At 43.0% G+C, this 130,760-nt stretch overlaps 1 protein-coding gene across 2 annotated transcripts; it reads right to left on the bottom strand.

Annotated features, from left to right (window-relative positions):
* Nucleotides 1-17,468: 17,468 nt before the first annotated feature.
* Nucleotides 17,469-91,026, bottom strand: TBC1D22B (TBC1 domain family member 22B). 2 transcript variants are annotated; one of them, XM_081293641.1, is made up of 13 exons: nucleotides 90,827-91,026; nucleotides 77,873-77,929; nucleotides 66,509-66,816; nucleotides 63,962-64,141; nucleotides 63,409-63,479; nucleotides 61,272-61,400; nucleotides 59,953-60,018; nucleotides 55,834-55,883; nucleotides 37,827-37,971; nucleotides 37,279-37,354; nucleotides 34,222-34,349; nucleotides 33,861-33,956; nucleotides 17,469-19,992 (listed from the first exon to the last, which is right to left on the bottom strand). In XM_081293641.1, the coding sequence occupies exons 1-13, from the start codon at nucleotides 90,880-90,882 to the stop codon at nucleotides 19,864-19,866; spliced, it is 1,491 nt and encodes a 496-aa protein (XP_081149767.1). In that variant the 5' UTR covers nucleotides 90,883-91,026; the 3' UTR covers nucleotides 17,469-19,863. The 2 variants fall into 2 exon arrangements, with proteins under 2 accessions (XP_081149767.1, XP_081149766.1); XM_081293640.1 differs by having other exon boundaries at nucleotides 17,471-19,992; nucleotides 37,827-37,933; nucleotides 55,769-55,883.
* Between the last annotated feature and the right edge of the window lie 39,734 nt (nucleotides 91,027-130,760).

The raw sequence follows: 130,760 nt of genomic DNA, 5'->3' as shown, positions 1-130,760 counted from the left end.
TGGGTGGATTTTGTGGTATGTAAATTATCCTCTAAAAGCCATTAATTTTTTTTAATTGCAATTTCAACTCCTTCCCTTGGATTCTCCAGTATAGGGTCATAGTTGCTACCTGTAGTAACTATTCTGATAGCTCAGTGCTGCCTTTTGCTTTTTCAGTTTTCCAATACCTGCTTAATAATTTAGTTATAGTAAGTTCTATCAGAAAAAAAGTGTACTAAATGAATAATAAAAAGTATAACAATTAAGGGCTAACATTTATTGAGCACTAACCAGAGACTAGTCCAAACCTCCTACCAACTTGATTTTAAGAGTTCTTCATGAACTATTTGATGATGGTGGTTACAATTATAACTCCTACTTTGGGGAGGATAAAAGAAGAGACATAGGGAGGTTTAGTAACACATTTGTGACTTTGAAAAGTAAAAAAGAAACAAATTTATTGGTTTGAAAAGTAACAAATGGGGGAACTGGGGATGGAGCTGGGTGGTAGAGCTGAGCTAGCATGCCTGAGGCCCTCCCTGGTTTCCATCCTCAGTACCCCAGCACACCTGTGTTAAAAAAAAAAAAAGAAAGAAAAAGACAATTGGTCTGTTTCCAAAGCCTAATGTCCTAACTCTGGTTGCAAACCCAGCTTGGATTGATTCATCTTTGTGGCACTATAAGATCAAGAACTGCAGCCCCTATCTTCACAGAGGGCCAGGACAATGAGGGGGGAGCCATAGACGCAGTCTGGACAAGCTTCCCTAGACTGTGGATGTATGGATGTGTGTCTGTTGGTTTCCCACCTTAGCATTCTGTCCCAGCAACTGCACATAGAGGCCATCTTGACACTTAATCTGTGTTTCCTTAGGCTTCTCTTGCCTGTGACAGATCTCTAGACTTTCCTTTTTTTTTTTTTTTTTTTTTTTTTTTTGGTGCTAGGGATTGAACCCAGGGACTTGTGCATCTAAGCAAGCACTCTACCAACTGAGCCATATCCCCAGCCTCCCCCCACCTTTTTTTTTTTTCCAGAGACATGGTCTCACTAAGTTGCTTAGGACCTCGCTTAGTTGCCAAGGCTGGCCTCAAACTTGTGATCCTCCTCTCTCAGCTGTCTCAGCCTCCCAAGCTGCTGGGATTACAGGAGTATGTCACTATGCTCAGCCTTCCTTACTTTGGATGACCTTGACAATTTTAAGACTACTGGCAGGTATTTTGAAGAATCCCCTCAGTTGTAACTTACCCCATGTTTTTCTTGTAATTAGACCAGGGTTACTTTGAGATGGAAGACCATGAAGGTAAACCACCATACTCATATCTGGTGTACATGCTATCAACACAAATAATCACTATCGATGTTAATCTTGAGCACCTGGCTGGGGTAGTGTTTGTCAGGTTTCTCCACTGTAAACTTACTCTTGTTTCTCCTTTTCTATAATGTATACTTTGGAAAAAGTCAATATTAGAAGCTCAGGCTGAAGAAGTAGGGAGTTAAGTTCCACTTCTTTAAGAGCAAATGGGGCAGGGGATGGTGTCCCAGCAACTCAGGAAGCTGAGGTAAGAGGATCACAAGTTTGAGGCGAGCTTTGGCAACTTAGTGAGACTCTTTCTCAAGATAAGAAATAAAAAGGGTTGGGGACATAGCTCAGTGGTTCAATCCCCTGGGTTCAATCCCCAGTACTGAAAAGAGAGAGAGTGGGATTCTCTATAAAGAAGGTTTGTCATTCCTCTTGTTTATTTGTTTGTTCCATAATATATTAATATCATTATAGACCTATGGATATTTATTTTATACTCTGGGTTATAGTCCAATACTGCTTTATTACTTTATTACTCAAATCCTTTTTTGCTTTGGCCACTGAATGCACTTCTAGTGGGCTGTGATGGCATACTCCCATCATTGTATTTTATTGAGCACCTCTGGGCACAAAGTGATCCAGACCTAAAATCAACCAATTCTCCAAAGCGCCTTTGTTCCTTGGTTAAGAAACCAAGATCTGGGCACTAGATGTGATTGTTGCTGCTGGGATGTCATTGCTTCTAGACCCTCTTACCTGTTGGAGCAAGTAAATATACAGGTGAACTAGCCCCTCTATACCCACATTTATGAATGCTTACACATTTATGTGCATACATTCTATACATATGTATATAATTATTACTTGATCTCCAGAGGGATCAATTCCCAGGATTCTCTGTGGGTATCAAAACTGGAGCATACTGAAGACCCTTACTTAAAATAGTATTTGTATATAACATGTACACATCCTCCCTTATATTACTTATAGTACCAAATACAGTGTAAATGTTATACAAATAGTTACTTTTAAATCTCTATTGTTTGGGGAATGATAATTTTTTTTAAAAAGTCTGTACATATTCAGTATAGGTACATTTTTTCCAAAGTATTTTCAATTCTTGGTTGGTTGGATCAGCAGATGGAGAACCCTTGAATATAGAAGGCCAACTGTATACATGTCTCCAAGCTAAACATGACCCCATACTGATGTTTTACAACTCATGATCTAAGTAACTTCAGAAATAAGCAAAGTCTGAAGGATTAAAGGCAAAAGACTTGCATACTGCACTGTAGTTGAAAAAGTTGTTTCAATAGGTGTACACATGCACAATGTTATGTATCCACCAGTATACTATCAATAGAGAATAATTTCATCACACTAAAAAAAAAATTCTCCAGTGGCACTTGCCTGTAATCTCAGCAACTTGGGAGACTGAGGCAGGAGGATGGCAAATTCAAGACCAGCCACAGCAATTTAGTGAGATCCTGTCTTAAAATAAGAAATAAAAGGGCTGGCCGTACTGGGGTTGCACACCTAGCATGTGTGAGGCACTGGGTTCGATCCTCAGTACCACATAAAAAATAAACAAAGGTATTGTGTCCATCAAAAACTTAAAAAATTAAAAAATAAAAAGAGGGGTGGTGCTAGAGGGCCAGGACTGTAGCTCAGTGGTAGAGTGCTTGCCTAGCACATGTGAGTCACTTGGTTCTATCTTCAGCACCACATAAACATAAATAAAATAAAGGCATTCTGTCCATCTACAACTACAAAAAAAAATTTTTTTAAAGGGCTAGAGATGTAGATTGGTGGTAAAGCCCCTCTGGGTTCAGTCTCCAGTACAAAAATAAATAAATAAATAAATAAATAAATAAATAAATAAATAAATAAATCCTCCAGCTGGGCATGTAAGCCCAGCTACTCAGGAGGCTGAGGCAGAAGGATTACAAGTTTGAGGTCAGTCTGAGCAATTTAGGAAGAGCTTGTCTCAAAATAATTTTTTGGGGGTACTGGGGGTTGAACCCTCTGAGCCACATCCCCAGTCCTATTTTTGATATTTTATTTAGAGACAGGGTCTCACTGAGTTGTTTAGTGCCTCACTTTTTGCTTAGGCTGGCTTTGAACTCATGATCCTCCTGTCTCAGCCACCAGAGCTGCTGGGATTACAGACATGCGCCACCATGCCTGGCTCAAAATAAGTTTTAAAAGGACTGAGAGTATAGCTCATTGGCAAAGTACTTGCCTAACATGAATAGGGTATTGGTTTCAATCTTCAGTACCATAAAAAAAGGATGTTTAATTAGGTTTTATCCTATCCTTTAAAAAAATGTCCATTTTGTGTACACACAATGGCACATTCCTGTGATCAATGCCAGCTACTCAGGAGGCTGAGGCAGGAGGATCCTGTTTCAAAAAAAATTAATAAATAAAAAAGAGCTGGGAGCCAGTTGTGGTGGCACATGCCTGTAATCCCATTGGCTTAGGAGGCTGAGGTGGGAATATCACAAGTTCAAAGTCAGCCTCACCAACAGTGAGGCACTCAGGCATTCAGTGAGACTATGTATCTAAATAAAAAAAAAAATAGGGCTGGGGATGTGGCTCAGTGATTGAGTGCCCCTGAGTTCAATTCCAGGTACTTAAAAAAAGAGAGAGTGTGGAGAGAGAGAGAGAGAGAGAGAGAGAGAGAGAGAGAGAGAGATAGTTAGTTCAATGAAAGAACACTCCTGGGTTCAACCCCAAGTACCCCCTCAAAAGAGTCCACCTTTGTGAATACTTTATATTTATATAAAAGAACAACATGGAGGACATGTATACTGTTATTGAATAAGTAAATAAGCATCTGTTGGGCTCTGTGCTCAAACGCTACCCAGTAGCTAAGACTGCATGATCAAAAAGGCTTGAAGACCACTGCCTTCTAAGATTTGGGGTTTTGTCAAATCCACCTCCTGTGTGTACTCCCTATTAACAGTGGTTCTTTACTGGGGAGTGATTTTCCCCCTGAAGGACATTTGGCAATGTTTGGGGACATTTTTGATTATCATGACCGGGGCAAGGTGCTACTGATGTCTAATGAGACCAGCAGGAATGCTGCAACACGCCCTGTAGATCACAAGATAGCCCCTCGCCAAGTAAGAGATCTAGCCCAAAATGTCAGTAATGCTGAGGATGAGAAGCCCTGTATTTCTCAAAATGGAGAAAGAGAAAACAGTGTGCAAAAATGCAAGAGGAGTGCTGTCTGTGTCTTTGGAGGACCCGAGCCCTTCACATTATATATGCTCAATTGATAGGAACTGAACAGAGATGAGGAATGTTGGCGTCAACTATGGAGAGGCTTGGTGTTATGGACTGGATGTGAGGTGTCCCCCAAAAGCTCATGTGTGAGGCAGTGCAAGAAGGTTCAAGGAGAAATGATTGGGTTATGAGAGCCTTAACCCAACTGGTGAATTAATCCCCTAAAGGGATTAACAGGGTAGGGTGGGTAGGGTGTGGCTGGAGGAGGTGGGTCACTGGCGTGCCCTTGGCATCTATCTGGAGAGTGGGGTCTCTCTCTGCTGTCTGATAATCATGTGAGCGACTTCCCTCCACCACACTCTTCTACCATGAAGATCAGCCTCACCTCCAGCCTTGAGGAATGGAGCCAGCTGCCTACAGACTGAGAGCTCTGAAAGCGCGAGCCCCCAAATAAACTTTTCCTCCTCTAAGATTGTTCTCGTCAGGACCTTTAGTCACAGCAGAGAAAAGCTGACTCAAACACTTGGGGAGCAGGAAAGAAAAACAACAAAAGTAGGAGGATGTTGAGGGCCACAGCCGAGTCGGGATGACACATGGCATTTTTGCCAGAAGTAGTGGTTGAGAGGTGAGGCCAGCGAGTTCTCGCGGAGTTTCCGTTGAGTTCCAGTTGAGCTCTCGCGGGGATTCCCGGAGAGTTCCCATTGGTTGGGGAAGTGCCGGAGGAGAGGGAATTTTCCGGCTGCTGGTTCCTGGATGAGCAGCGTGGCGTTCGGGAGAATTCCCAGGAGCGTGTGTGGAGTGTGCTGGTGGACTTCAGAAATAAAGTTTGTTCCTGCTTCAGTGGCTCATGATTTGTGCCCAGCCAGACTGCGGCATTTGGCGGCCTGTGCGGGGGAACGCCTGAAGCTCAGAGGTAAGTGAAATTGTTCGCCCCTGAGGGAAGTCGAGAGAATGGGTGACCATTTCAAAAAACAATGTGTTCTTGTTTTGATTTGTTTTGTTTTTGTTTCAAGCTGCCTATCCCTAGAATTTTCTCAGGCAAACTGGGAAAAATGGTTGGCTCAAGGTTTGAAGTTGTTCGCCCCTGAGGAAGAGATAGAAATAGACCACAAATGCACATGTCAAGAAAATAGGAAAATTGATACAACGATTTTTTGTTCCGTTTTTGTTTCAGTTTTGTGTTATCTTATTGGGTGGCGTTATCTTTATAGTAGATTAGAAATTAGTAAAAAACTGAAAGAGTGTTAAGTAAACTGTTAGAGGTTCAGACCATGGAGAAAGACATTTTAGATCAAGCAAAAAAGAAGGTCTCTCGAGCTAGTCAGAGAGAGGAAGAAAATTTAAAGGAAAAGGGGCTATTAGGGAAAAAGCTACAACAGGAGGCTGCTATTAACTCCTTTCTATCACCAGAGGGCGTAATTCAACCAACAGCCCCACCTATAGAGACAGCTGAGTGGCCCTCAACCCCCTTAGTTGACAGATGGGATCCTGATACAGGACCTCAAAGATTAACATGCCCTGTACTTGAGCAAGCAGGAGGGCAGCAAATTCACCATGCCTTAGATTCCAAAACAGTGAAGCAGTTAAAGGAGGCTATAACAACCTATGGTCCTCAAGCACCCTTCACTGTAAGCATGGTCGAATCCATTACCAACTTGGACATGACGCCAGCAGATTGGGCTAGCATGTGTAAATCTGTGCTAAATGGAGGACAATATTGGTTATGGAAGGTTGCCAATGAGGAATTTTGCATGGAGACGGCTAGGCGAAATGCAGCAGCCGGTTACCCTCAAAGAAATCTAGATATGTTGTTAGGAAAAGGACCTTATGAGGGTCAACGGCAACAAATTGAATATGATCCTGCTATATATGCACAAATTGCTGCAGATGCAGTTAGGGCATGGAAGACTTTACAAGGACATGGAGATTTACAAGGTCAATTATCTAAGGTAATACAGGGAGCTAATGAACCTTACGCTGAATTTGCTGGAGAAAAAACTAAAGATGTTATAGCTCATTGCTTACAAAACTTTGCCACTGTGGGCATTCCAAAACAGTTAAAAAAGATAATGGTCCTGGTTATACTTCTATCTCTTTTAAACAATTTTGCTCATCATTTGGCATTACTCATATAACAGGAATTCCATACAATCCTCAGGGAAAAGGCATAGTTGAAAGAGCTCATCAAACTATTAAAATGTACTTACTAAAGCAAAAAGAGGGAATTGGAAAGGGGTATATATCCCCCAAAGATAAACTTAAAATAACCCTTTTTACTCTAAATTTTTAAAATTTGGATTCATCAGGGCTTAGTGCTGTGGAAAGGCATATGTGTCCAAAAAATGTACATAAGCCCAAGGTACTTTGGAAGGATATTCTAACAGGACAATGGAAAGGTCCTGACCCAGTGACTGTCTGAAGTTGGGGTTCTGTTTGTGTGTTTCCACAGGGAGAACAGCAGCCGATTTGGATTCCAGAGAGACTAATCAAAGCGATTTCTACAGACCAAAAAGAAGATGATTTGACTCAAATCCATAACAGCTGATATCCAGAGCTCCAGGTTGGCTATTCTTACATCTGCGACAGTGATTAACCAGGATGCTTTTTTCAATATCTATTTTATTATTGCCCTTTCCCACATCATGAAGTTCTATTTTATTTTTTGAGCTCATTCAGACCTAGGTTAATGTTTTTCTGATCAGTTTTATTTTTTGACTGTGGAGTTTTTAAACATTGCAACGGAGATTTCACCTGTGTAAAGCTACAAGGCCTTTACTATTGTCTTATGTGTTGTATGTTATGTGTGCACACTTGTGTTTTGTGTTGTATGTCTGTATGTGCGTATGTCCATATATCATATATGAGGAGCGCTCATGAAAAAATGGATCCGAATTTTTTTTTATTCACGTGATTTAAATGGTTTAATTTAAATTGGGTAAACAGCTGTTGAGGATTGTTTTAATATGTGAACAAATAAGGAGGTTAACAGATCTGTTTGTTTACTTTCACCTTTCCTTTTCATTATATTTAATAATTCTGTTCAGGATAATGTAAATTGTTCAGAAAATTGTTTTCTTAGTACCTGTTGGAATGTTACATAAATTTTTTTTTTAGCATCATTGCCAGAATTCCTATCTTCATCCCAGTGCCGGTGAAGACAAAGATAAAACCAAACTATAGCTTCTTCAATAGTTATCACAACAAACTGTATAAACTGATGCATCAATGAATAATAACACAACAAGTAATGCTCAGTCAAGGAGTCGATTTACTTTGGGAGGAAATGGACATATTGATGGATTCCTCTGCTTTGAACTGCTTGCAGAACTTGCCTGGACTATGTATCACTTGTATGCTTTGTGAACTATCTGTTGGTGCAGCGAATTGTGGTAGTGCTGGTGTATCTTTGCTGATGGTGTCACCGGTGATACAATTTTTCCAAAGGAGCCGTCAGTCAATTGGCTTGGTGTCATGGCATTTCGTATCCTCCTCCCTTCTGATAGTGATGGTCTAAAATTTTGGGGCCAACAAAGGTGAGGCAAAGAACCTCATCCCCACTGGTGCAAAGGCCAAATTTGGGGGCCAACGGAGGTGAGGCAAAGAACCTCACCCCACCACTGGTGCAAAGGCCTATCCACAAGTATGGCTGTATGCTGGACTGGTAGTCAGTGACGGGTATGATCCAATTGCAGTGGTACCAACCTAAGACAGGAGGCTGAGGCCTAGAGGTCAGCTCATCCGATGACAGGTAAGAACCATGTGTAGTATTGGACAGCCTAACAGGCATGGTCCCTAAGCCACATTGCTTGTTGTTTAATTAAACAGAAGGGGGGAGATGTTGAGGGCCACAGCTGAGTCGGGATGACGCATGGCATTTTTGCCAGAAGTAGTGGTTGAGAGGTGAGGCCAGCGAGTTCTCGCGGAGTTCCCGATGAGTTCCAGTTGAGCTCTCGCAGGGATTCCCGGAGAGTTCCCATTGGTTGGGGAAGTGCCGGAGGAGGGAATTTTCCAGCTGCTGGTTCCTGGATGAGCCACGGTGGCATTCAGGAAAATTCCTGGGGAGCGTGTGTGGAACGTGCTGGTGGAGTTCAGAAATAAAGTTTGTTCCTGCTTCAGTGGCTCGTGATTTGTGCCCAGTCAGACTGTGGCAGGAGGAAGTACAGGGCAAGAGGAAAGGGGAAAGGAGGAGAAAATATGGAAAGGAACTGTGGCTAGTTACACTTTTACATGAGATTACAACAATTTGGGCATGGTGGCACATGCCTATAGTCCCAGCGACTTGGGAGGCTGAGGCAGAAGGATTTCAAATTCAAGGCCAGCCTCAGCAACTTAGTGAGGCCCTAAGCAATTTATGGAGACCCTGTCTCTGAATAAAAAATAAAAAGGGCTGGGGATGTGGATCAGTGGTTAAGCACTCCTGGGTTCAATTCCAAGAGACAGAGGGTGGGGGGAGGAAGAGAATGAACATAAACAAGATTTCCCATCCTACAACATTTTAGGATGTGACCTTGGTCCTCCTCATGTTGCAAGATGAAGTCTGTTATTCCTCCCAGTGAGTGCAGGTAGGCATGTGACTCCATCAGAAGTGATGCTATATCGCAAAAGTGAAAAACCAGCCTCTACCTCAGAGAGCAAAGCCTGTCCAAGGAAGGGACATGACCCACAGAGCACTCCTAGGCACATTCCTACCCTGCTAAGTTGTTTATCTACAAATAACAGGAGAGATCTGCTGCGCCAGGTGTCCCTGACTCAGTCAGGCTAGGTGGGGACCCATAGAAACCCCCTAGCAGCCACCAATCAGCATGAGACAGGGAAATACCTGGGATGCCAGAAGACCCTCCCAGTAATTTATGGTGGTTGATAACATGTTGGGTAACCATGTAGTTGAGCACGAACACCCCTCTTGGCTTAAACCAATCAGTTCAAATGAATCCCCCTCTTGTAGTAACCAATCACCCCTACCCAACTTGTTCCCGCCAGTGAATGTGCTAATCATGTTTTAGAGTTGTTATTTGATTTTCCCGGGGTGTGTGATGATTTGCTAAGAGATGCTATGATGTATGTGAGGTCCCTGCCTTATCCAAAGAATGTATAAAACTGCTGCAAACCCTGGGCTCGAGGTCTCTCAGCGTCACCAGTTGCTGTGTGTGCACAGAGGATTGAGCTAACTTGCAATAAACACCTCTTTTCTGCTTACATCGATCTTGGGTCTCTGGTGGTCTTTTGGGGGTCCTGAATTCGAGCATAACATAAGGTGATTCGGCTTCCACCTGATCTGAGTTGCTTAGGGCCTTGCCAAGTTGCTGAGGCTGGCCTTGAACTCACAGTCTTCCTGCCTCAGCCTCCCAAGCGGCTGGGATTACAGGTGTGCACCACTGTGCCCAGCTAGGCAGCATGAATCTTACCAGACTGGAACCCAAGGTAATAAATCAAAATGATGATGGTAACAAAGCTTTCCAGTCTCCTTTCTTTATATCTCCAGGGTAAAAGCTTGGCATTCTGCTCACTTCACAGCTTATGTGACCAACTCATTCAACTCCATGGTTGCTGAACATGATGGTTAGTTGTGGAGACTCTGGAGCCAGTGACAAGTTCAAATCCTAGCTCTTGTCATTTACCAGATAAGAGACTTTAAGAGACTTTGTGCAAGCTATTTGACTGTTCCAAGTCTCAGTTTCCCCATTTGTAAGGTAAAGGTTATGCTAATGATAGCACCTAACTTGTTCAGTGTGTTAATTCTGTCAGATGGCAGAACAGGTGCAGAACAGGGACCTGTGTTAGTTTTCATCAGTTCGACCAAAATAACTGACAAGAACAACTTAGAGTAGGCAAAGTTTATTTTGGTCCACGGTTTCAGAGGTTTAGTCCATGGTGGACTAACTCCACGCCCTGACCCCAGTTGAAGCAGAACATCATGGCGGAAGGCATGGTGGAGGACTCTGCTCCATTCATGGCAGTCAGGAAGCAGAGAGAAAAAGAGGAAGGAACCACAGGGAAGCTGCACCCCTTCAGGATACGCCCCCAGTGGCCCCTCCTCCAGCCCCGCCCCACCTGCCTACAGTTACCACCCATTATTTAGCACCCATTACCACCCAGTTAGTCCATTCAAACCCAGATGGCCTGATTTGGTTACAGCTCTCACAACCCAATCATTTGACCACCTAATATCCCTGCAGGAACACAGGAACTTTGGGGAACATCTCATATCCAAACCATAACAGTCCTTAATTACTGTTGGCTACTCTTGTGAAGAATGGACTGTCAGTTCTTCTGCAGAAGCTACTTCCTGCAAGCATAAACACTGTCCTCTGTGCCCACTCTATGCTCTCTTGTCCACGACACATAAAAATAAGAAATTTCCCCTCTTTACATTGGGAAGGCTATAAAGATAGAAATCCCTTCAGGCAATTTTAGACTCTTTTACAAGCCATATCCAAGCAAGATGGGGCTTTGAAAAGTCTAAACCAAATAGTTCTCCCTATGAGCAAAGGTGGATCCATAACTCTTCTATCCACTTTGAAGTGTCATTCCCCTGTGTGAGGTCCAAGGTGAGATGGAACATTTTTTGTTACATTTTGAAAGACTGAACAATGAGGAAAGAGGTTGTTGGGCTGTTTTTTTGTTCTTCTTTTTTTTTTTTTTTTTTGGTAGTGGGGGTTGAACTTAGGGGCACTCGACCACTGAGCCACATCTCCAGCCCTATTTTGTATTTTATTTAGAGACAGGGTCTCCCTGAGTTGCTCAGTGCCCCGCCATTGTTGAGGCTGGCTTTGAACTCATGATCCTCCTGCCTCAGCCTCCAGAGCCGCAGGGATTACAAGCGTGTGCCACCCTTCTCAAGCAAAGTCCCATGTACTCAGTACTCTCTAATCTTGCAACCACAGGTCAGCTTTTCAACATGTCACTGTGCTTAGTATCTTAGGAGGAGGGTGGGAAGAGTGAGAACTGGGCACTCCAAGCTTGGGGCACCCTAAGCTTGGGGCACACAGCAGGGTGATTGAGGCAGTGCAATTCCGGTTGGGATGATCCACCCTGGGAAAGGGGGGTTGGGGAATGGGGTGAAGGGGCAGATGGCTCCACATTCTAGTTAATTCTGCCTTTTCTCTAACTCCTTTATTCCTTACCATTTCTTCACCCACCTCCAAGGACGTCACACTCTATGTTGAGGGAGTCAGGGGAAGATGTCTTTCGCTTATGAAATGTTCTAGCAAATTTAAAGTGGAGGAAAAAAAGGGACCATCTGCTTTGGATGGCTTGTGTATTCAGTGCTATTTTATGTAAACACAGGTTTCAAGTATATAACTGTAAGATATTTCTAATACCTTTAATCAAGTTTATTGTATTTTGGAAATAGTTATAACAAGTCGTCATTATTATATTCTGGAGGTATCTGTAGATCTTGATAATTAAGATACATATTGAGAAGGTGCTTATAATTAATATTGTAGGTAATTGTCTTCTTGACTAATTTCTTTTTAGCCTGGGTCCTGGCTATGTAAGCATCTGTATCTCTTAGCTTGCAAGGATCAGCATCCAATTCCAATGTTTATTGCCCATCTGATTTTATTAAGGAGGAGGGGAGGGAGGGAAGGAAGGCAGGGGGAATCAGGCATCAATAATTACTGCCTGTTTTCCTTTCCCTGAAGAGTTGGCTTCAGGTTGTTTATTTTGAAAGTAATATACAGTATCAAGTGCCTAATATAAAATTCAGTCATGGCTGATTTAATATTAAATTATGTCATTCTGAGTTGGCTATTTGTGCACTATAAAAATCACAAAGTTCCCTGATTCAATTCATCTTTGTTCAGGGTTGGAGAAGATGGGGGGATACGGTGCAAATGAACCTTGAGTTCTATAATCCAAGGTTATAAAGCAAATGATTCTTATCCTTTTTTTTTTTTTTTTTTTTTGTGTGTGTGTGTGTGTGTGTGGTGTGTTGGGATGGAACCCAGGGCCTGTATGTGCTAGGCAAGTAAGTGCTCTACCACTGAGCTACACCCCCACCCAGGCAGTAAATATTTTAGGCTCTGTGGACCATGAAGTTCTGTCACAACTATTCAACTCTGCTGTTGTAGTGCCAAAGCATTTGTAGACAGTATGTAAATGAACAGGTTTGACTGTATTTCAGTAGAAAATAGTTACAAAAACAAGAGCGGGCTAGGGTCATAGCATAGCATGCTTGAGGCTCTGGGTTCAATCCCCAGCACGTGCAAAAACCAAAAACAAAAGGAGAATGACAGTATCGTAGAGAAAAAAAAAAAAAATATATATATATTTTAAATGGTGCTAGGGATCAAACCACAGGCCTGGTGCATATTGGGCAAGTGCTCTACCACTGAGCTACGCTCCCAGCCTGCTGTGGAGGATTTTAACAGAGTGACAACGTAATGTTCAAAATATCTGGATACAGTGGCTGGGAATATAGCTCAGTTGGTAGAGTGCTTGTCTGACATGCACAAGGCCCTGAGTTCAATCCTCCGCACCACCACCACCACCAAAAAAAAAAAAAAAAAAAAAAAAAAAAAAAAAAAAAAAAAAATCTGGATACAATCCAAAATTCTTCAACTAAGCCCTAGGAACATGTAACCATTTTTTATGATCTGGGGCAATCTCAAGTTGACCCAGAGGTTGAAATTATCAGATATAGATTTAAAATACCTATTATAACTGTGTTCTCTGTGGTAAAAGTAAAAACACTTAAAGGCTAGAGAGATCTTCTCAGCAGAGAAACAGAAACTATTAAAAAAACCACATGGGAATTTTAGAACCGAAACCACAATATCTGAAATAAAAATTCACTGGATGTGCTTAATAGCAGAATGGAGATGACAGAAGAGTCAATGACTTAAGATAGATGAAGAGAAATATTTAATCTGAAGAATGACATGAAAAGGGAATTAACAAAGTAATGGATAGTCTCAGAACTGGCCTAACATTCATATTATCAGAGTCCCAGCAGAAGGAGAAGAAACTGATGCAGGAAAAAAATAGCTAAAGACATGTTCTCAAATTTGGCAAAAGACATAAAATTACAGATTCAAGAAACTCAGTGTGGGCTGGGGGTATAGCTCAGCTGCAGAGCACTTGCCTACATGCATGAGACCCTGGCATCAATCCCCAGGGTGGGCAGGGGGGCGGGGGAGAAAAGAAAGAAAACTCAGTGAACTCCAAACAGGATGAACTCATTCAACTATGTAGGAAAAAACCAAGTCAGATTCTCCTATATTCTCACTCAACAAGCAACATAGATTCTTTTTTTTTTTTTTTTTGTACTGAGGACTGAACCCAGGGGCGCTTAACCACTGAGCTACATCCTCAGCCCTTTTTCATATTTTATTTAGGGACAGGGTCTCACTGAGTTGCTTAGGCCTTGCTAAATTGCTGAGGCTGGATTTGAACTCGAAATCCTCCGGCCTCAGCCTCCCAAGCCACTGGGATTACAGGTGTGCACCACCACATCCAGCTCAATCAGATTACTTCTGACACCAGGGTGTTGATTTTTTCCCACACACACTGAGCAAGCAATCAATTTGGCAGTGACTCTTGCGCCTGCAGATGCCCAATGGGCAACTAAAAGCAGGATAGAACTTGGCATCTCTGCCTTCATTTTGTATCTGTCTTCAGATCCCTGCTCTGCTCTGCACATAGGCATATTCATCATTTAAGGAGTATTCATCTAAAAACTGGTAATGTGAGGTTTATTAGCCCTAATTTTACCTAATCTGTCTTGCTTCCCTTTAAGACTAAGGCAAAATTTACAGGTGCATTTGACTCTCAGCTTTTACAGCACCCTATTTTAGACCCCTGGAGTGGTGTCTAGAGTCTCCTGTCATTGCCCTAAATCTGCAGTCACCTTCCAGGAACAGGGGAACTTGCAGGCACATTACCCCACAAGAAGACTGCCTTCTGAAATAGAAGCAGTCATCTCATGAGAACTGGGAATTGGCCCCTTCTAGGATCACAGGTTTAATAAATAAAACATCCTAAGCAATGAGTAAAAATTGTTCCCTCAAGTGATAATGACTTCTCTGGACTTCTCCAGAGCCACTGTATAGAACCAGAACTAAGAGAATGATCAACCAGACTACAGTTTGACCAAGACTGCTTAACTATGTGCACCTCTTCTCTTGCCCCCAGTTCTTCCTCTGTTTAAACATAAAGCTCAGCTGGGCACAGTCACACCCCTGTGACCCCAGCAAACTTCGAGGCTGAGGCAGGAGGATTGCAAGTTCAAGGTCAGCCTCAGCAATTTAGCAAGACCCTGTCTCAAAATTTAAAAATAAATAAAATAAAAGGTTGTTGCTTGGTGGTAGAGTCTGCTGGGTTCAATCCCCAGTATTGCTAAATAAATAAATAAACAAATCTAAAACTTTTATCAGTGACTCAAAGGGCGAGATGCTTGATCTCACTTTGTCTTCCTAATACAGCTGTTTTTCTTTTTAATTTTTTTAGATGTTGATGGATCTTTATTTTATTCATTTATTTATATGTGGTGCTGAGGATCGAACCCAGTGCCTCACACATGCTAGGCAAGTGCTCTACCACTGAGCCACAACTCCGGCCCCTTAATACAGCTGTTTTGATATAAGTTTTTCTTTCCTGCTTTTCACCATTAATTTTTCTGTTTGTTTTTTGGGGTAAATGGCTGAACCTACTTTGTTGGAACGGCCCAAGTCAGGTCTCTGGCCTAGGACTCTGGTTATAAAAAGATAGACCTAAATCCAACCATATAATTTGTAAATGGTCTAAATTCACCAAAAACAAAACAACAACAAAAAAAAAAAAAAAAAAAAAAGAAAGAAAGAAAGAAAAAAAGAAAAACCCAAGAGATTGTTAGACTGAATTGGAGAATAGGACCCAGCTCTATTTGTCTCTAAGAAATCCACATTAACTATAAAGACACACACAACTTAAAATAAAGACACTTGGCATCTCTGCCTTCACCATTGTAACAACTTAAAGACACACATAACTTCAAAGGGTCAAAAAAAAAAAAATTGGAGACCAGTCGTTTGAAGGCAGGTCTGGGCTTTCTTCTCTTAGACACCTGAGTTGGGTGGTACAGTGGGGTGGTCACCAGTGAAATGAGCTAGTGTGGCTATAAGCTATGTACCCCAGGGACTAGCTCAAGATTCCCCACACAGCTGTCACTTTAGGCAGGGACTATCACACCCACCTCACCCCAAGAATCCAGAGCTCATAAACCCCCTGCAGCACCAAACTGATCAGGGGTTCCCTTACTTCCAAGAATTCTAATTCAATCTTTGCCAAAGTCAGGGAATGCACTTTTTGGGAGGATGGCTTTGATCTGACACAGCTGTACATGTGCTGCAACTACCCTGGCAAAATGGGCACAGGCTCACAAGATACTGGTCCTGGGGCATTGTAATTCATGCTTTCTGATTCTGTATAAATTTCACCTTTTTCGTCATGAATCTAAAAGTCACCACTCTGGTGTCTCTAGTAGCTTCCCAAACTGTCTTCTACCAGGAGATGAGTATTGCCAAGTCCCAAGAGAGGACTTGGCTACTGAAGGACTGGGCTACTGGGGCTGTTTCTGCTTCAAGTGCACAAAGCTTCACATAGACATACTGACATGCAGAAGTCCAATCCAAGCCATTGCTGTCAACAAGAGACTCTCTCCTCTAGAAGATGAGGTCACTACTTGAGGAATCTGTGACACTATCCTTTCACTGGTGAATAAAAACGGAAGGAGGGCCTATTTAAGAAGAACTCTGGAGATTGTGATTGTAGAAACATTGGATGAATTGCAGGCCAGAGTATGCCAGGATCAGTTTGGAAGTCTTCATCTATTTTTCAGTCAGAATCAAACATATTTTAGAAGATGCTTGACTTTCTGCATAAATGAAAAGCAGATTTTTAAAAATAAAACCTAGTTCAGGTTATTTTCAGCCTCAGGTACAATGAATGGCCTCAGTACAAATAATATCAAGTAGAAAGAGTGACCATGTTTTCATGACAAAAGTTAAATTCTAAAGTTAATTGTGAACAGTCACTAGAATTTCAAAGTTAAATTCCCTCCATGTACTTATGGAAAAGTCTGTCTCCATTTTCAACTTATTTTCATAAGTTGTTTTCTGCAGTGCTGGGGATCAAGCCCAGAGCCCTGTGCACGCTAAGCAAGCAGCTCTTCACTGAACTTTGCCTCCAGCCCTTCTTCTTCTTCTTTCTTTAAAATTTGATACAGGGTATGGCTGTTGCCAGGCTGCACTCAAACTTGCTATCCTCCTGCCTCCCCCTCCCCAGTAACTGGTATTACAGGCACACACTACTGCACCTGGCTCCTTCTTCTATTTTTTCCCCCTCTTTAATCCATTCTGTGGCTTGGAAAGTGGAGCTGGTGCGTGTCTGGGATCCCTTAGCCTACTTGTGTGATGCTAAGCCAGGAAGATCACAAGCTCAAGGTCAGACTGGGTGACTTAGTGAGACTCTGTCTCAAAATAAATTTTTTAAAAAAGGACTGGGGATGTAGCTCAGCGGTACAGTGCTTGCCTGGCATGTGTGAGACCCTGGTTTCAATATCCAGTTGTGGGGAGAAAAGCAAAACAAAAAACAACACAAACAGCTGGAGTGCTAGCGATCACCTTGAAACATTGATCTCTCCTAGGAACAGAGCTCAGCTTGCCAGGACTTCATCAGCGTAACAGCCCTGGGTGGCCCGCTTCTAGACGTTTATGTGAGAGAAGTAAATTCCCATCTTGTGTAAACCACTGCTTGTTTCTGTTTCATGTAGCTAAGTCGAATCCTTCTATAGGTCTAACCAGAAACCAAGATACAGTCTCATCTGAATCCTAGGAAGGACTTCTGGGTGGGAAAACAATGCCAACCTTTTCTTTGTAGATGACAAATGGTAAGGTCGCCAAAGACCCACAGCCTGTAACAGAAGGCCTAACTGAGGACCCTAAATGGAGAGCCAGTCTTGGTGGAAAACACCCAACAGGAAGCCAGGAGGAGCTGTGTACTTCCCTGACCCGGGGGCTGCCTTCCTGGCCAGGGCTGGGCTTTCCTCTGAGCACCAGGAGGTGCTGAGTAGCTATCTCCAGGCTTTCATCCAGCGCGGAGGTTCCAGTCCATTTTCCAACCTCCTCTAGTTTATATACTCCATTTCAACACCTGAAGTAATCCATGTAAAGCGCTGGCCCCGGTGCTTAGCACGTGGGAGGCACGTGTCACCTTTAGGAACCATGTCACTCATTTTTGTAGTTTCCACAGTCCCTTTCACAGAGCAGGTGCCCAGTGTCTGCCGACCTGGGAGAATGCCTGCTGCTCTTCAGCTGGGCCCCTGCTTGCCCTCCAGAAGGCCTGCCCCACATGTATGAGTATCAGCAAAAAAAACCCACCAAAAGGAGAACCTTTGGCTCCAGGTTACATGAATCCACCAGAGAAAAAGCAGCAGATGGAGGAGGAAATACACTATTTATTTACAATTTGTTCACTTTATCCACAATTTCCCATACAAACATAAAAACTAAAAAAATAAAACCACCACTTGGGAACACAAGTGTCTTTCTGTAATTAGTCTGGTTGAGGGAGGCAGAGGCCCCCCTGCTCTGTGAAGGAGGCTACTGAGGCACACCAAAGGGGGAGAGGAGGAGGAAGAACGCCTGAGAAACAGCTCACGAGAACCTCGCACACGTGTGGGTGGGTGGTGTGTGGAGGGCTTCGCTGGCAAAGAGACCTGGGGTGGCCCCCGTGGGGACACTGCTTGGCTTCCCAAGGGGATGACAGCTTGCCGCCCTGCTCCACTTCTCCACTGCCAAACACCAAAAGTCAAAAATGGGTCGCACATCTCATGAGCTGTGTGGGTGTGATGGTGACAGTAGGGGACACCTAATGTTGCTCTCTGAGAAGAGCCCCAAACCCAGGGATGCTCAGGACACTCCTTCCCTTGGCACTGACCAGTTGGTCACAGCTTCTGTCCTTAATCCAACGCTGACTTAAACATGGGAAAACGAAAGCCCTCCCCAGAGTCCAGGGAAAGGCAAGGGTCAAAAACACGGAGAAAGGGCTTCTGCCTTCGCAGTCCCTTCTCGAGGAGGCTGCCAGGGGTGGGGGTGGGGGTGAGGGTGGGGGCGGGGGTGGGAAGCTCTGCCACGGAAGAGGGGAGGGGCAGGGCAGATGTTCCAGAAAGGCCCAGGATGGGAAGAAAGGGGAGCAAAGACACTGAGACACTGAGACACTGACGCGGGCTGCGCCGCCCTAGCCGACCCTGCTCCACTGCCTTCAGAGAGGGCGCCCTGAAACTAACCTGGAGGCGCTGAAGCCACCAGCCTGGCAAGCTCATCTGTGCTAGTGACCTAGATTGCTTTCACGTGTTGATGCACATTATAAATATAAAATCATATCTGCTACAAAGAGGACACATATTTGTACATCTTCACCCATATACATAATAACACAATTTACACATAATATCTTGGAGTGGGTCGTCATGGAAACAAAGGTTTGGAGAGGTAAAAAAGCCCCTTCTCCCTTCCCGCCTGGTCATTCTCAAGGACGCTTGTACACTTGGTCACGGGGGGCCCTTCCCAACTGGTTCTGATGGGGCTAGTCTGGACACAGCAATTCAGACATGTAACGAAATGCTGACAGGTGTGCACACACACACTCACACGCACAGACACAGGGATCTGGTGAGAAAAAGTAAAAGAAAATTCCTAGCCCTTGGGTGTAGGCCTCTTCCCAGAGTTAAAAGCATCAGTGCCTCCTCCAATTGAGAACTGTCTCAAGCAGCTGCCCTTCACTGGCTCAGACTAGGGCAGGAGAAGGATTAGGAAACCAGGGAGGGGGCGGGGCCTGGAGTCTTCTGAAAACATAAGGCATATTTGACCTGTGATCAAATCAAACTATGTCACAAAAAGCAACTGTATCAAAGCCTAATACTTCCATGCCTTAGGCATGTAATAGATTCTGTGGGGTTTTCTTCCTGTTTAAAGAGAGAGAGAGAGAAAAAAAAAAGTGATGGTATCACTTGGGACCTGGAGGCAAAAGCCAGCCAGTCCAAGTTGGTCCACGCAGGGACAATGTGAGTGAGACCCTGAGCCTCCCCTTCTTTTGTCCAGTTTTTTTAAAAGGGGGCAGACAACCCTGTACCTCCTTTTCTGTCCTCTCCCAGAGCTGGGCCCATCCACATGGCATGGAATACTGAGAGTGGTCCAAGAGACATCCAGAGACGCGGAGTGGTGGATGCCAAGAAGTTAAGACCTGGGTGGTGGGGTGAGCTTTTTACAGCAGGAGTGGTTCCTGGCTGGGGTCCACGGCTCGCACGGTGGCCACAGTGATCAGATTGCCATCAGAGATGGGGGCAGTCTGGGTCCCCAGGGGGAGACAGCACCTATCGGCGGTAGTGATTGGGGGCGTCAGCAAACATGTACTTGAGTCTATACGCCTCGGCCAGAAGCAGCCCGATCTCTTCGTTGCCCCAGTGTATCGTAGGTAGGTTCTGTAGCAGCATGAGGAGACCCTGGAAGGCAAGAAAGGGCTTATATTGCTTTCCACACTGTAGACCACAGAACCAGTAGGACCCCTCTTAAGACTCAGGGCTGAGATGGGGCCAGCCTTCAGCCTCCCAAACTGCACACAGCCTTGGCCGCTAGCTCACCCCAAGAAGCCTTGAAAAGCCTCTGCTGATTCTTTGATCCACTAACACCCACCTCTTTAAAAACCATAAATGGAGAATAACAAAAAAGCTTTTAAGAGAAATAATCACTCATCATCCAAATATAGCTCTCCTGCTTTGGAGGTATTCTGTCTCAGTTTTTCTTTCTTCCTTATGTGTTTCTTTAAATAGTTGTAATCATAATTACAATTTTATATGTACTTTAATCACCTTTCTTAAGCTATAATTTTCATGCTTTTCAATCCAGCCTTCACAAATGGTTAGTCTCAAAGCTGGCGGACCATCCAGGCTACACCCTAATTTGCTCAGCCACTTCCCCTTTGTTAGATACGGAATCCACTTTTTTTCTCGTCTTTAGGGAGAGGGTTGCACTCCTGCTATAAAAAACTCACCCCACCACCCAGGTCTTAATTTCTTGGCGTCCACCACTCCATGTCTCTGGATGTCTCTTGGACCACTCTCAGTATGGCATCTGGACATCCTTCTCCTAACCTCACTGTTTCCTTGCTGTCCTCGAGGTCCCCTTGTTCTAAGGCTGTCCTCAGCCTACCTGTCCAGCTTTCTGTCCACCACCCCACCCTCACCCAGCCAGGTCCGCTTCAGCCACATTTGTGTGTGCCTCCGTGGCCTGGTTTCTGCTCTTCCTCTCATCTGGAACACTTTCTCTTCTCCTCCATCTAGCTAAATCCTATTTAGCTTTCAAAGTCCAGTTTTCTCAAAGAGCTCCACGGAAACAGCCTATTAAAGAGGATATTAGAATAAAATGAACGGGATTTTAGGTTATCTCTCTAATTTAGTTGCCCATGCTGTTTGTTGCTGCTGCTTCATATTATTTTTCTCTTTCTGAATTGGATAGTCTTATTTTTCCAATTATAAAAGTAACAGTCATAAGACACGAAATACAGAAGCCATAAGAAACTTACAAGATTGAATACATACAATTCATACGATTCTTGATATGTCAAGAGACACTAAAAACAAGTTTAAAATATAAGAAACTAGGAGAAAATATGTATGCCACCTATAAAAGATAAAAAGGTCAATATCCACATCAATAAGGAGCACCACAGAGCACGGTGGCGCACACTTGTAATCCCAGTGACTTGGGAGGATGAAGCTGGAGGATCACGAGTTTGAAGTCAGTCTCAGCAATTTAGTGAGGCCCTAAGCAACTTATCAAGACCTCATTTCAAAATAAAATATAAAAAGGGCTGGGGGTGTGACTCAGCAGTTAAGTGCCCCTGGGTTCAATCCCAGGTTCAAAAATAAATAAATAAATGAATGAATAATAAAATAAAATAAAAACCGAGTACCTACAGATCAGTGAAGCAAGTAAGCCAACAGATGAGCGATGAGAACAGATAACAGAGAATGCCCATGGCCCTCCACACACTATTTTTACTTCTAAAAACCCTGCTGTGGGCTGATCTGAATATTCCACCAGTGCTTCACAGTTTTTAGTGTCAAGATCTTACATGTTTTTCACGAGGTTTTTTGTTTTAGTGACAGAAGTTCAGCTGGGCATATGGTTGCCCATGGCACATCATTGCTATGCGCAGCCAAAATGATCAAGTCTCGGCCAATTCTGGGATGGGAGCAGAAATGATCCGCATGTAACTTCTAGCTTCTGCCCTCAGCTTCTTCTCTGCCTAGAAAATGGATATGGGGGCTGGGCTTGTAGCTAATTGGCTGACATGTGTGAGGCCCGGGGTTTGATCCTCAGCACCACATACAAAAATAAATAAATAAAACAAAGATAATGTGTCCATCTACAACTAAAAAAAAAAAAAATGGGTATGAATGAAAAACTGGAAATAGTCATCTAATACCATAGGACAAAAGCCACATGTTGAAGATGGCAGGGCAATAAATAGAAGATCCCCGAGTCCCTGCCTTTCTGGAACCATGGCATCATTCCTGGACTGCTCTTAGAATGTTAGTTTAGGAAAGTAAATGGCTATCTTGTTTTAAGTCACTATTATTTGGGGTCATCAGTTATAGTAGACAGTAGATAATTTCATATCACCTTAACAAATACAGGCTGTATCTAGCCAAATTAGAAATGCCCACAGTTGAGCTTGGCATGATGGTGCTTTCCTATCATCCCAGCTACTTAGGAGGCCAAGACAGGAAGATCACAAATTCAAGGCCAGCCTGGGCGATTCAAGATAAAGTAAATTTCTCAAAATAAAATAAATAGAAAAAGGCCCGGAAATTTTGCTTGGTGGTAGAACACTTGCCTTGCCCGAGTGAGGTCCTGGGTTCAATCTCCAGAACCACCACTAGCACAGTGAAATGTGTGTGTGGGGGGGGCTAGGGCTATAGCTCAGGAGAAAAGTACTTGCCTGCATGGCAGGAAGGAAGGAAGGAAGGAAGGAAGGAAGGAAGGAAGGAGGGAGAAAAAAGAAAAAGAAATGTACATGGTCTTTGATCTAGCAACTCCATCCTGGGGAAATATTTACATTCATGGTCAAAGGTATACACTGCATCATTGCTTCACATGATGAGAAAAGTGTCTGTCACTATGGCAACAGTTAGAGAAAGAGAAATGGAGGTGTTTATGACAAATGAAGTAGTTCTACCTGGACTAACATGGGAAGATATCTAAGACATTTTTAAATGGATAAAAGAGAAAGTTGCAAAAAATATTTATAGTAGGATCTCACTTAGATAAAAGAAAACACAACATATCTGTACATACACGTGTGTGTACTTAACAACTTGGGTGGTGAACTCTTAAGAGTTACCTTTGGGGAGTGAAGTCTTTTACTTTTCTCTAATTATACTTCTGTATCTTTTGAAATAAAGTCTGTATATTACATGTGTGATAAAACATTTTTTTCATGTAATATAGTGTAAGTTTTGTTTAGTCAAAAATAAAAAGGCAGAAAATAAATTACTCATAACTTCATGATCAAGAGAAAGGCATTTTTAAACATTCTGGCATACTTCTTTCTAATCCTTTTCCTGAGCATTTTACATAGTAAATATTTTCTATATATAATTTTGAATCTATTTGGCATTAATCATAAGCATTTCCTCTATTATTAAAAACTCCCAGCCAGGTGCAGTGGTGTATGCCTAAAATCCCAGTGGCTTGGGAGGCTGAGGCAGAATTGCGAGTTCAAAGCCTGCCTCAGCAACTTAATGAGGCCTTAAGCAACTTAGTGAGACCCTGTCTCTTAAAAAAATATAGAAAAAGGGCTAGGGATGTAGCTCAGTGGTTAAGCATCCCTGGGTTCAATCCCTGGTACAAAAAATAAATAAATAAATAAAAAATAAAAAAATTCCCTTAGACATTTTCAATAGCCAGAGAATTTTCCATAATGTAAAATGTAGCATAATTTATATCTTCATATTTAATTATTTCTGGTTTTTCACTATGATAAAATTATAATAAACACATTTGTACATAAATCCATCTCTTGGATTTTTTTTAAAGGCTAAATTCCTAGAAATGAAATTACTGTGTCAAAAGGCACAAATGGCAGCTGGGGTTGTGGCTCAGTGGTAGAGCACCCGCCTAGCATGCATGAGGCACTGGGTTCGATCCTCAGAACCACATAAATGTAAAATAAAGATATATTTTTTAAAAAAGGCACAAATGTCTGTAATTTCAGTTACTCTGGAGGCTAAGACAGGAGGATGGCAAGTTCAAATCCAGCCTCAGGGCTGGGGATATAGCTCAGAGGTAGAATGCTTGCCTAACATGTGCAAGGCTCTGTGTTCAATCCCCAGTACTGATGGGGGTGGAAGTGAGCACCCTTAGCAACTTAGTGAGGCCCTGTCTCAAAGTATTAAGAATAAAAGGGACTGGGGATATAGCTCAGTATTAGAGCACACCTGTGTTCTGAAAACAAACAAACAAACAAAAAAACAAAAACAAGAGGCACAAACAATTTTTAAAGGTACTAATATTCATCCAGAAAATGTACTCCAAGAGCACACCCTTTTCCATAGATCACCAATATACACATTGAAACAGACAGACCTCATTAATTGTGATGATCCCTTAGATCCCCAAGGCTTCGAACAGAACTCAAACCTATAGTCAAAATGGTGGGGAACCCACAGGAAGGACATGAGAAAAGAATCGGGCTACACACTTTTCTATATGTCTATACTCTCCCTTCCATGGTTGCTCTCATTCTCTTTCTTCCTTTTTTGGTTTTTTGTTTTTACAGTATTGGGAATTGAACCCAGGGATGCTCTACCACTGGGCTTTATAGTCCACTGTATTTTATTTTGAGACAGGGCCTCACCAAATTGCCCAAGCCACCCCTGAACTTGTGATCCTCCTGTGTATCTAGGTGATGACTTTGGAATATGATACCCATGAATTCCTTGGCCTTGGCCCCTTGGGCTCCTCTCCTGTTTCCTATTTCTTTTCCTTAACATGTCCCCATCCCCGCACAAACTGGAAAAGGTATTATCTCTTTTTGACAACCTCCTCCTCGGGAGTCTACTTTTATTCTCAGTTGGGCAGACTCATCTAGAGATCTTAATCTTTTCTGTTCTTTAGACTTTTGGGTGTCTGGTGAAGCCTAAGGATCCCTTCTCAGAATAATGATTTTAAATACATAAAATACATAATATAGCTATTAAAATATATTTTAAATGGGAAATCCCTACATCTGTATGGTAAGTTTTCAGGTACCCATTTTTTTTTCTTTTATCTTTTTTTGGCTTGTTGGAGTTTAAAATTTTTTCTATAATGGTTACATAATTTGTATAATTGATACAGAAAAACAACCAACAAAAGGCTAAGCTCTCTAGAAGAGAATATACTGTGCTGCGATGGGAGATATCTATAACTTCTAATTCTTCTAAGCTTAACAGAAACTTCTGGGAAGCTTCCAAATAATTCCACCCCTGGACAAGTTAACCTCTCACTTCCTCCAAGAGTAAGGCTTAGCTGCAAGGAACCCTTCTGCCACCTGGTGTCAATGCCTGGGAACTGCAGTACCCCACCCCCAGCCTCCATCACCCCCACCGCAGCCCATCCTAGCACTGCAAAAATGGGAAACCCTGTCCATTGGATAAAGACATAGCACGGTGAATAACCATAGCTGGGGGACAAAGGTATTAATCACAAATCAGGAGCTCTTATCTAGGGGTTGAGAAGAGCCACTACAGGGAATGGCTGAGATTTGTTACAGAGCCAGTTCCACGGGAGCATTAAGCATAACATGCTGTTAGATGAAATACGATGGCAGACAGTCGGGAGAAGGCAGCGTGCAGGGCAAGCAATGGAGAGCAGTTTTCAATTAATGGAAAGGGGGAAGCTGGCTTTTACAGAAGAAGCCTAAACATGGCTGAAACAGAAGCAAAGGGCCTGGCACAGTACCTGCTGAGAATCCACAGATTCCAAAGGAAAAGGCAATGTGACTGAGAAGGAATGTGAGTCATGTGTGAGGAGTGGAAGAAAACAATTAGATAAGGGACTAAAGGAGGAGAAGGTTATTAAGTAGTGAACAGAAACTCTGATAAAGGAAAGGCAGAGGGGAACCTCATTAGCAAAAAGGAAGAACTGGGGAGGAAGAGGGAGAACAAGATTAATTAGACTGTCAGTGACCACCTACCGAGATGTACTCCATACCAGACTGGCTCTGAATGCTTACCTGTACTTTGTACTAACTCACCAATCCTCACATCAACTCCATGAGATACACATTATATCCATTTTACAGAAGAGGAAACCCTCACAGAGGTTAAGGAACTTGCCCAAGGTTACAGAGCAGTGCTGGGCTGGGATTAAACCAGACAATCTGGCTTAAGAGCTTGCGCTCATTTCTATACCACGCGCTGCCAGCCCTGGGGGGAGAAAGAAGTGAGGCATAAAGAAAAAGGAACAAAAAGAAAACAAGTCATTGGAGAAGCTGCTGGAAGGAAATCTCGGAGTCAACTAATTTCACTCAGTGATTGGAAGGAAATCTCGGAGTCGACTAATTTCACTCAGTGATAAGGGCTCAGCACAACCAAAGATAGAATGTGTAATAATTAACAGCTAAAGAATTTAAAAGGTGGCATAAAATTAGACTATTAAATAAGATATTGTATGCAGAATCACTTTGCAATATTGGAACATTATTTGCAATTGTAAAGTGTATTCAGGCGTGTAAAAATACTTTCCTAGTCAAGTAAGTACTTTAAAACAAACCTCTCCTATTCTGAGAATCAGTGAGGTAACAAAATATTTCCCCTGGTCCCAATATAATGTTTCAAAATCATGTCCTTGCCTATAAACTTTGAGAGTCAAATTTGTATCCATTGGTTTCTCCAGTACCAAAGCACCTAGTGCATTTGGCATCTTTTCCCCCTTACAGAAAGCTGAATAGAATTTTTGTTTCCATGTCTAGGAGTCATTCCCTTTCTCATACCAGTTTTTTTTTTTTTTTTTTTTTTTTTTTTTTAAGTGGAGCTTCAATTCTGGGTTCCCTCCAAACCCTTCTTACAGGCAGGATTCAAACTGGCAATTCACCAAATGTCTATAAAGACAGGACCTGCACCCAATTCCACAACCACACCCAGAAGTCATGGGTGGTGCCATCTGGTTCAAGGAATCTATTTACTTTTAGTCTGTCCTGGAGGCCTGGAGCACCCCGGGCTTGCACTATTTCACTTAATAACTCTGACCTGTCTCCTCCTTCACAGCGGTACTCTCTCCAAGACTCTCCAGTAAAGAAAGAACAAAGAATGCTTCAATTCGGTGGTACAGAGTCACTGCATGGTTACATGACTCCCTTGTGGGTTCCCTTTTTATACATTTAAAGGAACTTTGATTACTAAGCCTCGGTCCCCTGCACGGTGCTTCTCTGCTGTCCGAGTGTTGGCACCTGCTCTCACATGTCTGTAGGCTCCATGTACTTGTACTTTCCCAGAATGGCTTCCTAGACTGCAGGTATTTGGGGGTGCCTGTCCTCTCTGACTCACACATATTCCTCCTAGAGAGAGCAGGTCAGAGAACAACAGTCCGCAGGCTTCTGGTGAGTTTCGTGATCCTGTATGAATCCTTTGCCCGCTGTGCCCCCGTGCCCACAGCTCAGTGTAACTGGTGCTCTTTGCTGATTTTTTCCCTTGGAGGTGCTTCCCCCCCTCCCAGCAGCTCTTTTGTGTTTGGTGCACTCCATGCTGCTGCTCTGATCTAGAGGACCTGCCACTCGTTCCCTCACAGAGAACTCATCGTGACTCCTGTCCTGGGTTTCACATCAACTTGCTTTGGAAAGTCTTCCCCAGACCAGAGCCCCCTGTCTGCCATCTGCCTCAATAGCGTGCTCTATGAATGGGTCATGAATAAAAACTCTCCCCCAACATCTCAAACTTTCACTCCTACAGGGTCTTATGTCCAGCTATTCCTCTGCCAGGACATACCTTTCCATGGCTGGCTGCAATGGTGAGGACCTGTCCTCTACCTGGCACTCAGGCAGATGACACCTAGCAAGGTACAGGCCAGAGGTATGCACGAGAAGGGCCTGTCTTTGGTGTGGCTTTAATCGGAGTAGGGGTGGCAGGTACCTTGGTCCTTGCCTAGCTCCCTCAAGAGTCCTCTTTGCTTCTAGGACCATGCTGGCCTCAGGACACACACAGCCCTGTCCCTGGGCTCACAGCCCTCTGTTCTTACACCTGGTGAGAGAAGCCCCCTCACCCCCTAGGTGGTGCACAACTGCACAGGGGGTTGAGTTCTGGTGCTCATGGCCTACGCAGATGTCTTTGTTTGACTGTGGCTACAGCCTCCCTTCAGCCAGGGACTTCTCCCACCACTGCTGCTCCTGTGGAGAGAAGTCTGCATGCTGAGCACCACGCAATCTCTTGACAGCTACATCCCTACATTCAGCTGGTTCTGTGACTTGGTAGTCCTGAATCCTAGAGTCACCCTTTTCCCCTTGAATACCCAAAATGCCAACAACATCAAGATCCTCGCTTGGTACCAAGAGTCTAATAATTTACTCTTCAGCATTCCCACACAAGAAAAGAAGCGTGTGGTTGGGGATTCAGCTCAATGGCAGAGCGCCTGCCTAGCACAAGGCCCCAAGTTCAGACCTCGGCCCTGAAAAAAGAAAGTGAGAAAGGAAGCATTAACCCATTTTGCTTTGGGTGATTTTTGCACGGTCAACTGTGTATTTGGTGGGTAGGTCTTGGTGTTGTTACACTTGTCTCCACCAATTACATTCCTCCCAATCTTGTGGTGGTGGCCTCAGGGACCACATCTTAAGCGTCACCTCAATAACTTTTTACATATACACAAGCCCAAGTATCCACCAGCCAGATCAGAACAGAGAACTATTCTGTGCCCAGAAGACTCCTGTTCCTCTCCAGCCACCAGCTCTCTCTCAGCAGCTAATCTGACCACCAGGCTGGGGCAGGGCTCCAGGACTCCAGGAGAGGGACAGACCTCAGCAAGCCATCTCCAGGGACTGCCTGTGCCTGGCGCTCACAACCTCCATCTCCCACAGAGAACTGGGGTAGTACTCAGGTACCTGGAACACAGAGCATGAGAGGGCAGCAGGAATCACAAGGTCCTCTGAAAGTGGAAGAAGAAAAACCCAGAAGCCAGAATAGGACAAGGAGGACCTTGGAGGAATTCTTTTTCAGGTTTAAAAGAACCGATTTTTGTGTTCAACACTTCTTTGTGAGGAGAGTCTGCTAGCAACTGCCAAGGAGATGGGAGGAGGCAGCTGGGGGAGTGCGGGGGTGGGGGGGAGTAAGCAGGCCCTATCTGTAGCCAGGCCCCAGGAAGAGTGGCAGCAGGCACAGTGGTTCACAGGTCTCCACCACTCACTCTCCCAGTGACCTTCACCTAATTACTTGTGGTGACACATTTTCCCCATTTGTAACAGTTGGGGTACTAGTTATAGACTACCAGGTATTTTGTTCCAAGGATTAAATGAATTAACAAAGGTCAACATTTAGGATAGTGCCTATACATTAAAAATGCTAATGGGCTGGGGCTGGGGCTCAGTGGTAAAGTGCTTGCCTAGCATGTGTGAGGCCCTGGGTTGATCCTCAGCACCACTTAAAAATAAATAAATAAAATAAAGATATTGTGCCCAACTACAACTAAAAAATAAATATTTAAAAAAAGTGCTAAGAATTAGCTCTTACTATATGGAACCTTATGAAATTGTCGATATTCAAATATTCTCTCTTATAACAGCAATTGCATATGATTCAACCTAACATCATTAGCATTATTCTATTATACCAGCCCAGACGAAGGACATAATTGCAAAGGGCCCCCTCCTAGTACAAAAGAGGCTTGGCCCAGCCCTGTCGAAAGTTCTCATTTCAAGCAGCCCAGAGTCCCTAAAGACTGGTCATTCTACCCACAAAGTGCCTGTGACATGCCTCAGATTCCCTTGCTAAGGGCTCTCAGGAAGGAAACCTCTTAATGTGATACTCCTTTGTCAGGTTTGGTCCCTCCCTCAGGTAGGCAGCTGCTCGGCCAGAGGGAAAGAAGCAGATGCCTTTCCTCCTGGGGACTCTCACCACAGCTGGGACCCTGCCCTTTGCTCCTGTGTATGCTGATGCCTCCTCTCCAGTCCAGTTTGCTCATCCAGTTTGGTAGTTTCACCGAGGATGAGCCCAGCATGGTGACTCATTACGTTGGAAACTTGGGTGTCTGGTCCACCACCTTGATACTGGGGATTGACCAGGGCCTCACACGTGCTAAACAAGCATTCTACCTACAACCATGTTACATCCCTAGCCCTTTTTGTGATTTATTTTATTTTGAAACAGGCCCTGGATGGCTTCAAACTTGCCATCCTCCAGGTAGATAATATTAATAGCAAAACTGCTGAGTTTTTTTTTTTTTTCTTTTTTGGTGTGTGTGGTACTGGGTTCTGGGGATTAAACCCAGGGACGGGACTACCACTCAGCTACATTTTCTACTCATTTTATTTTTTATTTTTGAGACAGGGTCTCACTAAATTGCTAAGGTTGGCCTAGAACTTGTGATTCTCCTGCCTCAGCCTTCCGAATTGCTGGGATTACAGGCATGTGCCACCATGCCTGGCTAATAAGCTCACTATTTTGACAGCTAAGTGCCAAGTACATTATTCCAACTGCTTCACATGCATGAACTCAGTTAATCTTTATAAGAGCCCTAGGAGGCAGGTACTATTATCCCCATTTTACAGATAGGAAAACCAAGGCACAGAGAGCTAAGTGACTTGCTAAATGTTGCACACTTGGAAAAGTGGCAGAGCTAGAATTAGACCCCAGGTAGTCTGGCTCCATAGACCATGTCCTATTCTGCATTGTCCCCAAGACGGCTGCTTTTCCTCTGAAACTCCCTTACACCAAGCTCTTCTTCTCAGCTCTTCGGGGTGACAAGTGGCTGGTTTCCCGAAACTGCCACAACTCTCATTTTTATTTCAGCAACCACTTCACCTGGTTTTTCCTTGTGTTGCTTATGAGAGCTTTTAGCCCTAAAACTGGCTTTCTGTGATCTCTGAATTCACTTGCGGAGCTTTCTTTGTGGTGATTTAATACCAGCAGCCCTTTAGCAGGGGGGATGCACGTGTCTCCTTTCTCTGCAAAGGTCATGTCCAACCGTTCACGATCTTGCACAGTACGCTGTGCCCTCGTTCCCCACACTTCTGCCATGATTCTTTCTCCTGAAGGCTACCACCTGTCTAGCCTAACAGCCAGGCACATTTTTTCTTTCAGTATTCATAGAACTTTAGAACTATGGGGGTGGAAGGAACTCTGCAGATTATCCAGTTCAATCGCCCATTCTATTTGGTCTAAAGAAAGAGGGGAGTGTCCCCCCCCCCCCACCACAGAAGGATCAACTGAAGCGTTAACAAAGCAGCAGACAAAAAGCAAAAAAAGCTCAGGGCTAGTCTGTGGGTTTCTGCCGAAAGGCCTCAGACCCATCGGAAAACTGAACATGCTCTATGGTAAGGAACGTCACTATGACTAACAATCTGTTTTTGTTTTTGTTTTGGTACTGGGCATTGAACCCAGGGGTGCTCTACCATTGAACTACATCCCCAGCCCTTCTTATCATTTACATTAAGACAGGCATAGAGAGCCAAGTGACTTGCTTAATGTGGCACACCTGGAAAAGGGCCTCACTAAGTTGCTTAGGGCCTTGCTAAATTGCTGAGGCTGGTCTTGACCTTCCATCCTCCTGCCTCAGCCTCCCAAGTTGCTGGGATTATAGGCATGCACCACCAAGTCTGGTTACTAACACAGTCTTAAAGTCATAGAGCATTGTCCTCTGCTCCTTGACAACATTGTGAATTGCTAAAAGCCATTCCAGGAATCACCCCCACCACTGTAAGCTAATCTGGGGGGCACTCTGATCACATCTGACAAGGCTCTCTGAGCCTGGCTCATGATAACTAAATTAGACCTCATGCTCTCAATATCCTACTGCACCTCAACCACATTATCAAAACTGATAGCTCACCCCGGCGCACAGCCATTCCAGCCCCTTGTCCTCATTTATCCTGGGATGTCACATATGCTGCTTGTTGGCAGAAGCCAGGTTCTTAATCAGCGGTCTGCAGCCTTGGCACCTCAGCCAGCACCGACTCAGGGAAGTCAGCTCATCTGCTCTCCTTGTTCTCCAAAGCCCTCCGTGGGCAGGCTGAGCCTGTCTCCCCATCTCCCTACAGAACAGACATCTGTTCTTTCACCACCTAACACCAATTACAGGGCTGACTGCTCAGGGGTCACACGGAGATGCTGATGCTCTCGGCGACAACTACGCCGCTGGCTGGACTCAGAAACACATTCAGCTTCTCCCTACCCGTTACCCTCTTCCTCCAGTTTTAAAAGAACTATATGCCCATCAAAGACAGACAAACCCCCTCAGTTCAGAAATGAACACAGCATAGAAACAAATGTCCCTCCCACCAGATCGTGACCAGGAACAACCTCCAGGCTGCACTCCCTCAGATGGCACAGCCTGGCCACCTCTTTCCTCACTCCACATTTCCTCTCCCCTGGAGTTCCACACCTAGATTAGGCCTTTCTGGAGTTTTCTTCAGAGGGACTCAACATGTCCCCGCCTAGGCCATCAGGACACTGTCCTCTCACAGGGCATCCACTCTCGGCCTCCTTTGTCCATCTGTCTCTCCCCCCTGACCTCTTCTCGTAGGTGTGCCAGGGCTCACACTTGCTTCCTCAGGGATCTCACCCAGTGTCCTGGCCTTAAGCAGCGTCTAGCCAAAGGCTCCTAAACTATGCGTCCAGTTGAGACCCCTCTCTTTCAGACTTGCGACTCACAATGTCCCTTGGATACCCAATGCATTTGAAATTCAACACGCTCAGTACTGAATTCCCGACTCCTTCCCCATTAACCTGCTTCCCCTTCGCCTTCTCCACATACTGCGAACGCCCTTCTGCCACTCACACTCTACACGCATCGGGAAAGCCTGAGACCCCAGACCTGGGAACTTCTCACACCCTACCGTCACCACCCAGGTCCAAGCCACTCTCATATCTCCCTGGAGAATGACAGCAGCATCCTGGCTGCCTCTTCCACCCCATGCACACCTACAGGTCACAAAAAAGCAGGGTGATTCTTCCAAGGTTACCAGTCAGATCATGTCCCTCCTCTGATCAAGACCCTCCTGTGGCTTCCCTTCCACTCAAAGTGAAAGCCAGAGTCTTGGCAGTGGCTCCGAGTCCTGTGTCTGGGTCCCTGTGACTTCTCTGCCCTCACTCTTCCTGCTCTTCTCTGGGATCACTGCTCCAGGCCTCGTTGGTCACCACCGTGATTCTTCAACAGCTCAGCTGTGCTGCTGTCTTGGGGCCTTTGCTCCGGCTTTTCCCTCTGCTCCAATTCTTCCAGAAGCCCACATGGCTCATTCTCTCACCCTCCTCTCACCTTGCTCAAATGCCATCCCTCAGTGAGCTTATCCTGACTACTTTATTTGAAATTGCAGCTTGGCTGAGTGCACACCTGTAATCCCAGAGACTCAGGAGGCTGAGGCAGGAGAAACATATAAGTTCAAGAGCTGCCTCAGCAACTTAGGAGACCCTGCCTCAAAATAAAAAATAAAAAGTGCTGGGGAAATAGCTCAGTGGCTAGGCACCCCTGGGTTCAAACTCTACTACCAAAAAAAAAAAAAAAAAAAAAAAAAGAGAGAGAATATATATTTTTTATTCCCATCTGTTTTTGGGTACTAGGGATTAAATTCATGGGTGCTTGACCACTGAGCCACATCCCCATCCGTATTTTGTATTTTATTTAGAAACAGAGTCTCACTGAGTTGCTTAGTGCCTCGCCATTGCTGAACCCAGCTTTGAACTCGCGATCCTCCAGCCTCAGCCTCCTGAGCGTCTGGGATTATAGGCATGTGCCATTGTGCCCGCCTCTTCTAACATTTTTAAAAATTTACTATTTACTATGCTTTTATTGTGTGTCTCCCATCAACTAATATTTAGGCTCCATGAGAACAGAGGCCTCTGTTTCATTTCCCAGTATATCCTACACTGCCGAAGGTGTCTAGCATGGCAGGCTTTCAATAAATGCTCGTCAATGAATGGATGTCTGTCCAGCTAGTCTGCAGCTACTCTGCAGCCTTTCTGACACAAAGATCCTTTTCAGACCCAAGGCCTCTGGACTTCACTGACTTCCTGCCACTTGGGCACTCTCTCCTGAGCATCCTTTCTCCCTTCCAATCCCCACCCCAGGTACCTGCTATGGCACCAACTGTTTTACAGCCATTGAGGGCTGACTCCTGGCCACTCACCTGAAAGTCCTCCTCGTCCAAGATCTCCTTCCTCCACTTGATCAAGAAGGCCGCACACACATAGAGATGAAAGTGGGAGAACCCTTCTGGTTCAGACTGGGAAGGAAAATAGAGACAGTCCTGAAAAGGAGCCAGCTGTGGTCCTCTTAGTTCCAACCCTTCTGGAAGCTGCAGAAGCAGCAGGACATCACTTGCATGGCAGGGCACCCAGAGGTGAGAAGACTTAGCAAGGGCCCTGCTCTTGAGGCCAAGGCAGACACAGAGGTAGGAGGTGATGGGAATTTCTGGGCACTCCTCACAGGGCAGGGAGCTGGGCACCTCAGGGACTGCCTGGCACAGAGCGGCAGGGGTCTCTTCATACCTGGTACGTGTCCCACAAGCGGATGGTGCAGCGAAGAGGAAGCTCCCGCATGAGCAGATTATTCATCCACCGAAAGGCAAACTGTAGGTATTCAACCTCGTACCTCCTGAAGTGATTATGCACCTGCTCTGAAACACAAGCATCGTGGGCCCTGAAAGCTCTCAGGAGCCCCAAAGGCAGATTCCATTTTTTATCACCCCTCCCTTGGGGAGCCAGACACAGGGGGGCAAACAGGCATCAGACGGCTCTTTGCGTTTTGATTCTATCTGATTCTCATAGCAACGCTGTAGCTCAGGGAGCCCAGCACGTGGAACTAGCCTGACATCCCAAAGTGATGCTCTCGTTGCCCTCTGCCTGCACGGGGCCGCTCTGGCCACAGAACAGGAGACATACGGTTCCCTTGGCTGCTGAATCTTATTACTCATCAGAGAAGGAGCCAGAATGGAAAAGAACCTTGGAGGTCACCTTGGCCATTCTCCCAACAGTGAGGAATTCCTCCTCAGCATCCCTGACAGATGGCTAGCCAGCAGGGACTGTGCCACTGCCAGGGAAAGGGGCTCACTGACCCACCAAGGGCAGCTTCTTCCACTGATTTACCGAGTGATTTATCAGAAGGCACTTTACCAACTTCAACAGAATCTAGCCACCTACTAACTCCCAGCCCTTGGGATCAATGTGGTATTCTGACACAAGTCAAAACAAACCGGGTTTCCATTCTACATGACATCCCTTCAAATAATGCTTACTAGGATTGTTTTGGTTGGATTGTTTTCTTCTTTTGCATTTCTGGGGATGGAATCCAGGGCCTTGAGGATGCTAGGCAAGTGCTCTACCACTGAACTACAGCCCTAGCTCCTAATACCTATTTTTTTTTTTTTTTAATTTTGAGACAGGATCTCACAAGTTGCCCAGGCTGGCTCGCAACTTACGATCCTCCTGCCTCAACCTCCTGAGTAGCCTGAATTATAGGCATGAGCCACCAAGTCTGGCTCCTGATACAGTTCTTGAAAGAACTATTAACCATGCTTACTTTGGGGGAATAGAATTTAAGGAAGAAGATAGATTTCTAATTACTACATGTTTTTCTGCATTGTTTAAACTTCTGTAATGAGGAAGTAATACTTCTAAAATGCAAAGAAACGAGACATATACATTTAAAAGCTACTATCTTAGAGTGCCAGGCCTTAATTCATCAGGTAATTATAAGGGCAGGGGGAAAAAAAAGTGGACAGTGGCAGAAAGCACGGCCTCTGCCCTCTGGAACTGCTCAGCCTCTGGCAGCCAGCGTAGCAACCCAGGAAAAGGCAGCACATGTCCCATGCTAAGCTCTGGAAGAGCGATGCCAGACACTGCCAGTTGGGCCCCAGCATGGGTGCCAACAGCTGGGTTAGGTGATAAGACACAGGAAAACATTCCACTGCACTATGCAGGAGAAATGGTGAGTAAACAAATAAGGCCGGGAGACTAAAACTCTAAGTCATGACGAAGAGAAGAGTGAGTAGAACCAATCAGGAAGGTTTTCTTTTTAAATATTTTTTTTAGTTGTCAATGGACTTTTATTTTATTTGTTTTTATGTGATGCTGAGGATTGAACCCAGTGCCTCACGCGTGCTAGGCAAGCGCTCTACCTCTGAGCCACAGCCCCAGCTCCCTCAAGGAAGGTTTTCATGAAAAGAGAAGTTGGGAAAGGAGAGAGAATGATACACAACTTCTGTGAGTGGAAAAAGAAAGAGGCTTTTATTTTGGGTTATGCACAAAAGTGGGGCATGGCGTTTATGTGTGTGCTGACCGGCAGAATCCCAAAGAACCTCACTGATGCTAAAGGTTCTGTTTTATGGGGATCTCGTACTGGTTCTTTCCTTGGCCTTGGGGTCCTCAAGAGTCAACAGCTGAGCTTTCTGAATTGCCCTGTAGTTCTACCATCTCATGCCCCAGGCCAGAGCTGGGACTCCACTCTTGTAAGAATCCTGCCTCTCAAAGACATCCTCTTGAGCTGTGCCTCCAAAACCCCAGGCCAAACGGGTCCCAGAGAGCTCTAGCAAGTCCTGCCTTGCTGAGGGCCATTGCCAAGTAGGAATGACGCATCAAAATTTCCTTGCTAGCGTACCCCATGTTAAATGGATTTCGCTGTTGACATTGCATGTAAGGTGACCTTGCTCAAGGACCAAGGCGGATCCGGGTTTAGAGCTGATCAGGTTTGAGGAAGTATCCCGGTCCTTGGGTTTAGGGCGTTCCCGGTTTAAGACAATAGGGGTTTTAGGGAAGTTGGAGGTCGAAGATTATTGCTGCCGGGATTAGGGTGTTCCTGCTGCTTGTTCCCGTTGAGTTCTCTGAGATTCAAATGGGATATTGGAAAAAAAGCCTCGTGGAGTAGGTGAATTGGGCGGAGGAGAACTGGGATGGCCCCAGAGCGTGTGTGGAGGCCGGTGTGAGTTCGGGAATAAAGAATTGCTGTTTGAATCTACAAAGCTGTGTGGTGGCTCGTGATTCTGTGCCCAGCCAAGACTGTGGCACTGCCTGCTGGGTTCTCAAAGAGACCTGAGGATCCAGCATCAAGCCTGGGAGTTCCAAGTTACATCACTGCAGAAAGTGTGTATGGCAGCCTACTAAAGGCTTGAAGCTAACAGTAATGGGAAGCCACAGGAGGATCCTGAGTAGAAGAGGAGGCGCTGGAACAGTACTTTAGAAGAATGCAAATAGGTGATAGATGGTTTGAAAAAAGAGTATGGAGGAGGCAAGTCCTTCTAGAAGGAAACTGTGGAAATCTGGGAAAGCTGGACCAGAGATGTGCCTAGGAAATACAGAAGAGGTAGACAGAACAGAGTTGCTGAAGGAGAACCGACAGAACTGAGACAGAAAACGAAGAGGAAAGAAAAACTTGAGATACCTGCAGAGGCCTCCCCTTATCTTCCTGCTGAGACGTGGGAGGGTGCTGGTGCTGACGATAGCAGTGAGCTACGGGGAAGGGCTAGGAAGGGAGCTGAGGGACCAAGGATTCTGGCTTGTGTCAGAATCATACGGGCTACTGCTAGAGAATTCCTGTTCCTTTGGACCTACCATCAATCCGGCTGACGAGCTCTTCCAGTGCCTTGACCTTCTTCTGGATCCCTGGTTGTGCAAAGGTATAGTTATCCTGCAGACGATACAGAGCCCAGGATGAACAGGGACCCCAAACAGTGGTGCTCCTGCCCCTCAAGTTCACTGAAACTCGTTAAAAAGTACAAGTTATTGTGTGAGGAATGGCCTGTTCAGTGTTGTAATGCTGTTGCTAATGGCTGATCACAGTGTTTTGGGGAACAAAGAATTGCCAGAACAGTGTAGTATGAGTAATGCCTGATGAAGTCCTGCTGGGTGTGAGCACAGCCACAGGGCGCTGTGTGTGTGTGGCAGAATGGAGGGGCCTACTCTGAGGACAGAACCCGTGCACCACACAGATTTTCTCAGACTCCCAGGGACACTAGACAGATGCAAAGCTAACAGAAAGAGATAAAGGAGGAACCATGGTGGGCAGGTAGCCCTGTCTGATACTGAAGAGCAATAAGGGCACTGAAGGCCTGAAGGAGCCTCTGGACCTAGCTGTCCTCACAGAGGAAGAACCAGCTCACCTGGATTCCATCCAGCAGCTTGCTCATGCACCAAAAGCTGTCAGCTTCAATGCTTCGCAGCATGTCCTGAGACAAATTGGTCACGTCAAAGTTCTCCACATCCTCTTCTGTAAAACAAAAGGTGAAGAAAGTCCAGAGGTCTTTTCTAAAAATGAAGAAAGAAAGAATCTAGTGTCTTCAACAGGGTCCTTCTGACCAGGAGAGAACCAGGCTAACCTGATGTCAAGCAACTGCACCTCGCCTCCCCTTGTCGGGGGGGACAAATGGATCCCAGGGAAGTTCCTGAGGGTTTCATTACAATACTGAATAGGCCATTTCTCACACCAATCCCACTGGGATCAACAACTCTTTCTCCTCCTCTGCACTTGTTCATTCAGCTTTAGAAAGTGATAATTCAGGTCTCGTGTTCAATGAGCTATACCCAGCTCACTGGAGACAGTCTGGAAAATTCTTTGATTTCAAAAATTCTGTGAGCTGTCTTTGCATACTCTCACTCACAATTACCCGTAGCAAAAACAGCTGGGATCAGATAGCCCACACAGTGCATTTTGAGGATGGAATCCCTGAATGCTGATAAGGCAGACCAGTTCATGCGCATGCATGTGTGCGTGCGCGCGCGCGCACACATATACATTCTCTCTCTCCTTTTTATTTTTGGCACTACTGGGGATTGAGCCCAGGGCCTTGAGCTTGTGTAAATGTTCACCACTAAGCTACACCCTGGCCCTGAACCTATGGTCCTGTCACTGAGAAGTGAAGGTATGTGCCTGAGGGAGGGTGGACCCAGACTGTGAGTGCTTCTAGGATTTAACTCCACCAAGTTGGTATTCCCCGAGAGGGGTTCTGTAAAACATCAATTCTATAGGATACTTAAGAAAAAAGGAGTTACATAGACAAAAGCAGTTGAGAAACACTGCATTAAACATCTTGGAGATTTATTTATTAATTTATTTTAAGATATTTTTATTAGTTATTGATGGACTTTATTTATTTATTGTTTATATGTGGTGCTGAGAATCAAACCCAGGGCCTTACACATGCCAGGGAAGTGCTCTACCACTGAGCCACAAGCCCAGCCCAAAATATCTTGGAGGTTCCTCAAGATCACAGCATACATTCTGACCAGGGAAGAACCAGGCTAACTTGATGTCAAGGAACTTGCCCCTCGACTCCCCTTGTCAGGGGAACAAATGGATCCCAGGGAAGTTTCTGAGGATCTCATTACAACACCAAATGGGCCATTTCTCACACCAATCCCATTGGGATCAACAACTCTTTCTCCTCAGGATTTGAGAAGTTATATGAAAGTCTGCACTAAGTTAACTTGCTTAACTTTGTTTATCCAGCATTTCCCAAGTCTATTTAATCATGGGACCTCTCTAGATAGGATCATCTATCAGCTTCTCATAGGAACCCCACAGTAAGCAATAGGGATTGAGAAGCTGTCTGGTCTGAGAATCAAGTGAGGAAAATGTAAGACACCCTCAAGAAACCTGAAGAAACTGGGCATGGTGGCACAGCTTGTTCTTCCAAAGACTCAGGAGGCGGAAGCAGAAGGATCTCAAGTTCAAGGCCAGCCTCAGCAACTTAGTGATACTCTGTCTCACAAAGTAAAAAAATAAAAAGGGCTAGAGATATGGTTCAGTGGTAGAAAGCCCCTGGGTTCAATCCCCAGTAATGCAAATAAACAAACCAAAAAGAAAGAAAAGAATAAAATAAACCTGAAGAAGGAAAGGCCTTGGGATATTTCCTTCTGGCCCCTGTTCAACTCTCCCTTCCTGCCACAAAGAGGCGTAGTAGTAAGAAACATTCTCCTTGTCCAATAAGGCAGGTTACTGCACGCCTGTCAGAGGCCACACATGGGAATGTTCAGGCCCTTGAATTCCGTACCAAAGGCAGCTTTTTCCTTAGGCCCACAGGTCCTATTTTGAAAACAGGATGTTCACGGCAGACACTTGTGCTACAGAGAGACATCACAACTGACAAAATGTATCCAGAATCCTGCCCTTTTACATTATAGGAATGATTACTAGATCTGAACCTTCTCATGACAACATATAGATGTAACAACTCTGAGATTCTCACTCTGCTTAAAGAACAGTGAAGGTGATTAACAACATAACAACAACAAAATAAATAAATAAATAACCTTTGGAGAGAGTGAGGGTTTCTTGTCAGAAAAACTACGACCCTGGGAATGACCGAAAGGTCCGGCTTGAAGTCTGGCCATAGCCGATACATAAATGTATAAAGTGCTAACCACAGTATCTGGCACACAACAGACACACTAGAGTTATTTTTGATGAAGTTTATAAGGAATGTATAATGACACAGGAAAGTATGTCACAGTATCAAAGGAAAAAGTAAGGAACAGAATTATTTATGGTAGACTTTCAACTACTGTATATACATTATTTATGTGTGTTTATATAAGCACAGAGGAAAGACAAAACATATTACAAGATTTACAGTGCTTAGTCCCCAGGTGGTATAAATGAAGTATTTTATTGTCTTTGAGCTTTACTAGACTTTTCAAAATTTCCACAATAAGCTAATTTTTGATAGTCCCCCGAAATGCATTATTTCAGAAAAAAAGAGCCACAATTGAGTACATTTGCCTTTTATCACCAAAAAAGAAAAGAATAAATAAGATTTTATAAACAACACTAAGCTTGCAGAAACTAAGAATTTAGAGAATGTATAAGAGTCCATTTGAGGAACCCCATTAAAAAACAAAACATAATCCTTCCAAGAAATACCATTTGCCTTTTTGTCCTAACTTCAACATTTACTATGTAGTGTTTTGGGGGGTGGCCATATATAGTATTAACTTAGGTAAATGACACTGAGCCTTAAGATCCAGCTCAGAATCTTCCTTTTTCTTTTTGCTTCATATTAAGATCTTTCCAGGTTGCTGTACATATCTCTAGCTCATTTCTGCACCCTTTATCTATCCATTTCTGCAGGGATTGCCTCCAACTCTCATGACTACAATGTCCTAAGGAATTGTCCCCTTTGAGCCTGTACAAGAACGGCTCTGGGTTGGACTCAGGCAGATCATTCTCTGGGCCAGTCTCTCAACAGTGCAGGAGGAAGGAGTAGCCCTTCCTTACAGTGAGCATGGGACTCACACTAACCCAGGCTGGGCAGTAGCTCCCTCATCATGAGAATGGGGGTACAAGAAAAAGGTAAAACCCACAAGGAAGGTTCCAGATTAAAAAAAACAAAAACAAAAACAAAAAAAACCCTCAACTCCTCGGATATACATTTCCCAGAGGAAGATCCAGAGGTCCATAATATTGGAAGGATCTTCCCCAACCTGGGCATTCCAGGATTCCAGAATGCTGCGGTGGAAATGCAAGTGGAGCCACAGAGGAGGAAGAGCCTGGGGAGGACAGGGGGAGCAGGGCTGTCCCCATAGCCTGTGGTTTTTATTGTCAGACAGAATAGCACCTGGGTGAGGGCACACTCTGAAGCCAGACTGCAGAACTCAAATTCTAGCTCTGTCACCCACAGCTACATGACTTTGGGCAAATGACTTTTCCTTTCGAGTCTCAAGTTGTCATCTGTTAAGGTGGTAATATCACTACCAGTGGCAGAGGATATTTAAGGATTTAAAAAGTTAATTAATATATGGAAAATGCTGACAATAGTGTCTGGGATAAAAAATGCATTATGTAAATGTTAGCAGGCATTATATTATTGTTATTATACAAGATACAAATACATTGACATTTGAGATATAGACTATTATTTGCCACCAAATCTAATCTTCAACAATAAACCCACCCTCCCAAATTGTACCTTAAAACTGGTCAATTTTCAAAGCTTTCCACTTCTACCTTTTGGTCTTAAGGAGGAAATGCAGGCTGGGAATGTAGCTCATTGGTAGAGGGCTTTCCTAACATATGAGGCCCTGGGTTCAACCACACACACACACACACACACACACACCTAATAAAATCTAAATCTTAAAAGAAAAAAAAGACGAAATCCAGGCTAATTACATATGGTCACAGTTGGTCAGATGCCATTCTCGGTAAGGGCACCAATTCCAAACCTTCAGCTGTGCAGGGAGCTGAGGGACCGACAGGCCTCGAGCTGGGGGCTCGTCTGCCCAGCAGCCCTCTGCTCTCACGGACAGGGAGGGGGAGTTCTGTTTTTCTGCCTGCTGGGAGGTTAAGATTCACTCATTCAGTCAAAAACTGTGAGCTGAGTGCACCAGCAAGAAGCAGCCGAGAACAGGAGGAGCAAATGCTCTCTGAAGGGCTTCATTCAGCATAAACAGTCTGTTCAGAAGGATCATTAAGCGTCCACTTGAGGAAATTCAACACATAATTGAAGCTGAAATGGGAAACCATGCCAGCCGTGCAGTCTCCAGTGAGGGCAGCGTCTCTGGTTGTCATGACAAGTATACGGCAGCCAGGACTCAGGCTGAGGGACTAGGATTTTTAAGGATATTTTATGGCTATTTTAAGAGGCAAAGCATCCAAAAGGAGGAAATCCAAAAGCTCTTTATAAAAATCAAATTGCCCACTCTGGGCTTGACGAGAACATGCCTATTTATTAGCTGATAAAAGGCAGCTGAGTGGTGGCTCCAGTCAACTGTTTATTTTTCCTGAGGACTCTGAGTCCTGGGCCTGAAGCCGCTTAATATATGCCTCACAAACTCCCTGACAGCTTTGGGAAGAACAGGTTTGGCCCAAACTGACAAGAGTAACGCCTATTCACTGCTTCAAGCACTTTCTAGGATCCATCTGAGATCCCAGGGCCATTTTCAGATCTGTGAACCAGTGACTCTGCCTGGCTGGCAGCTGCAGGTGGCCTTTGTTTTCCAAAGCCTCGGATTTACCTGACCTGTGTCGTCGTCTTCTTTTTTTTGCTTTAAATAAAAACTGGACTTCTAAGAATACCTTGCATAATATTTTCTAATCACAGAAGGAGACTGAGGAAAACAACAAATAAAATCTTTTTTGGCTATGTGTCTAAAGAACCTCATAAAACAGAAACTTAAACATTTTTTAAAATTTTTATTTACTTATTTTTAGTTGAAGTTGGACACAATGCCTTTATTTTATTTATTTTATGTGGTGCTGAGGATTGAACCCAGGGCCTCGCACATGCTAGACGAGCGCTCTATCACTGAGCCACAACCCCAGCCCCAAAACTTAAACATTTTATCTGGGACAACAGTTTTAAGAAAAGTGCCAAAGTGCTGGGGATGCATCTCAGTAGAGCGCTTGCCTAGCGTGTAGAAGGTCCTGGGTTGGATCCTCAGCATTATAAGAAACAAAAGAGAAGAAGAAAAGAAAAGAAGTGCCTAGGACTTCATCTGATCAATTTTATAGAATTTCTAAGTGGTTCAAGCACTATGCACACTTACTGTTAGTGTTGTTCATCTGTCACTTCCAGGCAAGGACCTGGCAACACTGCCACAAACCTTCAGTATGTACAACAGGGTGCAGTGGCCCCTTGGACAAACCAGGAAAGCCAAAGCACCTGACATCTATGTCATGGGAGTTGCTTTCTGAAGAGGAGATGTTGCTCCAGAGGTGGGTGGAGGGAAGGCTTACTATGAGGCCCTGGTTCTGTAGCACCAGGTCCATGTTTCTGCCTGTCAGAGGAGACATGAGATTCTGAAGATACAAGGAAGAACCTGACCATAGAACCTTCCTGACACTGCACCTGTCAATCAGGGCAGCAACTAGTAACTCAGAATGATATGAACTCTGGCTATTCACCATGGGTGTTCTTGTGTCACAACACCCTGGTTAAAATTACTTTTAAAAACCAATATACTACTTTGTATACAACCAGAGATATGAAAAAATGTGCTCTATATGTGTAAGATGAATTGTAATGCATTCTGCTGTCATATGTAACAAATTAGAATTTAAAAAATAAAATTAAGGAAAAAAACCTAAAAAAAATATACTAGTGGGGCATGATGGTGCACAGTGTAATCCCAGCTATTTGGGAGGCTGAGGCATGAGAATTGAAATTTCCAGGCCAGCCTCAGCAACTTAGTAGAGACCCTGTCTCAAAATAAAAACTAAAAAGGACTGGGATATAGCTCAGTGGTAGAGTGTCCCTGGTTTAATTCGTAGTATCAAAACAAAACACTAATGCACCTCCAAGTTTTCTTTATTTTCCTTAGATTCCTATACTGTTTTTGTTTTCATTCAGTAAATATTAGAAGCTCCTGGGTAGATCAGCCTCTTGGCACTGCTGTGGGACCCAGGTTATGAGCCCAAACACATAAATGTTCAAGTTAAGGGCACAAAGGAAGAGCAAGGTCCAGCACAAACTAAAGACCACTCACCCACAGTGGTAAATGTTAGGTCGGTGGTGGCGACTTGGTGGCTACTTAGAACAAAGCAGCCCGTGAGGGAAAAGAACATCAATCAGATGCTGGCGGAAATGCCTGTCAATCAGCCAGATCTCCTGACTAACGCCTGTCAATCAACAGGACCCCCTGGCCAATTCTGGAGTTCAGCCAACTCCCCTGACCAACTCCAAAGGGGCAAGGGACCCTAGAAACACCTTTTCCTGTCCCAAGCCCTTCCCTTCCTGCTGTAAGCCCCATAAAAGTCGAGTTCGGTTTCTCCTCAGACCCTTCCCCTGTCCCCTCTGTGGGTCTGATCGAGTTCCGCCCGGGAGTGATATCTCAATAAAGCCTGTTCAGCGGCCCTTTGAAATCTGCCTCCTTTGGTCGCTGCCTGCCTCGCCTGATCTGACAGTAAATACCACCCTCAGTCACACTGAGTATTTCCATCACCCCAGAAGTTTCCTCATGCTCCTCCCAGTCAGCCTCCCACCAGAGGCAACCTTTGTCCCCATCTCTATCGCCATAGATTAGGTCTGCCTGCTTATGGACTTCAGATACACGGAATCAGACAATATGTACTTTTTTTGATTATCTGGCATCTTCTGATCAGCTTAATGATTTCTGAGATTTCCGTGTTGTTACATCTATCAATTGTTTGTCTTTCACTGCTGAGTACTATTCCCTGGTATGAACAGCTGTTAATGTATATTTGGGTTGTTTTCAGTTTTCATCTGTATGAATAAAGTTGCTATGAATATTCTTTTTTAAAAAATACTTTTTAGGGGGTTGTGGCTCAGCAGTAGAGTGCTCACCTAGTACTTGCAAGGCCCTGGGTTTGATCCTCAGCACCACATAAATAAACAAACGTCTTGTGTCCAATTACAACTAAAAAATATATATTTTAAAAAATTGTTTTAGTTATAGATGGACATCTTTATTTAATTTATTTACTTATATGTGGTGCTGAGAATCAAACCCAGTGCCTCACACCCACTAGGCAATTGCTCTACCACTGAGCTACAACTCCAGCCCACTATGAATATTCTTGAACAAGTCTTGGGAGCTATCGGTTTTCCATTTTCATTGAATAAACAATTAAAGGTAAAAGGCAAGGCTTTTTGACTAATTTGCTTATGGTCGTAACCCTAATGCCCAGAGCAGCCACTGGCACAGCACAGGTGCCAGCAAACCCTTGCTTATGTGTGCTGGACTCCAGTTCCATCCCTTAGGAAGGAGAACTTTTGGCCAACTCAGCCCAGAATCACAGAAGTGTCGTTACTGCCCTCCAGTGGCCAAGCCCAGCAAAGAGTCACAAACTCACTGTCCAGCAACATTTCCATGGAATTTTCATTCTCTCATTCATCTAGATAGACACGTGGGGAAGGCCTACTTTAGACACCAAAATGAAAGTACTGGGAATATCAAGAAACTTAAAATAGTCTCTGGCCTCCAAGAATGATAGTCTGGTGGCAGAGGGTGGGAGGGAAGCACAATCCTGGTGTGGGAAGTGGGAGAAGCGAACAGGCTGTGGTGTGCTACTGGGTAGGAGGAGGGCATGCGCCTGAGATGAGGGGTGCTGGCAGCGTGGGCGTGGGGGAAGGCTTCCAGGAGGAGGGAGAGTCTTAAGACATGCACGAGGGTTCATCCAGGGATAAGGAGATGGTGGAGCACAAGGCTCTTGTCTTAAGGAACGAGGTGGGAGCAGCCTGCCCAGGTCCTTGCACACTAACTTGGAGAACCCTGCTGCTTAAAATTTTAGTTTTTTGAGATGGGGTCTTTGTGTTGTCCAGGCTGGGTCTGAACTAGGCTCAAGTGACCGCCTGCCTCAGCCCCCCTGGGACTACTGGTGTGAACCACTGCACCCTGCTGAGAACCTGGGCATTTCACCAGCAGGTGATGGAATGTTCCGGGCTTTTAGGTAGAGGAGCTGCATGGGCAAGCAGGTGTGGAAGACAGGCTGAACGGGCCAAAATGAGACAGAAAAATCTGCTTGGCCATTTTGTCAATTCAGACCTGACCAAGGAGTCAAAAGAACAGAGAGGAAGAAACAGATTCCAAAAAGATTTGAGACATAAAATCACTAGTGTTGTAATTGACACAGAAAAATGAGAAAAGGGAATTATAGATAATTCTTAGCATTTCTGAATTTGGTGACAGGAAATATAGCCAATTGAGAGAAAAGGGTTGCTAGGTGAGGGAAGAAGAGGAGATAAACAGTTTGGAGAGCTGAGGGGTAGCAAATATTGCCAGTTTTCTTCAAATTGTTCCTTCTTACCTCCTTGTTAATCAGCTCCCCAAGGGTATTTGATAGGACCCTTAGGTACTAGCCACCTGGGCACTAACATCATGTACAGTTTGGGGATATGTTCTTAAATGGAAGGAGTATACTTTTTTCCTTTGTTCTCTGTGTTGGCTGGAATACAGGTACAGTGGCTGGAGCACAAGCAGTCCCTTGGATCATGAGAAGGAAACCTCATGGCTAAATATGGCAGAACAAGAAAAGAGAGGAGTCTAGATCCCTGATATCTTGGATCAGCATTTAAGTCCTAGACTACTTTCCTCTGGACTTTTAACATAAAAGAAATAAACTTTCCTATCTTAGTTACAGCACTGTTATCTGGGATCCTCTGTTGTGTGTAAATGTGCTAATCCTAACCGATCCCCTATGAGATATGTGGGTGGAAGTGTCACACAGGGAACTGGACACAGTCACAGATCTGAGAAGGACTTCCCTCCTGGGAATTCCACTGCTATCCTGCTTCTAAATAAAACCTGCAGTGAAAACCCTACTATGCTACCACATCTGAAAAGTTTTTCACAACTGTCTCACATTTTGCCTTGAAAGAAACTAACCAGGCATCATTCCTCTTCTAAAACCAGGACACATCATGAGCTCTGCTCTCTGCACACCACTTAGCAGTTACTGTTAAGTAGTTTATTTTGATGATGACCTCACTGTCAATCACACGGGCTCTTAATATGTTCAGAGCTGGATCAATAACACACCTAAGCCCAAATGCTCAGAGATGAGACTCTAGAGGTATACCACAGACTCACAGATCCAGTCCAGAGACTCTCTCTTCACTATGACCCTCTAGCATTTCACCAGTGAACCTGGGCACAGCTGATTGATCTGCAGAGGAGCCACTTTCACAGAAGCAGCTGCCTTCTGCAGATGGAGAAGCTGTCTGGGGGCCAGGCTACAGACTTCCCTCCCAACTTCCTCAAAAGGGAGACACCAGATCTCCCCGTTTTCAACTATTTTACAACAAACATGATAAAAGTAATAGAGGTTGTAGAGAATGGACAGGGAAAGTGATGAGAGAGACCAAACAATGTCCTGGGGCACATGGATCCTGTAGCTCTACTGGGGCCGATTCCCTATGCCAGGTCAGTGGAATGGGGCAGTGGAGTGACATCTGCACAGGATGACAGGGCGGCTGTACAGTGTTCCATGGGGAAGGACAGCCAAGGCCTCCTGCAGCAGGGAGGGTCACATCAGAGGGGTCAAAGCAAAAAGCCTTGTATACCAGCTGCCTTATCAGGATGTGGTATCATTAGAGACGAGGAGAAAAGCAGCAATATTACCGAACAACAGAACCATTGTTGAAGTCAGCAAACAATGTTGTACTTCTGTTAAGAAAGGCCTTGAGGCTGGGAAGAAATCCTACTGACTTCACACACAGTAGAATGCTTGCCCAGCATGTGTGAGGCCCTGGGTTCAATCCCTAGAACTAAAAAAGCAAAACCAAATAATAAAACAAAAATCTTAATTTATGTCTATTGACTGATAAATAGATAAATTTAAGGTGTAGTATATCATCATCATGAAATATTTGGCCACAAAAAGGAATGAAGTATTAATACATGTCACAACATGGCAAGTCCATGGAGACAGCTGGTGGCTTACTCTTTTGGGGGCTGCGGGGTAGTAGTGGGTGGTGCTGGGGATTGAATCCAAGGGCTCACACACACTAGACAAGCATTTTACCAATGAGCTACAGCCTCAGCCCCAGGGTTTCTTTTTGAAGTGATAAAATGTTCTAAAATTGATTGTGTGGTTATACAATTCTGTAAATGCACTAAAAACTACTGAAATGTACACTTTTAATGGATGAATTATATGGTATATGAATTATATATCTCAATAAAGCTACCAAAGAACCCCCATAAAATTTAATTTAAAAATTACTTCAACTCCAATAAAAATTCTACAGGGTTCCCCCACCTCCTAAACTTGACAAACTGATTCTAAAGTTCCTCTGAACTTGGAGGACATTTTACTAAATGAAATAAGCTATTTACAGATGGACAAATACTAATGATTGCACTAAGAAAGCAGCTGGAACAAGCCAAGCTCACAGAAACAGAGGAAAGAACAGTGGTTGCCAGGGGCGAGGAGAGAGGCAGTTGCCATATTGTGGGTACAAAGTTTCAGTCATGCAAGATGAATACTTTCTAGAGATCTGCTGTGTAACACCGTACCCACAGTTGACAATACTCTATTGTGCATGTCAAAATTCATTAAGAAGGCAGGGAGTGGTGACATATTCCTATAATCCCAGCAATTTGAGAGGCTGAGGTAGAAGAATCACAAATTTATTTGAGACTCTATCTCAAAATCTAAAAAAAAAAAAAAAAAAAAATCTTCAAGAAGGTAGACTTCATGCCAGGCACTGTAATCCCAGAAGGAAGATCACAAGTTCAAAGCCAGCCTCAGCAACTTAGTGAGACCCTATTTTAAAATAAAAAACAAAAAAGGATGTGGCTCAGTGGTTAAGAGCCTCTGGGTTCAATACCCTGCTACCAAAAAAAAAAAAAAAAAAAAAAAAAGAGAGAGAGAGAGACAGACAGACTTAATGTTAAATGTTATCACAGTAAATTTTTAAAAAGATAAAAATAAGTAATTAAAAAGTTCATCTGAAAGAAGATCCAAGACAATTTTCAAAAAAGGATGAGAGTGGAGCCAGGTACAGTGGTGCACACCTGTAATCCCAGCAACTTGGGGGCTGAGGCAAGAGGATTACAAGTATAAGGCCAGCCTTAACAACTTAGCAAGATCCTGTCTCAAAATAAAAAATTAAAAAGGGCTGAAGATGTAGCTCAGTGGTTGAATGCCCCTGGGTTCAATTCCCAGCACAACAACAAAAAGGATGAGAATAGTTCTAGATTTAAACAAACACACACACACACACACACACACACACACACACACACACACACACCCCACATGATAAAATAAACCCAGCTCTCTCTGCTGACTGATCATCATGGGAGCGGCTTCCCTTTGCCACACTCTTCCGCCATGATGTCCTGCCTCACTTTGAGCCCCAAGGAATGGAGCCAGCCACTTAGGAACTAAAACCTCTAAAACTATGAGCTGCCCCAAAACCTTTCCTCCTCTACAGTTGTTCTAATTGGGTCTTTCAGTCACAGCAGTGAAAAGTTGACTATAACAGAAATTGGTAGCTAGAAGTGGGGTTGTTGCTATGACTAACCTGACTTTGTGGTTCATAAGTTTTTGGAGCATTTTGGAATTGGTGGGAAGAATTTTGAGATGCTTAGCAGTGCAAGCTGGAAATGCTTTAGACTGTTATAAGTGGTGATAAACCCATGCCTGGCTTTTCCTAACCAGATAACAACCCTCTCTGAAGCTCTAATGACCCTCATAAATTCTGATGTTGGAGCCAGCTAAAATATTAACTAGGCTTTGTGTTATGCTTGTCAAAATTTTGTTATCTGTAAGTTCTCAAACCCCTCTTTGTATAACTTTCTGTGCTATAAAGCTGTGCTCCTAGAGAGCTGCAGGGCTGTCTTCTGTTCCCGCGATTTTGGGGAGACACATTGGCAGATGGAAATTATAAGCTTGCTTTAATTTGATTTCAATTGGAATCAGTGGTCTTTTCTTTGTGTCGTGGTCTAACAGTGGAGCTTAATGGCCGATTCTGGTGGGAGCTCAGAAGATTAGAATGGCAACAGGACCATGGACAGGGAAGAGAGGGATCAAGAGGGTTCAGAGGACGACTATAATGGAATTTGGAGTAGAGGCCATTTGTGTTATGTTCTGCCTAAGAAGGTATCTGCATTTTGCCCTCCTGAGACTTTCTGTGAGGCTGATTTTAAAAGCAATGAACTTCTTAATCTGGCAGAAGAAATTCCTAGGAAGCATAGCATTCAGGAAGAGGCTTGGATAGTGCTGGTGGCTTTTAGTCAAATTTATTGTGATAATCAGGAGCAGAAAGGTTTAAAAAACATGAACTTGAATGATGAGAGTAAAACTAGGGCTAAGGAAGTTGTAATTGTTAAAGACAGTACTGCCACTAAAGAAATGCTAAAGACTTTGCCCAGAGTCAAAGAGAAAGATGGCTTGAGGGCATCTCAGGAGCTGGCAAGACCACACCCAACTCAAGTTCAAGGGAGTAAAAGTGAAAATTCTTGAGACCAGTGGGGCGCCCCTTCTTGCACAAGGGGGCCTAGGAAATTTTTTCAACATGTTCAGACACTCAGCGGCTACTGCAGCCAGGGTCCCTGGAGGCTGGGCTACTGCTCCAGACGGCAGCAGACCTTGGTGTCAACGTGATGCTGGTTCTGCAGGAATGCGGGATGCTGGAAGCAGGGGGTCATGGAGGCTTCTACCAAGATTTCAAAGGAAGGCCTGGCAGGCCAGGCAGAGTACAGCAGGGTCTGCATCCCTGCAGGCACCCCCTGAGAAATCAAGGTGTGCGGATGTGAGGAGAAAGCTGAAGCTAAAGTGGACATCCCCGAGATTAAGACATGCCAGTAATGTGCTAATAATCGTCCTAAGAAAGCTGCAGGAATAGAATAGAGATAAGCCAAAAGAAAGGCCACTTGGGCTACAACAAACAAGCTCTTTGGAGAAGACATCATGCCATGTGCTGCAGATGCTGGATACAGAACTACAGGACCTGTTTGCCCAACTGAATTTCAGTCTTGCTTTGGTCCTATCCCTTTTTTCTATGTGCCTAATTTTGTGAATGAAAATGTTTTCTCTGTACCATTATATATTGGATACTTGTAAATTGTTTTTAATTTTATAGGAGCTCACAATGTGAGATTGCCTTGAGCCTTAGAGAAGACTTTGGACTTGAAATTTGAGCAATCTCAGAACTATTAAAACTATGGGGACTCTTGGGAATAGACTATATATTTTTGCATTTTAGATAAGTATGAGCTTATGCAAGAAGGTTCAGAGAATAAATGATTGGGTTGTGAGAGCCTTAGGTCAATCAGTGAATTGATCCCCTGATGGGATTAAGGGTGGTAACTGAAGGCTGGTAGGGTATGTTTGGAGGAGGTGGGGCACTGGGAGCCAAGATGCTGCCTCACCTTGAGCCCTGAGGAATGGAGTCAGCCACTTAATGGACTAAGACCTCCGAAACCGTGAGCCCCCAAATAAACTTTTCCTCCTCTACAGTTGTTCTAGTAAGGTCTTTATGTTGCAGCAGCAAAAAAAGCTGATTAAAAACAATGCAAAACAATAAATACGTGTCCTACCACACTAGGCTATTAAAAAAATTAAAAATAAAAAAACAAATAAATAAATCCAAGCCCTGTGGTACTTGGATTTTAATAAATTTATAAATTTATAATATATTATAAATACTATAAACAAATATTTTGTATCAATGAAAAAACAATGTACTATTTATTAATGGTATTGAAACAACTAGTCCTCCAATCAGAATAGTCCCAACTCCTGCCACACAAGAAAATAAATGATTAATGGAAATTTTAAAAGCTAAATGTAAAAATGATACCACAGAAGTATCAGAAGAAAACAGTGTAGAGTATTTTTACAATCTTGGAGTGAGGAAGAAAAGATTTCCTAAGCAATCCAAATACCCTAAAGAAGATCTTTCCTTCACAGTCTTCATCATAGTGTGGCTCCACAGACAGGGCCCACTGTTGTCTTCTTTAGTCACTAGTCCCTGACACCTAGTGAGAACTCAATAAATACCTGCTGAATGGACAGAGCTGACTATATAAAAATTAGTAAGTTCCATATAAGAAGACACAATAAACAAAATTTAGAGATAAATGATGGCCAGGGGAAAAATATTAGGTTGAACCATCAAAATTCTCATGTAGGGAAGTGAAAAATAATTGAGCATTACCAACTTCATGATGCCTCCACCACCTCCACCAACACACACACACACACACACACACACACACACACACACACACACACATTTGTTTTTTGTTTTGGTGGTACTGGGGATTGAAACCAGGGCACAGTACATGCTAGGCAAGAACTCCACCACTGAGCTACATACCCAGCCCCTTTTATCTTTTGAGAAGACAGACTCGCTAAGTTATCCAGGTTAGCCTTAACCTTATGATCCTCCTTCCTCAGTCTCCCGAGTCACTAGGATAGGGGAGTATGCCACCATGCCTGGCCTCAACTTTTTTTTTTTTTAAACTACTTTGGATCAGAGAATGTTGTAGGGAGAGCCTTTAGATGTGCAAGGACAAAGATCTCAGTTGAGATATCCCCAGGTCAAATAGCAAGAATTAAGTTGTTTTTTTGTTTGTTTGTTTGTTTTGTTTTTAAGAGAGAGAGACAGAGAATTTTTTTAATATTTATTTTTTAGTTTTCGGCGGACACAACATCTTTGTTTGTATGTGATGCTAAGGATCGAACCCGGGCCGCACGCATGCCAGGCGAACGCGCCACCGCTTGAGCCACATCCCCAGCCCAAGAATTAAGTATTAAGGTCAGAAAATCCAGATTTGAATTTGGGAATCTCTTTAAATCTCTGATCCTTGGATTTCTCTTCTGTAAAGCAGGTTGGTACATCTACCTTAAAGAGATATTTGGTTCTACTAAATAAAATCAGGTTTGTCAAGGTACTTTAGAAAAGGTAACGTGATTTAAAAATCAGGATGCTATTACTGCTTGAGGTGGCAAGGCCCTAGGGTAAAAAACAAGGACTAAACTGACATATTCCTTAGGTGAAGAAAGATGGATGGGAACTGAGAGATTCAAAAAGCTTTATCAACCAACTATATAACACATGGACCTAATCTGGACTCTATTCAATCTTTTTGAATAAATTTATAAGAACTGGGAATTTATGGACACTGGTTGTACATTAGGTTATATTAAAGAGCTATTATTACTTTTTAGATGTATTATGGCTGTGTTTCCTTGTCTTATTGTTTCAAAATAATTTACAAGGTGAAGTGGTAGAGAATTGGCAAAAGTGTTGATAAATAAAACACTGCTAGAGTTGGGTGATGGGCATAGTGGGTATAAAATATGATTTTTTTTCTATTTTTACATGTATTTGAAATTTAGCATGATTGGATATTTTGGGCCCCTCTTTCTAGGTCAGGAGGTCCTGAAGACCAAGTGAGATGAGCTGTAGAAGTGAGACTATGCAGGCTGGCCTAGACTGGCCCTTCGGGAAAGCAGAAAGGCCCACCCTGAGCAGATGCCACAGGTCAGCAATGGCTTCCCTCGTTGACAGGTGCAGCTGATTGTCAAAGACTAGGATCAGAAATCAGTTCTATCTATCACAGAAAGGCAGGAGCTTCATGGAACAGATGGGGTTGAGGTAGGAGTGAGATGGGCACTCTTGGAAAGTAAAGGGAAGCTTGGTAGAAAATACAAATGGCTAACAAGGTAATTAAATATCCAATCTGAACTATAGTTGTATGTGTGAATGCATGACCAATGTGATTCTGCAACCTATATACTCAGAAAAATGAGATATTATATCCCATCTGATTCAAATGTATGATATGTCAAGGTCATTGTAAAAAAAAGTCACTGGGCATATCAGCAGATAAATAAAGCTCAAGAGACATAAAAAAAAAACAACAAAACTATAGCTGTGTTCTTAGCATGTAAGAGGAGGAAAAGAGGGAGAGAGAGGGAGACGAGGGAGAAAAGGTAAAAGAAGGAAGAGCAGGAAAGAGGAAGAAAAAGAAAGCAATGACTATTACAAAAAACAATCCCCAAATTCCAATAAATCAGCTGAACTACTTTCTTTTTTTGCTACTGGTTATTAGAACCAGGGGTGCTTTAACACTGAAATCCCCAGCCCTATTTATTTTTTATTTTTGAGATAGGGGCTCACTTAGTTGCTGAGGTTGGCCTTGAACTTGTGATTCTCCTGCCTCAGCCTCTGGAGTCACTAGGATTACAGACAGGCACCACCATGACAGATTTGAACTACTTTCCTAATACAGTTAAAAACACAGTAGAATTAAGTTGCCTCCTAAAGTTGACCTATTATTCAGGGAGTGATAAAGTGCTCTAGAAAAGGCTTTCTTATGTTTCTGGATGCTAAATTTTAACTAGTTGTGCTTTCTTCTTAGGATCACCTGAAAGAGTGGACAAGAATGACCTTCCACCCTCACTCCCAGTACCGTGTGTGCGCGCGCGCGCACGCACGCACACATGCTTGTAGAACTGAAGACTAAACCCAGGGGTACTCTACCCCTGAGGCTATAACTCCAGCCCCCTGCCTTTTTTGAGAAAGTACCTCACTAAGCTGCTGAGTCTGGCCTTCAACTTGAAATCCTCCTGCCTCAGCCTCCTGAGTAGCTGCTGTTACAGGTGTGTGCCACAATACCAGGCCTTACCACCAGTTCTACCTTGGCTGCTGCTATTTAAGCAAAAGAAGGGATGATATTCTGTTGCCTTAACTTTTTGAGACTGTATCATCAAAGACCATCGTTTTGTTTCCCATCAGAAAACCTGAACTGGATGGACCTATTCCTCCAAAGCCCCAAATAACTCATCACCCCAGAGCCTAAAGTAAAAGGTTCTAATTCTGGCTCTGCCACCAGTAAGTAGGCAGAAGCCCTCAGAACTCACCTATGAAATGAGGGCCTGCAGGGGATGATTTTCCAAGTCCCTTTCCACATTCTTATTCCTACATGAGCTTCTCTTGCCCTGACTAAGGAAACAAAGCCTCCATGTCCCCATGAACCTCTAAGCACAAGTCATCAAGGAAACCAAAGAGGAGAAACAAGATCCTCAACTCCTTTCAAGACTCTGCTTCATTTAGGGGGGACCATGAGAAAGCCCAATTGCAACCATAAATCACCCACTCTCCAAAGTGAGGAGAACCCAGTAGGGCAAAGGTGAAGGAGGAGGGTTAGGAATCAAGGTCCTGGGGTTCTCCCTGGCCCAACTTGTCTCCTCTAATACAAGCTGGATTCTCATACCCCAACTTCTTGTCCCCTACGTGTCCATATCCTGCTCCTAAGATCTAGCACATGAACTGAAGTGTCAAGGCCTGATGCACAACCCAAAATGCCAACACTTATGGACGGGAGCCTGTGTCTGAGTTCAAAGTAATCCTAAAACAACCTCAAATAAGCCATCAGACCATTTTGTTCATGGCAGAACATAAATACATCACCTTTTTCATTCTTGTGACAAAACAGGTCTTTTGAGGTGAGACCTGTGATCATCTCAAGAGATGAACCCCAGGCTGGTACCACTGTTAAACATTCCAAAGCCACTATCTGTCTTTTTTAGCAGGACACACTGGCTGCACTCTTGGGAGAAACAAACAAACAGATGGCAGATGAGAAAGAGTGACAGCTCGTTCAACTCGGTGCTCGTGCTTCTTACCCACATATTCTGAGAGGAAGACGACAAAGAACGGAGTGACCAGGTCATTAATTCCCTGGACATACCCACTGGCAGGGTGTCGGATGGCCCAAATAAATAGAATTCTTTCAAAGATCTAGGAAAATGAGAAAGAAAGAAGACGCGAGTGTTAAATCACGGGGACACACTCCCGCCCTCCACTTACCTACCACACAGTTTATCTCAGGATTGGCGAAGAATTTGGGAGGAAATTTTTACATTCTGTGGGACAAAGGAAGATACAAATGCAGAGTTTCTAACGCACTAATTGTTTTTAAGGTAATTATTGCCCTTTATCTTTTCAGTATCTGGTTCCTGTGACATAAAAATTGGGAAAAGGATAGCATAATGATACAAATGACTTAGAAACAGGCTCACTATAGATGTCACTAATTCAAGCCAGCACATTCTCATTTCTGGATGCTGCTTTTCTATTTCCAGGATCAAGATATCAGAGCATTCTAGTCTGATACCTTTCTCTAAATCTTTTTTGGTCATCACAGAAATTAAAGAGGAAATACCTTCTCCACCGCCCCCTCACCCTGCTGAGAAGGAAGGAGATCTAGATTTAGCTCCATTCTTGCCTGACTAGGAACAAGTGACAGACTATACATGCAGGAATTCCCTTCTTATATCAGGATGCAACCCAGACATCTGCTAGAGTTAGGAAGTCAAAGAAATCAAATTCTCTGGACTCACACAGCTGGGACTTTGAAAAAGAGAAAACTGCTGGGGTCCCCACAGGAGAACCTCTGGGGTAAAGTATATTGGTCACAAGAAGCCATATGTCTAAGCTGGGGATACAGAAAACATCTTTACAGCCCCTTATCAGAGTCCTGCCCCGTCCAATCCAACTAGATTCCCCTCTGCCTGCATTAGGCCCTCGGGGCTTCTCCTCCCTATTTTCTCCATCTGAAGACACCTGATGTCTGGCTTCGTCCTGTTGACCACAATTCCTGGGCCAGACACATTCTTGAGAATGTTTTTTTGACTGGGCTGCCACACCAGAGGAATGGCAGAGGTGACAGTGTGTGCAGCTGGGGAAGGAGTTCAGAGGGCCTCCCTAGCACACACACTCTGTGGGGTTCCAACCAGCTAGCTCTGGGGTCAGTCCTAAGCAGGCAAAGTCTTCTAGGAAGACCAAGAAAAAGGAAATGGTTATATGGTTTTGGAGATGGTTATTTAATACAGGGAAACATCTACAGACACAATAAAGGCTGTTTCTCAGCCCCTATGTCAGATGGTGGGGTCAGAGAGGGCTGAGAAACAGCTTCCATGCAGTGAGAACAAAGCCCTGTCAGGAAGTGAGCGGTCCCTCTGCCTGCACTGCACTCACCCGCTTGCCGTCTGTGGTGTGGGGAAGCGGGTGGGGCACTCGTTTATATCAGCCCAACACTAATGGGAGCCTTCTTGCAAAATGACCTCTCGCCTTCTTGAAAACATAGCTCGAGCTAGACCAAAATTATTTCAGAAAATCTCAAGAATTCTCTGCCCCTCTTTGTTTCCCTGCACCTCTGTGGCCTTTGTCTGTCTGGACACCTTTTTAACAAAGCTCCTCCAGGGGTGGGAGTATGGCTCAGCGGTACAGCACTTGCCTGTCCCCAGGACAGTCTTTCTTGGGGCCTTCCCAGGGTTTTTATGCCACACTACTGGGCCCTTGTGAATGAATACACAGATCCTTGGTGACTGGCTTTAACAATGGCCAAGTGCATGGAGACCTGTAGTAATGCCTCCATAGTAAAAGGATGGGACAATGCAGACACACCCACACTGTACGAGCAAAAGCATCTTCAGGGCATCAAACCTGGCAACCCGGGACAACATGGGATCTGCGCTACAGGAAAAGACGTGGGATCCTGCCCTACAGACAGAAGGGGACAGGATAACCCCTGAAGGTCTCCTTTCAGCTCCTCTGCTAGGGTGAGTGGTTCTGACTTACTTTTGAGAGAGTTGTCAATTATCTTTCAGGTTTACAAAGCAAGCCTTTCAGTATTCAGTGTTGCTTACTTCTTGCTTCTTGGTTGGGGTTTTTACTCAGGCAAGATGACTACAGCCCATATCATGAAAAGGTGATTTGAGAAAAAAGACAAAGCTGGGCCTGGGGGGTGCACACGGGCAATCCCAGCAACTCAGAAGTTGAGATAGGAAGATCTCAAGTTGGAGGCCATCCTGGGCAATTTAGTAAAATAAAAAGGGCTTGGGGTATAGCTCAATGGTAAAGTGCTTCCCAACTTGCATGTGGCCTTGAATTCAATCCCCAGCATCTCAAAAAACACAACAAAAATAACAAACACACACACACAAAAAAAAAAAAAAAGAAAAAGAAAGAAAGAAAGAAACTATGAAGAATAAAGTTTGAATTTCCATTTTCATTTTCAGATTCCACACTAGGAAAGCCTTTTGAACAACTACTTTCCCATCTCCAAGGTTAGAGTAAGCTTGCACAAAGAAAGGATAAGTATCTGAATATCATCAAGTTAAAATAAGGAATAAGCAGGGTTAGCCAGGCACACGCATCCTGAAACTTGGAGGCTGAGGCAGGACTGCAAGTTCAAGGCCAGCCTCCACAACATGGCAAGACCCTGTCTCAAAACAAAAAAATAAAGAAAGGACTGGGGATGTAGTTCAGTGGTAAAGTGCCCCTGCAGGGTTAAGTAGTAGGAAGCTGAATGCTGAGTGCCTAAAAGGGATTCCAAATGTTTTCAGCTTCTTTTTTTTTTTTTTTTTAATTGGTTCTTCTTGGTTAAACATGATAGTAGAATCCATTTTGATAAAATTATACAAGTATGGAATAGGTTTTTAGCCTCTTTTGAACTGAATCTTCTAGGTAAAATAATGGTGTCAGCCTCAAAATATTCCTTATGACATTGGTAAGTCATGAGGAATCCCATCAGTAAAGACACTTATGTTTAAATAGAATCATGAATATTTTCCAGAGTCAAACAGAAATTATTTTTGAGCATTTTTACCATCATCCCTATTATGAGAGTTGAAATCAATTCAAAGAGCATTAGCACTCAGCGTCCTGGCTACTGCAAAGCTACAAAGGAAATTCCTGATCTCAAGGAGTTTATAGTTACCACTTGTGCCAAAAGATAACAGCCCTATTGACCTTCCATGTGCTTCATTAACTTGTTAGGTCTCAAAATATCACTATTAATTTCACTTCTGGGTTTAATCTCTGAAGAATTTAAAACAGGGACTAAAACAAACATTTGCACATATGTTCACTGCAGCATCATTCACAATAGCCAAAAGGAAGAAGCAACCCAGGTGTCCATCGATAATAAATAAATCAACAGCATGCATTACATACATGCAATTGAACATTATTCAGCCTTGAAAAAGGAAGGAAATTCTGACACATGTTACAACAAGAATGAGCCTTGAAAGACATTATACTAAGTGAATTGAGCCAGTCACAAAGGAAAAAACATTATATAATTTCACTTATTTGAGGGACCTAGAGTTATCAAATTCAAAATGCAAGTTGTTAGGGAATGGGGAATTATTATTTAATGGGTAGTGAGTTTCAAACTGAGAAGATGAACAAAGATCTGAAAATGGATGATGATGATGTTCACACATCCAGTAAATCTCCTCCAGTGAACTGTCCACTAAAATGACTAGGCACAATGGGGCACGCCTATGATCCTAGCTACTTGGGAGGCTAAGGCAGGAGAATGGAAAGTTCAAGGCCAGCCTGGGTAACTTAATGAGACCTTGTCTCAAAATAAAATTTTAAAAGGGCGGTGATATAGCTCAGCAGTAGAGCACTTGCCTACCAGCAAGGCCCTGGGTTCAACCCCCATATCGCCCCCCCACCCCAAAAAAGGCTAAAGTGGTACATTTTATGTTATATATGTGTTACCACAAATTAAAACAAAAACAACCACTACTTCTAGTTTGATAAAGTAGAACAAACCCAGGAATAGGAATTCTAAGATACAGGTTCTTTACCCTGTTACCAGGTAGCCCCCAAGACTCTTGAGTAAGTTCTTCTCCACTCACATTGATGAAGATCAAGTGAGAACACATGAGAAAGTGCTCCGAAACAAAGCTTCACACATGAACATAAGGTACTGTTGTGATGAGCTGCAGAACTGCAGCCAGGTGCCCTGGGCTATGGGGGAGAAGGACCAAAGAAGGGTAGGTAAATCCCTCACCTCCTGTACAAGTGGTTGCTGGAACAATGGAATGAGAGGATTCGTCCTTGGAATGTCAATGTGAATCTGAAAAAGAGAAGCCATATCCAAAAACACAAATGCCAGTGTGTTCTTTTGACAAGTCATTTTCTTAAGAAATGGGTATCAAAGGAATAAGGGTTAGAGGCAGATTATCTTTAGAAAGAACTGACCAACACAGAAGAAAAGTCAGTTAAACCCTCCAATCTGTATGCAGTAGTTTCCGTGAGAGCAATAGTTCATTGAGCAGCAAGGACACCTTCCCAAACAAGCCACTTACAACAAGCAACTGCTTCAGGGCCTAAGGGAATCCAGTGCTTTCCCCATTCTTTGGAATCTGATTCACTCTGGGAAGGCACTTATTTACGAAGTACAACCAAAGTGTGCACACCTCTCTCAGAAGCTAACTTGTCAACAGTTCTCTAGAACTTTAGTTCTCTTTTAAGAGCTCCAGTAACTGTAAAAAACACGCTAGGACAGGGGAGCAGAGAAGGACTTGTTTATGAAATCTCAACACATGAGAAGTGAGGAAGGACCGGGGGGCTGGTCTGCATGAAGTGGAACTGAAAATCTCACTTCTGTTACCAAAGAGGTTACTCGTGGTTGGTTTGGCTTTTAAGGACTTCCCAATGCCCTAGTTAGGATGACATCCTAAAGATGATGTCATCAGCAGTAGAGGCTACTTCAGTTCTTGGGGCTGGCCCACCACCCCTGGACTCCTCTTCTCCTTCTTTCACTTGAGAAGCTGCCAACAGTCCTTTCTGCAGGCAATGCTGGAAGATTCCCTAATAGCGATGGCTCCTGCAGAAGGACAGGCAGCTGGAGGTGCTCACTGAGCACCTGCAGCTGCCAGAGGTGATGTCACAGTCCAGAGAGACTGGACACTCCTGAGTGAAGCTGTCTTTCCTCTCATGTTCCAGAACACCCATCACTCACTCTGTGGTCTGTGGACCAGCAGCATCAGCGTTGCCAGGGAGCTTGTTGGAAGGGCAGGCCTCACTGAAGAGCTGCATTTTCTCATAGTCGCCGGGTGGGGACTATGATTTAAGGTCCTAGGTGGTTTGCATGCACATTAAAGTTTGGGAAGCACTGTCACTGACCAGTGCTAAAAATGTTCTATCTATTTAAAATGGCTAAAATCAGAGCCACTGAATGAAAAGCAGGAATTCTGGAAATAAATCTCATCCCTAATCTGTACACTAGAGCCCGAAGACCTGGAAAACCTCCGCCTGAAATGCTACCAGGCGACACACCTAAAGAACCCCAAAAATAAGCCGAGGGGCGGCAGGCGAGGACCGTACCTGTCTGTAGGTATCCTGGTGATGCTCCTCATTTCGAGAGTCGTAATACTGCTCAATGAAGCCGAAATACTCCTCCCGCTTCCGCTGCAGAGTCAGCTTCCTTCTCTCAGTGTTGGCGGGGAGGTAGCCCTATAGACAAGACTGCCCATCAGTGAGGACAGACATTGGCTGGACGAGTCCTTTATTTTTATTTTAGCCTGAGCAGTGGTTTGGAAACTATTAAAGGAACAGAAGGGAAACTGCCAAGAGGTCAAGAGCAAATTCCTTTTTGGTTTTGGCCACAGTGTTTGCCCTTGTTCAATGAGGTCCACATGTGGGCAGAAGAAACAGGGCCAGCTTTCTCCGAGTTCCTCAGTCCACTGGCCCCGTGCGGCGCTTGGAGCACGTACTGCTGGGGAGCACTCCACGGCTCCCGGAGTTGGCAGCCTAGAGCTGTGTATGTAGGTCAGTGGGAGGGAACTAGACCAAGTCACGGCCTCTAAGGGCCACGTGTGTGTAGGCCAGCACCTCTGGGAATCACAAGGAACTGGCAGGTTCTATGGTGCATCTCAGTAGTGTGCCAAGGCCTTGGTACTGGTTACACACTCTTTTCCAGTGTACCATTCAGAATCGGCAGCTTAGGAAGCTGAATGGGATCTGTGACATGGCAATTACAATGCCACACAGAACTTCTGGCAGCAGGCCCTTCCTAGCCCAAGCTCCAGGCCAACTCTCCTTCTCATCCTGGTCCCGATCCCACTCCCATTCTCTCATCTCCTTTTCCTCTTCTGCTCACCAGATCCACCCTGAGCAGCATCCAAACTTACTCAAAGTGGCAGAGGTGATGATTACGTGGCTGCAAAATTGGGCTGGGAGAGCAGCGAGGGAAGAGATACTTCCTCTCGAAGACATTCAGGCAATGCCTCCAGTCAGTGCCTGGAGCGCAGGATGCTGGTTTGCTTGACTTTGAATATGCTACTGCACCTGGCACTGTGCCTGGCAAGCAGCAGGCCATCAGTAAATTTTTACTGGATGAATGAATGAAATCACAGACTGAGCAAGTCCAAGTGTTCCTACCACAGTGCTCTGTGCACAGGGGGAGTGAGACTAGTATGGCTGCAGAGGGAGGCCCACTTACTAACCCACTTCACAGTAGCTGAGTGGGTTTTGACCACTTTTCTTTTTCCTATTGAAAAAGAAGTGAAGCACAGGGAGTGACAGAGCTTGCTCATGGGCAGTGGGCCCCCGCATGACGGCACACACCCTAATTTTAGCGAGTTGGGTGGCCAAGGCAGGAGGATCACAAATTTAAGGCTAGTCTCAGCAATTTAATGAGGCCCTAAGAGCTTAGTGAGACCTTGTCTCACAATAAAAATATAAAAAAGGGCTAGGGGCTTAGGTCAGTGGTAAATGCCCCCTGGGTTCAATTTCCAATTTTTTAAAAAAGCAAGGGTGGGATCACTCTGTCTTACTATATTCTGCTTCTCCGTTGTTAAGAAAGTGAGACTGAGACCACAGGAGCCAACTCATGCTTCTCTCCACGTTTGGGAATACGAATATATTTCCACCCTGCACAACTGAGAATAAACTCTCAAGAATGTGTCTTGCTGGGCACAATGGCACATGCCTATAATCCCAGCTATTAGGAAGGCTGAGACAGGAGGATTTCAAGTTTGAGGACAGCCTCAACAATTTAAATATAAGATAAAAAAAATAACAGCTGGGCATGGTGGTGCATGACTGTAATCCCAGTGGCTCAGGAGGCTGAGATAAGATGGCAAGTTTGAGGCTAGCCTGAGCAATTTAGCAAGACCCTGTCTCAAAATAAAAAGCGCCAGGAGTGTGGCTTAGTGCTTAAGTGCCCCCAGGTTAAATCCCCAGTATCAATAAAATAAAATGAATAAAAATAAAGGACCAAGGATGTAGTTTAGTGGTAGAGTACCCTTGGGTTCAATTCCTAGTATCAAAAAAAAAAAAAAAAAAAAAAAAAAAAAGAATGTGTCTCTGTGCATAGAAATAGGACTGCAGCCCACAGCTCTGTCACATCCAGTGGGACTACAGAAGTCTATGGAGTAAGACCAACTTGTCCAGACTAACCTCATCAGGCAAGAAGGGCTGTGTGAGGCTCACGCTTCTCTACACAGTGGGTAGAACTCACCGACAGGAGTCTCCAGGTTACGGGTCGAACCTCCCTGGGAACCCCTGGCCAGCTACACTTCCTCAGTTCATCTGCAAACAGAAAACAGCCTTGTTGGATTAGGTCCTCCCACAAAGGCCCTAAAACAAACCTGGACCAGCGCTGCCTGACTCCTCCCACCATCCCAGTGAGGTCACCACCACCTGCCACCTACAAGCACAGGGAAGAGAACTGAAAAGAGCAGCAGAAGGCCACAGACACAGCCCTGTAGTAAAGAGCTCAAAGACGAGAGTCAGAGGGGAATAGAGAGAACCGTGGGTGTGGGTCTCAGTAAGAATCCCCGTAAGGAGAAGAGCCCGGAGCTGCGCTGTGTCTACAGGCCCCAGACACCAATCCCACCTCACTCATCCCTACTCTCTACTTCGGCCTTAATACCTGCAGTTCTCTGCAATGGGCGCCAGGTCAGGAGATACTAGAAAAGTAAAAGAAGGAAGAGTAAAGAGCAACAGCTTCCAGGTCTCTGAGAATTCCAGTCACCAAGCGCTCCTGCCTGGCCTGGGCTCCAGAGACTCACCTAAGTCAGTGTTGTGGCTGGAGAGAAGCTGACGGAATTTTTCTAGACGCGTTTTCTCCCGGACTGTCATTGGGGGTGCCCCAGAAGCATTCTGGTCTGAGATCCGGGCAACGAGGGGGATGATGGGTCGGAGAGGGAGTGACTGCTGTTTATGGAGTGGGTTCCTCAGGCATGTGTCACCTGAGATCATTTGAAAGAGAAAGAGAATGAGAAACCTCAACTCTGACTGTCCAGCACTGGCCTCCTCCTCCGGAGCACGGGCTGTGCCTGAAAGTGCTGCCAGAGGTGCCCAGCTGAGGCGCAGCAAGAAGTGGAGACCCCACCGGGCTCCACTCCTCCCCCAGAGAAAAGGCTGCGTTCTGTGCGTAGGACCAAGGCATTCATGTGCTCACAGACTCCAGATGCTGCAGCAATTTCTGAGAACACGCATGGCACCTCCAAGTAAGGTCCAGTGTTTTCTTTTTACCCCAGGCTGGCACCTATCTACCCCACCTAAGGATGTGTGCAGTCTGAGGCGGTGCTTTCCTCTGTTTCCACATCACAGGGCACAGGAGAAGTGGTGACACTCAAAGCACACTGTAATGAAAGCAGGGGCTGCTCTCCTCAAGCCCAGGCCCCGCGTGGCTGTCCTGAGGCATGAGAGGATTGCAGCCCAGGCCCAATTCTAGCCTGTCCTTGGCCCATCAGGGAATCAGTGGGTAAGCAGCTGTGGCCAAAGGCAATCCCATGCTGGGGAGCTACTGTTCCTCTGTGCTCCCACATCTCCCACCAAAATGAACCAGCTTTGACTTCACCATGATATGACAGAAGTAACAGGAACGGAACTCTCTGTCTAGCCCCAGATATTCTAAGTCAAGATGGTGGGTAGGAGGAACAAGCAGTAGAGAACGAACATTTATTGAGTACTTACTATGTATAAGTGATCTCACTTGATCCTTACAACATATGGCAAGAATTTATAACTATTTTACAGACAAGGGCAGCCTGAGGAAGTTAAGTCATTGTGAGAGCAAAGATAACACCTCAATTATATCTGACTCCAAAACACCAAAGTATTTTACTACCACAAAGAGAAGTGGGTTGTTTTTTTTTTTTGGGGGGGGGTTGTTTGTTTGTTTTGCTGTTGTTTTTTTTTTGGGGGGGATTGTTTGTTTTGTTTTTGTGGTGCTGGCTGAGAGATGAACCCAGGGCCTTGTACGTGGGAGGCAAGCACTCCACCAACTGAGCTATATCCTCAGAGAAGTGCTTTTAATCATGACTCTCATGACTTTCATGACTGTTTCATATTCTTAATACATCTAGGCCTTAAAAGTAATGGTCACAACAAAATTAACCAGCACTACTAGAAAGTTTACAGAAACAACTGCCACGAGGTGCTTGGCTGGGATGCCTACTGTCACTAGTGGAACCTAGAAAACGCAAAGCTGAGCAGATACACAGAGGTTCCCCTCTGTGTACATCTGTCTGTTAACAGCCAGCATATTACAGATGCATACAGAAGGGTACCTCTCCATGAGGGAAAAATGCCGGAGAGTCCGGGACAGCTCAACAGTGATCATCATGGGGGCCTTCCTCACACTGGGAACCACACCCCCAATTACAATGTGTAGACACTTTCCACAGCCTGTTGCTGTGGCCACCGGACCAATCAACACCAAGTGCCCATCTGAGCATGGCACTGATGGTTCAAGCTGGGACCTGAAGCAAGATGGAAAAAGACTGTGGAATGGTGTAAAGAGCTTGCTGTAATGAAATGCTCTTAGAACATGAGCCAGGACACACTCCAGGGCTCTGATATTGAACTTCCTTCTTGTCCATTACCGGTCAGCCACTTTAACTTTCACTAGAAGGACGGTCCTTCCCTCCCCAGCTCTGAATAACTGACTTCCATAAAACCCTTTAGACACGTTAAACTCAGCAATGGATACACAAGAGTACACTGAAAGTCCCCAAATATCTTATAAAACCACAATCACCCCAACCAGTTATTGAGGCCAGTTTCCTGAGAAAAAACAGAACAGGCCTCTCCTCTCGTCCCACCCATGCTGACGGGCATGTTAGATGAGCAGAGAGCTGTGACCTGGTGCTTTCTATCATTTGTTGCTCCCTCCTGCAGAAACAGGAAAAAGACCACCTTACACCGGTGGCCTTCCCCAGGGCTAAGGAAGTCAATCAGGGCTGCCAACCATTTCAGCCATTACCACTTTAAAGATGTAAGTCAACGTCATAAACCTGGCAGATCTAATGCAATCAAACCACAGAAGTTTTAGACCCCACCACAGGAAAAGGAAAAAGAAAAGGAGAACAGTAGGCAACATCTGGGTGTCAGGAAGCGAAGGCCCAAGTCACAGGGCTGGGCGATGACCAAAGTGGGAGGTGCAAGAACAGCTAGTGACCAGTTAGGCTCCCTGATGTCAAACCTCAGGCTTGAGCTTGCTTTTTACCACCCCATGAAGATCTGGGTGATTCCTTAAAGAAAAATCATTTTTAAATAAAACGTACTCTGCTGAGAAGGCCGAGGCTGTGGAGGGGGCAGAAGGGACTTACTGGAGTTTCTGGATAGCTGGGCGTCACTGCTGGACTTTATGACCTTATAGCTGGCAGGAACGTCAGATGTTGTTGACTGGGACCGTTCTGGCTTTACCCTCAACTTGCTGTGGTTTTCTAGAACTTGGGCTGCAGTTGCTAAAGCAACTTTTGAGTTCAGAGTTTGGAAAGAAGGTGAAGAAAAGTCCTCTTCCTCATCATCGCCAATGTCCCAAGCATCACTGGTATTCCGAGCAAACTCATGAAAACTTGAGGCCTTCTTATTCTTCAGAGGAACTGCGTTGACTTTTGACCGTTCTTTAATGAAGCTTTAAGAAAAGACACAACATTACCAAGAGGCTGTTCAGCATGTCTGACTACTTTCATTTACTTGCTTTTATAATATCAACAATATAATAAGCTAGCCCTACACAATCATCACCTTCTTCAGACAACAACTGCCCACATCCATTGCTCATCCAGAGGCTTCCAGACCAGCCTTCTGTAGCACAGGTAGATGTGGCAGAGACAGCAATGGTCACCAAACATGCCATGTACTCCTCTATATTTCCCAGCCTTCCTGCATTTAAGCAAAGTCATGTGACTTTGCCAACGGGCTGAGAAAACAAGTGATGTACACACTTCAAGTCCACAGTATAAAAGAACTCACAGGCTTGAGTTCTCCACGACTCCCTCCTGTGATAGTGACTGGCAAGGTTCCAGATGGTGGGCCTCCCTCAGCCTAGGCACAGTCTGGCCTCCCACAGTCTGGCCTCCACCCCACCCCACCCTATTTTGAACAAGCAATATGAGCAAGAAACACACCTTCATGTATTAATCCACTAAGATTTCAGAGTTAATCTGTTATGGCAACACAACCTGAACCAGCCCTTAGAGCATGACATAAGCTACTGGAAGGAAAGGAGATAACACAACACATATGCACATATGTAGGATTAAACACTAAGTCCCAAAATGAAAATGTTCCTTTTAATAGCTCTGTTAAAGTCCTCTGCTAGCTTAGAGGAGAAAAAGTCTAAGTTTGATGCTACTGGTTTTTTTTCTTTTGAGTTGTAGATGGACACAATACTTTTATTTTTTTTGTTTTATTTTTATATGGTGCTGGCGACTGAACCCAGTGCCTCACACATGCTAGGCAAGCGCTCTACCACTGAGCTACAACCCAGGCCCGATACTACTGTTTTTAAGACTCTGTTTTTTTGTGTTTTTTTTTTTTGTTTTGTAAACAAAGCGAGAGGCAGCCTCAGGACTAACATATTTGCCAACAACAGGATCTGGCTTAGAATTTAATGAGATTGTTGTTTTTCACTGTGTCTATTTTGTGTGTGTGTGTGTAGTTTTCATTTTTATTTTTTTAGTTGTAGATGGACACAATACCTTTATTTTATTTATTTATTTTTATGTGGTGCTGAGGATGGAACCCAGTGCCTCACACATGTCAGGCGAGTGCTCTACCACTGAGCCCCAACACCAGCCCTTACTTTATGTTTAAAGTTACGTTCTATTTATGGCAAATGATATTGGTTTCTCATTTACTGAAGTGATGAGGTTTACTTTTTTAAATAAATCTATTTGAGTAAAGAAAATTTTTTTAAAAATTTAAATGTATTTAATAAAGAATAGTACAAGATATAGCAAAAACTCACAAAGATGGTATATAACTAAAAGTTGGGAAACATCAGACTAACCCATTGAGGATAATCATATAACATCATTCCTACTTACTGAATTTTTTTCTTTATGTCCCAAGTCCCACTCCCCTTTAGTGTTTGAAGGCCATTATTCTGGTGCCCCAGGACAATCTGGTTAGGACATTTCTAATTCAGCCCTACCTAGCATCCCTCAGACCTTTAACAGGGAAGCAGAGGATATGGTCTTATCTTAAGTTTACAGTACACAGAGACTGGAACACAACAGGGTCAAAACATCATTAAAATGCCTGTCTAACCCCCCACCCCCACCCCCAGCAGCCAGGCAGGGCCATTCCAGAGTATAAACAAAGATCTGCCAGGAGAGCTGAAGTCCCCACTTCTAAGAGGTACTTCTTCTCTTTGGGTAGAGGTCTGTGGTCTGCTGACCCATATCACTGCCCCAGATGGTCCACTACCTGTTGTAAAAAACAGTTTAAATTAACATTGACACATACAGTCTGACAACTGACATAGCTCATCAAAATGCCCCTATTAGAATACCAAAAAAGAGGGCAAGATATCACAAGACATTACTTTCAAACACTAGCCTAGGTGGAATAAAGGAAAATACATCGTAATAATACAGAAGAATACAAGATTCCAAGGACATATTTGATATTGTAAATGAAAACAAGATGCAACTCTTTACCCATTAAACAAGAAAAGTCTTAATAACGTATTGTTTTTAGTGCAAAGCAGGATACAGGGATTGTTGATGAAAAAAAAAAAAGCAGGATACAGGGAATCTAGTCCTCTAATACTACAATGAGTGTGTATCATACAATCTTCTGGAGCATGATCTGGTAACACATACCACGAGTCTTAGTGTAGTTCATTATCTCTAAAAAGATAATCATAGGCATAGACAAAGATGATCTAAAACAGTTTATACTAGTATTACTTTTTAAAATATTTTTTAGTTATAGATGAATGCAATATCTTTATTTTGTTTATTTATTTTTATGTGGTGCTGAGAATCGAACCCAGTGCCTCACATGTGCGAGGCAGGTGCTCTGCCACTGAGCCCCAGCCCCAGCCCACTACTTCTTTTGGTTAAAACCTATAAACAAAAAAAAAAAAAAAAAAAAAAAAAAATCTAGCCAGGCTCCATGGCACATGCTCGAAATCCTAGAGAGTGGGGATGCTGAGGCAGGAGAGTTGAAAGTTCCAGGCCAGCCTTGGCAACTGTGATTTAGTGACAACCTGTCTTACAAAAAAAGGCTGAGGCTGCAGTGGAGGTGCTTATCTGTAATCCCAATGCCTTGGGAGGCTGAGGCAGGAGGATCACAAGTTCAAAGCCAACCTCAGCAATTCAGAGAAGCCCTAAGCAACTTAGCAAGACCCTGTCTCAAAATAAAAACTAAAAAGGATCTGGGAATGTGGCTTAGTGGTTAAGTGCCTCTAGGTTCAATTGCTAGTACTGTTAAAAAAAAATAGGGCTGGGGATGTGGCTCAAGCGGTAGCGCGCTCGCCTGGCATGCGTGCGGCCCGGGTTCGATCCTCAGCACCACATACCAACAAAGATGTTGTGTCCGCCGAGAACTAAAAAATAAATATTAAAAATTCTCTCTCTCTCTCTCTCCTCTCTCACTCTCTCTTTAAAAAAAAAAAAATAGAAGTGATTAACTAAATTATAGCCACCAAAAGTAAAAAACAATCTCCACAAAATAGATTAAAATAGGATTCTCCCAAATCTCCACCATGTTGGCTTAGGAACCGATTTCCTTAACAAGAGTCCTAAAGCACAGGAAGTAAAATCAATAATCAATAAATGGGATGGAATTAAACTAAAAAGCTTCTTCACAGCAAAGGAAACAAATTCCATGAAGAAAGAGCCTACAGAGTGGAAGAAAATCTTTACCACATGCACCTCAGATAGAGCATTAATCTCCAGGATATATAAAGAACTCAAAAAACTTAACACCAAAAAAACAAATAACCCAATCAGTAAATGGGCTAAGGAACTAAACAAATGCTTCACAGAAGAAGAAACACAATTGATCAACAAATATGTGAAAAGATATTCAACATTTCTAGCAATTAGAGAAATGCAAATCAAAACTACTGAGTGGGCTGTGGCTGTGGTTCAATGGTAGAGCGCTTGTCTTGCATTGATTGGTGTGGCACTGGGTTTGATCCTCAGCACCACATAAAAATAAATAAATAAAATGAAGGTATTGTGTCACCTACAACTTAAAAAAAAAACTACACTAAGATTCCATTTTACTCTAGTCAGAATGGCAATTATCAAGACTATCAAGGAACAATACATGTTGGTGAAGATGTGAGGAAAAAGGTACACTCATACACTGCTGGTGGGACTGCAAATTGATGCAACTACTATGGAAAGCAGTATAGAGATTCCTCAGAAAACCTGGAATGGAACTACCATTTAACCCAGTTATCCCTCTCCTTGGTTTATACTCAAAGGACTTAAAATCAGCATACTACAATGATGCAGCCACATCAATGTTTATAGCAGCTCAATTCACAACAGCTAAACTATGGAACCAACCTAGGTGACCTTCAACAGATGAATGGATAAAGAAATTGTGGTATATATACACAATGGCTTATTGCTTAGCCTTAAAGGAATGAAATTATGGCATTTGCAGGTAAATGGATAGAACTGGAAAATATCATGGGAGGTGAAATAAGCCAATCCCAAAGAACCAAAAGCTGAATGTTTTCTCTGATATGCGGATGCTAATTCACAATACGGGGATTGGGGGTGGTGGATAGGGAAGAACAGAGGTACACTGGATTAGACAGAGTGGAGTAAAGGGAGGGGAAAGGGTTTGGGAGAGGAAGGCTAGTAGAATGATCAGACATTATTACACCATATGCATATATGATTACAGAACTGGTGTAACTCTACATCATGTACAATTAGAAGAATGAGAAGTTATACTCTATCTATGTATGATACGTCAAAATGCACTCTACCTCATACATAACTAATTAGAACAAATTTTAAAAAATAGTCATATATGGGAAGGGTGTTAAAATAAATAAAAGCAAAAAAAAAAAAAAAAAAAAAAGACCCAACTATATATTTCTTTTTTCTTTCTTGTTTTGTTTTTCACAGGATGGGTGTCACATATCCCTGGCAAGTGTACTACCCCTGAGCTACATTCTCAGCACTCTTTATTTTTTAATTTGAGACAGTTTTCTCTAAGTTGCTGAGCCTGGCCTCTAATTTGGGATCTTCATGCCTTGTTTCCTGAATGGCTGGGATTACAGGCATGTGCCACCATGCCTGGTCCCAAGTTATATATTTCTTTTTTTTTTTTTTTCAAAGAGAGAGTGAGAGAGGAGAGAGAGAAAGAGAGAATTTTTAATATTTATTTTTTAGTTCTCGGCGGACACAACATCTTTGTTGGTATGTGGTGCTGAGGATCGAACCCGGGCCGCACGCATGCCAGGCGAGCGCGCTACCGCTTGAGCCACATCCCCAGCCCCCAAGTTATATATTTCTTATGATCTCTGTATTTTTTTTAAAAAAGGTATTCATTAAAAAGAACAGGAAAAAATACCTCAATGTTAACAGTGCTTATCTTTGAGCTGTGGAATTATAGGTGATATTTAATTTCACCTTTATGCTTCTCTGAATTAATCATGCATTCCACAATGTGCATTCTGCTTTTATTAATCAGTGGAATAGGTTGTTTTGTTGGCCTTCATCAATCCCTAAAGGACGAGCACTCTACACCTATTGAAAGAACAATGAGAACAAACAAAAGATCAAATAAAAAAATAATAAAACTAAGCAATGCAGTATAAGAGTCTGCAGATACAAAAATCCACCTATGAGCAAAAAGGCAAAGTACTCCTGTGCGACAACATGACCTCTATGACTAATTTTCCTCTCTAGGAGAGGCCCAAGGCCCACCCCTTATAGTACCACCTCAGGGGGTTCACTTCTAGAAGAAATTTACATAGGAGTAAGAAAGATCTGTCATCCACAAACCACTGCACAGGCATGTGTCCTTATTGTTGTTTCCCTGCTTAGAGGCCACATGTAAATCCAGACTGCATAAATACTGCAAGCTTTGAAGACTCTTCAAATAAACCAAATCAAGAAGGTGAATTTTGCCGGGCATGGTGGTGCATGGTGGCACACACCTGGAATCCCACCATCATACCTATCCTTTAATCCCAGTGGCTTAGGAGGCTGAGGCAAAAGGATTGCAAGTTCAAAGCTAGCCTCAGCAACTTAGCAAAGCCCTAAGCAAATTAGTGAGACCCTGTCTCAAAAATGAAAAAATAAAATGGGCTGGGGATGTGGCTCAGTGGTTAAATGCCCTGGGTTCAATCCCCAATACAAAAAAAAAAAAAAAAAAAAAAGGTGAATTTTAGAGCTGGAGGTGTGCTCAGTGGCAGAGACTTGCCTAGCATACATGAGGTGCAGGATTCAATCCCTAACACCACTGAGAGTAAAGTAAAAACCAGGAGTCAATCAGCTGAGTTGTGGATATCAGGATGTTTGCTGTATTTTTATTCATACCTTTTTATGCATTTGAATATTTCATTATATTTTTGAAACAGATAATATTCAATATAAAGTAGAGTAAGAATTGGAAGCTAAGGGCTGGGATTGTGGCTTAGCGGTAGAGTGCTGGCCTAGCATGGGCGGAGCCCAGGTTCGATCCTCAGCACCCATAAAAATAAAGGTATTATGTTGTGTCCATCTACACCTAAAAAATAAATACTAAAAAAAAAAAAAAAAAAAAAAAAGAATTGGAGGCTAGGTATGGTGGCACACTCCTGTAATTTCAGTGACTAGGAAGGCTGAGGCAGGAAGACAGACAAGTTCAAGGCCAGACTCAGTAACTTAGCCAGGGCCTAAGCAACTCAGTGAGGCCTTGTCTCAAAATAAAAAATAAAAAGGGCTGGGATGTGGGCTCAGTGGTTAAGCACCCCTGGGTTCAATCCTAGGTAACAAAGAAAAATTGGAATTTACTCAAATGAAGATTTAAAGATAAAAAATGGAAGGACATCGGGCCGAGGATGCCTATCTAGCCTGTGCCAAGCCCTGAGTTCAATCCCCAGAGAAGTGGGGCAGGGAGAGGGAGAGAAATAGAGAAAGAAATGGAGGGAGGGACGGAGGAAGAGAGGGAGAGAGAGAGAGAGAGAGAGAGAGAGAGACAATGAAGAGGAAAGTAGGGAGGAAAGGGTTGTCACCTCCGAGACAGAAAGGTATAAGATTCAAGGCAGGCCATTTTTTTTTTTTTTACTTTTTTTTTAAACTTTTTTTTTTTAAAGAGAGAGTGAGAGAGGGGAGAGAGAGAGAGAGAGAGAGAGAGAGAGAGAGAATTTTTTTTAATATTTATTTTTTAGTTTTCGGTGGACACAACATCTTTGTTGGTATGTGGTGCTGAGGATCGAACCCGGGCCGCACGCATGCCAGGCGAGTGCGCTACCGCTTGAGCCACATCCCCAGCCCCCATTTTTTTTATTTTATTTTTTTTTAAGATAGAGAGAGGAGAGAGGAGAGAGAGAAAGAGAGAATTTTTAATATTTATTTTTTAGTTCTCGGCGGACACAACATCTTTGTTGGTATGTGGTGCTGAGGGTTGAACCCGGGCCGCACGCATGCCAGGCGAGCGTGCTACCACTTGAGCCACATCCCCAGCCTAAGGCAGACCATTTTGAGGCTGCCAGAAATTATCTTAGAGACACCTACCTAGCCTACAAAACCCAAGAATCAACCCACGAATTACAAAATCACCTTTGTCCTAAGGAAAAAGGAAGGGGTTGGCATCACCAGAAGAGGATGGGACTCTAAGGACAGAACAAAGTCAGTGAGAACCACCCACAAGGATGGAAGGGAACAACAAGGAAGGAAAAGGCACTGTGGGTCACCCCTGGATGAAGGCGAACACGGCTACAGACCAAGGACAATGTGGGGGAGGCCTAAGGCTTTGAAGCTTTGTCACGTTTACTAATGTCATCTCTCCAAAAGAGACACGTAAATCCATAGACACGTACATAAATACGTTAACACTTAGGGGCTACTCCCTAGGAGGCCCCGCGCTCACCTCTACATACATGTTTTCTCATGTAACACTCGTTGACGACCCTATGAGGCCATCCTTCCATTCCCCTCTGACAGATGGGGGAACTGGCACATGCTGAGGTCGCCAGCAGACAGTGGAGTCGAGGCTCAAACCCGGTCTGCTTGATCCCAGAGCACAGGAGCTCTCGAGCTACTCCACCAAGAAAATCTAGCTAAAAAGAAAAGGGTGAAGTGTGGAAGGCAACGCAGCCGGGGAAGAGGAGTGGCCGAGTACACGGAGCCACACACCAGTTACAATTTCCCAGAATGCACACAGCTGACAGCCCACTCTTTCGCTCACCTTGTAGGGAAACTTCCTGCTACTCAGAATGGGCTGTCAGATTTAGGAAGCCTGAAAGAGAAGAAGCCACATCTAGGGATGCGATCCTTGGAAGTGAAATGTCTCCCCTTACTGTTGACACCAGTGGTTGTGGCAAAAAGTTAATCCAGGTAATTCTAGCTGGAGGTGCCTTCCATTTATAGGCTACCTCATTTTAACACAGTCCCTGACCCAACATACAAAAATGCCACAGTGTGGCCTGAAATTTAACCAACATTATTTAACACAATTATATCAAAGTTTTAGTCACACTGGCCTCGGGTGGGCCCTTTCACCACACCTCCTCACTCTTGGACGTCATAGTATAGTTCAGAAAGCCAGCTTCTTCCCTCACCTCATGAGAGCCTCACAACAAACCTATGAGGTGAGGCTTATTATTTTTATTTTACAGATAAGGAAACCAGGACTTAGAGAGGCTAAGTAATTTGCCTGAGATCATGGAGCTAGTAAGTGGCAAAGAAAGAAATCCAGGTAACACTAAAAACTCAAACAGAATAAATGGTACATTCGAGTAACAGTTGGTGAAGAAGATTTTGAAAATGAATGGCCACAGGTTAGACACTATTAGGCCAATATGGTTATTCCCCTTAATAGAATTTTTTGGTTGACACATAATATTTGTACATATTTATAGGGACACAATAAGATTTTTAGAAAAGGTGATGTGAAGCAAGTGGGGAAATTTGTTAACTTTCAAATAAATCCAAGTCATCTTAGTAACAGTGTAGCTTCTTCACATGAACCAGTCTTATAACTTAGAAGACCTCTCAAACTTTAGAATCAATTTAGAAAATAATATATTAAGAAGCTTGTCATGCCATCAAGTGGCCAATGGGGCTGTGTAGCAATAAGACTAGTTTTATTTGAGCTATAAAAATTACTTCAGACAATATTATCACTACCAGTAATAATTTGGCAAATTGAAGTCAATACACATGGACAGGGAATGACTTACTGTGCTCGTGTAGTTCAGATAATTGAAGACCCAATATAATGGCTTCTGCTGTGATGGGGATTAACTACACAGTAATTAATGACAGTTTGAAATGGAAGGACAATCATGTAGCGGAGAAAACAATAAAAATGTCCCAACAAAGGTATTAAAACAAGGGTGATAAATGTTTTATTAGCAACAATCTGGAACTGTAAAACGGTCTGGTGCATACTAGGTGTTGTCCCATGTTGTAGGGGATTAACCACCACCAGATACATGAAAAAGGAAGCAATTAATTCAGTGACAATTAATTCCTCCCAATTTTCAAATCTAAGTGATTACATCCAGTGAAAGTAGGACTACAACTCTGCAGAGTGATCAGGGGACATATCCATGGTTTTATATCATTAATAGGTAAGAGAACAAGAATATAAAAAGTTTGGGACTGAAGTTGCGGCTCAGGGGTGAAGCACTTGCCTAGCATATGTGGGACACTAGATTTGATCCTCAGCACCACCTAAAAAAATAAATAAACAAAATAAAGTTTAAAAAAAAAGTTTGTCTTGACAATTTGAGATATGGTGGTATTACTGTCCTAGATATAGAAAGCTCAGTTGATGACAGGTGCTGACAAGATATGGTGACCCTGATCCAAACATAAAATGGGACAGTATACCTCAGTGCCTGATGAATGGGTAGACAGATGGGTTTATATGTTAGCCACATGTTTATCAAAGGCAATTATAAACTATGCTGAAATGGATGTATTACCAATTAACAACCCCTGCCTATGATCAGAATGTTGTTAGTTACAAGTGACAGAATACTAAACTATAATGTTTAGATAGTAAACCACAATATTAGGCTGCTGGGTTGGTGTCTCCACAATCTCTGGCCTTTCCCTTGGATTACAAATTAGCTGCTACAATTTACGGTATCTTCCTTTCACACTACCACATTTAGAAACAGGTGGCAAAAACAGGCTTCCTTCTCAGAATGATTGCTCTCTGGTCCAAAAAGAAAACCCTTCTCCAAGCCCTGTCTCAGGAGATGCTCAATGAGATGAGACCATCCCTAAGCCACTCACTGAGATGACCAAAGGATTATCATAAAAGGGTTACACCAACTCTAATACTGCCTAAGAGCATCATCATTTACGGAACATCTGGATAAAATTATGGTTCTTGCGAAAGAAAAAAGTGGGGTCACCTGGAAAGACTATCAAGGAGCTAATCAAGAGGGCCTGCCACACTGGTCAACAGACCAGATAGCTCACCCCCATTACCAGCACCCCCACTGCCACCACAGAGGCACATTCGTTATAATTGATGAGCCTCCAGTGGCACATCATCATCACCCAAATCCATGGTTTATTTTTCTTAGTTTTTGATCTTGATGTCAAACATTCATGGATTTAAACAAATGTATAATGATGTCAATCTACCATTATAGTATCTACTCTAAAAATTCTCTGTGCTGTGCCCATTCATCCCTCTCTCCACCTCAATCCCACCAACCAGTGATCTTTTTACTGTCTCCAGAGATTTGCCTTTTCCAGAAAGTCATATAATTGGAATCACAATTTGCACATTATCTTTACTTCCCCACTGATTTTGTAAAGGAAGGAAGGGTGGAAATTATGACACAGGAGCCAGGAGGGAGGCAACTTAGGTCTGTACTTCCCAAATCATTAACTTTCCTCACACACTACAGCTCTTCTAGAAAACAAGTTCAAAAATTAAGCATACTCAAAGACAAAGGCCAAAGTTCTGAGCTTTGTAATGAGTGATATCCATGAAAGAAAGGGGTAATAAAGTGAAAATTGGGGGTATGGATACATACTCACAAACCTTGGATTAAACCACAGTCTCTGTTGCACTTAAAAAGAATATATTAAAAGTTTTACTAGAGTCATAGTCTCCAGAGGGGTTGTAACTCTACTGTACATATGCCTGGGATTCCTTGAATTTGTCAAATTCAAGACCTGAAGTACACCAGCCCCCAGTTACATGCTATTTGCCCTGGTTCTCGCAGTGTGAGGGAGGCGGGTCAGGCCTACTTATATTCAGAAGCAGAGAGCCCCAGAAACCAGATCTCCTGCTGGAAGATGGGGAGAGTGGTCACCAATCCGTAGGTTTCAGGGATAATATTCACAAAACCTCCGAAGTGAGATAATTTCCCATTTAGTAACAGACCATTTAGAGATAAGAAAAATGCTCATCTCCTGGTTCAAAATAGGGCAGAGAAAGAGCTAGAAAAGGACAAAATGGAAATGGTCACTTCAACAAAATAGGAGTGATGCAAGAAGTAGAAGCATGAAAGGAAAAATGTCTTGACTTACTTTTTGGTGAGTCGAGGGTCCAAAGGAGGGTGTTGTGCTCCATACACCGGCTGGATACTAAAAAAAGAAACAGGAAGAAGCAAGTAGTCAGGAAGCCACACATGTGGGCTGAGTACCATCTATCACCAAATTGGATGGGATCTTTGAGAAATAGGTTACCTCCTAGAATAGCTCAACCAGGAGATACTAACCTACTGGGGGAAAAAATGGCAGGGGTGGGGAGCTGAGGCTTTAGCTCAGTGGTAGAGCACCTTTCTAGCATGCATAAGGCTGAGCTCAATGCCTAGCACTCCCCATACACACACGCTGTAGTCTTTGGGGCTGCAGTACATGTACCTCAGTGACAATACAAGTGCTTAACATGCACAAGACCTTAGGTTCACTCCCCAGCACAAAATGAAATAAATTTTTTTTAAAAATTTAATGTTTTAAAAAGTCTTTTGATAAGCATGGTGCACACCAATAATCCTGTTTGGGAGGCTGAAGCAGGAGGATCACAAGTTCAAAGCCAGCCTCAGCAATGACAAGGCATTAAGCAACTCAGCAATACCTTATCTCTAAATAAAATACAAAATAGGGAGCTAGTGATATAGCTCGGTTGGTAGAGTGCCTGTCTTGCATGCACAGGCCCTGGGTTCAATCCCCAACACTACACACACACACACACACACACACAAATAAAATACAAAATAGGCCTTGGAATGTGGCTCAGTGGCTGAGTGCCCCTCAGTTCAATCCCCAGCACAAAATACATACATACATAAATACATACATACATACATACATACATACATAAAATTAAAAATGGTATGGGGATGTGGCTCAGTGGTTAAGTGCCTCTAGTTTCAATCCTTGGTACAAAAAAATAAAAAATAAAACGATCTCCTGCCTGAAGAAACCAGGAGAGGACAAGTTTCAACTGAAATAAGTGGAAAAACTATAGCAAAAGGTCCAGTATGAGACTAAGCTCAAATTTGAGACTTTATGGTTGTAGAGAGAGTGTGAAGGTAATATAACAGACAAATTAAAACAGAAAAGAGGAAAATGAGGACAAATAAGTACCTTAACTTTCTCATCTTTGAGAGCTCACAAAATATTTAAGCTGATAGCTCAAACAACAGAAGCATTAAGTATATTTTAGGATAGAAACAAGACCATAATAATAGCACATGCCTAGAATCCCAGTGATTCAGGAGGCTAAAGCAGAAGGATTGCAAGTTCAAGGACAGCCTGGGCAACTCAGAGAAGCCCTGTCTCAAAGTTAAAAAAAAAAAAAGGGCCAGGAGCATGGCTCCATGGAAGAGTGTCCCTCCGCTGGGTTCAACCCTCAGTACTACAAAAAACTAAAGACAAATAATTTTATGTTAATGTTTGATTTGTTTTGTGATCCTGAGAATCAAACCCAAGGCCTTCTGCATGCTAGGCAACTGGTCTTCCACTGAGCTACACCCTTGCCTTTAAGCAAATAAATTTATAAAATAAATAATATAAGGAACTGAAAGTAGGTGGGGAGAGAAGAAGCAAGAAACATAACTATGGATTTAATCATTGACCATTGTGGGAATCAACATATAATGTCTGAAGAAATATGATATAAAGTTTTAGGTACAGCCAGGCCTGGTGACACTGAGCTGTAATCCTAGCAACTCGGAAGGCTGAGGCAGAAGGACAGAAAGACCCTCTATCAAAATTAAAAAGTAAAAAGGGGGCTGGGGATATAACTCAGTTGGTAGAGTGCCTGTCTTGCATGCACAAGGCCCTGGGTTCAATCCCCGGAACCACCAAAAAAGAAAAAAAAACATAAAAAGGACTGGGGGTATACCTCGGTGGTAGTACATCCCTTGGTTCAATTCCCAGTACCATAAAAAATACACACACACACACACACACACACACACACACACACACACAAAATCATTAAAATTAAAAAAAAAAAAATTCCAAATTATCAGAATAGATACATGCAGGCCCTCACAAAAATAGGCACAGTCTGTGTAGTGAAAGATTTTTTTAGTAAAAGATTTTTTTAAAGAAAATATTGATAACAGAACTAAGACTAATATATTAGCTATTTCAATAAATATAAATGGGCTGAAGTTACCTATTAAAAGAAAAGGATTATTATGAACTAGTTAAATAAATCATAGTACACTAAGCTAGGGATAAAGCTCAGTGGAGAGCACTTACCAAGCACATGAAGCCATGTGTTCAATTCCCAACATCACAAAATAAATCAAATTACAGCACATCCTTTTTTATTTTGTTTTGTAATGGAGCTTGGACCCAGAAGTGCTGTACCACTGAGCTACACCCGGCCCAACCTTTTTTTCCTCTCACTGTGCCTGACACAGTCCATCTTTTAAAAGGAATAAGGCAGTTCTAAATCCACTGACATGAAACAAGCTCAGACATTAACTGAAAAGAGATGCATACTATAGGTATGATACTATTTTTGTGAAAATCTTTTAAATGTCCACACATAATTATGTATGATTAAGTTGGTATATTTTTAGAGTATCTCAGAACATACAAGACACCAGGAGCAGCTGTTTAGAAAAGGAGTCTAATGACTGAAGGACAGGACAGGCTCCAAGGAGACTAGGTTTGCGTTGCAAACCCTTTTGTGCCTTTCCTTTCCGGCTCAGTATCATGTACAAGTATCACCTCTGCAAGAAATAAATCAAGCAACCTTAAGAAGGTTGGAAGATTTAAATGGGATGATGTGTCAAAAGCCCTTTAGCACAATTCCTGGTGGGAGGTAATATTCACTTAATGGTAAGCAGGTAGTGCGATAGCTTTGCAAACTTAGAACACTACTCAGCACACACGCAGAGCCAAGAAATGTTGGCTTTCTCCCTCCTTTCATTTTTATAATTTAATCCACACCCAATATTTAGAAAACAGAATAAGTTCACCAAGTACAGAGGTGATCCTAAAAATGCTTTTAAATAAGAATGTACGCAATCCAATCATTTTCACACTGATTTCTATTAAGAGTTCAGCTACTTGGGGAGACTGAGGCAGGAGGATGGCTAGTTCTAGGCTAGTCCGGGCAAACCAGCAAGACCCTATCTCAAAATAAAAAATAAAAAGGACCAGGGATATAGCTCAGTGGTAGAGCACCCCAGGTTCAATTCCCAGCACTGAAATAAATAAAATGAAGTTCAGAGGGGATTTTTTTCACCTATTACCTTTAGTTTTGGATACTGCCCCTTCCTTTTTTAGCTATAAGAATCTCTACTCCTTAAATTTCTCTGGAAGTAAGTAATCTATAGTACTATGGACACTACTACAGAAACACAAACTCTGAAAAGCAAACAATACCACTTTAATGGATTTTGAAGAGTTTCCTAGGCTGGGGGAAAGGACAAAAAATAAGAGCCAAGCATGGTGGCATGCATCTGTAATCCCAGCAGCTCAGGAGGCTGAGGCAAGAGGATCATAAATTCGAAGCCAGTCTCAGCAACTCAGCAAGGCTCTAAGTAACTTAGTGGGACCCTGTCTCAAAATAAAAAATAATAAGGGTGGGGTATGTAGCTCAGTGATTAAGTGGCCCTTGGGTTCAATTCCTGGCACACACACAAAAAATACTAAAAATAAATAAATAAATAACAAGAAATCAAAGAGTAAAGGAAGATGAGCTCTGTTGCACATGCCTATAATCCCGGCAGCTTGAGGGAGGCTGAGGCAGGAGGATCTTGAGTTCAAAGCCAGCCTCAGCAACAGTGACACACTAAGCAACTCAGTGAGACCCTGTCTCTAAATAAAATACAAAATAGGGCTGGGATGTGGCTCAGAGGTTGAGTGCCCCTGAGTTCAATCCCCAGTATCAAAAAAAAAAAAAAAAAAAAAAAAAGAGTAAAGGAGTGAAAATTTGGCTTGAGAGAGAGAGAGAGGATTTAGATTAAAAAAAAAATTAAAACACAACACAAAAAACCTAAAAGGTCCTTGATTTGTATTGCAGCATTTGCAGATATTCTGAGTACACTTGAACTCTCCAGGTCCACAAGTCCTCTTCTTAGTCAAACATAAAATCAGGGGATAAACTCTGCAAGAAGATCTCAATGGCTCAGTTAGATAGAAAAATAAGAGAGGATCCTTAACTGCTCTCTGTAAAAAGAGTCTTACCACCTGCCAGTAACACATGCAGAGAAAAAGCAGACCTAACTGAGCAGGCTGAAGGGCCAGAGGACATCAATTACCTAGGAAAGGAATCTTAAAATCATACTCGACTACTTTTTAAAGATGTCAGCGATGTGCTGGCACAGGCAGAAAGTCTAAGATAAATGATGGCCTTTATCAGCAAAGGTATCAGAGCCCAAATTGAATTTGTTAACACATTGCTGAACTAAACCATGATGAATCTGAACCTGGAACACTTTGTATAATAAATCAATTTAGTGCACTTCAAAAAGGCCAGGAAAGAAGTTAGGAAAGGAAACCAAAATGATCACAGAGGCTAAATGAAGATAAACTAAAAGAGCCTGACAATTAAGGTGCTCAATTTCCTGATTTTATAATTCGCCTATCAGCCTGTTCCATCTCCACACCTCCCCAGCCCAAACTCAACTCTAGGAAAGACTGGTCTCCACTCCACCTTCCAAACATAATCTAATTATCAAATCAGGTTCTTTCCCCTATTCCAAATACTTTTTTTATTTTCTTTGGTTCCAGGGATTGAACCCAGGGGCACTTAACCACTGAGCCACATCCCCAGTCCTTTTTATTTTTGAGACAGGGTCTCATTAAGTTGCTTAGGGCCTCACTAAGTTGTTGAGGCTGGTCTTGAACTTCCAATCCTCCTGCCTCAGCCTTCCAAGCTGCTGGGATTACAGGGGTGCACCAATATACCTGGATGCTTTTCTATTTTCCACATCCCTATTCAAAACTGCATCCATCTTGCAGCATTCCCTTCAAATTCTATAACCTCACTGAGACTCTCCCTATCCCAACCACCTAGCACCTACTAACCCAAGCACTCTCTGATTCCTTAACATACATAAATCAGGGCTTGCTTATCTATATACATTTTTTAAAATAAACTAGATTTAAATCCTAATGTAAGGCCCATTCATGTAGGTGATCAATACCCAGTTTCACAAATAAGAAACTATGGAGTTCAGACCCCTAGCACACACCTCTCCATTCCCCCTAGGGAGTCACTTACAGAGTCTGACATTCTTCACACTCATTTTTATTTTCTATGTGTGTATCCCAAAACAATACAAAAGGTCACTTTGCATATTTTTAAAGTTTATATTAATGCCACCCCACTGTAAATATGACTTACTTTGACTCCGACTCACAATGCTATTTTAAATTTTATATAATTTCATGGGTGGCTGGCTGATATCTAACAAAGGTTTTAAGAAAAAAATTTCTTAAAACAGTATAAAAGCATCTAATTGACATTTTTGAGCACTCAAAAAAAGTACAAAGAATAATACAAAAAATATCCATGAGCTCATCACCGATTTCACAAATGTTAACATTTGTCATATTTAGTTTAAGAATATAAAGCACTAGCCGGGTGCACACCTTTAATCCCAGTTACTCGGGAGGCTGAGGCAGGAGGATCCCAGGTTCAAAGCCAACCTCAGCAACTTAGCAAGGCCCTAAACAACTTAGTGACACCCTGTCTCTAAATAGAATATAAAAAAGGGCTAGGGATGTGGACCAATGGTTAAGTATCCCAGGTTCAATCTCTGGCACCAAATAAATAAATTAACTGATTAATTAAAAAATAAATTTAAAAAAGAATATAAAACACCAGAGAGACCACTGATGTCCAATTCCCATTCACTCCCTTCCCAAAAACCACTCTTCTGAAGTTAAAGGGTATCTAGTATCCCTTCGATCTTTTGTTACACTTTTAAAAAACATTCTTATTTTTGATTGACACATGGTAATTAAACATATTAGTGGCATACAGTGTGACATTCCAATACATATTTACAATGTGTGATTTTTTTTTTCCAATGCTGGAGATTAAACCTCTGCCACTGTGCTACATTCCTGCCCTATATGCATATTGTACATCTTGATTTTTTTTTCACTCAACAATGTGTTTTCACCCAGCTCCACTTTTAAGTTTTTCTGATTACAAAAGTAACATATGCTTAGTGGAAAAATCGGAAAGTCAATTATACACAGCGTCTTCACCAGGGGAAGCCACGGTGCCAAGCACATTTTCGGCTTCTAGAAAGCCATGGTTTTTTTCTGAAGTGTTCTCACCACCTGGCAGAGCGCAACACACACCAGCAGGCACTTCACAATAGTCAGTGAGTAAAAATTGGAATTCTACAAAACCCAGACTCTGCTCAAGCTGACTCTTCTCCAGCTACAGCTGAAAATTAGAGGCGAGTCCGCTGCAGCTCAGAGAAACCGCACTGCATCCGCAGAGAAAAGCCCTGGGTGAGCCGCCTGGGTGACAGAGGGAGTAAAAGTCAGGCTTAACCTCTGTCATTCTCTTTAATAAAACCAACACCACGCCATGGATTTGCATAGCTGTTTTACTAGTTGCAAGAGTACAAAAACCTTGGTAGGGAAAAAATCAACAGGTATTTGTTTGGCACCGACAAAGGAGCTAAAGCAAATATGGGAAGAGAGTTATCCAATTTCAATGCCAAACATGTTGGCAACTGAGTCAGGTTCACACTTGCGCTCCATGGACATCTTCCAAAACTGGGGCTCTATGCTGTCTCAGTGGTAATTTAGTATCTTCTAGTCACTTACTTTATCAGAAAAAAACATTTCCAAGCCAAGAAGATGTTGTAATGGACCTGCCCATACAAGCCGGGACCATTGCACTAAGTCTATTATCAGATTCATTAATGTTATGAAAAATGACCAAGCAACACAGAAGGTTTTTGATAAAAAATACATGGTGCCTCAGTAATTCAAGTAACATTAGCCACTTTCTTAACACCTGCCCAGCCCATCCTGCTGGATGGGAACAGACCCAGGGCCTTGCCCACACCAGGCAAACTGAATTACACCCCCAGCCCTCAATTCTTTTTCACGGTAATACAACTTTCTTGACTTTAGGAATTACATTTTGCTTGAAAAGAGGGAGAAGCCCTTCCCAGTAGGATTAGAAATTAGAATGTGGGGAATGAGCCAGGCTCTCATTTGACTCTCCCATTCCAAGTGTTTTCCCCCATCTTTTTGCTGGAAATGTCCACACCCTAGACTGGAAGAGCTGCTGCCACAGAGGGAGTGTGAACCTTAGCAGAGACAGGAGGAGGGAGAAGCAGAGTCAGAGAGCACTGCAGCAGGGGTCAAGAAATCCGCACTGTGGTGTGGGGCAAGTCCCTTTCCCTCTGGCCTGTTCCTTCATCTATAGCGGCTTTATCAGTCCTGAGTTCTAACATTCTACATGGCTCTCGGATGTTCATCCAGGTCAGCAATTTGCTACTTTCGAAAGCACAAAACAGAAAAGTCCACCTTCAGCCCCACGCACTCAACTCTCCACCTATCCATCCATAGGAGTATCTAGTATGGCAGAGCAAGAGAGAAACATCCATTCACGTAGGTCAGAGCTGGTAGAACTTTGAATTTAACCCTCAACTTCAGGACTGGTGGGGGTCTCAGAGCTCAATCCAAACCTTTCAGAGGTAAGGAAATCCAGCGGGGATTTGGCTTTTTCTCTGGAATTTTGACACCACAGTAACTGACCACCTAACTCAGAAACCTTCTTGGCACCTCCTTCTCCCCTGCGACCTACTGATCCACTCTCCATTTCCACTATCACTGCCCTGGTCTAAGCCAGCATCACTTTTCCCACTACTGGATGCCAGCCACCTCTAATGAGCCTCCCACACGCACACTGATCTCCCCGGGGCTGAAGGGTGGGGCTGGAGTGTGGGACTGTGCAATGTGTGTGGGAAGAGCGTTGGTCCCAATAACTGGGGGACTTCCTGGAATTTAGTGAGCAGGGGCCAGGGATGTTAAATGTTTTATAGTCACTGGGGCTGGGAATATGGCTTATTGGCAAGATGCTTGCCTTGCATGGGTGAGGTCCCTGTTTTTTTTTTTTCCAGCACAGGGGGCAAAAAAAAAAAAAAAAAGAAGTCCTGCGGCCACTGTGGCCACTGCAAAACACTGGTCCAAGCCATTCTCCACAGACAGTCAGAATGGTTTTGGCTTTGTGGTGCTGGACATACTGGGCTCTAGTTGCACTAATCATTGCACTAATCGCCAGCAGGATATTTTTATAAATGCAAATCTCCCCCCACCATGTTAACTCCCCCCACCATGGTCTCCTAATACTCTTGGGATTAAAATCAGAGTCCTTGGCTCTGAGCCCTGTTCTGACCAAATCGCGATGATCAGTATTTGGGGGTAGGTGGGTAAGGGGGAGAGTGGGAGGGAGTGGAACCAACTTTTTCTGTATTTTATATCGTTTGTTTTTTTCAATGTATAACCAATCAGTATCTTGTCAACACAGTCAGCCAATTGATCAACCTGAAAATAAATAAATAAAAGATCAGAGTCCTTAACTTGGGTTGCTTTTTTGTTTTTGGTACCAGGGATGTAACCCAGAGGTGCTTTACCACTGAGCCACATTTCCCAGCCTTTTTTATCTTTTATTTTTGAGAGAGGGATTCACTAAACTGCTTAGGGTCCCCGAGGGCTGGCCTCAAATTTCAGAGGTAAGGAAATCCAGCAGACAGTACTTCAGCACTTTATCCTACAACTTAGCCTTTTCTCTGGAGCTTGGACACCACAGTCTGACCACCTACATCAGAAACCTCCTTGGCACTTGTGATCCTCCTGCCTCAGCGTTCCAAGTCACTGGGATTACAGGCATGTGCCCCCATGCTCTGCCTAACTTGTAGGTTAAGAGAGCCCAAATAATGGCACAAGTCATTCTGAAATTGGTATTTAGTATATTTATCTATACTCTACATAAATATACTAAATACCATTGAACTGAAGAACCTGAAGACAGAGAATCTGAATTTTATTCTAATCACAAATGGGAGGTCTGTAGAGGGGCAAGAAGAGAAGCAGGAAGACCAACCAGGAGGCTACAGCAGTTGTCAGGCAGGAGAAGACTCAGTGTGACCCAGGTACCAGGGGTAGGAGTGGTAAGAACAACTCAGATCTGGGATATATGTTGATGTGCCAACAGGACTTGTTGACTGGATGTGGAAAGAAGGGAAAGAGTCACAGACCTTAGGATGTGGGGCCTGAGAAACTTGGTGAGTGGTGGGACCACTGAGATGGGAAAAGCAGCTTTGTAGCTGGGGGGAGGGGGATGTGAAATCCAGAGTTCTGGCCTGATGTGTGAAGTATGAGGGGCCTATTAGACCACCATGTGCAGATGCATTAGTTGTTCAAGATTCATGACAAAAGCACCAGGACTCAGACTTCGCTCAATCGAATTCAGGACTCTTCTCTCAGTGGTTCTCAAAGTGCTGCCCCTACACCAGCAAGCAGCTGTTGTACATGGGGTATTATGAGAAACTCAACTGTTCACATTCCCCTGCCCCAGACCTACTGAATCAGGTAGGTCTGAAGTTTGAGAATCCTTGCTGAAAATCATATTCCTCATCACTAATGAAACCTAACAGCCACAGCTGCCCTACCTTAGGCTTGTGTCTCTATAAACCTTCTACCTAATTAATAAGGGATGGTGGTTTTGTTCCCCTCTCTGCAGTGGGCTCACTGAGGGTTCCAGCAACACAACTGATCAGTTTTTCAACTCCACTTGCCCTATTGATAGTTTCCCTAAGTGGAAACAATCCAAATGTCCATCAACTAATGAATGGATCAACAAAATGTGGTATCTCTATACAATGAAATATTATTCAGTCATAAAAAAGGATACAGTACTAATGCATGCTACAATACAAAAATGTGCTAAAATTGGTAATGGTTAGACAAAACCATCTATTCTCTAAATAAATATACTAAATACCATTGAATTGTACACTTTAAAAAGGTGAGTTTTGGGTATGTGTATTATCAATGACATTGTTATTTTTAAAAGAATAATTCATTCATTCTGAATTAGGCTATTTTGTTTAATAAAATTCCTATTTGTTGTCACTTAAGTCATTAAGTCATGATCAAAGAAAGTGAAAGTAACCTGCTACTGCTTTGACTTTTTTTTTTTTTTTGGGGGGGGGGTACCAGGGATTAAAACTAGAGGCACTTGACCACTGAACCACACCCCCATCCCTTTTTAATTTTGAGACAGGCTCTTGCTAAGTTGCTGAGGCTGGCTTTGAACTTGCAATCCTCCTGCCTCAGCCTCTTGAACCTCTGGGATTACTGGTGAACATCACTGCACCCAAATGATTTTTTACTTTTCAATTTGCAAAGAAGAGTAAATTAGTTTCATTTCTAGGTTGCTGTGAACCTAGCACATGGTCATTTGTGTCACTGCCCTAGGAGAAAGTTTTCTTTTTCAAGACTGAAAGAGTCCAGATGTAAGAGTTTTATCTTTTAGAAAATGCCTTAAACCAAAAGCACTTTTCCATCTAAAAGAGCATTAGTTTTTTTTCCATTAACTAGGAGCTCCCAGGGTTTCCCTGCTAAAAATACACAGCTGAATGATATTTCTTTTCAATAAACAAAGAGACTAACAATTACTATGAACTGTGGCAACATTTTAATGCCTTAGAATAAACAAGTCATAATTGTACTGGTATAAGAATCTGAGAAACATTCTTTTAAACGTATATTTGCTCCAATAAATTACTATTTATTGTGAATAATGTGCTAAAATACTGTCCTGGGTTTTTTAAAAAATAGGATATTTCTTTCAGTCCTCACAGTAACCCCAATGAATGTATTTTTTCCCTAATTTCATAGATAAGGAAACTGAGGTCTAGAGAGATTGTCAATTATCTGTCCTTTGTCACACATGTTAAGAGAGCCCAAATAATGATCCAAGTTGTTCTGACCTAAAAAATTCTCTTCTCTAGCCCTGTATATTCTTCAGAATGAAAAAGGAAACCAAAAAAAGTTGAAGAAACTGAAAAATCTTCTTCCTATCTCACAAAAGTAGTATTTTTAAAAAGATGACTCTGCTGGGCACAGTGGTACATACCTGTAGTCTCAGCTACTCAAGAGGCTGAGTGAGAGGCCAGTCTTGGCAATTTAGCAAAACCCTATCTCAAAATTAAAAAAAAAAAGGACTGGGGATAATAGCTCAGTTGGTGGAGTACTTGCCTCCTGTGCACAAAGCCCTGGGTTCAATCTCCAGCACCAAAAAAAAAAAAAAAAAAAAGACTATTCCTAAAATCCAGTAGAAGAAATATAGACTAAAAACGATAGTTAATAACAAGCTGGGTGTGGTGGCCCATGCCTGTAATCGCAGCAGCTCAGGAAGCTGAGGCAGGAGGATTTAGAGTTCAAAACCAGCCTCAGCAACTTAATGCTCTCAGCAATTTAGCAAGGTCCTAAGCAACTCAGCAAGACCCTGTCTCTAAATAAAAAACATAAAAGGACTGGGGATTTGGCTCAGTGGTAAAGCACCCCTGGGTTCAATCCTTGATCAAAAAAAAAAAAAAAGATAGTTAATAACAAGCAGCAGTCAGAGGCACAGAAGACCAGGCCACGTCCCATATCCCCTATTGCTGCTTCCTGATTTAACAGTTTTCCCACTGATTCTGATTATAATCTTAGATTGTTGAAATTTAATGATTTCTCTATGGAAAACCCCAGAGAACAACAGTTAGCACAACTGGAGAGCTCACAAGACCAGGAAGGAAAAGGATTCAGAGGGCAGGAAGTGGTGCTTATCTAAAAACACAGAACATCTTTAGCACTGATATTAACACTGTTATTCCACAGCACTTTAATCTGAAGCTATCTTTGTCTTTCTTTGTATTATTTTAATATAATACTAAAAGCTGACTCCCACCCTATTCAACATATATCTAATAGAATCTTAAATATAATAAAACAGTTACATAGCCGGATCTCTTTGCTTAAAGAAAGAAGGAAAAATCACAAGGTCAAAGGATTATCCCAGAAGGAAAAGACCTTAATCTATTAGGAAAGGTGGCATGTGGGGCAAAACCAAACATGAATTTTATCACTAAATAATCTGTGGCTGGCAGAAATCTTAAATTCACAACTGAAACACACACTGCTCCTTTGACTTTTCAGGATTCTGCCCAAAACAAATTCAAACTGTAAAGGAACAGTAGATTGATGAATGGACAATAGCTAGGAGTGTCAACACACATGGAGAAGTGGGGGAAACAGCTTAGAAGGTCTGCTCCCCAACTCTACAATTTAAGAATGAAAATTTGGGGTGCATTCGCACAAAAGAGCATAACTACGTAGGGGAGGGAGAGATTACTTTGGATTGGGCAAATCCTTAGAAAAAGGAATAACCCCGATTCTGTGGTCACCCTGTAATAATTCTCAATGGAAAAAGGCCAACTCAAGATAAAGTAAGATCAAGCTTAGGAATTGCTCACTTTTCCTGCTTCCAATTCCTCAGGCAGCCCACCAGAGCCCTTTGAGAATGCGGGGAAAAGATTCGTAGCTGCCGGACTGGGGGACCAAGGCAAGTGGCCATCCTCATGCAAGCAACCACCTGTGCTTGGTGGAGACCCCAGAGAAGGAGTCCTGTCTAAAGTGGGAAGCAGCTCTGGGTATGGCCCTCCGAGCCCAGGACCCACGGGCTACTCATCCAACTCCACTGCCCCTTCAACCAGGTCTCTGGCCACCTGCCAGTTGAAGTCACCCCTCCTGAGACCTCCGCCCCTAGACCCCCGTGTACATCCCGCTTCCAGCGGTTCCCACAGTTCGCCCGCTCCTTAACGTGACAGCTGCCCTGCCACCGCCAGGCAGCCCCAGCTTCCCCAGCCTAGGTCCCTCAAAACCGGGCTTCCGGCCTCGGTGGCACCCCGGGCCCGCGGGATTGAGGGATTAGGATCTGGAAGGGTTTGGTCCAATCCCCTCTTCCTCTCAGCGTCCTGGGCTCACCTCCCCGGCAGCTTGGCGCTCCTCTTCCAAAACTGCTTGCTGTTCTCGGCGGCCATTGCTCTGGCCCGGGGGAAGCCTGGCAGGCGGGCCAGGGGGGTGGCCGGCGAGATGCCCCCAGGACCCCGCGATCTGAGGGCCAACCCAGGCCGCTTCCCCGCCGCCGGTCACCCGCTCCCAGCTCCTGGGGGCGCCATCTTGGATGTGGGCACCCCCCCAACCCTGCGCCGCTGTCATTGGTGGGCTGCGCAGGCCGAGGCGGCGCGGGCCAATCGGGAGCCGGAATCCTGCAGACCGCTGAAGCCCAACGGTAACGTCAGGGGCTGGGCACACAGGTGGACCAAGAAGGCGGAGCTTGGTGAGCAGGGAGGCGGGGCTGAAAGTTCCTACCGCAGGAGGAGGAAACAGGTAAAGAAAGGGACGGGGGGGGGGGGAGGGGGGGGCGCCCTTAGGGGGAATGAGGTTCCTGAATCTATTATTATTATTTTTTTGGAAGGAGAGAGCATTAATATATATTTCTATAAATATAAATCTTTGGCCCATTTATAAAATCTCCCAATTCAGGGACACTCTGGTTATTTCTCTACCCTTTCTCATCCTGTTAAAATCCCAATTATTTTTTTTTTTATGTGAAGAAAGATTTTTACGGCTCCCCAGTCCGGGGTTGGTGACTGTTCAACATCTAACAGTTGGTTCATCAGAATCTCCCTCTCCTCTGTATTATTCAAATGAACTAATCCCTGTTTCAGTTCAGACTCTCACTTTCTCACTATGAGAACCCAGATGCTGACAAACAAGAGTTTAAGAAATGTTCTCATTTTTTCCATCCAATTCATATTACCAAGCACCCTTTCTTTTGAGGACATAGAATATCTCCATGGCATCAATCACACAAGTCAAGGATGTACCCCTCCCCAAAATCCTTAATTCCCCTAATTGATATATTTTAAATCTTTCACTGCTGGAATTTATTTTCAATCTAATTTTGACTCATAAAGAGATCTAATATTAGGATTTTTGAATCCTATAAATATCTTGTCAGTGATTCTTGCTCTTTTTAAGTTTCTGTGGTTATAGTCCCTTATGATTTGAGGGGAGACTCACCAGTCTAGAGTAGTTTTGTTCCAACAAAGGACTGTGAATTTGGGTTGATTGCCCTCCACTTCATCCCATTTACTACTAGCCCAAGGCCTTCCAAACATTGGAGAATATTTAAGGAACACTCTCCCACATCCAAAGAAGGTCCTTCTTTTACGTGGTGTCCAATGGTATCTTTCTACATAGACATTACCCCCATTTTCAAGTTTCTTTTGTCCCTAATTTCAGAATTATAGGATGGTATGAAAAAGGTCATTGTTATTCTCTCTGAATCTTTAATGTGTCTATAGAGTTTGTTCTTGTCTTCTTTTGGCACATTTAACCAATCAAACAACCCTTACCCTCAGTTTACCTGCCTTTCTCTCTCCCACCTCTTAGGATGCAGTGATTAGCACTGCGTATTGAGCTCTAAGATGGGTGTCCTGAGTTTTTGTTGGAGCTGATGTTTCTATAATTATTCTGGGGTCAGAACTTTTACTGGTCTTTTGGACCTTAGAAGAACTGAGGTCTTGAAGAAAAGATTTCTTTCACCTTCTAGATCCCTTTCCTTGGTGGCAATTGGCAGTTCAGAGTTTATTTCTTAAAAGCCTGAATTGTCTTTTCTGATGTGAGCTGCCTTACACTTGGCCATGTGGCAAGACACTTGCCACCACACAGCCGACTCACATAGCTTTAGAAATGTTCCAGAAGATGCTCCCTATTGACTTGACATTTCGTTCTCTGGAAAGGAAAGTATAATTTGTGTACCTATAGAAGTCTCAAAGTATCTCTTTTTAAAAATCATTTATGAAATGTTAAATAACACTGATTCCCAGGGGATGTGTTTAACATTGCTTGATCCAGAGAAACTCTATTATTCTTCTTTGTTTTCTACATTTAAACCACTTTTCCTTGGGCTGGGGATGTGGCTCAAGCGGTAGTGCGCTCGCCTGGCATGCGTGTGGCCCGGGTTCGATCCTCCAGCACCACATACACATACAAACAAAGATGTTGTGTCCGCCAATAACTAATAAATAAATAAATATTTAAAAAAATAAAATTAAAAAAAAAAAATAAACCACTTTTCCAGCCAAGTTTAAGAAAACAAACACTTCAAGCACCCAGTGATAATTTTTAAAGTAATGGTTGTAGGGCTGGTGATGTAGCTCAGAGGTAGACCGCTTCCCTAACATGCACAAGGCCCTGGGTTCAATCCCCAATATCAGGAAAAGATGAAAATAAATAAATATTTGATAGGGAAGCCAGGATTATAGGACTCTTTCTCACCACTCCCATGTCTACCCTAATAAACTAAACCAATCACACTCTTATAGCAGATTTTCTTTTTCTTTTTTTATATTTTGGTACTAGGGATTGAACCCAGGGGCACTTAACCACTGAGCCACATTCTCATCCCTTTTTTTTTGTGATATATTTTTTATTTAGAGACAGAATCTCTCTAAGTTGCTGAAGACCTTGCTAAGTTGCTGAGGCTGGCTTTGAACTTGTGATCCTCCTACCTCAGCCTCACAAGTAGAGGTGTACAAGTGTGCACCACCACGCCTGGCCTTATAGCAAATTTTATTAGGCCTCCCTGTTTCTACTCTTTCCCCCTTAGATTCTATTCCAAAAAACAATAGCCAAGGGAAGCCTTTTAAAGTGTAGGTCACATCATGTCACTCTTGGGCTCAAAACCTTGCAATGGCTCCCCTCACACTTTGTATAAAACCCAAGCTTCTTAAAGACCCTGCATGTTTTGGGCTAGGTGCAATAGCACATGTCTGTAATCCCAGAGACTGGAGAGGCTGAGGCAGGAGGATCTCAGTCCGAGGCCAGCCTGGGCAACTTAGACTCTGTCTCAAAATAAATTTAAAAGGGCTGGGGATGTGGCTTAGTGAAAGAGGACCTCTGGATTCAATTGCCAGTACTGGGGGGCAGAAAAGAGATCCTGCATGCTTTGCTTCTACTCACAGCTCCAACTTCATCTCATTCGTTTTCCTAATCCTCTCCAACCACACTCCTAAGTCTCTTTTGCTATTCCTCGAACATTCTAAGCATGTTCCTACTTCCCGGTCTTTAAATTATCCATTTAAGGGCTGGGGATGTGGCTCAAGCGGTAGCGCGCTCGCCTGGCATGCGTGCGGCCCAGGTTCAATCCTCAGCACCACATTCAAACAAAGATGTTGTGTCCGCCAAAAATTAAAAAAAAAGAATAAATATTTAAAAAATTAAAACAAACAAACAAAAAAACAAATATGAAAAATAAATAAATAAATTATCCATTTACTCTGCTTGGAATTCTCTCCCTCCAAATAATCTAGGTGGTTTCCTCCCTCATTTCATTCAGATATTCTCAAATGTCTTCTCCTTGGAGAGACCTGCCCTAACTGCCATTTTATTATTTTTTTAAAATATTTTGTTAGTTGTACGTGTACCTTTATTTTATTTACTTATTTATAGGAGGTGCTGAGGATGGAACTCAGTGCCTCACCCTTGCTAGGCAAGGGCTCTACCACTGAGCTACAGCCCTAGCCCCCCAACTGCCATTTTAATAGCAGGCTTCACCACTGTTTTTCCTTTTGTTTCTTTATTCTTTATTTTATTTTATTTTTTTTTTCTTTTTTACTGGGGGTTGAACATGAGGGCACTTTACTATGGAATGACATAACCAGTACTTTTTATATTTTAATTTGAGAAAGGGTTTTGCCAGTTGCTGAGGGTCTCCCTAAGTTACTGAAGCTGGCCTCCAACTTGCAATCCTCCTGCCTCCGTCTCCCGAGTTGCTGGAATTAAAAGCATGCACCGCCATGTCTGGCCACTCTATATCTCTTCAATGCATTATTGAATTATATTGCCATATTATGTTTTCCTTTGCTGTCTATCTCCATCCCTGAGAATGTAAATTCTACTAAGGCAAGGACTTTGTTTTGTTCCCTGCTGTGACCCCACCACCTACAAGAGAGCTAGGCACGTAGTAGGTACTTAATAAATACCTATAATGAATAAGTGAATGAAGGATATAAACAATTCTTGTCTTTTGGTTCTATGTTGTTTATACACATTTTTTGTTAAGAAGGATTATGTTTTCTTACCCATTGTGAGATGGGTTTACTTTACCAAAGATTCTATAAGCTTTCCTACACTCTTGGTTGAAGAAGTCTTTGCTTCTTGAAAAAGAGTGTCTTCTTCAAACCCTGTTACAGCTTCAACAGAATGTACCTATACCTAGAATAATGACAGAGGGAGCCATACTCCTAGCTAGGACATCCTTTAAATCAACCCTGTTCATTAAAGGGATGATAGCTATGGCAGCCAGATCACCCTCACATCAAACTTTGACCAACTAGAGGCGAAAGTCATTGGTTTGATGTTCCCAGGGGTTATTGGACCCCCCCGCCTTTTTTCAATACTAGAAATTAAACCCAGGGATGCTCTAACACCTAGCTACATTCCCAGCCCTTTTATCTATTTTTTATTCTGAGACAGGATCTTGCTAAGTTGATGAGGCTGCCCTGGAACTTGCAATCCTCCTGCCTCAGCCTCCTGCGTAGCTTGGATCATAGGCGTGTGTCACTGCACTCAGCATTGGTGCTCTTTCATGACAGGCACTTACTAGTCCAATAGAGCAGTGCTTCCTATACTTTATTGTATATCCAGAGCACTGGGGATCATGTTAAAGGACTAGATTCTGATTTACTTGTTCAAAGGTTTTACCTAAAACTGTGTATTTCTAGCAAATTTCTAGATGACACTGATGCTGACCTGTGACATCACTTTGTAGAACTTCTACTAGCATGGTTGTGGTCTGTGATCCTTGAATTTATCTCCAGAGTTTGATTATTTTGAAACAGAAAGTAGAAGACTCTCAATGTTGTCTGCCTGCAAGGTTTCCCTCCTTAACTTCATCTTCCTTCAAAGGGGAGTACAACATCTTACAATGAAGCCAAGGATGAGAGGCGCAGGGGTTGAAGTTAAGGGAATGAGAGGTGCAGGGGTTGAAGTTAAGGGAATGAGAGGTGCAGGGGTTGAATGAGGTAGGCACATCCCTGCCCTTAGAGAAAATTCTGTGAAAACCATAATCCCTGAGTAAGGACAGGAAAGAAAAGAGAAAGACCTGAAGAATAATAGGGAGTTCATTTCAGAGCAGAAGCTCTAATGGGAAGATAAACAAAGGAAAAAGCTGGGCGTGGTGGTGCCTGCCTATAATCCCAGCAGCTCTGGAGGCTGAGACAGGAGGATCACGAGGTCAAAGCCAGGCTCAGCAATGGTGAGGGCTAAGACACTCAGTAAGGCCCTGTCTCTAAATAAAATACAAAATAAGGCTGGGGATGTGGCTCAGTGGTCGAGTGCCCTGAGTTCAATTGCTAATACCCTCCCCCCAAAAAATAGAGGGAAAAAAATGGATATGGTGGTACACTAATCCCAGCTCTGCAGGAGGCTGAGGCAGGAGAATCACAAGTTCACAGCCAGCCTAGGCAACTTATCATGATCCTGTCTCGAAATAAAAAGGACTGGGTACATAGTAAAGCATTTGCCCAGCACACGTGAGGCCATGAGTTCAGTCCCTAGCATCAGAGAGAGAGGAAGAGGAAGGCAGGAGAGAGATACCTTTGGACCTACAGAGAGATCACTGGTGGACTTTAGACTCAGCAAAGGAATGAAGTGAGAGGAAGAGGACAGTGTGATGAGAGGAAGAATTAATAAGTTAGAACAAGGAGGCTTCACAGTGCACTGCCAAGTGTTGAACCAACTAGGAGATAGTGAGGTCAAGCTGGGGTTTTTGAGCGGAAAGCTTTCTTAGTACTTAAACTACCACTAGGAAGGGCCAAAAGAGACAGGTGGGTGTATTAAAGAAGGCAAAGAAATAAGCCAAAAGACTGAAGAGGCAGGAGTGTATTAGAGTGTAGGGAGGAAGAGAGAGTGGTTAGAGTTTAGGTGGGGGTGACGGGATGATTAGGTATTTGGGGACACACAGCAGGGTTGTCCTGGAACTAATCCCCACAGATGAGGAGGGACCCTTGTAAAGTAGAATTGGATTATATCCCCAGGTATAAAACAAGTATTCGTGAGTCTGTGCTGACATAAATAAATGATTGAATAGGTTAATAAATAGGGGAGAAGAAACAGATCTCCAGGGAATAAGAATTCCAAATAGATTTTCTAGGTGCTCCTCCCTACAGGAGGGGGAGCATTACTCCAGGCTGCATTAGTCATTTCTTCCCAAGAATACAGTATAGGAAGGGGGCAGAAGAAAGAGCAACTTTACAGTGGAAAAATTGGACTAAAACACTCAGCCGGGTGATCGAGGTCACCATCAGTCACACGCTGATAACGTGTACCTCGATGGGATGTGATGAATGGCACTTGACCTCTGTAAGCTTCCTCCCAGCAAACCAGAACCCTAATGGTCTAACGTGAGAAAAACAGCAGACAGACCCGACAGAGGGACATTCTACAGCACACCTGCCCAGTGTTCCTCGAAACCAGCAAGGCCTTGAGGGCCGCCTTCTGTGCTTAAGGCTGTGGCAGGAGAAGCCTTATCTTCATTTGTTCTCTTGGAACTGAGCAAGCAAGAGTAACATCTAAACCAGAAGGAGGAAGAGAGGAACCAGAATCTTCTGAGCTGGTTGGGCCTGTGGTTACCCATCAGTCTGGGGATGAACCACCTCAATGAGAACGGCCGCCAACTGAAAGTCAGGACATGACCTCTGGTCAGGAGAGAAAAGACAAGGAGCCCTTGAGGTTCCAAGGCGTGATCTGGAAGCTGATCTCCAGGGATTGCCACATGCAAAGACTGCAGGTAAAAGGTTACAATGGTCTTGATGTTAAGAGGGAGATTGTATCAACCTAGAGCCTGCTCAAGGGCCAGAGGCAGATAAAAGTCGACCGGAGGTTCAAATAAACACACACAGAAACTCTTTTTTTTTTTTTTTAAATCTTTATTTATTTATTTTTTATGCTGAGGATCGAACCCAGGGCCTCACGCATGCAAGGCAAGCGCTCTACCACTGAGCTACAACCCAGTCCAAGCAGAAACTCTTCTTGCATTGGATCTTTGACTTCAAGTTCTCTCATGAAGCTTTACTGTTGTCTCAAAAAAAAAAAAAAAATCCATGAAAAACAAGGAAGTCACTGGGCATAGTGGTACACACCTGTAACCCCAACCACTGAGGAAGCTAAGGCAGGAGAATCAAAAGTTTGAGGCCAGCCTTGGCAATTTAGCAAGATCCTGACAATTTAAACGTTGGGTATGGTGGTGCACACCTGTAATCCCAGCTACTTGAGAGGCTGAGGGCAGGAGGATCGCAAATTCGTAGCCTAGAAATTTAGCAAGACCCTCAATAACTTAGCAAGACCCTGTGTCAACTAAAAAAATTTAGAAGGGCTGGGAATGTGGCTTAGTGGCAAAGTGCCCCTGGGTTCAACCCCCAGTACCAAATAAATAAATAAAATAAGAATTAAAAGCCAGGTAAGGTAGAATCCCAGCTACTCAAGAGGCTGAAGCAGGAGGATGATAAGTTTGAGGCCAGCTTCAGCAACTTAGTGAAGCCCTGTCTCAAAATATAAAAAGAGCTGGGGACATAGCTCAGTAGTAGAGTGCCCTTGAGTTCAATCTTCAGTACCACGGGGGGGGGGGGGGGGGGGGGGGGGGGGCGGGAGTCTGAGAAACTGTCACAGCCAATAGGAGCCTAAGAAGACATGAAAACTAAACATAATATATATTATCCTGGTACAGGAAAAGGACATTAAGTAAAAATTAAGGACATCTGAATTGTATATTTTTAGTTAATAATAATGTATCAATATTGGCTCATTAATTGTAACAAATGTACCATGCTAATTAAAATGCAGGATGTTAGCCAGAAGGGAAACAGTATTACCGGTACACACATAATGACTCTGCACCATGTTCAGCCAGCGGAAGGAGAAGTTGTGCTCCATTTGCGTACAGTGTGTCAAAATGCATTCTATTGTCATGTGTAACTAATTAGAATAAATTAAAAAATAAAAGAAAGGAGACAGTATGGGGTGCATATGGGAACTCTCTTTACTATTTGCTCAATTTCTCTAAAACTGTTCTAAAAAGTCAAGTCTATTAAATTTTTTTTTGTTCCTGAAAAAAAAAAATTCTTTACCTGGTAACCAATAACAAACAGGAGGGAATGAAGACAGTGTAAGGTTTAAACATGAGAAAGCAGTTACGCACAGATGGCGTATGGTTTGCAAATTTGAACCATATTATGCCACTACAGAGTGCAAATTTGGATGCCACATAGCACATCAAAAAGGTGTATGAAATGGGCTGGGGTTGTGGCTCCGTGGTAGAGCACTTGCCTAGCATGTGTGAGGTACTGGGTTTGATTCTCATCACACATATAAATAAAGGTCCATTAACAACTAAAAAATATATACTTTTAAAAAAGTGTGTATGAAATGATGTACATGGGGGGTGGCAGTAGAATGCAAAATATCTTTGCCTGATGTCAATAAATATATATGGATTTTTGTCAGGGATTGGAAGAACACATGGAAAAACAAAGCAAGTTTTGGTAGATGATAGAATTATATATATATATATATATATTTTACTTCTGGAATTTTTCTTTAATGCTGCATTTATTTATTTATCTGGTACTGGAAACTGAACCCAAGGCACGCTAACACTGAGCTAAGTTGCTGAGGTCTCACAAAGTTGCTGAGGCTGGCCTCAGGAGGCTCAGGTTCCTGAGTCCCTGACATTACAGTAATGCAGCAGCATGTTGAGCTAATGCTATCAATTTTTTTTGGTATTATAAAATATGTGTCATACAATAAACCAGGGTTAGCTAACTTTTTCTATAAAGGGCCGGGTTGTAAATATTTTAGGTTTTGCAGGCCACACAATCTCTGCTGCAGCTCCAGGTTCTACCGTATAATGTGAAAATGGCCCTAGACACTAGGTAGGTAAACTAGCATGGCTGTGTTTCAATAAAACTTTATTTACAACATTGAAGTTTGAATTTGATGTAATTATCACACGTCACAAAATATTCTTCCATTTTTCAATAATTTTAAAATGTAAACACCACTCTTAGCTCACAGGCCACAAAAATAACACATCAGATTTTGCCCACAGGTAACAGTTTGCCAGCTGCTACAGTGGATATGAAAAAACAAATAATAAGAAAACACAAAAGCCTATTTTGTCCCTCTCTGACCCCGTACCCTTCCCTCTTTCCACAATCCTGATTTATGGGCTTGGCATTCCTGTGCATGTTACAGACTTTTCCTGCATATGTGCGTATCCATAAACAACATGTTTTTCATGTTTTGAAACTTTATAAATATCACCACACTGTACATATGCTTCAGCAACTGGCTTTCTCCACTCCCCAGCCAGGGAACGGAGCGCTTGTCTATGCATCTCAGTGGTGATATACTGCTTCATTATATGAATACTCCTTAATTCTCATTTCCAGTCATTTTCATTTTGAATAGTGCTCCGTCAACATTCTTTTACATAGTACCTTGAGCAAAATCTTCTCTACTGCAGCCTTCTTCAAATTCTAGTCTCTCAATTGTCTTTATCCAATTTGCTATTACAACAAAATATAGACGGGGTAACTTAAAAACAACCGAGATTCAAGTCTGAGTTCTGGAGGCTGGGAAGCGTGAGGTCCCAGGCCTGACCGATTTGGTGTCTGGTGAGGGCCTGTTTTCAGGGTCATAGATGGTGCTGCCAGCAGTGTCCTCATGTGGTGGAAGGGGCCAGGGTGTTCTCTGAGGTTGCTGCTGCTGCTGCTTCTTTTTTTTTTTTTTTTTTTTTTTTTTTGGTATGGGGAATTGAACCCAGGTGTACTTGTTATGGAGCTACATCCCCAGCCTTTTTAAAAATTTTATTTTGAGACAGGGTCTTACTAAGTTGCTTAGGGCCTCGCTAAGTTGCTGAGGCTGGCTTTGAACTTGTGATCCTCCTTGTGATCCAAGCCACTAGAATTACAGGTGTGCACTGCCATGCCCAATTCTGGAGCTTCTCTTATAAGGGTACCTACTAATTCACTCCAGACCCAATTACCTCCCGAAGAACCACCTCCTAATTCCGACTCGTTGGTGTTTAGGTTTCAACACATTTATTTTTTTTTAGTTTATTTATTCTAATTTGTTATATATGGCAGCAGAATGCATTTCAATTCATAGTGCACATACAGAGCCCAATTTTTCATGTCTCTGGTTGTACACAAGTAGAGTCACACCATTCATGTCTTCATATATGTACTTGGGATAATGATGACCATCTCATTCCACTGTCTTTCCTACCCCATGTCCTCTCCCTTCCCCTCCCTCCCCCTTGCCCTATCTAGAGTTCCTTTATTCCTCCCATGCCCATCTCCATCCCCATTATGGATCAGCAACCTCATATCAGAGAAAATACTCAGCATTTGGGTTTTTGGGATTGGCTTACTTCACTAAGCACAATATTTTCCAACTCCATCCATTTCCCTGCAAAGGCCATGATTTTATTTCTTTTTTTAAAATATTTTTTTAATTGTAGATGGACACACAATATCTTTTTTTCATTTTTATGTGGTGCTGAGGATCGAACCCAGTGCCTCACCGTGCTAGGCAAGTGCTCTACCACTGAGCCACAATCCCAGCCCATATTCTCTTTTAATGCTGAGTAATATTCCATTGTGTATATATACGACAGTTTCTTTATCCATTCATCTATTGAAGGGCATCTTTCTAGGTTGGTTCCACAATTTAGCTATTGTGAATTGTGCTGCTATAAACATTGATGTGGCTGCGTTACTATAGTATGCTGTTTTAAAGTCCTTTGGGTATATACTGAGGAGTGGGATAGCTGAGTCAAACAGTGGTTCTATTCCAAGTTTTCCTAGGAATCTCCATACTGCTTTCCAGATTGTCAACACATGAATTTTGAAGGGACATAAACATTCAAACTGTAGCATCAACTATTAGTGACTTGAAATAAACTTAAAGATTGGGGCCTTTAATGAAATAAAACAGACAAGAATAGAAAAAATCAGAGTATGTTGTATTTATTATGGGAAAGAGTTGTTTTGCAAAGTTTTTGTTTCAGCTTTTTCACACCTGTGTGTATGTACACATGTGTGTATGTGCTTAAGGTAGATAGGAAGGTAGGTAGGTAGGTAGATAGATAATGTGCTCAGAGTCTATGGTCTTATCACCCTGAACACTCCCAATCTCATCCGATAATGTGCTTGGAGGTCATGTCAATGAACTTTGTTTTTTTTTTTTTTGGTACCAGGAATTGAACCCAGAGATGCTTAACCACTGAGCCACATCCCCAGCCCTTTTTAAAATATTCTTTATTAGAGACAGGGTGTCACTTAGTTGCTTAGGCCTCAATAAGTTACTGAGGCTGGCTTTGAACTTGTGATCCTCCTGTCTCAGTCTCCTAAGCCTTTGGTATTACAGGAGTGTACCATTGTGCCCAGCCCTGCATTGTTAATAAAAGGCTGTGCTGAGAACATTTGAAAAGCACAAATTGAATACACCTAGGAATGCCTAACAAAATGTGCACAGATTCCAGTTTACTAGATATTGTAAAATATTCTCTAAAATGTTTTTTTTTCAATTTATATTCATCCTCACAGCGGTGAGTGTAAATTTCTATTGATCCATATCCTAACCTATAGTAGAATTTTCTCATGGGATGTTAAATACATCATACACACACACACACACACACACACACACACGAATATATAAAACTAGTATGCAGTTTGACAAATAACTATTGTTTTGTTTTGGTACTGGGGATTGAATCCAGGGGTGCTTTATTGTGGAGTTACATTCTTGGTCCTTTGTATTTTTCATTTTTTATTTTGAGACAGGGTCTCACTAAGTTGCTTAGGGCCTTGCTAAATTGCTGAGGCTGGCCTCAGACTTGCAATCCTCCTTCCTTAGCCTCCCAAGCCACTGGAATTATGGTGTTTGCCACTGTGCCCAGCTATAACTTTTATATTCGTGTACCCATTCCCCATACTACACAATAGGACATCCTGGTGGGAATCCCTTCCTATGGCTCCTTTATTTCCACTATCAGATATAAACACTGTGTCAAATTTTCTATTAATTATTCCTTTATTTTTCTTTAAGCTTTCCACATTCCCATGTTTGCACCCTTATATAATATATTGCTTATTTTAATAATATTGCACTGTAGCTATTATGTGGCTTCCTTCTTTTAGATAATAGCATGGTTTTGAGTTTTACCCATACCATAGCTAGGATAACTCATTTTTCACTGCTGTATAATACTCTTTTAAAATATGACATTGTATCTGTACTACTATCGACAGACATTTGGTGGTTTCACACTTGATGCCACAATGAACTCTATGTCTATGAACATTCTTATCCATGCTTCCTAGAGAACAGAACAAGTGGAAGGATTTCTCTAGGATCTGAAAGGAGTGGAACTGCTGGTTTACTATATAGGCATATGTTTAACTCTGCAATTTACTGCCCAGGTGCTTTTTGGATTGTCTGTTTTCTTTCCAAGTCCCCCTACATGGGATGAGAGTTCCATTTTCGTGTCCTATAACATGGCTCCAATGGTAAATTAAAATAAGCAGAGAAAAGGTGGATCAAAGTCAGATCCTTGGAAAAGAACAGGAAGTAGAAAAGTTGAAATCTTAATCTCTATTTAGTTGCACGTGAATCTTTCATCATTTGTATGGCACAAATTCAAGACATACAAATGGGGGTGTGAGGGGAGGGGTGGGGTCGTGGAGATGGGAAGGAGGAAAGACTGAGACAGACATTATTACCCTACATACATGAATGATCACACTGTCAGTGTGACCGCACCAACTACAGCCAGAGGAAGGAGAAGTTGTGCTCCATTTGTGAACTATGTGTCAGAATGCATTCCACTGTCATGTTTAACTAATTAGGACAAATTAAAAATAAAAAAAAAATAGGTGGGGTAGGGGGGTGGGAGAGGATTGGGGGTTCACCGGATTGGACAGAGTGGAGTAGGGGGTGGGAGGATAAGAATGGGAAAAACAGTAGAATAAATGGGACGTAACTTTCCTATGTTCGTATATGAATACTCGACCAGTGTAACTCCACATCGTGTACAACCACAAGAATGGGAAGTTACACTCTATGTATATATGGTATGTCAAAATACATTCTACTGTCACGTATAACTAAAGAGAATAAATTTAAAAAGTTAAAAAAATAAACAACATACAAATAGGTACGCAGTGGGTTAAAAGGTGGCCCCAAAAGATATGTTTACATCCAAATCGCCAGAACCTGTGAATGTTACTTTATTTGCAAAAAGGTCTTACAGATATAATTGAGATTTTTGAGGTGAGATCATCCTCGGTTACTTGTGCCCTAAGTCCAAAGACAGTGAGTGTCCTTATAGAAAAGAAGATTCAGACTGAAAGCATGGAGCAATGTGGCCCTGGTGGCAGAAACTGGAGTCCTGTGGTCACAAGCCAGGGTATTCCTAGACCACAGAACCCAGCATAAGCAAGGAAGCTTTCCCGCCTGAACATTTGGAGAGAGTGTGGCCTACTGACACTTAGATTTTGGACTTGTGGTCTCCAGAACTGCGAGAGAATACATTTCTGGTTTTTTTTTTTGTGTGTGTGTGTGTGTGTGTTGTTGTTGTTGTTTGTTTGTTTGTTTGTTTTAATGCCACTGCATTTGCTGTAGTTTAAACAATGCAGGACATAAAGGGAAAGTCTGTCTGCCGCATATTCTTGGCCCATAGCCACCAATTTCTCCTTCCCAGAGGCAAACACTGCTGCCAGTTCCCCTGTGTGTCATCCTTCTAGAAATGTTCCTTCAGAGCTCCTTAATAATTGACAGAGAGGCTGGGTGTGGTGGTGGAGGCCTGTAATCCCAGTTACTCTGAAGGCTGAGGCAGGAGGTTCACAAGTTTGAGGCCAGGCTGGGCAACTTAGGGAGACCCTGCCTCAAAATAAAAAATGAACAAGAGTTGTGGGTATAGCTCAGTGTTAAAAGTACCCCGGGTTTGATTCCTAGTTCAACAAAAAGCAAGATAGATAGATAGATAGATAGATAATAGATGGATGGATGATAGATAGATAATGAACACAGACATTCGAGTTCATTTTACAGATGAGGAGACTGAGTCCCCCAAGCTGGTCAGTGGCAAAGATGTACATCACACCAGGTTTCCTATTTCTTGTGCTCCTTTGAGATAAGAGAAGTATCTAGCAGCAGATTGAGATATTACAGTAGGGAGAAAGAGGAGGGCGTTGGGTGAATGAAGGAAGATGAATGCCATAGAGGTGAGAAGGACACAAAAGCTGGTATAATGTTGCCTCAGATTAATGCAGCACTGCCTCAGATCCGTGCCATACTCTGTAGCTAGAAGTTGTTAATTCTCCCATCCCCCTAGCTTTTATTGAGCATCTTCTGTATCCCAGGCACCAAACTATATGGTAGGCTGTGAGCAAACTGTCTTTACCTTGTACAAGGGCACAGTCCAGTCGGGGTGTCCTGCTGGTAGGTAAAGCAGTGTGACCAGTAATGCAAATGGGTGTGGGCTGTATCCTTGGGAAACAGCTTCCTCTCGGCAAGCTGCAAAAGGTATTGAAGGGTAATTAGGAGTTTACCAGGTAGAGAGGGAGAGAAAAGCATCTGGGCAGAGGATGAAACGCACCTGGAACTCTAAAGGTTCACAAGAGACGTTCCACCTGAGAAGCCAGGTGGAACACATCCTCAGCCTCTCCATGTGTCAGTACATTGTTTTTTCCCAAAGGCTCGCACCCAGCTCCCAAGAAAACTATCCTACCCGTGCTCAGGGTACCCTGGAAATGCCTAGGAGCTCATTCCTCCCCAGAGTTGCCCGCAGGCAATGACCCTCAGAAGCTGGTGTGTAAACACTCGGGTGGTGCTATGGTTAGGACAGGGTTTCAGTGTGTCCCCAAAGGCTCATGTCCTGGAAGCGTGGTCCCCAGTGTGGGATGTTGGGGTGGTGGACCATTGAGAGGTGGAGCTTAGCAGAAGTAATTAGGTCACAGGGGCACGGCCCTTGGAGGGAATTAATGCAGTTGTCATGAGCCTGGGCTGGTTCCCAGGAGAATAGGATGATGGAAAGGAGCGCGGCACCTCCCAGGAGACCTCCTTCTTCGCGCTCTGCTCACCACTCCCGCACGCGCTCCCGCCACCGTGATGCTGTCTATCTTGAACCCTCATCAGAGCTGAGCAGATGCTGGCGCCATGCTCTTGAAACCCCAGAACTGTGAGCTTAAGAAACATCTTTTCTGGTGCTCGCTTCCGCAGCACATACACTAAAATTGGAATGATACAGAGATTAGCATGGCCCCTGCACAAGGCTGACATGCAAATTCGTGAAGCGTTTCATATTAAAAAAAAAAAAAAAAAGAAAGAAAGAAAAGAAAAAGAAACCTCTTTTCTGTATAAAGTACCCAACTTCAGATATTTTGCTCTAGCAACAGAAAATGCACTAAGATAGTTGAGGGAATGCTGAGGCACGTGTTTCTCAGAGTTCCTTTACACATCACTATATGGCATGCGCCTCTGCTTATATCACCTGTCCCACTGCTTTACAAAGACCAAGCTTCTCAGCCAGGTGTAGTGGTGCACACCTGCAATCCCAGTGGCTTGGAAGGCTAAGGCAGGAGGATCGCAGGTTCAAAGCCAGCCTCAGCAACTCAGTGAGACCCTGTCTCAAAATAAAATATTAAAAAAGGCTGGGGATGTGGCTCAGTGGTTAAGCACCATGGGTTCAATCCCTGGTACCAAAAATACATAAATAAATAAAAATAAAAAGGGCTGGGGAGGAGCTACAGCTCAGTGGTAGAGCACCCCTGGGTTCAATCCCCAGTACTGCAAAAAAAAAAAAAAAAAAAAAAAAAAAGAGCTCGACTGTGAAGAGAATGAGTGACTGGAGAATCTCCCTCTCCTCCCTCTCCTCTCACTCCTCCTCCTTCTCCTCCTCCCCATCACCATCATCACCATGATTGTTGTTCTGATTTGGTTTTTGAGCTCCAGTGGGGTAACCCCCTTTCCTCTACATGGAGATGTTCCTGTCTTATGATGATGTGAGAAGCAGAACTCACTTCTTGGTATTGCTGCCCAAAATACCAGCTACTCACTTTCCCACCCTTCCTGTGAAAGCTAAGTCATGGACTCTATTAATAAAATGTGCCCAGCTGAGCACGGTGGCTCACATCTGTAATCCTAGAGGCTTGGGAGGCTGAGGCAGGAGGATTGCAAGTTCAAAGCCAGCCTTAGCAATTTAGCAACTTAGCCAGAACTTGTCTCTAAATAAAGTATAAAAAAGGTCTGGGGAAGTGGCTCAGTGGTTAAGTGCCTCTAGGTTCAATCCCTGGTACCAAAAAAAAAAAAAAAAAAAAAAATGCCCATTCTACATTTGGAATCAGCAGGGGCTTGTGATGCAAAGAAGCAGAAGCAGAAAGAGTCTGTCTGTGGATGGGCAGTGCCAGGAGTGACAGCAGCGTTCAGTTTGGGAGAACAGTTAGGGCAGCACAACACCCAGGGTCTGGTGCCAAAAGGACTCTCAGTGTGACTGTGGAGTCAAATGCTCGTAGGGACAGTGGCAGCGTCTTCAGAGGCCTGGCTTGGTGGTGTGATGTTGGCTCCCACCCTAGACTGGTTGCGTAACGGCCTCAGCTCTCCCCTGCAGGGCCTCATCTCGTTGGACCTTCCCTTTCTGGCTCGGGGCTCACCCTAGTGATTGCTCTGGTCAATGGGATTCTAGTAAACATTGTACACGCAGAGGCTTAAAAAGCACTTGTGTAATTGGGCTTTTTCTCGCTGCTGCCCTCTGCCATTGCCGTGAGAACGCGTCTAGGCTCGCCTGCCGGATGATGAGAGAAACAGGGAGGTAGGCCAAGTCTCCCTGAGTTAGCCCAGAAGAGGCCATCCTAGATCAGCCAACAGCCAGTCAGCCAGGGACAGAAGAATGAGCTCAGCCAAAATCAATAGCTGTCTGGTCCACCAGCAGTTGATCCCAGACACTCAAGTGAGTCTAGCTGAGATCAGCCCAGCTCAGCCCAGCCCCGAAGAAGCCGAACTCCACAGACTTGTGAACAGAAGACATGTTCATCTGTTACGTGCGGCTGAGGTTGATGATTGTTTATGTGACATTATTGTGGCAATACAGGTTGATTCTGATTCTGATGACTCTCCAGCCTTTATAAACTGCTTTTTCTACTTAAATCAACCAAGAGTTGAATCTGTTGCCCTGACTAACACAGAGAAAGATTGAAGGTGAATGAGAGAGAACCCAGGGCCCAGGGAGAGATGGGATTGGAGGCAATTGGATCTGTTCAGATACAAGTGTTGCTGCAAAATAATAGTGCTGGAAACATGGCAGGAGATTACAGTTGGTCCCTCTCCTGGGAAAGCCTGAGCTGGGCTGGCTGTCCTGTGCTGCAAAACCTTCAGGTGCCTCAGCTCCTTCTCTGTTACTCCATCACATAAGGACATGAAGGTCTAAAATGGTCAGGTTGGTCCAGATGCCCTGCCTCCCACATCCACATTTCAGTCACTGGAATGAGGACAAGAGAGGACATGACCTTTATCCTTAATACTAGATGGTCAGCTTTGTTTCTTCCTCTTTCAGTCCATTCTCAGAAACTGGTCACAGGGCTGCACTCAGCTGCAAAGAAGGCTGGGAAATGTCAACTTTAAGGCCAATCAAGCGTTTATCTGAACACTGTTTCTGTGGAATGGGGGACAAGTAGCCTCTGCCCTGTTCAAGAGGAGATAATAAATGGAACAAGATCTCTAGGGTGGGCTTTGTTAGTCATTTTCTTCTTTCATGTGAAGAGGGCTCATTTTTTTTTTTTTTGGCAGGGGAGGCCACTCTGTTCCCAGCCTGGGCCTAAATCATTTGTCTAAATCTGTTTTTGGCAATTCCATTCAGCTTTGCCAGGAATTTGCTTTTCCAGCCTCCCTTGTGGCTGAGTGGCCATGTGACCCAGTTCAACGCCATGAGGGGAAGGCTGCTGGGGGTTTCCAGGAAATGTTTTACCTGCTGTGAAAGAGACAAGCTTCCTGGAACCCTCCTGGGGGGGGGGGGGATGCCCACTTAGGACCACAAAAGAAAGGCCAAGACAACTACAGGTGCAGCCTAGAGCCCTGACGCCTTTCTGAATGACCTTGAGGGATGAGCAGGTGGAGAAGGGAAGAAAAGATATTGAGGAAGTGAAAGTATCACACCCACGGGAAACAATGCTGAGAAATGCCCCTAGAAGCTGAGTCGCAGTCAAATCAGGAGGACTTTGTTTACAGCAGTGTGATTTATTGTCAGAATTGCCTCATTCCAGGTTTCCCCTCTTGTCCAACTGATTCACCACCAAAGCATGACAGGCGTTTTCTTTGCAGGTTTAAGAGGATTACCCCTTTCTTTCCCCACTTGAGAAAATCTTGGTTCATGAAAGCAGAGATCTTGACATGTGAGTGAGTAGGAAGTTCTGATTTTAAAAACTGAGGGAGAAGGGAATGGTTCCCAGCCCCCTACAGCAAGTGGGATAAGAAGAGAGAGTTGGCCTGGTGCAGGGTTGCACGCCTGTAATCCCAGCGCCTTGGGAGGCTGAGGCAGGAGGATCTTGAGTTCAAAGTCAGCCTCAGCAACTTAGTGAGACTCTATCTTGATATAAAAAATAAAAAGGGTTGGGAATGTGGCTCAGTAGTAAAGTGCCCCTGGGCTCAATCCCCAGTTTGACTCCCTGTTACAGACCCTAGGGTGAGAGGAGGACAATTGGCTGGGGGCTGAGCTCTGAGCCTCAACTTCAGGTCCAGAAGAATTGAGATCACTGAAATTTGACCCCACCTGCCTGAAATCCAGACCATTCCCCGAGGTTCCAAGGTTGGGTGAACTTGGGGGTTCTATGTGATTCCAGCAAGAAACAGGGTATAGGGAAAGGCAGGGAAAGGGGGGTTGTTAAGACAGAATTTTCTCCTGAAGGAAACGAAATGAGTGAGATTTTACTTTTTGTTTTATTGTTGTTGTTGTTGTTGTTTTGGGCAGGTTTTTGTTTGTTTGTTTTTGGAGTGGGGGAAGGTACCAGGGATTGAACCCAGTGGCACTTTTCCATTGAGCCACATCCCCAGCCCTATTTTTTTTTTTTTTTTTTAGAGAGAGAGAGAGAGAGAGAGAGAGAATTTTATTTATTTTTTAGTTTTTTCGGTGGACACAACATCTTTGTTTGTATGTGGTGCTGAGGATCGAACCCGGGCCACACGCATGCCAGGCGAGCGCGCTACCACTTGAGCCACATCCCCAGCCCTCCCCAGCCCTATTGTGTATTTTACTTAGAGTCAAGGTCTCACTGAGTTGCTCAGTGCCTCACTGTTGCTGAGGCTGGCTTTGAACTCACGATCTTCCTGCCTCAGCCTCGCAAGCCTCTGGAATTACAGATGTGCATCACCACACCCAGCAAGATTTTACATTATTTTTAACATATAATATAATAAAGCCACTTCTTGTACTATATTGTTCAATGATGCTGTAAATTCATACTGAGGTGTACAGAACCAAGGGAATGAAATTAAGAAGAGACCATAAATTATCTCCGTAGCTTTTTTTTTTAGGTTGATGTATTTTTTAATAAGAAAATGAAGAAGGTATATCTCTAAGAACTTAAGCTCATATGCACACAAAAATGTTTATTCTCATTTTTTAAAAATCTAATTAAATTGGCCTGATAGTGTCAGACTAGAAGGAAATCCAATCTCTGCTATGCTCCCTGGGATCCACGAACCACTCAGAATGCAGACGCAGAATCTGGTGCCAGAAACAGGCTGGCCTCTCTCCTGTGGCATCTGGGACTGCTGACTGCCATCTCAGGCCAGCCACAGAATGGGGCCCTGAAACCCACCAGCTCCTGCCTTTGGCCCCACATGAGTGGCAGACTTTCCTTCTGAGTTTGGGGGCAGAGTCCCTAGTACTTGGGGTCCACTCCCCTCTCCAGATACAAAGCCAGAAGTCCCCTTTGAGATCCCGTTCCTTCCTTGGAGCCCTGTCACTAGGCAAGTAGGATTTCCACGCTTCCCTCTCCCAGAGCCATCCTCTCTCTCTTCCTTCCCTCCTTCCTTTTGCCTTCCCCTCTCTCTCTCTCTCTCTCTCTCTCTCTCTCTCTCTCTCTCTCTCTCCCCCCTTTCTCTTTTTCTGACAAAGAATCATGCATTATTATATAAGGAACTCATACACACTGGGAAAAAAATTACTAACACCCTAATACATGCGTGTATTAGCCAAAGGACATACTTGCAAAAAGGCAATAAAACTGGTTAACGAATACTTTAAAAATGTTCAACACTAGGAGTAATCATAAGATGCAAAAATGAAAATGATACTTTTCACCTACTCCCTAGGTTAAATGGAGGGAATATATTAAATAGGAGAGAACCTTAATAATACCAAATACAGGGCTGGGGATATGGCTCAAGCGGTAGCGTGCTTGCCTGACATGCGTGCGGCCTGGGTTCCATCCTCAGCACCACATACAAACAAAGATGTTGTGTCTGCCGAAAACTAAAAAATAAATAGTAAAAAATTTAAAAAAAATAATAATAATACCAAATACGGGCAACTGTACTAAAATAGGTATGAATAGCTATTCTGGGTGAAAGAATGAATTAGCAACAACCATTTGGTGTGTTTTTAAACTAGTTTTAAAAAAATGTTTATTTTTTTTAAACATTTTTTAGTTGCAGATGGACACAATATCTTTATTTTATATATTTATTTTTATGTGGTACTGAGCATCGAACCCAGGGCCTCAAGCGTTCTACCACTAAGCCATGACCCCAGCCCTAAAATGTTTATTTGTTTTAAATTAATTTTCTGTAAATAGTTGTGGTAGCTAGCTTCAAAGTTTACCTTCACCGATCCCTGCCTCCTGGCATTTATGTCCTTGCATCGTCCCTCTCCATAGACCCCTGCAGGGTCAGTAGGTGTGACCAATCAGATACAACTGAAGTGATGACATCACTTCTAAGATTAGGTTATAAAAGATACTGCAGCTTCTGTTGGGGTGCCCCTCCCCCTCATTGCTTGAAATGAGGAAAACCTGCTGCAATGTCCCAAGGAAACTCAAGCAACCCATAGAAAGGCCCAGAAGGTGAAGAACTGAGGTCTCTCGCCAATATCCAGCAAAGAACTGAGGCTTTCTGCCAACGGCCACATGAGTGGCTTGGACAAGAGGGAGGCTCTCCCTCCCCCTCGGAGAGCCTTCAGAGGACAGAGCTCCAGCCCACAGCTTGACCAAAACCTCCTGGGAGACCTTGAGCCAGTCACCTCCCCAGGCCACTCCTGGACTTCTGATTTAGAAACTGAGATAATAAATGTTTGTTCTCATAAGCATTTAAGGTTTGAGGTAATCTGTTACAGAGAAGTAAATAACTAATAAAATAGTTGAAAGGGGAAAATAATTAAATATACCTAAAGGCTTAAAAACAAACAAACAAGTTGGGATGTAGCTCAGTGGTGGAGCACTTGCTTACCAGGCCTGAGGACCTGGGTTTGACCCCCAGCAGTGAAAAACAAACAAACAAAAAAAAAACCCAACCAAACAGCTGTTGTTTTCTGTCCCACCCCTTCTTAGTCACCCAGAGGCCACTGCCCAAATGCTGGACTGTTACTTGCCAGATATCCTGTTATGAAAAGAAAATAAACCTCTATTAATTTAAACCACTGTTGTTTGAGTCTCTTCCGTACAGCCAAATGCAGTCTCTATAGGTCTAAGGTATCTGGGCTGTAAAGCCTTATCATGTGCTCGCATACTATTGCTTTCTTCCCCCTCACCCAATGTTGCAAGAGACCCAATTAAAGGAAGTGGCAACAATAACTTCTGCAAGGATCACAAATCAAATTGTGAGAGCAATTGAAAATGTAAAGTTCTTACCATAACTGAGTGAATCTATAATGCCATCAACTGCAAGATGCACCCTTATTTTAGATACCACTGATAGAAAAAAATGCAACTAATCAAATTATGACTTAATTCTTTCTCATGTCTTTGAATTTTTATTTTCTGCCAGTCAAAATAATTTTCAGATTTATTTAGACATAGTTTTTTTTGTTTGATTTTGTTTTTGCCCTGCTGGGTATCAAACCAGGGTTTCATACATGCAAGCACCCTACCACTAAGCCACATTTCCAGTCCTTGACTGATTTTTTTACATCAATGCTTAGATGAACCCTCCGAGAACTAAAAAAAAAATAAATATTAAAAAAAAAGAAAAAAGCAAAAACAAAATAAGACTGTTCCTTTTTTGTGTTGACATACTTAGCAAATTTGCTATAATCTTCACACCTTTTGTCTGGTAACAAATAGCTGCTGAGGTTCCAGGCATCACACTACATTTAAGCCAAGAAAAAAGAAGATGCAAAGACAGTGTCAGTCACATTATTGTCTTTATCAGAAAAATCAAACAGTCTTCCTAGAGCCCCGAGCAAATTTCTGCTTGTATATCATTTGCTACAATTGTGACTCATAGATATCCTTGATAAAAAACCAATATCTGGGAAAGCAAATATTTTACCCAGATCTGGGCTCATTGCCATTCTAAACAAAAGCAGACTTCTATTAGCAAAGAAGAAAGAAATAGCTATTGAGAAGGAAACTTATGGTGTCTACTGCAACACACCTAAATAAATAGTAGTTTTATATGCATAATAAATAGTAGTTACTCTTTGGCATAAAGTAAAAATAATGATAGCAAAAGCTTTTATATCGGACAATACTAGGAACAGTTCTGAGTATCTCAAATATATTCTCAGCAACTTTATAAGGTAAATGTTGTTATTATCTTTGTTTTATCTTAGTGTTTTTATTATACTTCATATACTCACAATTAGGTTTACATAATCTTTGGCTCATGACATATCCTCATTGGTCTATTATGCACGGTTTTCTCTCTCTCTCTCTCTCTCTCTTTCTCTCTCTCTCTCTTTTTTTTGCTTTTAAAATATTAGCTATTTTAAATAATGTAGCAGATACCTTCAAATTCTCCACTCAAAATAAAATTAGGATATTGTTAGGAATTTGTGTATGACTTTTTAGTCCCCATAATTCATTTTACTTCCTCTCCTGACCTGAAGAAATCATCATTCTGATTCCTGAGTTTATTATTACTTTATTTTCTTTTTCATACAGTTTTATTGTTTTATTATGTCTATCTTAAAAAGTGTGTATGTGTAGTTTCGTTTTGATACCAGGGATTAACCACTGAGCCACATCCCCAGCCCTTTTAATTTTGAGACATTTGTCTCACTAAGTTGCTTAGGGCCTTGCTATGTTGCTGAAGCTGGCTTTGAACTTGTGAACCTCCTGCCTCAGCCTCCTGAGCCACTGGGATTATGGGCGTGCACCATCGTGCCCGGCTGTGTAGTTGTTTTAACAGTATGTCGTCTTCTATCAAAATCTACCACATCCTTATGTGTGGCTACAGTCATTCATCTTGACAACCATTTAATAGTTCAATGGAGCAAATATGCAGTTTATTCACCTTCAAACCATTCTTATTGAAGTGCCTATTACATTCTTATTGATTTTCTTTTTTCTAGCTATTAACTGGTCTGTCACATCCACATTTCCTAATAACTTTGCATGTGATTCTAGCAGTTTCCCTACAGCTTTTTAACAGCGCAAAGAGCCTGCATTTTCTGCTAGACTTGCCATATTGCTTTGCAAATTACTTACCTTATGTTGTATGTTGTCAGTTATCGACATTGGGCTGCCCAGCAGAGACTGATCAATAAAGACTTGGATTTGATGCAGCTCGATGCACACAGAAGCCCTTAGTTTCAGCAAAGAGAAATGTTGGAGGGAGGGGAGAGGCAGAGACTATGTGTTCATTGGTGAATATCCCTTTGTTATGATGACTTTTCTTCCCTGGGCCACCTGGCAAAATGGGACTTGGATCATGAACTCTCTCATAACCAGAATTCCCTGAATCTTGGCACATTCTTTAGCACTGTCCTACATATGGTAGAATCTAATTCCCCTCCCTTTGAGTGTGAGTCACTTTGAGTGTGATTCGCTTCTAGAGTAGAGTGTAGCAGAAGTGTCACTGAGAAACTCTGGAAGCTAGGTTAAGACAAGGTGAGATAGCTTCCCCTAGCTTGGTCCTTGAGAGTACTCAGGGGACACCAGTCATCAGGTTGAAAAGAAACCCAGAGAAACCTTCTCCACATTACAGAAAACACCACGTAGAGAGGAACTGAGGCCCCCAGCTGACAGCCAGCAGCCATTCCAGACATGTGTGTCCTCCAGCAGTCTCCAAAATTCACAGAGCGGTGAGAAGTCATCCTGGGTGTGCCCTACACAAATTCCCATCATGCACAGAATTAAGCAAACCCCCTGCTCTGTCCAGAGTGCCTCCACAGGATCCATGCACACAATAAACAATTGTCTTGTGCTCAAAGTTTTGGGGTAATTTGTTATGCAAGTCAGTAAACAGTAACTGGTACTGAGTTAAAGATGAGGAAGCTGAGACCTGGGGAGAATAAATTTACAGTAAACAGCAAAGCCAAGATCTAAACTCTGACCATTTGACTTGAAAACTTGCTACTTACTCTTAAGCTTGACACCTCCCTTACAGATTTCTTTTCTTACATTTTTCAGGATGCCCTTGGCGACCCAGAACATGACTAATTAACTAGCTCCCCTAATCCCGGAATTGAACCTAGGTGGGTAGTTTTACCACCAAAACAATACAGACACACTTATGCCCTAAAAATAATCTATTCAAAAGGACTTGAACTGAGTTGCAGATTGGCAAGTGAAATCTGCCCAACTAGGATAAAAGCTTGGTTCAGGGCCTATAAAACAAAGAGCATTTTAAAATAAACATTACATACTTTTGTGGGTTCAAAAATAATTCTGTCAGGGCTGGGGATGTGGCTCAAGCGGTAGCGCGCTCGCCTGGCATGCGTGTGGCCCGGGTTCGATCCTCAGCACCACATACAAACAAAGATGTTGTGTCCGCCGAGAACTAAAAAATAAATATTAAAATTCTCTCTCTCTCTCACTCTCTTTTTATAAAGAAAATAATAATTCTGTCAAAGTGAGGTAAAAGAGGGGCCAGGTGTAGTGGCCCATGCCTATAATCCCACCGGCTCAGAAGGTTGAGGCGGGAGTATTGCGGGTTCATGGCCAGCCTCAGCAACTGAGTAAGGCCCTAAGTGACTTAGCAAGACCCTGTCTCAAAATAAAGTACACAGGGCTGGGGTTGTAGCTCAGTGGCAGAGTACTTGCCTGCCGTGTGGGAGGCACTGGGTTCGATTCTTAGCACCACATATAAATAAATGAATAAAGGTCTATCAACTAAAAAATATTTTTTAAAGTTTTAAAAATAAAATATACAAAGAGCTGGAAATATGGCTCACTGGTAAAGCACCCCTGGGTTCAATGCCTGGTATTAAAAACAAACAAACAAAACAAAATGGTGATAAAAAAGGATGAATATTTATTTTTCTAACTTTATTTTTTCTAGTATAGTTTGCTGGAAAATCTACATAAATATATTTCTATGCTTTGAATGTTTTTGTCTCCTCCAAAATGTCAAATGTGTTGAAACTCAATCCCCACGTATTAAGGGGTGGGGCCTTTGAGGAAGTAATTAAGTTGTGAGGGCTCTACCCTCATAAATGGATTAGTGCTGTACAAAAAGACTGGAGGGAACTAGCTTAGCCCCTCTTGACCTTCTGCTTTGTGAAGACGTGAGAACACAGCAAAAAGGTGCCATCTTGGAAGCAAGGATCAGCCCTCATGTGACACCAATCTTGGCTGCCTTGCACCTTCTAGGTCCCAGAACTGTAAGAAACACATTTCTGTTCTTTGTAAAGTACCCTGTCTGTGGTACTCTACTGTACCAGAATTGTGTATTGCAGCACAAATGAACTAAGACAGATATCTTTGATTTGAAATGTTGTAAACATTCCAAGGTGGAGACAGAATCACTTTTTTCTTTCTTTTTTGTGGTGCTAGGGATCGAACCCAGGGCCTTGTGCATGCTTGGAAAGCACTCTACCAACTGAGCTCTATCCCCAGTCTCTCAGAATCACTTCTAATTGTGTAGTAGAACTGGCCCCCAGCTCACAATGGTTCAACTTACAATTTTTCAACTTTACAAGGGTGTGAAAAAGACATTCAGTAGAAACAGTACTTTTACTTATTTATTTATTTGGGGGAGCAGTGCTGGATGGAATTCAAAACCTCATGCATGCTAGGTGAGGACTCTATTGGAAATACATCCCCACTCCCTGAATTTGAATTTTGATCTTTTCCAAAGACAGTGATGTGCAGGGTGATAGCCTCTTGCAAGCTGCAGGTCCCAGTCAACTAAGCAACCACAAGGACAAATAGCTGACACTCTGCAGTGCACTGCGTCACTAAGCTATCATGTTCAATGGGCTAGGTATATGAATTTGGGGGGGGGGACTGGAGATTGAACTGAGAGGCACTCAACCACTGAGCCACATCCCCAGCCCTATTTTGTATCTTATTTAGAGACATGGTGTCATTGAGTTGCTTAGTGCCTCACTTTTGCTGAAGCTGACTTTGAACTCATGATCCTCCTGCCTCAGCCTACAAACCACTGGGATTACAGACATGCACCAATGAAGTGCATTATTTACTTAGAATACTTTCAACTTACAATTGGCTTACCAGGCCATAACCCTATTGAAAGTCAAGAAGCATCTTTGGGCTCAAACCGTAGCGCGCTCGCCTGGCATGCGTGCGGCCTAGGTTCGATCCTCAGCACCACATACTAACAAAGATGTTGTGTCCGCCGAAAACTAAAAAATAAATATTAAAAATTCTCTCTCTTTCTCTCTCCCTCTCTCTTTAAAAAAAAAAAAAGGAAGAAGCATCTGCATTTGAGATAATGTACCCCTCCAGAAAATTTTGCAAATAAACCGAAAAGGCTTTGCACTATCCTTCAGTACTTTTCATAGTAATGTTGTTAACCCTTGGTTTAGACTGTGACAGAGTTATCCTGCTATCCTTCCACATTGCCTGTTTCAGTCATCTCTGTAGCTAAGAAGATACTGCATTAAAAAAAAAAAAAAAAAAAGTCCTACCAGAATGAAAGGAGACAGTGGTATTTATTTAACAGTCTACTTATTAGGAACTCATGAAATAATTACATTTTCACACATTGACTTTACTTTTACTAAAACCGGGGTAGCCAGGCACTGTGGCTCATACCTGTAATCCCAGTGACTCCAGAGGCTGAGGCAAGAGGATCATGAGTTTGAGGCCAAACCCAGCAATTTAGTGAGGACCTAAGCAACTTAGTGAGATCCTGTCTCAAAATAAATAAAAAATAAAAAGGGCTGGGGATGTGGCTCAGTGGTTAAGTGCCCCTGGGTTCAGTCTCTGGTACAACATCACAAAATTATTAATTGCAGCAGTCCAAAGGAGACGTGATTGGTCTAGAGAGGCAGCAGGGGAGAGGGTGCTAAGATTTGAATCTATGTGTCCTTCCCAAATTCATATGTTGGAACTTAAACCCCACGGAGACAGTGTTAAGAGGTGAACCCTTTAGGAAAATGAAAAGTTATAGGGACTTCAGCCTGTGAAGGAGATGAGTGCTCTTGTAAAAGAGGATTCAAAGAGCTGCCTTTTGGGCTGGGGATGTGGCTCAAGCGGTAGCGCGCTCGCCTGGCATGTGTGCGGCCTGGGTTCGATCCTCAGCACCACATACCAACAAAGATGTTGTGTCCGCCGAGAACTAAAAAATAAATATTAAAAATTCTCTCTCTCTCTCCTCTCTCACTCTCTCTTTAAAAAAAAACAAAGAGCTGCCTTTTGCCCTTCTGCCTTCCACCATGGGTAAATGTAGCAGAAAGATGCCATCTTGGAGGTATGAAGAGCCAGCTCTGCTGGTGCCCTGATCTTGGACTTCCCAGCCTCCAAAACTATGTGCAATAAATTTCTGTTGTTTATAAATTACCCAGGCTATGGCGTTTTGATATGGCAACAAGAACGGATTAAGACAGATAGGAAAAATAATAATCCAAGAGACAGGAGGAGCGGGGTGTAAAGTGGATCAAACAATGAGTTTCCTTGGATGTAGAAGATGAGCAAGAGGAAGGTACCTGTAGAAATGGGTAGATGCATATTGATATTGTTTACTTAAATAAGAACCACTGGAGGGGCTGAGGGTGTAGCTCAGTGGTAGAGGGCTTGCCTAGCATGTGCAATGCCTGCTGCCCTGGGTTCAATCCCCAACACACACACATACACACACACACACACACACACACACAAATGGAGTCACAGCATATGGGGATGGAAATGGTAGAAACTATAAGGTCAGTTTGGAACATCTTGAATCAGAGCAACACAAAAAGTTCCCCAAGGGAGACACAGTAGTTGGAAATGCTGGTTTGAAGTTCCAGAGAGAAGATTTGGAAACCATTGGTGTAGTGTACATGGCAGTTATACCATCGGAGTACATGGCAGTAGAATAGAAATGAGTAATTACCTGGGAGATAGTATAAAGTGTCAAAAGACAAGTACTTAAGAACCAGCAGAGCTGGGCACAGTGGCACATGTCTGTAATCCCAGTGGCTCTGGAGGCTGAAGCAGAAGGATCGTGTGTTCAAAGCCAGCCTCAGCAAAAGCAAGGTGCTCAGCAAATCAGTGAGACCCTGTCTCTAAATAAAATAGAAATTAGGACTGGGGATGTTGCTCAGTGGCTGAGTGCCCTTGAGTTCAATTCCTGGCACCCTAAATAAATAAATAACAGAAGGAAACCATTAAAGGAGTTGCCAGAGATGGAGGGAAAAACCAAGGTGAGGTTGGAGTTAGAAGCAAAGAAAATATGCTTTAGGGGATGAGGGGTGGTCAACGGAAAGTTCCTGAGAGGGCAGGAGACCAGACTCTGGAACACAGTCCATAGTAGCGTGGAAGGAAAAAGACATTCTGTCACTGTAACAAAGGAAAGGGGTGTGTATGTGGAAATGGGGTTTGTGGGTCCAGAGGGAAATGGCTTGGATGAGCCATTCCAGAGAATAGGAGTTCCCAGCTGTGTTGGGGGCCAATGGAAATCCATGACCCTGAGTTCAGAGGGGCACAAAACTCTTATAGGACCTTTGGTCTAGATTGGAGGTTTGGGAAAAGTATATAGAAAATCCAATCTGGGCAGGAGCCTTTTGGTGGAGAGCATTTCTGGCTTTTGCCATTTCAGCGTGTTGTTCTGTTTGTGATCTCTAATTCTATTTACAACAGTTCCAGAAAATTCTATTTTGGGGAACAAGGTATCTTTGGTAACTGTTAATCAAATATATTAGCCCAGAGTCAAGAATAAATTCCTTTTTAACCACTGTTCTCTTATTTTAAAAAGGCTTTTATAAGCAAAAAGGAAAATACCTTACAGTGTGACTTTTCCTTCAGTTTTTTTTTCTGAAAAAAAGCTGCCCATTTTTAGGTATGAAAAGGCAAATAACTAGGCTCATGCAAACTAAGGACTTTTGTCTGGGTCCCACCTCCAGAGACTCTGATTTTAGTAGGTCTGGGATAGAGATTGAGTTCTGTTTCTGTCACTATAATTTTTTTTCTTTTTATACTTTTTTTTTTCTGTACCAGGGATTGAACACAGTGGTGCTTAACCACTAAGCCACATCCCAGTCCTTTGTATTTTGAGACAGGGTTTCACTAGGTTGCTTAGGGCCTCGATAAGTTGCTGAGGATGGTAACTTGCAATCCTCCTGCCTCAGTCTCCCGGGCCACTGGGATTACAGGCATGTGCCACCACAACCAATTCATAATTTTTCTTTTAAAAAAATAGGACGACCTAGAAAGCATGGGTTTGAGGAAGAATAATGGTCTGGAAGTAGTTTAAGAGCAGAGCAGCCTGAAAATATAATTTACATTTCTAATGGGAAAAGAATAGGTATTAAAACCATATACCCAAGGTAAGCGCGGTGGCACACACCTGTAATTCCAGCAACTTTGGAGGCTAAGGCAGGAATATCACAGGTTTGAGGTAACTTGGGCAATTTATTGAGACCCTGTCTCAAAATAAAAAATAAAAAGGGCTAGAGAATGTAGAATGCCCTGGGTTCAACCCCTACTACCAAAAAGGAGGGGAGGACTGAACACCCAAAAGAAAGCTCTACAACTTCTTAAAATTAAATGCATCCAGGCATGGGGACCCACACCTTAATCCCGATGAGCTGGGAGGCAGAGGCCGGAGGATCACAAGTTCAAAGCCAGCCTCAGCAACTTAGTGAGGCCCTAAGCAACTCAGTGAGACCCTGTTTCAAAATAAGAAATAAAATGGGCTGGGGATGTGGCTCAGTGGTTAAGTACCCCTGGGTCCAACACCCTGTACCAAAAAAAAAAAAAAAAAAATTAAATGGAGTTTTCTGACAGCTATTTAATTAGATTCTTGAATTGATTTGGTTTAATCCCATAGCTTCATTAAAAACAAAAAAACAAAAAACAAACACTTTGTGTTGTTATGTTGTTTGCACTTGTAGGAAACTTTGTTAAAATACATTTCCAAAAATATGCTTTAATTTTTGTAAGATAATTGCCCAGTTGGAAACAGGCGATTCACCCAGGTCCAAAGAAGAATTCAAAGGCCATGCATGCGTGACTGTAGTGGGCAAAATTCTGGCCCCTGTGAAGGCTGGTTAGGGCTGCGTATAATGCCAGCTGATGAGTTAACAAAATGTTCTTCTCCCAGTTCTGGGGACGGAGATCAAGGTGTCAGCAGGGCTGGTTTCCTCTGGGTCTTCGCTCCTTCGCTGGCAGAGGGCCATATTCTCCTCCAGTGACTTCACATGGTCATGCTTCTGTGACTTAATTCCTTCTTCTAATAAGGACACCAGTCGTTTGATTAGGGCTGATGCTTATGACCTAATAACGTTATCGCCTGTTTAAGGGCCCTGACTCCATCGCATTCTAAGGCATTGGGGGTTTGGACTGTCAACACACACATTTTGGGAAAAGGCAGTTCAGCCTGAACAACCCTCTGACCTTTGCACCAATGATTATGGCAAAAGGGACTCTGCAGATGTAATTCAGGTTAAGGACCTAGAGATAAAGAAATTATCCCAGATTACCTACTCACAGGAGCCCAAGAAAGAAGAGGACTCTTCTAAATTGAGGCAGAAGGAAAAGGGAGAAATCAGAGAAGTTCCAAGCACAAGAAGAGTTTGAAGGAGCACTTCTGGCCCTGATATCACAGGAGCTAAGCACGAAGCCTACCATCAAGAACCAAAGCCTGGGGCTGGGGTTGTAGCTCAGTTCTTAGAGGACTTGCCTAGCATGCACAAGGCCTGGGGTTCAACCCCCAGTACCATAGAACCAACAAACAAAAGTCCTTAAGAGGGACTGGGGTTGTAGCTCGGTGGTAGTTCACTTGCCTCACACATGTGAGGCACTGGGTTCGAATCTCAGCACCACATTAAAAATAAATAAATAAATAAAGATATTGTATCCATCTACAACAACAACAACAAAAAATATTAAAAGTCTTGGGCTGGGGATGTGGCTCAAGCAGTAGCGCACTCGCCTGGCATGCGCGGGGCGCTGGGTTTGATCTTCAGCACCACATACAAATAAAAATAAAGATGTTGTGTCCACAGAAAAAAACTAAAATAAATAAATAAATATTAAAAAATTCTCTCTCTCTCTCTCTCTCTCTCTCTCTCTCTCTCTCTCTCTTTTAAACAAATAAACAAACAAATAAATAAATAAAAGTCTTAAGAACAAAGAGTGGCCCATAAGCTAATACAAAATAAGGATGGGGGAGGTTAGTCCCACACTTTAAGAAATTGAATTCAGCCAACAGCCTGAAAGAGCTGGAAGCAAGCCAGCCAATAATTGGTTTCTATCTAGCAGGAATTAGAGCAGAGAAGCCAGTTACTGTGTTCAGGCAACTGGGACCTCTGACCTACAGAATTGTGAAATCATACATTGGCAGGAAGTTTCGTTTGTTTGTTTGGTACTGGGGATTGAACCCAGGGGTGATTTACCACCGAACCACATCCCCAGACCTTTTTTATTTTTTATTTTGAGACAGGGTCTTGCAAAGTTGCTTAGGGCTTCGCCAAATTGCTAAGGGTGGCCTTGAACTTGCAACCCTCCTGCCTCAGCCTCCCAAATCTCTGGGATTATAGATATCTGCCACCACATCTGGCAATTTGTATTGTTTCAAGCCACTAGGTTTGTGGTCATTTGTTCCAGCAGCAGTGGAAAACAAGTTAACAACCAACCAGATTCAACAAATTAAGAAAAAATACTAGAATCAAATCCGCAGTTGCCTTAAACCCAGGATGAGCCAAATGATAAAATGAATCAAATTAATTGACTAGTAAAACTGCAAGTTTCTAGGGAGACGAGTCAGTCTTCAAAGTCCTAGGGAAGAATCAAAAACTTAGCAGGGCTGCCACAGTCTGGCTGGGCACAATTCAGGAGCCACTTGTCAAAAGAAACGAACTTTATTTTTAGAACCACACAGACCAAACAAACCAGCTCCTCAGGAAAACCTTCAGAGCCCAACTGCCACCACCGGCTTCCCACAAGCCTCTCTCACAACCACCAGCCTCTCCACCTCCCACAATCCTCCTGCTCTTGAGACCAATTGGCTGGGTCTCTTGGGCAGCGCCAAAAAAGTCCCCCAATGAGCAGCTCCCTGGTCTGAAAGGGCGGGGAAACAGCCCAATGAGCATCACGCAGAGGAGCCAATCAGTTGGCAGCTAGAAGTTGCTGGGGCCACTGTGAGCCAATCATCAGCTGGCAGCTGGAAGTTTGCTGGGGCCCCTTGGGCTGTGGCTCTCAACACAGGGCCACCTCCCACAGGCCAGGAGTTCACTTTGCTCAGGTCAACTTGCAGCTAAATTCTGAATGGTCGTCAGTAACTATGAGTGATTCCTCTCCTGACAGGCAAAAACTGACATCTGGGCATCTCAATGCATAAAAAGTGCAAATACCCCTGATTCCGTCACCACTATCAAGTAGTAAATAAATATGTATGATTATATAACAAAAAATGTTGTAAATTCTAACACAATGCCTCACTAAATGTTTATTGTGATCATTACTACTGTTATAATTACTTAATTTCACTAAATATTTTAATTTATGACATTAAAGCATAATTTTTTTCTCTCTCTCACTCACTAACTCTATTTATTAATTTTGGGGGGACACCAGGAATTGAACCCAGGGGTGCTTCACCACTGAGCCACATCCCCAGCCTTTTTTATTTTTTATTTTGAGATAGGGCCTCCCTAAATTGCTGAGGTTGGCTTTGGACTTCTAATCCTCCTGCCTCAGCCTCTCAAGCTATAGGAATTATAGATGTGTGCTTCTAGGCCCCACCAAAGCATACTTTTTAAAATTGACTCTGTATATATAACTTGAGAGATATAAATCTGTAGGGACAAAAAAAAAATGAGCCAGTATTAAGATTTTAAATCACAAATGTAGGAATACAGGAAAAAACACATTAATAGTATTTTCATGGGCTGGGGATGTGGCTCAGTAGTACAGTGCGTGTGTGAAGCCCCTGGTTTAGTCCACAACACCACAAAAAAAAAAAAAAAAATGAAGAAATGGTGTTTTCATGTAACAGAAAATTTCACATTTGCTTTATCAAATGAGATACGGAGATTTCAAAAGCACGAACCTCAAAATCCAAGGCCTTCCAGAGCCAGGCAAGTAGGATGAATTAGTAAAGTCAGGAGGTGTTCAGGTAACAGGGAATGCTGGGGCCAGGAGCAACAGGGCGGTGTCCACCTGCCCAAAATCATTTCCAGTTCCTTTAAAAGACCGAGCTGTTCAAACAAAACATGTTCTCGGATCTGGCTGATAATTTTTGCTCCCTTCAATTCCTGGTCTGTTCTCCTTTCCCAGGTTAGAGACGGTTGCTTTCTCTTAGAACGACCAAGAGTTTACCCTTAGAAGGGAAGAAGAGGGAGGGAAGGGAAAAAAGGAGAAAAGCTGGGGAGCAGAGGGAGAGAAAAGCAAGGAGAGAGGAGCACAAGGGACCTGAAAGGAACTGAGGACAGGTGACTGAGAGACAGGCCTTTCTCCAGCCAAGGACTCCCAGGAAATGTGGGATGGGGGGTCTCTGAGCTCAGCAAGCCACGAATCTCAGGAACAGATGAGGCACAAATGGGTTGAGGATTAAGACTGCGTTCAAATCCTGACTTTGCACCAGGTGTGATGGCGCACGCCTGTAATCCCAGCAGCTCAGGAAGCTGAGGCAGGAAGATAGGGAGTTCAAAGCCAGCCTCAGCAACTTAGTGAGGCCCTAAGCAACTCAGCCAGATCCTGTCTCTAAATAAATTATAAAATGGGCTGGGGTGTGGCTCAGTGGTTAAGCCCCCCCTGGGATCAATCCTCAACACCAAAACAACAACAACAAATGCTGCTTTTGCAGCTGAGCAGATGACCAGCTTTAGACAAAATTATTTAGCTTCGTCTGATAGAATAAAACGTTGGCTCCGATCTACATATTGTGGGGTCGGGCTCCAAATTCCTTAATAGGACGCCCATAGCACAAGAGTTAATAACAAGAATCAACAAATGGGACCTACTTAAACTGAAAAGTTTTTTCTCAGCAAGAGAAACAATAAGAGAGGTAAATAGGGAGCCTACATCATGGGAACAAATTTTTACTCCTCACACTTCAGATAGAGCCCTAATATCCAGAGTATACAAAGAACTCAAAAAATTAGACAATAAGATAACAAATAACCCAATCAACAAATGGGCCAAGGACCTGAACAGACACTTCTCAGAGGAGGACATACAATCAATCAACAACATGAAACAATGCTCACCATCTCTAGCAGTCAGAGAAATGCAAATCAAAACCACCCTAAGATACCATCTCACTCCAGTAAGATTGGCAGCCACTATGAAGTCAAACAACAACAAGTGCTGGCCAGGATGTGGGGAAAAGGGTACTCTTGTACATTGCTGGTGGGACTGCAAACTGGTGCGGCCAATTTGGAAAGCAGTATGGAGATTCCTGGGAAAGCTGGGAATGGAACCACCATTTGACCCAGCTATTGCCCTTCTTGGACTATTCCCTGAAGACCTTAAAAAAGCATACTACAGGGATACTGCCACATCGATGTTCATAGCAGCACAATTCACAATAGCTAGACTGTGGAACCAACCCAGATGCCCTTCAATAGATGAATGGATAAAAAAATGTGGCATTTATACACCATGGAGTATTACGCAGCACTAAAAAATGACAAAATCATGGAATTTACAGGGAAATGGATGGCACTAGAGCAGATTATGCTTAGTGAAGCTAGCCAATCCCTAAAAAAACAAATACCAAATGTCTTCTTTGATATAATGAGAGCAACTAAGAACAGAGCAGGGAGGAAGAGCAGGAAGAAAAGATTAACATTAAACAGAGACATGAGGTGGGAGGGAAAGGGAGAGAAAAGGGACATTGCATGGAAATGGAGGGAGACCCTCATTGTTATACAAAATTACATATAAGAGGTTGTGAGGGGAATGGGAAAATAAACAAGGAGAGAAATGAATTTCAGAAGATGGGGTAGAGAGAGAAGATGGGAGGGGAGGGGAGGGGGGATAGTAGAGGATAGGAAAGGTAGCAGAATACAACAGTTACTAATAGGGCATTATGTAAAAATGTGGATGTGTAACCGATGTGATTCTGCAATCTGTATTTGGGGTAAAAATGGGAGTTCATAACCCACTTGAATCTAATGTATGAAATATGATATGTCAAGAGCTTTGTAATGTTTTGAACAGCCAATAAAAAAAAGAAAAAAATTATTTAGCTTCTCTAACTCTTAATGTCCTGATTAGTAGGTATTAAAATGATTATTGTAAGTATGAAATACTTAAATGGCAATTAAAACAAAACAAAAGATATTGGAAAACAATACATGATTGATTATCAAATGAATTATAAAAACCACAATGATCCTAAGATTACAGTGACTTGGGAGGTTGAGGCAGGAGGGTGGCAAGTTTGAAACCAGCCTCAGCTATTAAGCAAGATCCTAAGGTCAGTGAGATACTGTCTCAAAATAAAAAGTGCTGTGGATGTAACTCAGTGTGGGAAAGTACCCCTGGGTTTAATCCTCAGTACTAAAAAAAAAAAAAATTAAAGGGAGACATAAATATGTGTATATACCCATATGTATATTATATTATATAATATATAATATAATATATTATATATACATTATATATATAATATATTATATATATATATGTATATATATATATATATTGGTGATACTGGGGATTGAACAATCTGGGGACACTTTACAACTGAGCTATAGCCCCAGCCCTTTTTATTTTATTTTCAGACAAGATCTCACTAAGTTGCTTGGGCTGTCCTTGAACTTGCAATCCTCCTGCTGCTGTGATAGTAGAAGCAAATGTGACTTCATTTTGTTTTATGACTTCATCCTGTAAAACAGCTATGCCAAGTGGAAGGGTCATGACTGGGGCAAGATGTTCTTTTCCTTTTGCTATAGAAACCTTTAAGAACACAGACTACCTAATGGGGTATTGTTTCTGTAACTAGGGTAACGGGGCTCTGTTTCTGTAACTGGGGTGACTGGGCTAACTGTGATTGGTTAGGCTTCCCTCTGCTTGACTGCACTGTCCCGCTTCTGTAACCTGGCTTGCTTGCATTGGCTAGACCCCGAACATCCCTTTTGGGGTTTTCAGGCTTATAAGGAGCACCCTTGCAATTGTTCGGGGCTGATCAGGGGAATAGCTTTATGTTCTGGTCAGCCGCCACCGGTGTGCTTCAATAAAGGCTTGATTCGATTATACGTGAGTGGTCTGGAAGTCAGTTTATGAAACCCTGGGACGAAAGCTTTAACTATAACACCGAGGTCTTGCCTCCTTAGTTGTTGGATTTACAGGTGCACACCACTGAACCTAGCAAGGAAATATCTTTATGAGAATATTGTGAATAGAAGCATAGGCTAATGAGATAAAATGCAAACAGTAAAAATCTGCTGGGTTGTTCAAAAAAAAGGAGGTACTTTTTCCAATGGGTCACTACTCTTCATTGGATTTCTTCAGTGAAGGAGTAGTATGTTAAAGAACAGGCTAAGTTATTGTAGTATATAAGAAGGCCTTGCCAGACATGGTGGTGCATGCCTATCATCCCAGCAACTAAGGAGGCTGAGGAGGATTGCAAACTTAAGGCTAGACTCAGCAATTTAGCAAGACTCTAAGCAATTTATCAAGACCCCACCTCAAAATTAAAAATAAAAATAGCTGGAGGGGCTGGGGATGTGGCTCAAGCGGTAGCACGCTCGCCTGACATGCGTGCGGCCCGGGTTCGATCCTCAGCACCACATACCAACAAAGATGTTGTGTCCGCCGAGAACTAAGAAATAAATATTAAAAAAAAAAAATTCTCTCTCTCTCTCCTCTCTCTCCTCTCTCACTCTCTCTTTAAAAAAAAAAAATAGCTGGAGATGTGGCTCAGCATTAATCCACCTCTGGGTTCAATCCCTAGTAACAAAAATAAAGAAAGAAATACTACAAATTAGTGCAGCCAATTTGGAAAGCAGTATGGAGATTCCATGGAAAACTAGGAATGCAACCACCATTTGACTCAGCTATTCCTCTTCTCAGACTATACCCAAAGGACCTAAAAACAGCATACTACAGGGACACAGCCACATCAATGTTTATAGCAGCACAATTCACAATAGCTAAACTGTGGAGCCAATTTAGATGTCCTTCAGTGGATGAATGGGTAAAAAAAAAATGTGGCATTTATACACAATGGAATATTACTCAGCACTAAAAAAGAATAAGATCATGGTATTTGCAGGGAAACGGATGGCATTAGAGAAGATTATGCTAAGTGAAGTCAGCCAATCCCCAAAAAAACAAATGCTGAATGTTTTCTCTAATATAAAGGGGGTGACTCAAAGTGGGGTAGGGAGGGAGAGCATGGGTGGAAAATTACCTCTAGATAGGGAATAGGGGTGGGAGGGGAAGGGAGGGAGAAGGGGAATAGCTAGGATAGTGGAAGGAGACGGTCATCATTATACAAAATTCATGTATGAAGATGTGAATTTGGTGTCAACATACCTTATATACAAACAGAGATATGATAAATTGTGGTATAAAGGTATATTAAGAATTATATGCAAAAAAAATAAGAGAGCTCATGTATAATAGCATAATTTGGCATGAACATACTTTATATACAGAGTTATGAAAAATTGTGCTATGAATGGATAATTAAGTATGTAATGCACTCCACTATTGTCATGTATGTAAGAAATAATAAGAAGAAGGTTTAAAGATAGTAGATTATTTATAAGAAGAGTTTCTTTTCTTTTTTTTTGATATTTATTTTTTAGCTGTAGTTGGACACAATATCTTTATTTTATTTACTTATTTTTATGTGGTGCTGAGGTTAGAACCCAGGGCCTCGCATGAGCAAGGCAAGCGCTCCACCACTGAGCCACAGCCTCAACTGCTTCTTTCTTTTCTATCTCAAGGAACCATTCTCCATGACTGATTAAGGTGCTTTCCATATTCAGCAAGAGCTTTCAAGTCTGGGTCAAAGATCAGCTCTGACCATGGCTAAGAAACAGGAAGGAAGAGGGGCTGCAGAAGTGTAGCTGGTGGTGGCAAGGGCTCGCACCTCCCAGGTTGAGGCCTGGGTTCAATTCTCAGCACCAAAAGGAAAGAAAAAGGACGCAGGAGAGAAAGTGAGCGCATCCCCGATTCTTTCATGAGTAAGACTATAAAGTGGCACACAGGGCTTCTCCTCACCTGCCCTTGGTCCCATGGCCACATAAACAGTCAAGGGAAGCTAAGCACTGGCTGGCTGGCCACGTCTCTAGCTAAAAGCAAGAAGAGGGAAATGGCTACAGATAGACAGTTACTAATCTTTTCCAGAGATGGACCAATGGAAGCCCAAATTTTTTATGAGAATTCTAAAGAAGACTAAGAGGAACTCTGCGGTCCATTGTAGGTACATGAGGCAATTATGCAGCAGGTGCAAAGTACAAGGTTAGGTTATGTTGGTTAGGTTACGTGGCTTTTTTTCCGTCTGTTTTTTTTTCCTTCTGGAACTAGGTGTACAGAGTTGGATTACTCATCATCCTAGGTCATAAAAAGCAGTCATCATTGGTACATGTATGGCTCACTTTTATTCTTTTTTCTTTCTGGTACGGGGATTGAACTCAGGGGAGCTTCACCACTGAGCCACATCCTCAGCCCTTTTTACATTTTATTTAGAGACAGGGTCTCACTAAGTTGCTCAGGGGCCCGCTTAGTTGCTGAGGCTGGCTTTGAACTCATGATCCTCGTGCCTCAGCCTCCCCAGCTGCTGGGATTACAGGTGTGCATCTCCATGGCCAGCACTTTTATTTAATAATTTGTGTCTTTAAACTATGATGAGACTTGTGAATCCCTTACAGTTATCTTTACATCCCTGTCCTATCCCTGATTCTTACACTTCAGAGGTCTTTATTATTCTCTCACTCTTTTATTTTGTTTTGTTTTCGGTTCCTGGGATTGAACCAGGGGTGCTCTAACACTGAGTCACTTTTTATTTTATTTTAAGGCAGAGTCTCACTAAGTTGCCCAGGCCGCTAGACCTTAAGATCCTCCTGCCTCAGCCTCCTGAGTTCCTGGGATTACAGGCATATGTTACCCTATCTGGTTTGCTTTTTAAATAAAGTTTTATCCACATATATATGTATGGCTAAATAACATATTATCTCATTTTAGTTGTTTTCGAATTTTGTGAAAAGGTTATCATCATACTATGGCCCTTAAACTCTAAAAATATTTTTTTCTGGGGTTGGGGAGATAGCTCAGTTGGTACAGTG

The sequence above is a fragment of the Spermophilus citellus genome (assembly GCF_964194105.1).
Source record: "Spermophilus citellus genome assembly, chromosome: 5".
Lineage (NCBI taxonomy): Eukaryota > Metazoa > Chordata > Mammalia > Rodentia > Sciuridae > Spermophilus > Spermophilus citellus.
This window is presented reverse-complemented; position numbering and strand designations above follow the sequence as displayed.

Excerpts from the sequence above, each read along its gene's own strand:
- TBC1D22B (XM_081293640.1), bottom strand. The coding sequence starts at position 90,882 with ATGGCCGCCGAGAACAGCAAGCAGTTTTGGAAGAGGAGCGCCAAGCTG. Across the intron at positions 61,401-63,408 it reads TAACCTGGAGACTCCTGTCG|GGCTACCTCCCCGCCAACAC; the intron begins GTGAGTTCTACC and ends TCTTGTCTATAG. Across the intron at positions 33,957-34,221 it reads GCTTGTGGGACACGTACCAG|TCTGAACCAGAAGGGTTCTC; the intron begins GTATGAAGAGAC and ends TTTCCTTCCCAG.